Raw genomic sequence first — 116,041 nt, 5'->3', positions numbered from 1 at the left:
AGCTTTCCCACATTCATAATATTCATAAGGTTTCTCTCCGGTAAGAACTTTTATTTGTTTATTTTTTGACACAGTATTACTCTGTAGCACAGGATGGAGTGCAGTGGCACAATCTCAGCTCACTGCAGCCTCCTCCCTCTGAGGTCAAGTGATTCTGCTGCCTCAGCCTCCTGAGTAGCTGGGATTACAGGCACCCACCACCAAGCCTGGCTGATTTTTGTATTTTTAGTAGAGACAGAGTTTCACCATGCTGGCCAGGCTGGTCTCAAACTCCTGCCCTCAGATGTTCCACCCACCTTGGCCTCCCAAAGTGCTGGGATTACAGGCATGAGCCACCACGCCCGACCCTAGAACTTTTCTTTCTTTTTTTTTCTTTTTTTTTTTTTTTTTACTGATCATTCTTGGGTGTTTCTCGCAGAGGGGGATTTGGCAGGGTCATAGGACAATAGTGGAGGGAAGATCAGCAGATAAACAAGTGAACAAAGGTCTCTGGTTTTCCTAGGCAGAGGACCCTGCGGCCTTCCGCACTGTTTGTGTCCCTGGGTACTTGAGATTAGGGAGTGGTGATGACTCTTAACGAGCATGTTGCCTTCAAGCATCTGTTTAACAAAGCACATCTTGCGCCGCCCTTAATCCATTTAACCCCGAGTGGACACAGCACATGTTTCAGAGAGCACAGGGTTGGGGGTAAGGTCATAGATGAACAGGATCCCAAGGCAGAATTTTTCTTAGTACAGAACAAAATGAAAAGTCTCCCATGTCTACTTCTTTCTACACAGACACAGCAACCATCCGATTTCTCAATCTTTTCCCCACCTTTCCCCTTTTTCTATTCCACAAAACCGCCACTGTCATCATGGCCCGTTCTCAATGAGCTGTTGGGTACACCTCCCAGACGGGGTGGTGGCCGGGCAGAGGGGCTCCTCACTTCCCAGTAGGGGCAGCCGGGCAGAGGCGCCCCTCACCTCCCGGACGGGGCGGCTGGCCGGGCGGGGGCTGACCCCCACCTCCCTCCCGGACGGGGCGGCTGGCTGGGCGGGGGCTGACCCCCCACCTCCCTCCCAGATGGGGCGGCTGGCCGGGTGGGGGCTGACCCCCACCTCCCTCCCGGACGGGGTGGCTGGCTGGGCGGGGGCTGACCCCCACCTCCCTCCCGGACGGGGTGGCTGGCTGGGCGGGGGCTGACCCCCACCTCCCTCCCGGACAGGGTGGCTGCCGGGCGGAGACGCTCCTCACTTCCCAGATGGGGTGGCTGCCGGGCGGAGGGGCTCCTCACTTCTCAGATGGGGTGGCCGCCGGGCGGAGGGGCTCCTCACTTCTCAGACGTGGTGGCTGCTGGGCGGAGGGTCTCCTCACTTCTCAGACGGGATGGCAGCCGGGCAGAGATGCTCCTCACATCCCAGACGGGGCGGCGGGGCAGAGGCGCTCCCCACATCTCAGACGATGGGCGGCCGGGCAGAGACACTCCTCACTTCCTAGATGGGATGGCGGCTGGGAAGAGGCGCTCCTCACTTTCCAGACTGGGCAGCCAGGCAGAGGGGCTCCTCACATCCCAGACGATGGGCGGCCAGGCAGAGGTGCTCCTCACTTCCCAGACGGGGTGGTGGCCGGGCAGAGGCTGCAATCTCGGCACTTTGGGAGGCCAAGGCAGGTGGCTGGGAGGTGGAGGTTGTAGCGAGCCGAGATCACGCCACTGCACTCCAGCCTGGGCACCATTGAGCACTGAGTGAACGAGACTCCGTCTGCAATCCCGGCACCTCGGGAGGCCAAGGCTGGCAGATCACTCGTGGTTAGGAGCTGGAGACCAGCCCGGCCAACACAGCGAAACCCCGTCTCCACCAAAAAAATATGAAAACCAGTCAGGCATGGCGGCGCGCGCCTGCAATCGCAGGCACTCGGCAGGCTGAGGCAGGAGAATCAGGCAGGGAGGTTGCAGTGAGCCGAGATGGCAGCAGTACAGTCCAGCTTCGGCTCGGCATCAGAGGGAGACCGTGGAAAGAGAGGGAGAGGGAGACCGTGGGGAGAGGGAGAGGGAGACCGTGGGGAGAGGGAGAGGGAGAGCTGCTCTTTTCCCCGACCCTAGAACTTTTCAATGGTGAATTACAACTGAGCTCTGGCTGAAGGCTTTCTCTCGTTCATTACATTGACAGAGTTTCTTATCAGATAAATACTCTGATGTTCAATAAGGAGTAATTTCTGCATAACAGCTTTTCCACATACATTCACAGGGTTTCTCTCTCATGAGGCTTTTCTGATGTCTCGTTAAGTCTGAATTTAATTTGAAATTTTGGTCACACACCTGTCATTTCTGACACCTCTTCTGTAGGAACACTAGTATATATAATAGCATTTGAGCACAGACTCATGCAGCTCCTGTATTTGTTACATTTAAGACCTCTCTCCATTGCATGACTGTTTGGATGGATCAGTATCACTGCCTGGAAATCTCTCTCTTGTAAAGAAAGGAAAATATTTGATCTGTCATCTGCAAGATGTTTGTAATGATTTTCTCAGTCTCTCTAATTTCTTTTTTTTTTTTTTTGAGACAGAGTCTTGCTCTGTTGCCCAGGCTAGAGTGCTGTGGGGCAATCCCGGCTCACTGCAACCTCCGCCTCCTGGGTCCAAGTGATTCTCCTGCCTCAGCCTCCTGAGTAGCTGGGATTACAGGCGCCTGCCACTGTGCCCAGCTACTTTTTGCATTTTTAGTAGAGATGGGGTTTCACCATATTGTCCAGGCTGGTCTAGAACTCCTGACCTCATGATCGACCTGCCTCAGCCTCCCAAAGTGCTGGGATTACAGGCGTGAGCCACCACACCTGGCACCCGGTCTCCCTAATTTTTATAAGTTTCTTCAAGCTTGGCTTCCTGCAGAATGTTACATATAAAAGCTTGGCTTCCTGCAGAATGTTACACATAAATCTTTCCAATATCCACCTCCCACCTCAAGTGGCTCTCTTTCTTTTTTTTTTTTTTGAGATGGAGTCTTGCTCTGTCACCCAGACTGGAGTGCAGTGGTGCGATTTCGGCTCACTGCAAGCTCCGCCTCCCGAGTTCATGCCATTCTCCTGCCTCAGCCTCCCCAGCAGCTAGGACTACAGGCGCACACTGCCACGCCTGGCTACTTTTTTTGTATTTTTAGTAGAGACAGGGTTTCACCGTGTTAGCCAGGATGGTCTCGATCTCCTGACCTCATGATCAGCCTGCCTCGGCCTCCCAAAGTGCTGGGATTACAGGTGTAAGCAACCGTGTTGGGCCTCAAGTGGCTCTATTTATTTAAAAACTTCCATGTTTGTAGTTAGCTGGGTCTCAGAATCTGAAACAATCAAGAAAAAAGCATAGAAAACCATAACTAGCCAGGCTTGGTGGCTCACACCTGTAATCTCAGCACTTTGGGAGGCCGAGGCGGGTGGATCACCTGAGGTCAGGAGATCGAGACCAGCCTGGCCAACATGGTGAAACCCTGTCTCTACAAAAAATACAAAATTAGCCAGGTGTGGTGGCACATGCCTGTAATCCCCACCACTTGGGAGGCTGAGGCAGGAGAATTGCTTGAGCCCGGGAGGTGGAGGTTGCAGTAAGCTGAGATTGCACCGTTGTACTCCAGCCTGGGCAACAAGAGCAAAACTCCATCTCCAAAAAGAAGAAAAGAAAACCATAACTAAGAAAGTAATCAAATGAAATATGTAATACATGTAGTTATGTGGCAAACAGATTCAGGAGTATCTAAAAGCAGACTTCCAAACACCAAGAGGTCAATAACAGTCCATGATCACCCCCAGGCAATACAGACACTTGGGGATTCTGTATTTCTTTTCATGTCTCTTAAATAGTGGTCCCTGGTACAGCTAGGTAGTAGATGAAGGCAGTTTAACTAAGCTCCATTCAGGGCACAGTGTTTGTAGATGGTCAATGATGACACTTCATCAGGGTTATGGATGCTGTGTCTCAGCCCCATGGGACTGCTTAGGGAAAGAACACACAGGAGGAGGCTAAGGCACAGAACTGACCCCGTCACTGAGCCTAGTGCCTGCTGAGTGCTCACGCACACTGACAGTAAAAATGCCAGTATGGCCCAGTTTTAAGGGAACCCACACACTTTCATGAGCTTTACCTCCTGAAGCCATAACAGGTTCTCACAGTGAAGATCTAAGAAAAAAAATCCCTTCATGCTTCCAGCAGTGGGAGGGGGAAATTAGCCATTCTGAAATATGCCCAGAGCGTATGGTTCTTCATAAAGCCCAACCTCAGGAGAAACTATTTTACCAGAGCCTAACCTGCTGAGGTTTTACCAGAGATAAACTGACCTGGGGAAAGGGAAATACCTAACTCCAACCTGCTCTAGCCTTTCTGTCTCATCTAAGGGGGATAAACCAACACAAAACTCAGAAGCACTTGTGAGGGTCACAATTTCACTGAAAGACTGAGACATAATCATAAGATTATGTGATGTTTCCCCTCCCTTCATATCTTACCCCAACACTAGAGATCCTGAATAGTTAGGGGAGAATATAACTGAAAGAACTGTGTGTCTCAAACTTTAAGAAGTCTCTAGGATAACCCAAAGGCAACAAGGGAGACAAAAACAAGGACACCAGAGACATTTTAGCCTCTGATACTGACAGCTACAGCAAACAGAAAATACAGCCTAACCGTGGGCCAGATAAAAAAATCTCACACTAAAGGCCTAATTATCAGTTCCTTTTAACCAGTGCATCATATCTCACTTTCAATAAAATGTTAGCACACGTTCTAGACACACAAAAAATATAGAGTTTGAAAAGAAAAAGCAAGCATAAGAACCAAACTGAGCTTATGGCAGAGATATTGGAAATGTCAGACCTTGAATTTTTAGGACTATGATTAATATGCAAAGGGTTTTAATTAATATGCAAAGTGAGAACAATATGCAAGAACAGATAGGTAATATAAGCAGAGAAATGGAAACACTAAGAAAGAATCAAAAGAAAATGCTAGAAATCAAAAACATCATGACAGAAATAAAGACTGCCACCTGTAATCCCAGCACTTTGGGAAACCAAGGTGGGTGGATCACCTGAGGTCAGGAGTTTGAGACCAGTCTGGCCAAAATGGTGAAATACCATCTCTACTAAAAATTCAAAAATTAGCCGGGCATGGTGGCACACACCTGTAGTCCCAGCTACTCGGGAGTCTGAGGTAGGAGAATCATTTGAACCCAGGAGGCAGAGGTTACAGTGAGCCAGCCTGGGCAACAGAACAAGACTCCATCTCAAAACAACAACAACAAAAGGACTGGACACAACTGAAGAAAGAATAAATGATCCTGAAGACATGTCAGTAGAAACTTTCAAAATAGAAATGCTAAGAGAAAAAAAGAATAAAAAGGATGAAACAGAACATCCAAGAACTGTGGGACAACTACAAAAGGTGTAACATATGCATATTGGGAATACCAGAAGAAGAATGAAGGAAAGGAACAGAAGAAATATTTGAGCCAATTGTAATAAAATTTTGCAAAATTAATAACATGCATCAAACCACAGTTCCAGAAAGTACAGACAACACCAGCAAGATAAATACCAAAATTCTATACCCAAACATACCATATTCAAACTGCAGAAAATGAAGAACAAAAAAAAATCTTCAAAGAAGCCAGAGGGCCAGGCACGGTTGCTCATGCCCGCAATCCCAGTGCTTTGGGATGCCAAGGCGGGTGGATCACCTGAGGTCAGGAGTTCCAGACCAGCCTGACCAACATGGTGAAAACCCATCTCTACTAAAAATACAAAAATTAGCCGGGTGTCGTGATGCATGCCTGTATTCCCAGCTACTTGGGAGGCCTGAGGCAGGAGAATTGCTTGAGCCTGGGAGGCAGAGGTTGCAGTGACCTGAGACCACACCATTGCACTCCAGCCTGGCCAACAAGAGAAAAACTCCATCCAAAAAAAAAGGCCAGAAAGAAAAAAACTAAGCAAGGGTAAGCATTATATCAGTTTTATCTTCCAAAAAATGTTAAAAGTAACACCAGCCCCGATTCTGTATAAAGTGGCATTATCTTTCAAAAATGAAGGAGAAATAAAAACTCTCTCAGACAAAAATTGAGGGAATTTATTGCCCGTAGATCTAACCTTGCAAGAACTATTAAAATAACTTCTTCAGAGAGGGGGAAATGATAAATCAGAAACTAGTATCTACATAAAGAAAGGAAGAGCATTAGAGGCAAAATCAATAAAGGTAAATAAAATATTTTAGTTTTCTTATTCTCAATTGTCTAATGGATAACAGTTTGTTTGAATTAATAATAGCAATGTATTTGGTGATTGTAGTGAAATGAATGATAGCAAAGTGGAGTTTTTTGTTTGTTGTTTGAGACAGAGACCCACTCTGTTGCCCAGGCTGGAGAGCAGTGGCACGATCATGACTCACTGCAATCTCCACCTCCCAGGCTCAAGTGATCCTCCTGCCTCAGCCTCCTGAGTAGCTGGGACTACAGGCATGTGCCAATATACTTGGCTAATTTTGTTGCCCAGGCTGCTGTGGAACTCCTGGGCTCAAGTAACTGCCTGGACCTCCCAAAGTGTTGGGATTACAGGCGTGAGCCACTGCACCTAGCTGATAGCAATGTTATAAGGGATGAGAGAGAGGAATTGGGAATACTCTGTTATAAGGTAATTGTACTATCTGGGAAGTAGTATAGCACTATTTGAAAGAATACTCAGATTAGTCATAAATGTACACTGCAAACTCAAGGGCTACTAATAATACAAAATAAGTAAAAAAAATGTATACTTAATGTGATGAAAGGAAAAAACTAGAATCATACAAAATGCTCAATTAAAACCAAACAAGGCCCAGGCACAGTGGCTCATGTCAATAATCTGAGCACTTTGGGAGGCTGAGGTGGGAGGGTTTTTTGAGCCCAGGGGTTCTAGACCAGCCTGGGAAATATAGCAAGACCCCATCCCTATAAAACATTTTAAAATTCTCTAAAGTGAAGGATAAAAAAAGAAAATAAATAAATTGTCTGGCCATGATGATGAACACTTGTAGTCCCAGCTCCTTGGGAGGCTGAGTGGGGAGGATCACTTGAGCCCAGGAGTTCAAGGCTGCAGTGAGCTATGATCCTACCACTGCACTCCAGCCTGGGTCAAAGAGCAAGACCCTGTCTCTTAAAAAACAAAACAAACAAACAAACAAAAAAGAAGGCAGAAAAAGAATTGAAGACAAAAAACACACAAAGAACAATGGCAAATTATTAGAAAGCAGTAATAACTATGTTAGATATTGATCCAACTATATCAATAATCACTTTAAGGATCAATTGTCTAAATACACAAATTCAAAGACAAAGACTGTTAGAGTGGAGAAAAAAACAGACCCAGACATATGTTGTCTATAAGAAACCAATCTTAAATATAAAGGTACAAATAGATTCAAAGGACAGAGAAAGATAAACCATGCTAACATGAACCAGAAGAAAGGCAGAGTAGCTATATTTTGGACAGGCCAGGTGTGGTGGCTTATGCCTGTTATCCTAGAACGTTAGGAGGCTGAGGCAGAGGGATCACTTGAGGCCAGGAGTTTAAGACCAGCCTGGGCAACATAATGAGACCCCATCTCTATAAATTTTTAAAATAATTATCCAGGCAGGATAATGTACTCTTATAGTCCATTGTTACCAAAACACAAGGGGTTCTGTCTAGGTCCTGCTGCTTGTCTCACAGAAAACCAATCACTCAGATAACTAGTATCGCCAGAAAAGAAGGCTTTATTCAGGTACTGTAGCTGAGGAGAATGGGAGATTAGTCTCAAATCTGTCTCCTCAATTGGCTAAATTTAGGGGTTTATATTGCAGGGAAGAAATGTAACTACATGTGAGAAAACAGGAATTAGGGAGCAGTAAGGAAGAGGATTTGGTCAATAGAAAGGAGATGATTGGTTAGGCAATCCTGGTGGATGGTGGGGTCTGGCATCTCATTGTCTGGATGCAGTGATCTGGTAAGATTCAGTTCCTTGATACTATCTGGGAGGCCCAAGGGTCAGTTTCCTGAGGAAGGAACTCAGATAAGACAAACACAAGTTTCAAACTTTAAGACTGGGAGGATCAATTTCTTTTCTTCCTCTTCTTCTTCCTTTTTTTTTTTTTTTTTTTTTTTTTTTGAGACAAAGTCTTGCTGTTTTGCCAAGGCTGGAGTGCAGAGGCATGATCTCAGCTCACTGCAACTTGTGCCTCCTGGGTTCAAGCAATTGTTGTGTCTCAGTCTCCTGAGTAGCTGAGATTACAGGCATGCGCCACCATGCCTGGCTAATTTTTATTTTTAGTAGAGACAGGGTTTTGTCATTTTGGCCAGGCTGGTCTCCAACTCCTGGCCTCGAGTGATCCACCCACCTCAGCCTCCAAAAGTGCTGGGATGCAGATGTGAGCCACTGCACCCGACCTGGGAGGGTCAATTTCTTTGTTTATCCAAAAAAAAGTAAACATCAGTTCTATGGACAGTTGGGTCAATTTTACTATGATTGCCACTGCACTCCAGCCTGGGTGACAGAGCAAGTCTCTGTCTCAAAAAAAAAAATCCTCATAATAATTTCAGACAAAACTGACTTCATAGAAAGAAAAATTATCAGGGATAAAGAAGGGAATTACATGATCATAAAGGGATCAGTTTTCCAACAGGACATAGAAATCCTTAAGCTGTTTGCACCTAACAACAGAGGGTCAAAAAATGTGAAGGAAAAACTGATAGAACTTCAAGGAGAAATAAATGAGTCCACTATTATAGCTGGAGAATTCAACACCCTCTATCAGTAAATGACAGATTCAGCAGGCAGAAAAACAGTAAGAACATGGTTAAACTGAACAGAACCATCAATCAATTAGCTCTAACCAGCAGCTATAGAATACTTTATCCAATAATAGCACAATATACATTATTCTCAAACACACAGAACAATCACCAAGAGAGACCACATTCTGAGCCATAAAACACACCTTTATCAATTTAAAAGAATAGGGCCAGGCATGGTGGCTCACACCTGTAATCTCAGCAGTTTAGGAGGCCAAGGCAGGCAGATTGCTTGAGCCCAGGAATTCAAGACCAGCATGGGCAACATGGTGAAACCCAATCTCTACAAAAAATACAAAAATTAGCCAGGTGTGGTGGCATGTGCCTTTAGTTCCAGTTACACAGGAGACTGAGATGGGAGGATCACTTGAACACAGGAGGCAGAGGTTTTAGTGAGCTGTGGTCACACCACTAGAGTCCAGCCTGGGGGACAGAGTGAGACCCTGCCTGAAAAAAATACATAAAGTATATGATCATACAATCTGTGGTCTCAGATGGCAAAGAAGTTAAACTGGAAATCAATGGCAGAAAGATCACTGGAAAACTCCAAAATACTTGGAGATTAAACAACACACTTCTGAATAACAGCTAGGTCAAAGAAGAATTCTCAAGTTAAATTTAGAAATATTTCAAACTAAATGAAAATGAAAATACAACTTATTTATCTCACAAAGTTGTGAGATGTGAAAGCAGTACTTAGAGATAAATTTATAGCATAGAATTCTTATATTAGAAGAAAGATACAATCAATAATGTAAGCTTCCACCTTATGAAACTAGGGAAAAAAGAATAAATCAAATCAAAGTAAGCAGAATAAATTGTTTCACCACTCACTGGGTGACCAGGTTGTGCAGCCAAGTTTATAAGATAGATAAGTGCCACTGAGGGAAGGCCTGTGCATGATTTTGGGTCATTAAAACAAATGGCACACACACCAGGCTCAAGTGGTATGTCATTTTCTTACAACAAGAGGAGAAAGAATGCACAGGATCCAGCCCTTTGCAATGCACAGTTCCCCCATTGACAGCAGTTTCACATCACAGCTGCGTTAGGCCATTCTTGCATTGCTATAAAGAAATGCCTACAAGGTTGCAGTAAGCCATGACTGCACCACCCTGCACTCCAGCCTAGAAGATAGAGACCCTGTCTCAAAAAATAAAATAAAATATAGGAGAATGGATGTCAGTAAATAAATGAAAGGCACAAAGTCATTAAAGACACCATCATACAAGAAATTAAAGCCAAAAAAATTATCATCTAATTTTTAAGTTAGGAAAAATTATAAGAAAATATATACCAAGAAGGAAGATGAAAAAAAAGAATATGATATCAATTAAGGAAAAAAATAACCATATATTTCCATAGTTAAAGTGAATGCTTGGGAATGGGTACTGCTATAAATTTTCCTGACTATAAGCATCTCACAAAAATCAGTGAAAATGCAGGACAGGAATGTGCATGTCCTGAAGAGAAGGCAGGTATCGGAGCCTTGGAATCTTCTTTATAAAGGGCCCAACTCCAGAGATGGCCTTCCCATAACAGTCATATTTACTTAGACTGGATTTTGCAAGGTTTTAGCATATGCTTCTTTCATAAACAGTTAAAGATAGTCCTAAGCTATCAAAAGCACATTTGCTGGCAAATATGGCTCTGAGAACACTAACAACAATTAGTTCATGTCCAGTTATTAACAGTTCACTTGATCTTACAACTAACTAATGAGGTAGATGACATACATTTTGTTATTATCTCCATTTTATAAATGAAGGAAATGGATTCTCAGAGAGCTTAAGGGACTTGCCCAAGATCTCTAAGCTTGGGTCAAAGTCTTAGACTTTTCAGCTGGTCAGTACATGATAGTGCATGGGCACCAGTCTACCTGGGTTCTAGTTTGGTCAATTATTAGAAGTGTGACCTTGGCCAAATTACTCAGCTTCTATATTATTTAGGTCCCTTATCTGTGAAGTAGGAAAAAACGATAATAATTACTGGAATGGTTAACTTTACCTGTCAACTTGACTAGCCATGGGGTGCCCAGATTAAACATTATTTCTGGGCAAGGGCACTTCTGGATGAGATTAGCATTTGAATCAGCAAGGTAGATTCACCTTCCCAACATGGGTGCACATCATCCAATCTGTTGGGGATGTGAAATAGAAAAAGTGGAGCAAGAGGAATTTGCCCCTTTATTCCTGTCTCACCTTGAGCTGAGACATCTAATTTCATTTTCTCCAGCCCTGGGACAGAGGTTTATGCCGTCAGCTCCCCTGGTTCTTAAACCTTTTTTAAAAAAATATAAATTGCCCAATCTCAGCAATGAGAGAATATAGCAATGAAAAAAAAGACTTTCTTTTTTCTGTTTTTGTTGTTTTTTTTTTTTTTTTGAGATGGAGTCTCGCTCTGTCACCCAGGCTGGAGTGCAGTGGCACGATCTCGGCTCACTGCAAGCTCTGCCTCCCAGGTTCCCACCATTCTCCTGCCTCAGCCTCCTGAGTAGCTGGGACTACAGGCACCCACCACCTTGCCTGGCTAATTTTTTGTATTTTTGGTAGAGATGGGGTTTCACCGTGTTAGCCAGGATGTTCTCGATCTCCTGACCTTGTGATCTGCCCACCTCAGCCTCCCAAAGTGCTGGGATTACAGGCATGAGCCACTGCGCCCGGTCTAAGACAAGACTAATACACCATGCCTGCTGTATGTAACAGAAGCGTTTGCTCAAAGGCTGACTGAATAGAAAGTTCTCTCTCGAGCATGTTTGTCTCTCAGGAGCCCGCTTACCCCAGCACCTTCCTGGGTCAGTCATCCACAGCTATTTATCCATGCAGCGCTGTATCTGACAGATTGTGGAGGGTTTAGTAAAGTCAAAATCTTGCTTCTTGGGAAGAGGCTCAGTGGATAACGTCTTCCACAAGAGCTCTGGAGCTTCAGTGGGGGTGATAGTGTTACGGTAGGTAGTCAGGCAGTCAGGAGAGCCCCCCCACCCACCAGGAACACCAGGTGACCATCAGGGGACAGTCAGGTAGTTGTTAGTTGTCTCTCTCAAATAAGAATTGGTTGCTGCCAGCACCAGGGAAAGGCAGTCTCCCAACAGATAGAAAAAACCTGAAGCTGGTGATCAGCAGCTTCCCAATGAGATCTTAGGAGTTGGGCAAGTGGGCTTGAGCATGCACACAGGGCGGTGAAGTGGCAGAGTTTAACCGGTTGATACCTTATTAGAAGACTCAACTGGTAAGGAAAGAAACACCTTAAGTGAGCATACACACAACTCCAGTAAACACACTGGGCATGTGTCCCCACTTCCACCCTGCACATGTGGACAGCCCACCCCAAGGGAGGAATCAGAGGAGAAGGGATGCTCCCCAACCCCCGACCGCCACAACCTTGCCAATGTATAAAACCCCAAGTCAAGGGTCAAACCGTGCACTTGATCTCTTGAGTGGCCCACTTGGCCTTCTTCCAAGTGTACTTTACTTCCTTTTGTTCCTGCTCTAAAGCTTTTTAATAAATGTTCACTCCTGCTCTAAAACTTGCCTCCATCTTTCCCTCTGCCTTATGCTTCATGCCTCTCCGTCAAATTCTTTCTTCTGAGGAGGCAAGAATTGAGGCTGCAGCAGACCCATGTGGATTTACCACTGTTTACAATAGATCACACTGCAGCGAAGGAGACAGAAACGCCACAAAAGACCCTGCAGCCCGTCAGGGAAGGAAGCCCGAGCGTCCCAGACGGCCAGGCCTACCAGGGGGACTAGCGTGAAAAGCCTAACTGTGCGTTCCTGGAGAGAGCGGGGGAGGGTTCAGAGCTGACAGCAGCACCAGGCCAGCAGTCCCACGCACACCCCAAGACTCATCTCCTTTCCTGCTCCCAGAGGGAGGAAACAACCTGGGCGGGAAGTGTGGTCCTGAGAAGCCCTGAGGCAGCTTCTGGACTTGAACACAGCTGGATCCACTCTAGGTGCCCTTGGGGGACTATGGTCTCGGTGGTGTCCGGACGCACTGAGGCATCCTCTCTACCCTCACCCACTCGCCCGAGCTGTGCTGGGTCCCCAAAAGCCCCAGTGGGACTTCCTTGCCCGCACCTGCCCTTGCGCAGCTGGAGGCGAGGGAAGCCGCATGTGATCCTTACGGATAGCTGCGCTGTCTTCAGACGCTCAGAGCATCCCCCACTGACCTTAGCTTTCTGCCTTTCCAGCTCCTTTACAGTTGGGATGTTTTTTATTGTCGAGTTGCGCTATAGCAGAATGTTTGTGTCCACCACAAAATGCCTGTGTTGAAACCCAGTCCCCACTGAGATGGTTCAGATGCGGTAATGAGGGTGGAGGCCCAAGACAGGATTAGGACGAAGGGCCCGAGGCTTCCCATTTCCGCTAGGCAAAGGTGCTGTGTGAAAACAACAGTCTGCAAACCAGGGAGCCACCTTCACCAAGAACGGCCAGCTGGCACCCTGATCTTGGGCTTCAGCCTCCAGAACTGTGAGAAATAAATTGTTGTCAAAGCCATTTAGCCTATGGTAGTCTGTTTAGACAAGTCGTAAAAGTTATTTATATATTCTGGATATTGTGCCCTTATCAGATATATGATTTGCAAGTATTTTCTCCCATTCTATAGGTTGTATTTTCACTTTCTTGATGGCATTTCTTGAAGCACGAAAGTTTTTCATTTTGAAGTCCAACCTATCTTTTATTTGGTTGCGTTTGTGGTGTCACTTATAAGAAACTATTGCCTAACTCTAGGTCACAAAAATTTATACCTTTTTTTTTTTCTAAAAGTTTTATAGTTTTAGTCTTACAAATAGGGGTTTCATCTTTTTTTTTTTTTTTTTTTTTTTTTTTTTTTTGAGACAGAGTTTTGCTCTGTTGCCCAGGCTGGAGTGCAATGGTGCAATCTTGGCTCACTGTAACCCCTGCCTCTTGCCCTTCTGCCTCTGCCCTTCCATGAAGACATCTTCAGCCTGCTTAGGCTGGACACACTGTGCCAGTCTTGCTATACGGATGGCCTCCACCTTGCTGCTCTTTCCTGCTTTGGTTCCCCCAGCCCTGGTATGGATGCTACCTTGCTCAGCTTTACTTTATACCTTTGGGACTAAGTTGTCTGGAAAGGAGAAGAGGAAATGTAGAATCTTGGCCTTTAGAATTAAAAGGCTGTGGTCTTTTTATTATGCCATGTTTCCTGCTTGCTGTATTGCTTCAGGTTGTGAGGCAGATAACAAAGAGTTGCCTCTCCAAAAGGAACCCCCAAAGCATGAAACCACAGTGGGTGGTATGTGTTAAAAAGGAGATATTGACTAAGCACCCAACTTTTTTAAAGCCTACAGAGTTGTGAGTCTACTAGAGAAATATCAGGGAAATCTTTGTAGAGGAAAACTAAGAAAATGTTTAAGAAAGTACTAGTCAAGTACATGTGAAGATAAATCACAGTGATCCATAAAAACATTCCATGGGAGAAAAGCCCGGAGTATAACAATGTTGACAGCATCCTAGACTTGACCTCAAACCCTGTAGCATATCTGAATGTTCCCACAAAAGAGAAAACCTATCAACGTAATTCATCTGGACACAGCTTCAGATAACTCACATTTTAACAATCACCAGAAAGCCCACATCCTAATGAAATCTGAAAAACATGCAGAACGTCAGAGTACACCCTTTAATGAGCACCCAAATAGTTACCATGGAGAGGAATTGTGTAGTGTAGTGAACATGGTAAGCCTTAAGAAGGACTAACACAATTTAGAAAACACCAGAGATTTCACTATAAAGACAAGTTCTATGAAGGCAGAGTGTGGGAAAACCTTCAACTACAGCTCTAATCTTGTGTAACACCAAAGAATCCACATTGGAAATAAGCCTTATCAGTGTAACAAATGTGGAAAGGCCTTTGTTTAAAGTTCTAACCCTAATTTCCCATCACAGAACTCACACTGGAGAGAAACCCTATGAATGTAATGAGTGTGAAAGGGCATTCTCTCTGGGATCAACCATTATGAAGCATCAGGGGAATACTACTGGTGAGCAACCCTACACACATGTAAAAAATGTGGAAAGGTCTTTGGTCAGCATCCAGCCTTTATTCGACATCTGGAAGTTCACACAGGGTAGAAATCTTATGAACATACTGGATGTGGAAAACCCTAAAAATAACAGTTCTGCCCCCTTAGCCATGGAAGAGCAGACTGCTGAAAGCAGAGTACAAAGTAATAAAGACAATGTGCTAAAGGTCATTTAAACCACAGACAGACTAGATCTTAGAGAAGTACAGTTCCTCCAGGATGTGACTGCTGTGTGCTGTGACCAGAAAGTAAATTGTACTCTACTAGTTTCAGCTGGAAAACAGTAAATATTTTTCTGAAACGTTAATCTGATCTTGCCTCTCCCTGCTTAAATCCTTTAATGACTTCCCACATCCTATAGCAGCATTTCTCAAAGCTGCTAACAGCAGAGGTAATGTGGAAGGAAAATGAAATAAAATAAATAACATTAAAGTTTAAAATAACAAACACAACATAGGTAATAGTTACCATTTAGTGTAGGCTATTTAGAAGTTATACATAGGCTAAGAAATTTAAGCAGCACCTCTCAGCATTGCTAAGAAGTTGCACCTGCGAGCTTATCTCAACCTTCCAAGCTTATCTCCGGCCTCGCGACTCCCGCATACTTCCGTAATTCCTGTTTTCCCTTACCCCAGCTCTGTCCAGCTTCAAGGTTGACTGGTCAAGATAACTAAATGTAAGTTTTCTCAGAATTGTCACAGGTTGAATAATTTACTGTCTTTGTCTGAAACTTGTATCCTGCCTTGCTTTTCACGCCTGAAACGACATATAAGCAAGCCTGCTTTCTTTGTCTGGGTCGGTAGCCATTTTGGGCATGAGCCTGCTGTAGGCTCCGGTGCCCGAATTAAAGTTCTCTTTGGTCTCCAACTGTCTCTTCGTCTTCCTTGGCTAGAGTCTTACTGCAACAGTAAGTGCTCACTAAATACCCCTAGTGAGTTTGGGATCAAGGGAGTAGGAAAGCAGGAAGAAAAGAAATAACAGTCAACAGGGGAAGTGAGAGATGTTGCAAAGGCCGCTCTCAGAACGGACCCCACTATCCTTAAAAGAAAAGGCTAGCTTGTGCCAATGGGCCAGAGTGGAACAGGCATCCCATGGAGTATACCTGGAAGATTCCTGGGTCTTCTGCATGAGTTGCCCCTAATGCCCACAGTGTTTCTAAACGAGAAGGCAGGTACGTGGTACTTGGGGCGGCCATCTGTGTTAGCTAACTGCCTTTATCCAAAGTTAAAATAAACCTCATGTCTCTATGACAAGCAGGTAATTGCAACTTGGAGCCAGCCATCTGCTAAACTCCCACAGAGACAAGGAGGGAAGCTATCTTCCTTGGCCTTTTTATTTCAAAGAAATGACTCCAAGGTCCTTAAGAAAGAAATTCCTGGTTTATAAAACTGGCAAGAGGCTTATGCAGCTTTTTAAAAAATTTACATACATTTCAAGAGGGCAAAGAAAGATTTTCCTATTACAAAGTTTTCTAAAAGAAATGGTCTTAGTAAAAGGAAAGGAGTGTCTCTTCCCTTGGGCACCATGAAAAATCCAACTTTTAAAAAAATATTTAGGGCCGGGCGTGGTGGCTGACACCTGTAATCCCAGCACTTTGGAAGGCTGAGACGGGTGGATCACTTGCGCTCAGGAGTTCAAGACCAGCCTGGGAAACATGGCAAAACACCACCTCTACAAAAAAAATACAAAAACTAGCTGGGCGTGGTGGTGGGCGCCTGTGGTCCCAGCTACTCCGGAGGCTGAGGTGGGAGGATCGCTTGAGCCCAGGAGTTGGGCCGTAATTGCGCCACTGCACTCTGGCCTGGGAGACGGAGAGAGACCCTGTCCCGCCCCCACCTTCAACCTCCCCCCCGAAAATTAAAGATTTAGTGTGGTGGCGCGTTGCTTGTAGTCCCAGTTACTCGGGAGGCTGAGGCAGGAGGATCGCTTGAGCCCGGGAGGTCGAGGTTGCAGCCTGGGCGACAGAGCAAAACCCCGTCTCTAAAAAATAAGATACCCTATGGCTCTTCCCACAACTGCTCATTCTCTGACATCTTAATGCTCCCACTGTCCCACTGAAGACGGGCTGCTTTCCTTTCCATTCTCGTAAGTCCTCCCTCCGGGCCCGTGCTCCTCACCTGCCCGGGTCGCACCTGGCCTCTCCCCTCACTCCGCTTCACCCCCGCCCGCCGCCCGTTCCGCAAGCGCGTCTCAGCACCGAGTGGTTGGTTCTCGAATTCCAGCTCCACCGCAATAGGTCTGAAACCTCTCTGCACCTCGGCTTCCTCATTTAAGCGATGGCAGCAGCCTTCTAGAGGGGGCGATGAGGTCAAAAGACTACAGGTGGGAAGTGCTAGGTGCACAGCGGGCGCGAGCTGGATTCTGAGCTCGATCACTACTTGGAGATGGGGGAAAAGTCGCCCGAGAGAGGGGGACAGTGCGCGGCGAGACGTCCTAGGTCAGGAAGGGCCGGGTCCAGAGCACGGAGAACAACCCCCGGTTGAGGAGCGTCCGCAGGAACGCTCGGTGTTGGGGTCCTTCCTTCGCAGCCGCACGCCGCCGGCGGCACCTCTGCACCTGCGCCCTCTCGCCCGCAGATTCCGCCAAGGGCTTGTAGGGACGTGACCGGGAAGGAACAGGACTGCCGGAGCATTGAGTACTATCAGCCGCCTAGAGCGGACCCACGAAACCTGGAATTCAATTGGTTGCTGAGCCGAAGGGCAGGGCGGAAGTTCAGATTAGGCATTTCCGGCCCAGGGGGTTTGGCTCTCCGCGGCTCGGGGTTTCGCGTTCGCGCTCCTTCCCTTCCCGTGGTCGAGCCGAGTGAGTCCCGAGCTAGGGCCCCTGGTGCGGAGGTGCCGGAGTGGCGCTGGGGCGGGCAGGGACGGTGCCGTGGTTCTGAGAGGCCGAAGGTCGGGCCCCGCGGCCTCAGTGACCCGTAGAGGACGCGTCGAGGGCGGCTGCGGGGTGCTGAGCGCCCGCTTTGTGTTGACCGAGGGGCGGGCAGGGCGAGGGTGGTGTGAGGCACGAGCGGAGGCAGCGGGGCGTGCAGGTCTACGGGCTGTCATCCACGCTCCCGAGCAACACTGAGGCAGGGAAGCCAGATGGATAAAAAGATCTCGCAGAGGAAGGGAGTTTGGGCAATGTCAGGGGATGAGCTGAATTGTGCTTTTTTTTTTTTTCAGAAGAGAGAAAAGTGCATTTCATTTAGCAGGAATGTATTGATTGAAAGGGTAAAGCTGTGAGAGCTGTGGTGTGAAGGAGCTTCTGTTTTGGGGAAGGAAAGGAATAGGCAGGAGGTGATATCTCACAGATGGGCTGGAACAAGCTCAACACTCATTCATTTAGTAGGCACTCGGTAAATGCTGACTTACTGATTAGGACAATTGAGACTTAGTATTGTTTGCGGTTTGCTAATACTGTGCTGAGCATTTTATACATATTCTCACTTAACGCAATATAGTCACTTAAGGAGTAGTGTCAATCTCATTTTATGGTCTGTGGAAAAACTCAAGTCACTTACCTGAGACCTCTGCATGAGTAAGTGGTGGATCCAAGGTTAAAACTCAGTCCTATTCGAGTCCAGAGCCCATGCGCCTAATAGCAGCATTACATGCCTGCCGCATGCGTTTAGGAGTGAAGGCAGAGTACACTAAGAGGTACCGCTTGTGATTCACAAAGGGCATAAGCAGCAGGGGCCAGTCAAAGGCAAGCCCTGTCTGAGGACTGGAAGATTCCCTCTGACCAAGGTGTGCCTCAGCTGGAGACTGTGAAGACATCAATGAGCTTATGTTCAGCGGCCAGTCAGAAAGTCTGTCCAACAAAGGCTTAAATGATGATGAGACAGGGTTTGTTCCAGAGTTTGTTGTGAAATGCCAGGGCTCTAGAACGTGTCTCCAACGTTCTCTTGGCTTTCCTTTGTGGTCACTCCATTCCCCTTATTTCCTTTCAGATGCCTCTTGGCAAACTTCCCTTAACATCTTGGTGACGAGAACTGGGCCTTGCGGTCACCTAGAGCGGAAGGAAAAGGGCGCATTTCCTCCTGTACTAAACTAAGGAATTTGTTTATGTGTAGAGGGCTGTGGGGAGGTGACTTGTTGTGTATGCTGAGGCCAATTGGGAAGGCTTTTGTGGGAGTGACACATGTCACTGCTAAAATAAAACCAGATTTGTGGTTTTAGATGTCATCTGTGTACTGACAGTTTTCATTATATACCCAGCCAGCCCAACCTCACTCCTGAATTTTCAACTTGTATATCCAAATGCCCTAATTTTCCATTTATAAATCTAATAGGTATCTTAAACATTACTGTATACAAGACAACTTTTACATTTAATCTTTCTGCAGTCTTACTCTTTTGAGTATATGGAAATTTCATAATTTCAGTTGCTCAGGCCAAAAATCTTGGTGTCTCGTCCTACATGAAATTCATCTGCAAATCCTATTGATGGTACCTTTGAAATGTATCCATAATCTGGCTGCTTTTTGTCACTTCTGCCACCACCAGTCTGGTCCAGGACATTCATCTCTAGCTGGATTGTTGCTAGAACCTTCTGACTGGTTTCCTGTTTTTGTTCCTTACCCCCACCCCATAGTCTATTCAAAGCACCCTCAAAGCAGCAGCTGTAGAGACCACATCTGAGGTCATATGACTCTTCCCAGACATTCCAGGCACTTCCCATCCATTCAGAATAAAACCCATTGCCCTAAGGCTTACGAGGTACCCACCCCAGAGGGTACCCACCTCTTTTACCCTCCCCTAGTCTGTTTGAGCCCCTCTGGCTTCCTTGCCCATTCTTGAACACAGGTGTGCTTGCATCTCAGAGCCTTTGCACTTGTGCCCTCCTCCTGCCTGGGATGTACCTCACTGATAACCACATGGTGCCTACCCTCGCTCCATCCAGATCTCTGATTTGTTGTCACTTTATCGGAGGTGTCTTCCCTGGCCATCCTGTGTAAAATATCTCCTACCACCAGTCGCTGCCCTCGTGCTGCGTCATTCATTTTTTGCATCCTTTGTCATTACCTGACACCACCTGGGCGTTGTGTCTGTGTGTCACGCATATGTGTCAACTTCTCCATTTGCTCATTCGCTGCCTTAGCACCAGAGCCTGGTCCGCTGTTCTCAGCTGTTTGCCGTCTGCGCAGGACCTCATAGGTGGGCCTGGGAAACGCAGTCCGTTGTCTCTCCTGGCCAAGGGCACCTCCACAGTCCTGGCTTTCACATGGTGGCCTCAGGATGCTGTCATCCCAGGGGCCTCAGGAAGGCCTCTCTTGAGACATGGAGAGGTATGGCAGAAAATTGGGGAGGGGATATGGTCTCAGAGACCACTGGCTACTTAGTTCATCCACCTTTCCTGGGGTGTTCAGGCAGCTCATAATTGGGTCTCTGCTACCACAAAATGTCTAGGCTTAGAAGCCTCAGAGCACCTGTGGGGAGCAGAAGGTTGGTCAGGCTCCATCACCCTCCTCTCCCTACAGCTCTGCCCACACCTCAGGACAAGCTCAGAGACCTAGTGATGGCCGTCATGCAGCTCCTTCTTGGTGGGCTCCAAGTGAGTGGTCCTCATGGAGTCTCTTCCATGTGACCTCAGCCTTTTCTCGGCAGGAGTCTGTCTATAAGGAGCTGGTCCCAGAGGGTGGACAGCTCCCTGTCTCCACCGATATCCTCAGTTCGTGAGTTCAAGTCCCTGAAATGTACTTCTCACTGTTTTACTGTCCCTGGACCAGGTACAGTAGAGGTCAGGGTTGGGGCACACCAAGATGAGCCAATATAGTGTCTGCCTCAAAGAGTTCACATTAGTGAGGAAGACAGGTACATGTTCCCAGAGGGATTTTACCAGTCCTGAGCCTAATATCTTCTCCCTCCAGGTCCTGACCTGAGGGCTGCATCAAGATCTTGTCATTCCACATCGTGGTTTCCTTTGAGGATGTGGCTGTACCCCTCTCCCAGGAGGAGTGGGACTGTCTGATCCCTGCTCAGAGGGGCCTCTACAAGGATGTGATGATGGAGACCTGTGGGAACCTACTCTCACTAGGTAAGTTCCCTCCCTGGGGCTCAGCTCCTGGGCTTCCTGCTCCTTAACCTTGAGGATCAAGCGTGGGGCTCAGAGGCTCCTCACCCCCTGGGCCCAAAGACCAGACATTTTGACCATGGTACCATGCAGGTCTGGTTTGCACAGAGAGGGGGACAGGTGGTACTGGGACCCTCCTTGATTTTTTTTTTAATAGGCAATGTCTCACTTTGTTGCCCATCCTGGAGTGCAGTGGTGAGACCATAGCTCACTGTAACCTTGACGTCTTCGGTTGAAGAGATCCTCCTACCTCAGCCTCCCAAGTACCTGGGACTACAGGCATGGGCCACCATGCCTGTCTTATTTTACTTTTTTAGTGACAGAGCCTCTATGTTGCCCAGGTTGGTCTCAAACTCCTAGCCTCAAGGAATCCTCCCACCTTGGCCTCCCATGCCTTTCCAACCCTCCCTGATTTATAGAAGGAGAATATTATTCATTGCACACCTAGTACATCCCTATCCCCTGAATTAATCTTTCTGCATCTTGATGATCGGTGGTAGGATACACAGTTTATAAATGAACCTGAGGCTAACAAATACTGTCACTTTTCTTAAGTTTACACAGCCTATTGGTGGCAGATCTGGGATATGGATCTGTTCGGTTTCAGAGCCCTGCTTTCCTTTCACTGGAATGTGCTCTTCCCTTTAGCCCTTTTTTTGTTTGTTTGTTTCTGCTAGCCTTTATTTGAGAAAATTTACACAAAAATCCCCAATGCAACATTTACAAGTGAATCTGTATAAATCCCATATGCCTCTTTCCCAAACTGAAAAATGGCTTTATGACAGGGGTCCATGACAATGGTATAAAAATACTTACTTAAACTGCATCATTCTCATTTATATTATACAGACCATTTTGGATAATATGCTCAAAAGTGGAGGAAAGCACCTAACACCCCTGTTTTTAAAGATTATTTGCTCTTGTATCAGTCTTTTGTCAAAGGCAAATACTTTTACTTCTTGGATAAAACCAAGGTATAATATCAATTAACTTTTAAACCAAAAGCACAAAATGTCCTAGTTGATAGTTTTGGCATGAGTAGAGGGAAGGGACATGAGAGAATGTCAGCTCCTACAAAGCTTAAGTTTAGGGTCACACTTGGGAACAAAAGCATCAACAAAACAAAATATTCTCTTCTCCTATCTTCTTGACATTTTGTCACATCAGAAGAACATAACTAACAGAGTAGCTTTCATTGCTCCTGAAAAGGGGAAAGGCACCAGTCAGAAATAGGAAAGAAAATCTTGTTAGGTTAATGGTACATGATAGAATTTCACATTAAAAAGTTTAATGATGGAGGATGAGCATAGTGGCTTACACATGTAATCCCAGCACTTTGGGAGGCTGAGGTCAGTGGATCACTTGAGGTCAGGAGTTCAAGACCAGCCCGGCCAACACGGTGAAACTCCATCTCTACCAAAAATACAAAAACCAGCCAGGCGTGGTGGCATGCGCCTGCACTCCCAGCCACTCTGGAGGCCGAGGCGGAAGAACTACCCGAACCCAGGAGGTGAAGGTTGCAGCAAGCTGAGATAGCACCACTGCACTTCAGCCTGGGCATCGCAGCAAGACTCTGTCCCAAAAAAAAAAAAAAAAAAGTTTAAGAATGGATCTTAACCCACATATTATTTTCTCTACTTGGATGTACCCTCTGTAACTTAGTATATGTAATACTACATGTAGACTTTCTCAACATCTGCTGCCTATGGTAAGAATCTGCAGCCAGGTTCTCAGAAGCAGTACCTACCAATTCTTAACAGCAGGTGGCAATGTTGTACAAGTTAACGACAGAACTACTTTTATGCCACATGAGAGGAAGATACAAGGAGTCAAAAAGGGAAAAAAACAGGTTTGGGTTCATAGTAGCAGGAACATGAACAGAATAGCCTGAGATTTTAACAACATAACTCATTCCCTCTTCCACCTTTGTACTTTATCTGGGTCAACACATCAGGGTTCTCTAACAATTCCAGTATTCTGCTTCTTTGCTGTAAGATACATGTAATTCTTGCCACTGTGATTAAATAAGCCCTGTGATAGCAGGGTTAAAAAGAGATTACAGAAAGGATAAACTCTACCTACTTTCTTGAGAGATGTGGGAAAGATTTCAAGTGACAGCATTTTTCCTAGCTGTTTATAAACGTGGTCATTTATATCCACATTTTCTCTTATTTACATTAGTTTTGGCCCTTAGGCACCTCATACTCCTACAGTGATTATTGGCTTTGCTTTCATTGGCTTTGTATTTTTAAGTATTTACCCTCTTAATGGCCCTCCTAGATATCTATTTTATACATCATATTTCTTAATTATCTAGATGGAACACTGAAGGACAGGAATTAAGTAAGTGACTGGCCATGCAAGAAGAGTTGTAAATTTTACTTATTTTTCCTTGGTAGAAGTTATGTTAAAAATTCAAGCAACCACGTATCTAACAGAAGAGTTTTATCTAGGATGTATAAAAAAACTGAAAACTCAATAGTAAAAAGAACAAATGACCTAAATAGAAAATAGACAAAAGACATGAACAGACATTTCACTGAAGAGGATGTATAGATGGCAAATTAGCACATGAAAAGATACTCAACATCATTAGCCATTGGAAAATGCAAATTAAAACCACACGTGGTATCATTACACACATCTATATGAATGGTTAAGATAAAAAATAGTAGTAATACCAAACGCTGGTGAAGATGTGAAGAAACTGGATCAGTCATACATTGCTGTATGAATTGTATGAGTGGCTGTATGTAAAAAGTACAGCCACTCTGGAAAAAAGAGTAGGTTAGTTTCTTACAAAGATATACGTGTTTGCCACACAACCCAACAATTGCCCTTTTGGGCATTTATCCCAGAAAATGAAAATGTATGTTCACATAAAAACCTGTACATGAATGTTCACAGCAGCTTTATTAGTAAGGGCAAAAAACTGAAAACAACTCTTTTGTCCTTTAGTAGGTGAATGGTTAAGCAAACTGTGGTACATCCATACCATGGAATACTACTCAGCAATCAAAAGGAACTGCCCAGACTTCACCACGATGCAATATATGCATGTAAGAAATCTGCACTTATACCCCCTAAATATATAAAACATTTTTAAAAGAAAAAAAGGAAGAAGATATATGCAACAGCTTGGATGGATTTCAAGGGAATTATGCTGAATGAAAAAAAGTCAACCTCATAAGATTACATTCTATATGATTCCATTCATACAACATCTTGAAATGACAAAATTGCAGAGATGGAGGACAGAACAGTGGTAGCCACAGGTTGGGGTGAGGGGATAAGAAAGGGATGTGGCTGTGGCTGTAAAAGCGCAGCACAAGGGATCCATGTGATAGAACTGTTCTGTCTCTTGTGATGGTGGTCACGTGAATCTACACGTGATAATATTGCATATAATTGTCTAAAATGACATTTTCTTTAAGAGTTATCTACAGTTTAAAGCTCACTTTTATGAAGTGTCACATCCATCACCATTTTAAGAGACATAAAATCATGAAAAGATATCACCGGAAGCTACGTAAACATTTCCGCTAAGGGTGAAGAGAAAGTTGAGAGTGTTTTCACAAGGAAATTGAAAGAAGGCAATGCGAATGAAGCCAACGTGGTCACGCAAAAATCTTGGTGAAAGAACTAGAGTGGAAGCCCAAGCTGCTGAAGCTGCTGAGCAAGTGGGAGAAGAAAAGAAAACTTGGTCCAAACAGATCACACAAGGGAACCCAGGACAAATGCTGACTTTGGCGTTATCTAGGTAACCCTTTTTTTGTCATAGGTGACTCTAATAATAGACCTGTTGTTGCAAAACCAGTCAAAATCCTATGAAATTAAAAAGAAGTCCCTCATTGACTTGTTGGGTGTAGGTGGTACCCCATGTCCTCGCACACCAGAAGAGATCATTTCTGGCAAGAAAGCTCCTACATGCCTTGATGGTGCTGCTGGTAGGATGCCTTAGGCCAGGCCCATCCCAGCGATGTTCTGCTGGCTGTGGTAAAAGGTGGGAGGAGAATATGCCTTATTCATTACTCAATCAACTTCTTAGCCTTGAAGAAGCATCACAGGTAGAAGACCTGCCAGGTGGCTAGTCCAGTGAGGCAGAACATTGAAAAGATGCTGAAGTGTAGGACCCACGTGTTTGTTGACTCACTGGTATCACCATCTCCTCTTCTCTCTTCTTCATGTAGGCAAAATCATTAACAATAGATTCTGAAAGGTCTTCTAGGTGTCACAGCTTCACCTCTAATGGTTTGAGCTTCTCAACTTTTGCAATCTCTTTGTAATTTTTCACCTCCACTCCATGCTTCATGTCTAGGATCACAAGTTGGTCAGGTATCCGCCCTGTTTCCTTGCTCTCAAAACACACTTCCAACATGTCATAATCTTCAGTGGTAAAGGCAAATTTCCCCTTGGTTGTACTCTCTTTGGAGTAGAAAATATGGCCAGCAGAATCTGTGATCTTGAGGTGGCTGCACAGGCCACCAGTGCCCCCAGACTGCTCAGAGATCTCGTATGTGCCAGTCACTAGTAGGTCCTTGTGGATCTCCTCATGGAAGCAGTTGTGAGAATTAATGGGCAGATGGAAGGAGATGGCGAGGACCAAGCTGGGGCCCAGCAGGAGCAAAAGCAGCAACGCCGACGGACAAGGGCCATGCCAGGCTGCTGGGCCAGACAAACCAGACATGGTGCTGGAGACTCATTCCCCCTTTAGCCCTTCTTCTGGGGATCAACACCCCCTACTATGAGTCCTCTACCATGACGTGTTCAGGCCCCAACGCTGTCCTATCTATGCTCCCCGTCCCCCTGAAAAGCTAGTTTTGACCTTTCTTCAGCTTAGGCAGAGGCCTGTGTCTTTCTCCACGGTTAGAGAGCAGGTGGCAGGGAAGGACACAACCAGCACAAAGACTCAGACCACAGGACCATCCTGCCCTCTACCTGGGATGAATTTTCAGGTCTTGCTTCCTTTCTCTGGAGCAGGACTTCAAGCTTCCAAACCTGATGTCATCTCCAGGCTGGAGCGGGGGGACGAACCATAGACCCCTCACATCCTGAGAACTCGGGGGAGCTGGAGCTGGAGGCACAAGGGAGAAGGTGAGTCTGCCCCCACTCTCTGCTTCTGTGGTAGGTGCTGCAGCTTCACTCACGAATCCCTTCTCTACAAGCTCCAGACAAATCTCCTGTTACCCTCAGGCCTTTGCTTTCCTCCTCCTTTTTCTATCCTGTCCTCTTTCCTTGCTGTTATTTGCCCCTGTTATCTGCCCATAAGTAGGTTTGTGTTTTATTTACCCTAGAAAAATGCTATTTCAGCCACAAAAAAATAGTTCAATTGTCTTTCCCTGGCAGCTGGCTCCCAGTCCCTTCACTTCTATGTCATCCACTCCTTAGGCTCTTTGGGAAAAATGCTAATTACATTTTTCCTCTGCTCTGACACCACAGCAACAATCAACAAAGACTTCGTGACCAAATGTATGGAGGGTTTTTCCCATGTTCCAAGCAGCTCTAATTCAATTCAATTCTGGTGCTCTCTTGGAGATAGCCTCAGATCCCACAGGCTGAGGGCTCAGTCTCTGAGACTGTCCCCTCAAGGCACTAGTTGTAAGTTCGGGGTTTCCAAACTTGAGACCAAAAAGATTCAAGTTGGGGTTCCCATGACCCTCACTTTGGGTTCTATTAATTTGCTGGAGCATCTCACAGAACTCAGGGAAACACTTAGATTTACCAGTTTAGGCTGGGTGCAGTGGCTCATGCCTGTAATCCCAGCAATTTGGGAGGCCGAGGTAGGCAGATCACTTGAGGTCAGGAGTTTGAGACAAACGTGGCCAATATAGTGAAACCCCGTCTCTACAAAAGATACAAAAATTAGCCAGGCATGGTGGTGTGCATCTGTAGTCTCAGTTACTTGGGAGGATGAGGCATGAGAATCCCTTGAACCCTTGAGCTCACAGCTCAGTGCAGTGAGCTGAGATCATGCCACTGCACTCCAGCCTGGGTGGCAGAGTGAGACCCTGTCTCAGAAAAGAAAAAAAAAGATTTACCAATTTATTATAAAGGATAAAGATGAAGAAATGTGTAGGCTGAGGTATGGGGGAAGGGGTGCAGAGTTTTCATGCCCTTCCTGGGTGCATCACCCTCTAGGATCCTATCCACTTAGCTATCCAGCAGCTCTCTGAACCCTGCCCTCTTAGGTTTGTATAGAGGCTTTATTATGTAGGTATGATTGATTAAACCATTGGCCATTGGTGATAAACTTAACCTTTAGCTCCTTTCCCCTCTCTGAGTTTGGGGCATTGGAGCTGAGAATCCCAACCCTGTAATCGTGCCTTGGCCTTTCCAGTGACCAGCTTCATCCTAAAGCTGTCAGTCAACATAAGCCTATGAAAAGAGAGCACTTTGGAGATTACAAGGATTTTAGGAGTTGTATGCCAGGTTATGGGGATGAAGACCAAATATATATTTCACACTATCCCACAGGGTTTCCTGGCCAGCTCTGTTTTGGCTGCTTGGAAACACCAATTAGACGTTCTCTTCTAAGTCTCTCATTCCTGCTGTTATTCACTCAGAGCATCCCAGGCTGATTCTCGGTCTGAAGGAAACAGATGAGCTAGAAAGGGTTTCTTCCTGTGTAGTGGGGGACCTGGGCATGTAAACAGTAAGCAGAGCAGAGTCCTAGGGCTCCGCGCTACCACACAGCTAACGTTGGTCATTTGCGCTTGAGGCAGGCCTGGCACTGTGCTGTCACAGTGAATTTACGGAATTCACCAATATCTCTGCGCAGTCGGTGTCCAGGAAACTGAGGCACAGAGAGGTTAAATTATTGGCCCCAGATCACACAGCCAGCCAGGGACAGAACAACGTTGGGTCCCTGGCAGATTGGTCTCAGCCCCATACTCTTATTTATTTTCTTTAAAGAACCAGCCTTATTGAGGTGTAATTAATATATAATCTGTTAATAAGTATTTAAAGTATATGATTTTATATCTTTCGACATATGTATACACATGTGAAACCATTGCGACAATCTAGGGCAGATATATCCATCACCCCCAAAAGTTTTCTCCTCCTTCATCATCTTTCACTCCTTCCCACCTTTCTCACTCCTTCCCACTTCTGTACTGAAGCAATTACTGATCTCCTTTCTGTCACTATAAATTATATATACATATATATTTTTTTTTTTTTTTTTTTTGAGACGGAGTCTCGCCCTGTCACCCAGGCTGGAGTGCAGTGGCACGATCTCGGCTCACTGCAAGCTCCGCCTCCCGGGTTAAGGCCATTCTCCTGCCTCAGTCTCCTGTGTAGCTGGGACTACAGGCACCCACCACCACGCCTGGCTTTTTTGTATTTTTAGTAGAGACAGGGTTTCACCGTGTTAGCCAGGATGGTCTCGATCTCCTGACCTCGTGATCCGCCCACCTCGACCTCCCGAAGTGCTGGGATTGCAGGCATGAAGCACCGCACCCGGCCTTTTATATTCTTTTGAATAAATCAAACTTTATGTAATTTTATGTTTCTTCTCCATTAGCTTTTTAGTTGTACATTCTTTTTTAAGTGATGACTCTAATGATTAAATATGTCTCTTCAACTTACTATGGTCTACCTTAATATTTTTACCACTTCTTGAAAAATGCAAGATCCTTATGTTTCCTTTTGTCCCTCTCCTGCCTTTCATTATTATAGTCACTTATTTTGTACTACCTACTTTGAAACCTCACCAGAGAGTTTATTCTGTTGCTATTTTTGACGGTATATATACATTTACAGTTACCCTTTCTAGTGTTTTTCATTCCTTTCTGCAGTTCTGTACTTCTGTCTAAGATCATTATTTTCAGTTTGAAAAATTTCCTTTAGTATTTCTTGTACTTAAGTTAGCATTATTCTGTGAGCTTTTGTTTGTCTGAAAATGTCTTTATTTTCCTTTCTTGATTTTTTCCTTTATTCTATGGATATGATGTATTAATTGATTTTTGGATGCTAAACAAACCTTGCATTTCTGGGATAAATCCCACTCAGTAATGCTGTATAATTTTTATATATGTTTTCATTGAATGAATTGGGAAGTGTTCTCTTTTGTTTTTTTGGAAGAGTTTGTGAAGAATTGATATTAAGCCTTTTTTCTATTCTCTAGTTCATTAGTTTCTGTTATATTCCTTATTTTCTACCTTCTGCTTGATTTGAGTTTTTTTGTTTGTTTGTTTGTTTGTTTGTTTTCCCCAGTGTTGGTAGAAGATTAGGTTGTTGATTTGCTCCCTTTAAAAAAAAAAGTAGGCATTGAGGAAGGGGCCAAGATGGCCAAATACAAACAGCTCCAGTCTGCAGCTCCTATTGAGACCAACACAGAAGATGGGTGATTTCTGCATTTCCAACTGAGGTACCCAGTTCATCTCATTGGGACTGGTTATGTAGTAGGTACAACCCATGGAGAGGGAGCAGAAGCAGGGAGGAACATCGCTTCACCCAGGAAGTGCAAGGAGCCGGGGGACCTCCCTGCCCCAGCTAAGGGAAGCCATGAGGGACTGTGCTACCCGGCCTGGGTACTACACTTTTCCCATGGTTTTTACAATCTGCAGATCAGGAGATTCCCTCATGAGCCTACACCACCAGGGTCCTGAGTTTCAAGCACAAAACTGGGCGGCTGTTTAGGCAGGCACCGAGCTAGGTGCAGGAGTTTTTTTCATACCCTGGTGGCACCTGGAATCCCAGTGAGACAGAACTATTCACTCCCCTGGAAAGGGGGCTGAAGCCAGGGAGCCAAGTGGTCTCAATCAGCGAGTCCCACTCCCATGGATCCCAGCAAGCTAAGAACCACTGGCTTGAAATTCTCACTGCCAGCACAGTAGTCTGGAGTCAACCTGGGCGTTCGAGCTTGGAGGGGGAAGGAGCATCTTCTGACATTACTGAGGCTTTAGTAGGCGGTTTTCCCCTGACGGTGCTAAGGAGACCAGGAGGTTTGGACTGGGCGGAACACCACAGTGTGGCAAAGCAGCTGTGGCCAAACTGCTTCTCTAGATTTCTCCTCACTGGGCAGGGCATCTCTAAAGGAAATGCAGCAGCCCCAGTCAGGAGCTTACAGATAAAACTCTCACCTCCCTGGGACAGAGCACCTGGAGGGAGGGGCAGCTGTGGGCGCAGATTCAGCAGACTTAATCTTTCCTGCCTGGCTGTGAAGAGAGCAGCTGATCCTGACAAAGGGGATTCTCCTAGCACAGCACACCAGTTCTGCTGAGGGACAGACTGCCTCCCCAAGTGGGTCCCTGAACCCCATGCCTCCTGACTGGGAGACACCTCTTAACGGCTCAAGAGACACCTCATACAGGAGAGCTCCAGATGGCATCAGGTCAGTACCGCTCTGGGATGAAGCTTCTAGAGGAAGGAGCAGGTGGCAATCTTTGCTGTTCTGCAGCCTTCACTGGTGATAACCAAGTCAACAGGGTCTGGAGTGGACCTCCATCAAACTGCAGCAGACTGGCAGAAGAGGGGTCTGACTGTTAGAAGAAAAACTAACAAACACAAAGCAACAATAACAACATCAACAAAAAAGACCCCCCACACACAAAAAAACTCCATCCAAAGGTCATCAGCCTCAAAGGTCATCAGCCTCAAAGATCAAAGGTAGATAAATCCACGAAGATGAGGAAAAACCAGTGCAAAAACACTGAAAATTCCAAAAACCAGAATGTCTCTTCTCTTCCAAATGATCACAACTCTTCTCCAGCAAGGGTACCAAACTGGATGGAGAATGAGACTGATGAATTGACAGAAATAGGCTTCAGAAGGTGGGTAATAACAAACTCCTCTGAACTAAAAAAAAAAACCATGTTGTAACCCAATGCAAGGAAGCTAAGAAACTTGATGAAAGGTTACAGGAACTGCTAACTAGAATAACCAGTTTAGAGAGGAACATAAATGACCTGATGGAGCTGAAAAGCACAGCACAAGAACTTCGTGAAGCATATACAAGTATCAATAGCTGAACTGATCAAGTGGAAGAAAGGATAGTAGAGATTGAAGATCACCTTGCTGAAATAAGGCATGAAGACAAGATTACAGAGAAAATAATTAAAAGGAACAAACAAAGCCTCCAAGAAATATGGGTCTATGTGAAAAGACCAAACCTATGATTGATTGGTGTATCTGAAAGCAATGGGGAAAATGGAACCAAGTTGGAAAACACACTTGAGGATATTATCCAGGAGAGCTTCCCCAACCTAGCAAGATATGCCAACATTCAAATTCAGGAAATACACAGAACACCACTAAGATACTCCACAAGAAGATCAAACCCAAGATACATAATCATCAGAATCTCCAATATTGAAATGAAGGAAAAAATGCTAGGGGCAGCCAGAGAGAAAGGTCAGGTCACCTACAAAGATAAGCCCATTAGACTAACAATTGATCTCTCTGCAGAAACCCTATAAGCCAGACCAGAATGGGGGCCAATATTCAACATTCTTAAAGAAAAGAACTGGGCTGGGCGCAGTGGCTCACACCTGTAATCCCAGCACTTTGGGAGGCTGAGGTGAGCAGATTACCTGAGGTCAGGAGTTCAAGACCAGCCTGACCAGCATGGAGAAACCCTGTCTCTACTTAAAAATACAAAAATACAAAAATTAGCCACATGGTGGCACATGCCTGGGAGGCACAGGTTGCAGTGAGCTGAGATTGCACCATTGCACTCCAGGCTGGGCAATAAGAGCAAAATTCCATCTCAAAAAAAAAAAGAAGAAGAAGAAGAAGAATTTTCAACCCAAAATTTCATATCCAGCCAAACTAAGTTTCATAAGCAAAAGAGAAATAAAACCCTTTCCAGACAAGCAAATGATGAGGGATTTTGTCACCAACAGGCCTGCCTTACAAGAGCTCCTGAAGGAAGCATAAATATGGAAAGGAAAAACTGGTACCAGCCACTGCAAAAACACACCAAAATATAGAGACCAATGACACTATGAAGAAACTGCATCAACTAATGTGCAAAATAACCAGCTAGCATCATGATGCCGGGATCAAATTCACACATAAAAATATTAATCTTAAATGTAAATGGGCTAAATGCCCCAATTAAAAGATGCAGACTGGCCAATTGGATAAAGAGTCAAGACCCATCCGTGTGCTGTATTCAGGAGATCCATCTCACATGCAAAGACACACATAGGCTCAAAATAAAGGAATGGAGGAATACTTACCAAGCAAATGGAAAGCAAAAAAAAAAAAAAAAAACAAAAACAAACACAAAAAGAGCAGGGGTTGCAGTACTATTCTGATAAAACAGACTTTAAGCCAATGAAGATCAAAAAAGACAAAGAAGGGCATTACATAATAGTAAAAGGATCAATGCAACAAGAGGAGCTAACTATCCTAAATATATATGCACCCAATACAAGAGCACCCAGATTCATAAAGCAAGTTCTTAGAGACCTACAAAGAGATTTAGACTTCCACACAATAATAGTGTGAGACTTTAACACCCCACAGTCAATATTAGATTAACAAGACAGAAAATTAGCATCCTTTATTTATTTTTTTTTAATTTATTATATTTTTTTGAGACGGAGTCTCACTCTGTTGCCCTGGCTGGAGTGCAGTGGTGCAATCTCGGCTCACTGCAAGCTCTGCCTCCTGGGTTCATGCCATTCTCCTGCCTCAGCCTCCTGAGAAGCTGGGACTACAGGTGCATGCCACCACGCCCAGCTAATTTATTTGTATTTTTAGTAGAGACGGAGTTTCACCGTGTTAGCCAGGATGGTGTTGATCTCCTGACCTCATGATCTGCCCACCTTGGCCTCCCAAAGTGCTAGGATTACAGGTGTGATCCACCACACCCAGCCATCATCCTTTAAAATTAAAGATATTCAGGACTTGAATTCTTCTCATTCTTGTCAGTGCCACATGGCACTTATTCTAAAATCAACCACATAATTGGAAGTAAAACACTCCTCTGCAAATGCAAAAGAACAGAATTCATAACAGTCTCTCAGACCACAGTGCAATCAAATTAGAACTCAGGATTAAGAAACTCACTCAAAACCACACAACTACATGGAAATTGAACAGCCTGCTCCTGAATGACTCTTGGGTAAATAATGAAATTAAGAATGAAATAAGTTCATTGAAGCCAATGAGAATGAAGAGACAATGTACCAGACTTTCTGGGACACAGCTAAATCTGTGTTAAGAGGGAAATTTATAGCACTAAATGCCCACATCAGAAAGCTGGAAAGATCTGAAATCGGCACCCTAACATCACAATTAACTAGAGAAGCAAGGGCAAACAAATTCAAAAGCTAGCAGAAGACAAGAAATAACTAAGATCAGAGAAAAACTGAAGGAGATACAGAAAGGAAAAAACCTTCAAAAATCAATGAATCCAGGAGGTGGTTTTTTGAAAAAATTAACAAAATAGATAGACCGCTAGCTAGACTAATGAAGAGAAGAGAGAAGCATCAAATAGACACAATAAATAATGATAAAGGGGATATTACCACTGATCCCATAGAAATACAAACTATGATCGGAGAATACTATAAACACGTCTACACAAATTAGAAAATCTAGAAGAAATGGATAAATTTACTTTAGTCTTCTAGAAGACTAAACCAGGAAGATGTCAAATCCCTGAATAGACCAATAACAAGTTCTCAAATTGAGGCAGTAATTCATAGCCTACCAACCAAAAAAAAGCCCAGGGCCAGATGGATTTACAGCCAAATTCTACCAGAGGTATAAGGAGGAGTTGGTACCATTGCTTCTGAAACTATTCCAAACAATAGAAAAAGAGGGACTCCTCCCTAACTCATTTTATGAGGCCAGCATCATCCTGATATCAAAACCTGACAGAGACACAACAAAAAAAAGAAAATTTCAGGTCAATATCCCTGATGAACATCGATGCAAAAATGCTCAATAAAATACCGGCAAACTGAATCCAGCAGCATATCAAAAAGCTTATTCATCACGATCAAGTCAGCATCATCCCTAGGATGCAAGGCTGGTTCATCATATGCAAATCAATAAATGTAATCCATCACATAAACAGAACCTATGACAAAAACCACATGATTATCTCAATAGATGCAGAAAAGGCCTTCGATTAAACTCAACATCGCTTCATGTTAAAAACTCTCAATCAGCTAGGTATTGATGGAACATATAATAGCTATTTATGACAAACCCATAGCCAATATCTTACTGAATAGGCAGAAGCTGGAAACAATCCCTTTGAAAACTGGCACAAGACAAGGATACCCTCTCTCACCACTTCTATTCAACATAGTATTGGAAGTTCTGGCCAGGGCAATCAGGCAAGAGAAAGAAATAAAGAGTATTCAAATAGGAAGAGAGGCAGTCAAATTGTGTCTATTTGTAGATTACATGATTGTGTATTTAGAAAACCCCATTGTCAGCCAGGTGCAGTGGCTCACACTTGTAATCCCAGCACTTCGGGAGGCTGAGGCAGGCAGATCACGAGGTCAGGAGATTGAGACCATCCTGGCTAACACAGTGAAACCCCGTCTCTACTAAAAATACAAAAAAATTAGCCAGGCATGAGCCAAGATTGTGCCACTGGACTCCAGCCTGGGTGACACAGCAAGACTCCATCTCAAAACAAAAAAAAAGTCAGGAAACAACAGATGCTGGTGAGGCCATGGAGAAATAGGAATGCTTTTACACTGTTGGTGAGAGTGTGAACAAGTTCAATCATTGTGGAAGACAGTGTGGTGATTCCTCAAGGATCTAGAACCAGAAATACCAGTTGACCCAGCAATCCCATTACTGGGTATATAACCAAAGGATTGTAAAGCATTCTACTATAAAGATAAATGCACACATACGTTTCTTGCAGCACTATTTACAATAGCAAAGACTTGGAACCAACGAAAATGCCCATCACGGATAGACTGGATTAAAAAAATGTGGCATATATACACCATGGAATACTACACAGCCATAAAAAAGAATGAGTTCATGTCCTTTACAGGGACATGGATAAAGCTGGAAGCCATCATCCTCAGCAAACTAACACAGGAACAGAAAACCAAAAACCTTATGTTCTCACTCATAAGTGGGAGTTGAACAGTGAGAACACATCAACACAGGGAGGGGAACATCACACACCGGGGCCTGTCAAGGGGAGAGGGACAAGGGGAGGGAAAGCATTAGAACAAATGCCTAATGCATGTGGGCCAAAAACCTAGATGACAGGTTGATAGGTAGATTACCATGGCACATGTATACCTATGCAACAAACCTGCAGGTTCTGCGCATGTATCCCAGAACTTAAAGTAAGATTTCTAAAAAATTTTTTAAAAAATTTTTCAACTTTAAATAATGTAGGTATTGACAGCTACAAATTTCCTTCTAAGCACAGATTTAGCTGCATCCCACAGGCTTTGATATATTGTGTCTTCCTTTTCATTCATCTCAAAGTATTTTCTAATTTTACTTGGTATTTCTTGTTTGACCCATTGGTTCTTTAGTACTGTGTTGCTTAATTTTTACATTTTTGTGAATTTAGCAAATTATTTTCTGTTATTAGTTTCAGTTTCATTCCATTATGTTTAGAAAACATAATGACAAGGAAACTTGTACAATTTCAGTCTTTTTAAACTGATCCAGGCTTGTTTTATGACCTAGCCTATGAACTATCCTGGAAAATATTCCATGTGTGCTTGAGAAAAATGTGTATTCTGCTGTTTTTGGGTGGAGTATTCTCTAACAACTTATGTTTATTAAGTCTAGTTTGTATATAGTGTTCTAAATCTTCTACTCTTGTCACTCAGTATCCATGGGGGATTGGTTCCGGGAACCCCTTCAAATACCGAACTCTACAAGTCCCTTATATAAAATGGTGTAATATTTTCATATAACCTATGTACATCCTCCTATATACTTTAATACAATGTACATGCTATGTAAATAGTTGTTATACTGTACTGTCTAGGGAATAATGACAAATCTGTATATGTTCAGTACAGATGCCACCATGCTTTTTAATTTCCAAATTTTTTTGTATCTGTGGTCACTTGAATCCATTGATGCAGCATCCCTAGTGTATTAGTCTGTTTTCACACTGCTATGAAGAACTACCTGAGACTCGGCAATCTATAAAGGAAAGAGGTTTAATTGACTCACAGTTCCACATAGCTGGGGAGGCCTCAGGAAACTTACAATCATGGAAGAAAGTGAAGGGGAAGCAAGGCACGTCTTACATAGCAGCAGCATTTTCGGGGGGAGGGTCAACTGCCAAGCACTTTTAAACCATCAGGTCTTGTGAGAACTCACTATTATGAGAACAGCATGGGGGAAACCACCCCCCATGATCCAATCACCTCCCACCAGGTCCCTCCCTCAACATGTTGGGATTACAATTTGAGAAGATATTTGGGTGGGGACACAGAGCCAAACTATATCACCTAGATACAGAGGGCCAACTGTATTTCCTTGTTGATTTTCTGGTTAGATGTTCTATCCAAATTGAAAGTGGGGTTTGAAGTCTCTGACAACTGTTGTTGAACTATGTATTTCCCCCCAATTCTTTCAACCTTTCATTGCATATACTTTGAAGCTCTGTCGTTAGCTGTGTATATGTTTACAAGTGTTAAAACTTATGAGTTGAATTTTTATCATTATAAAATGTCTATCTTTATCTCGGATAGCATGTTACATTTTAAAGTCTATTTTGTCATTATTAGTATAACCACTCCAGCTTTCTTATGGTTCCTATTGGCATAACACAGGGTATCTTATTTGATTTATGATTTTTCAACTTCACAATGATGAAAATCATTCTGTTTTTCACTTTCAGTACAGTGGTCAATAAATTGCATGATATTCAACACTTTACTATAAAATAGGCTTTGTATTAGATTATTTTGCCCAATTGTAGGCTAACGTAAGTGTTCTGAGCATGTTTAAGGTAGGCTAGACTAAGCTATGTTTGATAGGTTAGATGTATTAAATGCATTTTTGACTTATTAGTCCATTCTCACACTACTATAAAGAAATACCTAATACTGGGTAATTTGTAAGGAAAAGAGGTTTAATTGGCTCACAGTTCTGCAGGCTGTACGGGAAGCATACCAGCTTCTGCTTCTAGGGAGGCTTCAGGAAACTTACAATCATAGCAGCAGGTGAAGGGGAAGCAGGCACATATTACATGGCTGGAGCAGGAGGAAGAGATACAGGGAGGAGGTGCCACACACTTTTAAACAACCAGATCTCACAAGAACTCTATCACAAGAACAGCACCAGGGGGATGGTGCTAAGCCATTCATGAGAAACCGCCCCCATGATCCAATCACTTCCTACCAGGCCCTGCCTCCAGCATTGGGGATTGCATTTCAGCATGAGATTTGGGTGGGGACATAGATCCAAACCATATCAACTTCTATATTTTCAACATACGATGGGTTTTTCAGGACATAACACCATTGTAAGTTGAGGAGCATCTGTGTATCTTTTTCCATTCTTTTACTTCCAATCTGTTTATATATCTTTGAATCTAAAGTGTATTTCCAATAGACAGCATATAGTTGGATATTGTTTTTTAATCCACTGTGACTCTGCCTTTTTTTCCTTTTTTTCTTTCTGCCTTTTCTTTGAATTGTTTAGTCACATTTATTGTTATTTTTTGTGTAGTTGTGTTTACATCTGCCATTGTGCTCTTTGTATTTTGTATATCTTGTGTCTTTTCTGTTCTACCACTCCTCCTTAATTTTTTTCTTTTGCATTGAGTAGATTTTATTTTATTTCTATTTTTAGAATCAGGTCTTGCCCTGTTTCCCAGGCTGGAGTGCAGTGGCCTGATCATGGCTCACTGTAGCCTTGAACTCCTGGGCTGAAGGGATCCTTCTTCCTCAGCCTCCAGTAGCTGGGACTACAGGTGTGTGCCACCATGCCTGGCTAAGTGTGTGTTTTTTTGTTTTGTTTTGTTTTGTTTTGCTTTTTTTTTTTTTCAATTTTATTTTTAGAAACTGGGTCTTGCTTTTATGTTGCCTAGGCTGGTCTCAAACTCCTGGCCTCAAGTGATCTTCCTGCCTCAGCCTCCCAAGTGACTGGGATTATAGATGTGAACCACCATGCCCAGCTGCATTGAGTACAATTTTTCTATTATAACATTTTAATTTCTTAACTGATATTTTCACTTTTTGAAAGTTATTCTCTTAACTACTACTCTGGAGCTTACCACATACATTTTATCAGAATTTGCTTCTAACTTATACTAACAAAATTCAATGAGATATAGAATTGTTACTCATATATAGCTCTATTTAATCTTCCTCCTTTATATACTATTGTTTTACAATTATATGTTTGTTATAAACCCACCAATACATTTTTATAATTTTTACTTTATATAATTTTATGTCAATTGTGGAAACAGAAAAGAAATAAGAGCAAGTATATATTGGTAAAGTTTTTAATGTTTACTTTCTTATTTACCATTTATGGTTTTCTTCATATGTTCCTGTACATTCAGGTTACCATCTGCTGTCATTTCCTTTGTACAGTACAACTCTGCTCTCATCCACCTCCTTTGTGCTGTTGTCATATATAATACATTTTTACATCTTAAAGCCTAAACAATATAATTATATAAAATCGATTTATAAAATTGCTTTTTAAATTAATTAAGAGAGATGAAAAACATACATTTATACCGTCATATAATTAAAGAATTACCTTCATCTTTATTCTTTGTGTTTTGGGTGGGTTCTCATTTCTATCTGGGTTTACTTGCTTCCAACCTGAAGAATTTTCTTTGGTTTTTTTTTAAGGTGCATCTAGCAGCAATAAATTATGTTTATATTTATCTGGTAATGCTTTTATTTCATCTTCACTTTTGAAAGATAATTTGCTGGATAGAAACTTCTTTTTTCTTCTTCTTCTTTTTTAGAGAGAGTCTCACTCTGTTGCCCAGGCTGGAGTACAATGGCATGATCTCAGCTCACTGCAGCCTCCACCTCCTGGGTTCAAGTGATTCTCCTGCCTCAGCCTCCTGAGTAGCTGGGATTATAGGCATGCACCACCATACCCAGCTTTTTTTTTTTAATAGAGGCGGGGTTTCACCATGTTTGCCAGGCTGGTCTCGAACTCCTGATCTCAGGTGATCCATCCACTTTGGCCTCCTGAATTGCTGGGATTATAGGTGTGAGCCAACATACTTGGCCAGGATAGAAAATTCTTGGTTGAGAGTCTTTTTCTTTCAGAACTTTGAATATGTTTTCCACTGTCTTCTGTCCTCCATTAGTTCTGATAAGAAGTCTGCTGTTTATCTTATTGGGGTACCCTTGTACATGATAAGTTGTTTTTCTCTTGCTTTCAAGATTTTCTCCTTGTCATTAAAATTTAACGTTTTTACCATGATGTTTCTGAGTGTTGGTATCTTTGTGTTTATCCTATTTGGAGTTCTTTGGGCCTCTTGGATGTGCAGTTTAATGTTTTCCAGGAAATATCAGAAGTTTCCCACAATTATTAAAGTATTTCTTAAATTGTGGTAAAATTATATAACATGAGGATCAGTCTACATTCTTAAACACTTTTAAGTGTACAATAGCAAAATGCTGTAGAGCAGGTCTCTAGAACTTTCTCAAAACCTTGCATGACTGAAACCCTGTACCCACTGAATAGCAACTCCCCATTTCTCCCTCTCCCCAACCCCTGGCAACCAACCCCTGGCAACCACAATTGCACTTTTTGTTTCTATCAGTTTGACTATTTTAGATACTTCATTTAAGTGGAACTATGCAGTATTCATCCTTCTATGACTGTCTTATTTCACTTAGCATAATGTCCTCAGAGTTCATTTATGTAGTTGCATAGGACAGGATTTTCTTCTACAATATTTTATGGCTGAATATTTCATCATATGGATATACCAGATTTTCTTTATACATCCATCTGTTGATGGACATCTAGGTTGTTTCCACCTCTTGGCTATTGTGAATAATGCTGCAGTGAACATGGGAGTGCAAATATCTTCAAGATTCTGATATTGGCTGGGCACAGTGGCTCACACCTGTAATCCCAACACTTTGGGAGGCCAAGGTGGGCAGACCATGAGGTCAAGAGATCAAGACCATCCTGGCCAACATGGTGAAATCCTGTCTCTACTAAAAATACAAAAATTAGCTGGGCATGGTGGCATGTGCCTGTAATCCCAGCTACTCAGGAGGCTGAGGCAGGAGGATCACTTGAACCCAGGAGGCAGAGGTTGTGGTGAGCCAAGATTGTGCCATTGCACTCCAGCCTGGGCAACAAGAGCAAAAAAACTCTGTCTCAAAAAAAAAAAGAAAGAAAATAAACACCGCCAACCAAGGATCACCAGATATCTGAGGGAAATAGCAGTATGAACTTTAGTGTGAGATGTTGGTTCTTGTCTTATGGATGACTCTCTCTTATGGTTTCTCATTTTGTTCACATTTATTTTGTCTCCTCCCAGCAAAATAACACCTAATAGAATCATCTGTTAGACTTTAGTCCTGAGACTACCTTGAGGACTCAACTCCTCAGATACCTCAGAAATTTTTCTCCCTACATTCAGGATGTTTATCTTCTAGGACACTGTTTGTAGGTTTCTAGAGTAAATTATGAAGTTTGCTTTTTTCCTTTCATACTCTGAATGGCAAAATCAATCCCTCTGTAGTACCATGAGTAGTTCACAGAAATCTATTGCGATTACTTAGCTTTTTGTTTTATTTTATTTTATTTTATTTTATTTTATTTTATTTTATTTTATTTTATTTTATTTTTTGAGACAGAGTCTTGCTCTGTCACCCAGGCTGGACTGCAGTGGCACAATCTTGACTTACTGCAACCCCCACCTCCTGAGTTCAAGCTATTCTCCTGCCTCAGCCTCCCAAGTAGCTGGGATTAGAAGCACCCACCACCATGCCCAGCTAAATTTTGTATTTTTAGTAGAGATGTGGTTTTGCCATGTTGGCCATGCTGGTCTAAAACTCCTGACCTCAGGTGATCCACCCAGTTTGGCCTCCCAAGTGTGATCCACCACACCCAGCCATACTTAGCTCAATTTTAGGCCTCATCCATTAGTATTTTTAGCTCAGTCTCCCTGTTCAAGCAGTGCAGTCTCAAGGAGCATCCCATTATAAGTAATGATAACCACCATTTGCAAAAAGAAGATTCCATTGTTCTTTTGTGGTATCTCAACACAGGGCTGCCCTCTTACTGTTCTGACCTCAGTTATCCTTCCCACAGTCTTTGTATCTATGTGACTCAGTACTTGTTTTTTTGTTTGTTTGTTTGTTTTGTTGGTTGGTTTTAGATTTTTCTTTTTAATAAGCTTCCTTTCATTGGGTCTCAGAATTCAGTTTTATAGTTTTCACAAATTTTTGGACACTTTTGTTCACTGGAAATGTGTGATTTGGGACTGTTGTTTATACTTGGCCTTTTTGCCTTGTGCTGCCCAAGCTGTTTCCTGAGTAGGTTGCTGCTTTTTTCTGTTTTTCCTGATTTGCTTCTGTGAAACCAAGTTGTCCAGATCAAATAGTTTTTCTCATCATCTATTGCACTGATGTACACCTCATTTATTATGAGTCATTTATCATTTATTTTCAACAAATATTTGACTATGCTATGTGTAAGCCATAAGAAGATACCTTGTTTACAAAGTATGTAGCAATGACATGAATAGTGGAGGCAGCCTCCAATTCCTCCCTCCTGGTAACTCTCCCCAAATCCTTTCTCAGATCTTGCCTTTCCTACTCCAGGAAAGGTCAGCCTAGTTGCAGATTTAAGCCTTTGACCTTGGGCATATTACCTTCCTTCTTCCTTCCCACACGAGTGTTCATTGCTTTACCAGCATGCTTCTCTTTTTCCTCTCCCCAATGGGGTCATATTTGTTGCTTTTCTTTTATTTGCATTCTGAATATCAGTATTATCCTAGAAGATATTTGTTTGATATAAATATTTCTGCTTATTCTCTAATTCTTTCTTCTATAGTAAAATGCAAGTGATTCACTTTTTTTTTCTTTTTCATTCTTTCAGGCTGTGATTCTAGGATTGAAAAAGAGGAAATGATTCCAAAGCAGGACATTTCTGAAGAATTGGAATCCCAGAGAGCAAAATCAGAAGATCATGTAAGGAATATTTTTAAGGAAACTGAAGAGATCAGTAAAACTGAGGGAAAGTTAGAGAATTGCTGGAGAAAATATGCAGTAGAAGGAGTTAAGAACTCATTCTCCCAGAGGAGCAATTTCAGAGAAATTACCATGAGGTATGTGAAAACCCTCTCTAGAGAGAATGGCCAGAAGTTCAATGCTGTTGGAGAAAACTGCATTACAGACTCAAATCCTGCCAAACATCTTAGAGGGTCTAGAGAGGAGAGTCTCCATCCAAGTGTGTCAAGTGTAGAAAACTTGCAACAACATGAGGACCTCATTAACCTCCAGAGTTTCCAATTAGGAGAAAGAGCCTATCAGACAGATGTGTTAGTGAAAGTGCCCAGACAGAGTTCAGTTCTTAGTGAGAATCAGAGGATGAATAATCCAGAGAGATGGTTTGAGAGTACTGGGCATGGAAAAACTTAGAATCAGAACAGAGCTTTTAACCAGCACCAGAGATTTCATAGTGGAGAGAAGCCCTATGAGCACAATGAATGTGGAAAAGCTTTCAGTCAGCCCTCTATCCTCAGTAAACATCAGAGAATCCACACTGGTAAGAAACCCTACACATGAGAGGATTGTGGCAAATCTTTCAGTGTTCACTCATACTTTATTCAGCATTGTAAAATTCACACTAGAGAAAAACCCTATGAGTGTATTAAATGTGGGAAAGCTTTTAGTACACATTCATCTTATGTTCAACATCTAAAAATTCATACAGGAGAGAAACATCATGAGTGTAATCAGTGTGGGAAAGCCTTTAGTCATAGCTCTAATCTGATTCATCATCAGAGAATTCATAGTGGAGAGAAACCTTACAAGTGCAAAGAATGTGGGAAAGCCTTCAACAGACAATCACACCTTATTCAGCATCAGAGAATTCATTCTGGAGAGAAACCTTATGACTGTAAGAAGTGTGGCAAAGCCTTCAGTACGCAATTATCTCTCATTCAGCATCAGATAATTCATACAGGAGAAAAGCCCTATGAATATAATGAATGTGGAAAATCCTTTAGCCTGAACCGAACTCTTACTGTCCATCAGAGAATTCACACTGGAGAGAAACCTTATAGGTTTAATGAATGTGGGAAATCCTTTAGTCAATGCTCACAAGTTATTCAACATAAGAGAATTCACACTGGAGAGAAACCTTATATCTGCAATGAGTGTGGAAAATCATTTGGTGCTCGCCTATCCCTTATCCAGCATCAGAGAATTCACACTGGAGAGAAACCTTATGGTTGTAGTGTGTGTGGGAAAACCTTTAGTCAAAAGGGACATCTTATTCAGCATCAGTGAATTCACACAGGAGAGAAACCCTATGAATGTAGTGAGTGTGGAAAAGCTTTCAGCCAGAGTTTTAATCTTATTCACCATCAAAGAACACACAATGGTCAGAAGCCCTATGAATGTAATGAATGTGATAAAGCCTTCAGTGTGCTTTCTTCCCTTGTTCAACATCAGAGAATACATAATGGAGAGAAACCCTATGAGTGTCACAAATGTGGGAAGGCCTTTAGCCAGGTGTCACACCTTATTCAGCATCAGAGGAGTCACACTGGTGAGAAACCCTATGGTGTAATGAGTGTGGGAAAACCTTTGGGCAGATATCCACCCTAATTAAGCATGAGAGAACACACAATGGAGAGAAGCCCTATGAGTGCAGTGACTGTGGGAAGGCCTTCAGCCAGAGTGCACACCTTATCCGCCATCAAAGAATTCACACTGGACAGAATCCCTATGAGTGCAGTGACTGTGGGAAGACCTTCAATGTTCGTTCCTCTCTCATTCAGCATCACAGAATTCATACTGGTGAGAAACCTTATGAAGGTAGTGACTGTGGCAAGGCGTTCAGTCAGCATTCACAATTTATCCAACATCAGAGAATTCACACTGGAGAGAAACCCTACATGTGCAATGAGTGTGAGAAATCCTTCAGTGCACGCTTATCCCTTATCCAACACAAAAGAATTCACACTGGAGAGAAACCCTATGTATGCGCCAAATGTGGAAAATCCTTCTGACAAAGCTCTCACCTTATTCAACATCAGAGAATTCACAGTGGGGAGCAACCTTATACGTGTAATCAATGTGGAAAAACCTTCAGTCAGAGAATAACTCTTAGTAGTCATGAGAAAATCCATACAATTCACATTAGAGAGCAAGTCTATGAATGTAGTAAGTGTGGGGAACTCTAGCGCACAGTCATGTTTCATTCAACATTGTACAGTTCACAGTGGAGAGTAACTGATTAGTCTATAAATTTTTCACAGTTATACATTATATGAGAGTCACACTGGTGAGAAATGAGTCACTTTATGGTTTTCCTTTTGGAGATTCAACTCTTAAGGGATTTCACTCTCCCAGTGAGCTGCTAACTAAAGGCAGGCTGCTGAAGTATATAGCAGCAATCCCACAATAGCACACCTTGCTTCAAATTCAGAGGATGAGCCCCCTTCTTGAGCCCTGTAGATATGTGAAACTTAATTATTTAGATGCATTTCATGGCACCAGACCTTAAGGTACAGTTAGGTATTTCACTGGAGACCACTTACTTTGCTTTGCTTTGCTTTGCTTTGTCTTTTTTTTTTTTTTTTTTTTTTTTGGTATGATTTATTTCAACTTCAAAGAAAGTAGTTGAGATCCTTGCACTTCCAAGTGTGATGGAATCAGGCTAGGGTTTTCTTTGTTTGTTTGGGCCTCTTCAAAACGTTTTTATTCTGTTATAAGGAATATGGTACCTTAAGCTTCAATTCACAGGGAAGAGAAACATGATTATAAGCAAAAGTTTGTCAAGGAATAAGGTGAGTCTTTGTGTAGATTAAAATAGTTGAGACCTTGCTAAAAAGTCAAATAACACTGTAATCCACCTCCAGGTTTCCAAGAGTTAAGATGCTGCCAGCAAGGAGCTTGCAGTCTTGTAGCTGGCCCAATATATCCAACTAATTCAAAATGGGAAATTGTACATTTTACTTTAAACAGGATTTGGTAGATGGGTCTTCTAGATATGTTGTCATGAAGAAAAACCAGGAAAATGTCCAAGGGTGGGAGCCTGTGGCTTATGGCTTCACTTACCCATCACAGATAGCTATGTTCCACCGCAAGAACAGAGTTCATGGCTTTTCCTGAGGTGGCTGGAAACCTTAATCTCCTGAAGTTAAGTCAAAACTCAAATGTCAATTCACCCAGCTCTCTTGCCTGCAGGCTGATCCAGGGACTTAGAGCTTGTTACCCAGTTACAACTTCTTCTAGAGAAGAACTTTCAAGAAGGAAGCAAAAAGAAATTCAGTTTCCCCCAAGGATCTCTTCTTTGAGGTTCCATCAAGAGATGACAAAAGGGGGCTGGGTGCGGTGTCTCACACCTGTAATCCCAGCACTTTGGGAGGCTGAAGCGGGCAGATCACGAGGTCAAGAGATCAAGACCATGCTGGCCAACATGGTGAAACCACATTTCTACAAAATGCAAAAATTAGCTGGGCATGGTGGTGCACGCCTGTAGTCCCAGCTACTTGGGAGGCTGAGGCAGGAGAATTGCTTGAACCCAGGAGGCGGAGGTAGCAGTGAGCCAAGATTGCACCACTGCATTCCAGCCTGGCCACAAAGCAAGACTCCAAAAAATATATATATATATGACAAAAGGGTTAGGAAGCTTTTCCTCTGAGGCCCACGATTACAGAACCAAATCAGAAAATAATAATTTTTTTGTTTTAAACCTGTTTACATAAGATGGAGGTGTTTACTTAACTAAGAACCTCGGTATTTACTCAAATCCGGTTTTGGGTTTTATGGCTAAAACATTTCTCCAGATTAACCTTATCAGTTTGGAATATGTTTTTATTTTCCATTAAATATTTCATCCAAATCATACTGAATTTTATTTATCATGGCTTTTAATGTTCTCTATTCAAGTCAGAAATTTCTGTTTCCTAATTACTTGGCTTGGTGATGCATTAATATTGGTTGGGAGCTAGATGGTCTCTGCTCTATTTGATGATTGGCATAGAGCAATCATACACTTGGTACTTCCTAGCATTTTTTTTTGAGACAGTATCATGCTGTATCATGTTGTACAGGGTGGAGTGCAGTGGTGCAGTCATAGCTCACTGTAACCTTGAACTCCTGGGCTCAAGTGATTCCCCTGCCTCAACTTCATGAGTAGCAGGGACTACAGCTATGTACCACCACACCGGCCTCTCCTGGCTTCTTAACCACTTACATTAAAATTGAGAGGAGAAAGGCATTTTCAGTTGCTTTAGTTAATAAAAAGAAGCCATTTCTGGAGGAGTTTTATGCCTGTACCAGCAGAGGTTCAGCCTTCCAGGAATCTCATCATGATCCATACTGCTGACACAGGCCTTTGTCACCTGAAGCATTCTTAAAATAAGGAGACTGACATTAAACAGGACAATTGTGAACTCCACTTTGTAAGCATCATACATATCTTACAACTCATTCTGAAGACTCCTTTATTCTTGCTCTTCCCAGAGAGCTACTGTGTTTAGTCATGCTCACTGTACTCACAAAAGAAAAAGAGTAAGTGGCATATTTGCAGGTGCTGATGGTCACAAGGCATTTTTACTTTTTCCTCCATGTCTGTTCTGCAGCATTTCCATTGATGCATGCTATTGTAGACTTCTTAGGTTGACCTTGGCCTTGACCTCCACCACTAGCTCTTGACCCAAAACTGAAGATGTGCATCAGAAAGGGACAGATTTGGTCTTTCTGCTGTAAAAGATATTCTGCCTTAGTGCCTGCTAATTTGTTGTGCATAGTCCTGTGCTGCCAATCTTCCCCACCAATTGTTAAGGTTAATGTGTGTTTTATGTGTGTATTCACAAACATTAAAATGTAATCAGTGGATTCCATTATTGCCCATTTTCATGTAAGGTGGGAGGCACTTTGTATGGTTGGGAATCTGTAAGATCTTTAGGACTAAAACTCCTGCCTCTAATCCCAATTTATGAGGCCCTGACTCTCCAGGCAGCATGACTTAGTTGGATTTTTCTCTGCCACGAAACCTGCCAAGGCTTCTTCATCACCCAGAACCCTCCCATGACCAACCTGTATGAAAAGAGGGGCAAAGGTCATTATTAATCACGGACATGCAAAATGATATTACAAGATGTCATTTTACCCTCACTAGGTTGGCAAAAATTAAAGGTCTGACAGAGAATGACACCAAATATATTTAGCAACAGTTACTCTCATACGCAGCTGATAGGAGTAGAAATTGGTATGACACATTGGAAAATATTTTGGCATTATTAATACAGTTAAAAATTAGCCCTGGCCAGATGCACTGGCTCACACCTGTAATCCCAGCACTTTGGGAGGCCAAGGCAGGTGGATCACCTGAGGTCAGGAGTTTGAGGCCAGCCTGGCCAACACGGCAAAACCCTGTCTCTACTAAAATAATTAGCCAGGTGGTGTGGTGGGAGCCTGTAATCCCAGCTACTCAGGAGGCTGAGGCAGGAGAATCGCTTGAATCTGGGAGGCGGGTTATAGTGAGCTGAGATAGCGCCCCTGCACTCCAGCCTGGGCCACAAAGCGAGACTTCGTCTCAAAAAAAAAAATTATGTAACCCACAACCCAGTTCCACTCCTGCACATACATGTTGGGGATGTACTTGCATGAGAACTAGAAGATGTGTCCCAAAATGTTTAATAGCAGCTGTTCCTGTAATAGCAACAAAAAAAAAAAAAAAAAAAAAAAAAGGAAAAACAAGTCCAGTGTTCATGGAGAGGGGGAGAAAAGAAGTTTGATTATAAGTATAATATGCAGAAAACTATGTCAAAATCAATTACCTGCAGCTACACACATTATTCTTAAAGCTGTCACTTTGCAGGGGAGTGTGGATTGTTCCCAATATCGACCAACTTTGATTGCTTCCTGTAGTGAAACTCCAGGAGACCTGGGAAATGAGGGAAAAGTGTGACCTGAGAGAGAGTGCCAAATAATTGGAAGATTTTTCCAGCTTACTGTTGGCAGAAGTGTGGGTGATATGAAAGGGAGCAGATTCTAAGGCTGTTCAACTAGAGATAATGTAATGTTGGATTGGACTGGGTTTGTTATATGAGTGCACACATGGCAGACTGTGGATTCACTGTGCTAGTTGCAGTAGCAGCTTGTTAATGGAAGTCTATATTTGGTCATGGCCTCCATTGAGTGAGGCTGACATGCAGAATTGCCTGATTTTACAACAGAGAATGGATTCAAAGGTTCAGGAGGTGCAAGAGGGCACTCCTTTCACCCAGGCTTAGAGAAGTGCATTGGTGAGGGAATAGTAACATCCAGGAAAGACTCTGTAGTGGCTGTTTTATATAGTCTATCAAAGGAAGTAGGAGAGACTGTTATGAAAATGGATTTAGGCTGGGCGCAGTAGCTCACATCTGTAATCCCAGCACTTTAGAGGCCAAGGCAGGTGGATCACTTGAAGTCAGGAGTTTGAAACCAGCCTGGACAACATGGTGAAATGCCGTCTGTACTAAAAATACAAAAATTAGCCAGGCAGGGTGGCAGGTGCATGTAAATCCCAGCTACTCAGGAGGCTGAGGCAGGAGAATCACTTGAACCTGGGAGATGGAGGCTGTAGTGAACCAAGATCACGCCACTGCACACCAGCCTGGGTGACAGAGCAAGACTCCCCTCAAAAAAAAAAAAAAAAAAAGAGGAAGGGAGGGAGGGGGAGAGAGAGAGAGAGAAAAGAAGAAAGAAAAAGGGAAGGAAGGAAGGGGAAAGGAAAGAAAAGAGAAGGAAAGAAAGAAGAGAAAGAAAAGAGGATTTAACTCAGTGGGAATGGTCAGGACCAGATGGCAGCATGTAACCCTGTCATAGACAGGGAAGTTGTCACTGTAACAGGCCCAGGGCCACAACAGTAATGAGAATGGTTTGACCATAGAGGTTTTGACCCTGAGTAATGAAGATGATGACTATGGACTGAAATAGGTAGACCACCCACTAAAGTCTTTATCAGTATCAGTGAGTCATTAAGCCTTTACAGACACCTGACTTGGATCAGCACAACAGTCATAGACCTTCACTTACTTCCTAGGCTTGAGCCAGTTCAGACCTAGAACCTCATGAAACAAGAGGAGGCTAGATTTCCCTTGAAAGGTCTTGCTACACTTTCCAAATTTTATGCTATAAATCTTATCCCCTTTGCCAAAGGGAATGTGGACATTTACCAGGGTAACTATATATCAGAGGACAAGAATACCCACTTTTTTAAGGATAAGGAAGTAACATCTTGGATGGAGAAAGAAAAATCTGTTAAGCTATTAATCAGACTGGAATAACAGATAAAACCAGCTGTAAAGTTCATAAGAAACTATTTCTGCCAGAGATATATGCATCTGTAGAATGTCATAAAATTTCACCTCTGCTTTCTTACTGAGAAACTTTGTTCTCTTATAGACTAACAGAAACATGTTAGAAGTTATATCAGTAAGAATGGAACACTCTACTCTTTCCTGGCAGATCTGTCACTTCGACATAGAGAAACAGCCTCAATTTACAACCCAATTCATGTAAGAAGTTTTTGGACACTGTATTCTACACCTATCTTAATTTTGTGCTTCCCAAGGAAATGAGCCTGGGTGTACTTCACAGTCCAGACCTGATGACCCATTACTCACAACCCTGCTTTGCTGCATGCCCATTAAAACACTGCTTTATTTAAATTTCACTTAAACTCCACCCTTCCCCAAACTCTTAATAATAACTTATGTTTTCTTTAGTTGGTGAGACACCCCACGGTTCTGGGGTGTTATCACCCTCATTGTAATGGGTCAATAACTCTGATTTTGTTGGAGTGCAGGTTTATTCCTTGTAGTCTGAGGCTGATTGGGCTAGGACAGGGATTACTGGACTTTGGCTCTGAATTGATGTTAAAACCTGGGAACCAATATATTACTGTTGTTCTCCAGGGTAGGAGCTTAGTGGGCCAAGTAATGAAGTTGTAGAGTCCCTGAACCTACCCCATGGTTATTTATCAGACCTAGAATACATAATATCCCTTTCTGTCCTCAAATTGGAGCTTGTGCAGGTGCCTGTAAGAGCAAGAAGCAAACTGTGCATCCAGGAAAGGAAAGGACAGACAGCCAGGTATCCTGACAGGGACCCCACATCCCTGGTTCTGATGCTGCTTTCATCCCTCTTACCAACATGTCCTGTCAATTCATTCCCTAAGTTTCTCCTTCCCAGCTCAATCCCATGCTCCCTGGGGCCCTGAAATTCCATGGGAAATGAGGACGGGGTATCTGGAACAAGGGAAGAGATGAACCAGTTTTCTCAAGTGAGAGTTGGCCCATTATCACTGTGAGGCCTCTCAGGTGATTCTGTGAGCTGGAAACAAGAGCGTGGCATATAGTAGTTGAAAGTAGGAGCAAAGGGTCCTGGTTGGAGGCTGAGTTGAATCTTTCTTTAGGCACTGACTACTTCAAAATTAGATCCTTAGAGCTCCAGGAATTCATATTCAAGCTGTGAGTTCAGTGACCATAACAGCAAAGCTGAACATGTGCAGTGCTGTGTCCTTTACACAGAGCTGTTGCACCTCACCAGGTGACTGTCATAGCACCAGGTCCTGCTGGGAGGCCACATACTGTCTCACAGAAGGGGCCTGATATTTAGAGATGATGACAATGTGTCCAAAGTCAGGACCTCAACATTTTGCCTCCAAGGTCCAGTGATTCTCCCACCATGTCTCTATCCTAAGTGAGTAGGACACTGTCAACAAAGAGTGAAACTGTAAAATATTTGAAGAGATTTATTCTGGGCCAAATACAAGTGACCAATGGCCCATGATGCAGCCCCAGAAGAGCTTGAGAACATGTGCCCAAGGTGGTCAGGCTACAGCTTGGTTTTATACGTTTTAGGGAGACATAAGACATCAATCAATACATATAAGATGTACATTGGTTTGATCCAGAAGGGTGGGACAACTGGAAGCAGGGGCTTCCAATTTATAGGCAGATTCAAAGATTTTCTGATTGGCATTTTGTGCAAAGAGTTTATCTAAAGACCTAGAATCTGTAGAAGGGAGTGTATGGGTTAAAATAAAGGGTTGTTGAGACAAAGGTTCTTATTATGTAGATGAAGCCTCCAAGTAGCAGGCTTCAGAGAAAACAGATTGTAAATGTTTCTTATCTGACTTTAAAAGGTGCCAGACTCTTAGTTAATTCTCTCCTGGATCAGGGAAAAGACCTGAAAAGGAAAAGGGATTCTCTATAGAATGAAGATTTTCTCCACAACAGCTTTGCAGGACATTTCAAAATATGTCAAAGAAATACATTTTAGGGTAAAATGCTTCCATTTCATTCAAGGCCTGCACTCTGACATATGATGCTATATTTGAGCCAGGCTGGAATTTGGTGTATTATTGTTATAAAAAATCTTAAGATCTCTGTTTTAATGTTAATGCTGGTCAGTTGTACCTGAGCCCCAAAGGGAGGAGAGTATAATGAAGCATGCCTGGCCCCCTCTTCCTATTATGGACTGAACTAGTTTTTCAGGTTAACTTTGGAATGACCTTGTCTGAGAGGAGGAGTTCATTGTTTGTGGTGGGCTTAGAATTTTAATTTTGACTTATAACCCCTACCCAGCTCCATCCATGGGTCATCCCCAGGAGAGCAGAGCAGAGTGAGAAGAAGGGTCCACATTTTCATTCCCTCCCACAAATTCTTTCTCAGAGTCCCATTTCTGAGAAGACCTGGCTCTAGGAACCAAGGACCTCAATGGTTGTGCACCCAAGGCCTGTGGGCAGGAGAGGTGACATTTACACCTGCGACAGCCCAGGCTTGAATAACAAAGCCTTACCCTCAAAAGCTCCCACTCTTCATTTCTTTCTGCCTTGGCATTCAGCTGAAAGAGAAAGACAATCAAGGAAAGAGATATATCAAGACCTGTTTCTCACTGTCCTTATTCCACATGACCTAAAAGGAAGAAGCTGAGGCAAAATTAATGTAAGTAGACAGTTCATTTAGGCCAGACTTGAGGATTGTAACCCAGGATCAAAGATTTAATTTGCCCTGAAAATACACTCCAGTTAGCAGCAGTTATAGTGGATTTTTTTTTCATTTTTTAACAGAGACAGGGTCTTGCTCTGTTGTCCAGGCTGGAGTGCAGTGGTGCAATCATAGCTCTGTATAACCTTGAATTCCTGGGCTCAAGCAATCCTCCCACCTTGGCCCCATCAGTAGCTAGGACTACAGACATACACTACCATGCGCAGCTCATTTTTTGAAAGTCTTTTGTAGAGACAGGGTCTTGCTGTGTTGCTTAGGCTGGTCTCAAACTCCCTGCCTCAAGTGATCCTCACACCTCAGCCTCCCAAAATACTGGGATTACAGGCATAAGCCACCACTTCCAGCCTATAAATTGATTTTTAAAGGGAAAAAAGAGGCTGTTCCTGAGTTATTTACAAAGAATTTACATTAAAATAAGCTATTGATTGGCTTTACATTGTTAAACTATGGGGTGTGGGTTTTAGTGCTCAGCATGGCATGTTTAGGTTAATTTGTAGCTACTTGTGGCAATAGCAAGCAGTTTCAGGAGATGAATACATAGCTAAAAAGTGGGGGAGTAGGATGTCATTACTGTTTTCTTTTAATGCCGCTCTGGGCCTAATAATTAAAAACACTCACACTCCTCAGATAAAAGTTTTCTCTCATCTCCCCCTCTTGATAAAAAGTCTTTCTTCTAGAAAGCTTTGATGATCAAAATATGAGTGTCAAGGTGTCCCTTGTCACTGGGAATGTTCATTTCCGAAAGTCCTGTCAAAGACATTGATTTGTAGCTGTTATTACTTGTGGAATCATCTCTAGCCTTTGGAGTACCACGGAATTAGTTTTCTCAGAACAAGTATAACAATGAGAGATATGTAGTAGAAATATAATGTACATAAGAATTTTTAAAAATTTATATGCCAGAATTTTTTTAAAACCCTATTCCATTGGGAGGTCAATTAAAAACATGAAAATTAAAACCCAGTCTATTTTTAGAGACTTGTAGCAAGGACAGGATTTAGGATTTAGTCCAAGTTGTAGGAAAATAATAAGAGCTCAAAAACAGTGGTCAGGGATAGAATCCCATAACAGGTATACTGTAGTTTTTTTCTGAAATTTTTTTCTCTCAAGTCCCCTTTGTTTTTGTTTTGTTTTGTTTTGTTTTTTTGAGACGGAGTCTCGCTCTGTAGCAGGACAAGCCGCAGACAAAACCCCTCAGACACCAAGTTAAGGAAGGGCTTTATTTGGCCGGGAGCTTCGGCAAGACTCACATCTCCAAAAACTGACCTCCCCGAGTGAACAATTCCTGTCCCTTTTAAGGGCTTACAGCTCTAAGGGGGTCCACGTGAGAGGGTCGTGATTGAGCAAGCAGTGGGTGTGTGACTGGGGGCTGCATGCACCAGTAATCAGAACGGAACAGAACAGGACAGGGATTTCACAATGCTTTTCCATGCAATGTCTGAAATCTATAGATAACCAGTTAGGTCAGTCGTCGATCTTTAACCAGGCCCAGGGCGCGGCGTCAGGCTGTCTGCCTGTGAATTTCATTTCTGCCTTTCAGTTTTTACTTCTTTCTTTGGAGGCAGAAATTGGACATAAGACAATATGAGGTGTGGTCTCCTCCCTTAGCTCTGTCACCCAGGCTGGAGTGCAGTGGCACAATCCTGGCTCACTGCAAGCTCCACCTCCTGGGTTCACGCCATTCTCCTTCCTCAGCCTCCACAGTAGCTGGGACTACAGGCACCTGCCACTACGCCCAGCTAATTTTTTGTATTTTTACTAGAGACAGGGTTTCACCGTGTTAGCCAGGATGGTTTTGATCTCCTGACCTTGTGATCTGCCATCTCAGCCTCCCAAAGTGCTGGGATTACAAGCATGAGCCACCATGCCCAGCCCAACTGGTTATGTTACTTTTTTTTTTTTTTTTTTGAGATGGAGTCTTGCTCTGTCGCCCAGGCTGGAGTGCAGTGGCACGATCTTGGCTCACTGCAAGCTCCACCTCCCGGATTCATGCCATTCTCTTGCCTCAGCCTCCTGAGTAGCTGGGACTATTACTTTAAGACAAAATTCACCATACAGACTTTTTTCTCATACAAAAAGCAGAGGGAGTGGATTGCTCCTGCAGGGCCCAGGAGACACCCAAAATACTGTGAGTGCCCAAGCTGTGAAAGTGGGAAATAGGGATCATTCAACCCCAAACACACATCCTCACTGAGGAACCTGAGGGTCTAGATCACGGGAGAAGGATCTGACCTTACCTGGAGCTGCATCAAATTCGAGAGCCAAGCAAAATACAGGGTTAGAGGAAGCAGTGGGAAAAGCCCTGGGAAGCCATTTCTACCTTGTCTCACAGGGGTCCTTGGGGAGGGCTGCCAGAGGAACTGGGAAAAGACCAAAGGGAGAAGGAAGCCTCCAGCTGAACTTTGTAGCAATTCCAACCAAACATGAAGTCTCCTGGCCAGAACTCACATGAGTGTGTGAGTTCAGTGTGCAGACTTGGCAGGTGGGGAGGCACAAATGCCCTCCTTGCTTTCTTAGCTGGGAGGCTGGTAACCTGTAGAAAGTTCCAGCCCTGCTCACCCACTGCTTAGAAACAAACTCAGTGGCATTGGGGGGATGCACAGTGAAAGTGAGACTGGCCTTTAGGGTTGCATGGGAGCTAGGTGAGGCCTGTAACTGCCAGCTTTCCTCCACTTCCCTGACAACCTGCATGACACAGCAGAGGCAGCCATAATCCTCCTGGGAACAACTCCATTGACCTGGGAACCATACTCCCAACCCCACAGCAGCAGCAGCAAGCCCTACCCAAGGAGAGTCTGAGCTCAGACATGCCTAACCCTCCCCACACATGATGGTCCTTCCCTACCCACCCTGGTAGCTGAGGACAAAAGTCATTTTCTCTTGGGAGTTCTAGGGCCCTGCCCACTGCCTGATCCTTCCTATACTACCACAGCTGATGCTTTCTTGGAAGCACCACCTCCTGGCAGGAGGCCAACCAGCACAAAAATAGTGCATTAAACAACCACAACTATGGACCTTCACAAAGTCCATTTCACTCCCCTGCCACCTCCACTGGAGCAGGTGCTGCTATCCGTGGCTGTGAGACCTGAAGATGATTCACATCACATGAGTCTGTGCAGGCAACCCCTGAGACCAGACCAGAGCCTGGTAGCCCTGCTCGGTGGTTAGGTCCAGGAGAAAAATAACAATCACTACAGCTCAGCTCCCAGGAAGTACTACATCAAAAGAATACCACATGGGACAAAAGAATCTGAACAGTAGCCTTGAGCAGCAGATCTTCCCCTGATATAGCCTACCCAAATGAGAAGGAACCAGAAAAACAATTCTGGTAACATGACAAAATGAGGTTATTTAACACCCCCAAAAATCATGCTAGCTCACCAGCAATGGATCCAAACCAAGAAGAAATCCCTGACTTACCTGATAAAGAATTCAGAAGGTCAATTATTAAGCTAATTAAGGAGGCACCAAAGAAAAGTGAAGTCCAATTTAAGGAAATCCAAAAAATGATACAAGAAATGAGGGGAATCTTTAGTGAAATAGATAGCATAAATAAAAAACAATCACAACTTCAGGAAATAAAGGACACACTTAGAGAAATGCAAAATTTTCTGGAAAATGTCAGCAATAGAATCGAACAAACAGAAGAAAGAACTTCAGAGCTCAAAGACAAAGTTTTTGAATTCACCCAAACCAACAAAGAAAAAAATTAATAAAATGAACATAGCCTCCAAGAAGTTTGGAATTATGTTAAACAACCAAACCTAAGAATAATTGGCATTCCTGAGGACGAAGAGAAATCTAAAAGTTTGGGAAACGTATCTGGGGGAATAATCAAGGAAAACTTCCCCAGCCTTGCTAGAGACCTAGACATCCAAATACAAGAAGCTGAAAAAACACCTGGGAAATTCATCACAAAAAGATCATCACCTAGGCACATTGTCATCAGGTTATCTAAAGTCAAGATGAAGGAAAGAATCTTAAGAGCTGTGAGGCAAAAGCACCAGGTAATCTATAAAGATAAACCTATCAGATTAACAACAGATTTCTCAGCAGAAACTCTACAAAATAGAAGGGATTAGGGCCCTATCTTCAGCCTCCTTAAACAAAACAATTCTCAGCCAAGAATTTTGTACCCAGTGAAACTAAGCTTCATAAATGAAGGAAAGACACAGTCTTTTTCAGACAAATGCTGAGATAATTCACCACTACCAAGCCAGCACTACAAAACTGCTAAAAGCTCTAAATCTTGAAACAAATCCTGGAAACACATCAAAACAGAACCTCCTTAAAGCATAAATCTCACAGGACCTATAAAACAAAAATACAATTTAAAAAAACCATGGTGGCTGGGCGCAGTGGCTCACGCCTGTAATCCCAGCACTTTGGGAGGCCGAGGTGGATGGATCACGAGGTCAGGAGATCGAGACCATCCTGGCTAACACAGTGAAACCGTGTCTCTACTAAAAATACAAAAAACTTAGCCAGGCGTGGTGGTGGGCACCTGTAGTCCCAGCTACTCAGGAGGCTGAGGCAGGAGAATGGCGTGAACCCAGGAGGCAGAGCTTGCAGTGAGCCAAGATCATGCCACTGCACTCCAGCCTGGGTGACAAAGTGAGACTCCGTCTCAAAAAAGAAAAAACAAACCAAAGTATACCTGCAACAAATACCATAATGAATGGAATAGTACCTCACATCTCAATACTAATATTGGATGTAAATGGCCTAAATATTCCACTTAAAAGATACAGAATTGCAGAATGGGTAAGAATTCACCAACCAAGTATCTGCTGCCTTCAAGAGACTCCTCACCTAACCCATAAGGACTCACATAAACTTAAGGTAAACACGTAAGGACTCACATAAACTTAATGTCCATTTGCATGGAATATCTTAAGGAAAAAGACATTCCATGCAAACGGACACCAAAAGCAAACAGGAGTAGCTATTCTTATATCAGACAAAACAGACTTTAAAGCAACAGCAGTTAAAAAAGACAAAGAGAAACATATAATGATAAAGGGCCTTGTCCAACAGGAAAATATCACAATCCTAAATATATATGCACCTAAAACTTGAGCTCCCAAATTTATAAAACAATTACCACTAGACCTAAGTAATGAGATAGACAGTAACACAATAACAGTGGGGGACTTCAGTACTCCACCAACAGCACTAGATAGGTCATCAAGACAGAAAGTTAATAAAGAAACAATGGATTTACACTATACTCTGGAACAAATAGACTTATTAGATATTTACAGAACATTCTATCCAATAACTGCAGAATATACATTCTATTCATCAATGCATGGAACTTTCTCCAAGATAGAACATATATAATAGGCCACAAAACAAGTCTCAATAAATTTAAGAAAATTGAAATTATATCAAGTACTCTCTTAGACCACAGTGGAATAAGCTGGAAATCAACTCCAAAGGAAACCTTCAAAACCATGCAAATACATGGAAATTAAATAACCTGCTCCTGAATTATCATTGAGTCAACAATGAAATCAAGATAGAAATTAAAAAATTATTCAAACTGAACAACAATAGTGACAAAACCTATCAAAACCTCTGGGATACAGCAAAGGTGGTGGTAAGAGGAAAGTTCATAGCCTTAAATATCTTCATCAAAAAGTCTGAAAGAACGCAAATAGACCATCTAAGGTCACACTCAAGGAACTAGAGAAACAAGAACAAACCAAACCCAAATCCAGCAGAAGAAAGGAAATAACCAAGATCAGAGCAGAACTAAATGAAATTGAAACAACAAAAACAAAATACAAAAGATAAATGAAACAAAAAGCCGGCTCTTTGAAAAGATAAATAAAATTGATAGAACATTAGGAAGATTAACCAAGAAAACAAGAAAGAAGCTCCAGTAATCCCAGCACTTTGGGAGGCTGAGGTGGGTGGATCACAAGGTCAAGAGATTGAGACCATCCTGGCCAACATGGTGAAACCCGGTCTCTACTAAAAATACAAAAAATTAGCCGGGTGTGGTGGCAGGTGCCTGTAATCCCAGCTACTTGGGAGGCTGAGGCAGGAGAATTGCTTGAACCCAGGAGGCAGAGGTTGCAGTAAGCCAAGATCACACCATTGCACTCCAGCCTGGGCAAAAAGAGCAAAACTCCATTTCAAAAGAAAGAAGCTCCAAATAAGCTGAATTGGAAAAGAAACAGGAGATATTACAACCAACACCACAGAAATACAAAAGATAATTCAAGGCTACTAGGAAAAGCTTTATGTGCATAAACTAGAAAACCTAGAGGAGATGGATAAATTCCTGGAAAGATACAAATTTAGGAATCCTCCCTAAATCACTGTATGAAGCCAGTATCACCCTAATACCAAAACCAGGAAAGAACATAACAAAAAAAAAACTACAGACCAATATCCCTGATGAACATAGATGCAAAAATCCTTAACAAAATGCAGCTAACTGAATCCAACACATATCAAAAAGATAATCCACCATGATCAAGTGGGTTTCATACCAGGGATGCAGGGATGGTTTAACATATGCAAGTCAATAAATGTGACACACCACATAAACAGAATTAAAAACAAAAATCACATGATCATCTCAACAGACACAGAAAAAGCATTTGGCAAAATCCTGTGGGTGAAAGATTACCTAGGTGCCGAGGCAAGAGACAGAAGGCACAAACTGTTTCAGTATAATAAAGAAAATAGTTAGAATAAGGATAGTCATAATACAAATTAGATATAGAGATGATCATGGACAATTATCAATCATTATTATAAACATTAATCATTAACTTTTAATATTACTCTTTGTTGCATTACTAATATAACCTAGGAATAACCAGTGGGTATAGGGTCACATGCTGAAGGGACATTGTGAGAAGTGACCTAGAAGGCAAGAGGTGAGCCCTCTGTCACGCCCACATAAGGGCTGCTTGAGGGCTCCTTGGTCAAGCGGTAACACCAGTGTCTGGGAAGACACCCATTACTTAGCAGATCGTGAAAGGGAGTCTCCTTTCCTTGGAGGAGTCAGAGAACAGTCTGCTCTGCCAGCTTCTTGTGGAAGGCTGGATATTATCCAGGGCTGCCCACAGTCATCCGGAGGCCTAAACCACCTCCCCCCGTGGTGCTGTGCTTCAATGTTCATGCTCCTTGTCCACTTTCGTGTTCCTCCCATACTCCTGATTCCTCTTTGAAGTTTGTAGTAGATAGCGGTAGAAGAAATACTAAAAGTCTTAAAGTTTTTGATCTTTCTTATAAGTTCATAGGAGAAAATGTTGACGTATGCTGCCTTCTCTCTCTGCTTTGGCTACCTAAAAGGGAAGAGCCCCCTGTCCTATGATCATGTGACTTGCTTCACCTTGTCAATCACTTAGAATATTCACCCTCCTTATCCTGTGCCCCTTGTATTGTATGCAATAAATATCAGTGTGCCCAGCCATTCGGGGCCACTACCGGTCTCCACATCTTGAGGGTAGTGGTCCCGGGCTGAACTGCTTTCTCTTTATCTCTTTGTCTTGTGTCTTTATTTATTACAATCTCCCATCTCCACATATGGGAAGCACACCCGCTAAGCCCCATAGGGCTGCACCCTACAAAATCCAGTATCCCTTTATGATTAAAACCTTCAGCAAAATTGGCATACAAGGGACATACCTTAATGTAATAAAAGCTATCTATGATAAACCCACAGCCAACATAATACTGAATGAGTAAAAGTTGAAAGCATTCCTTCTGAGAACTGGAACAAGACAAAGATGCCCACTCTCACTACTTCTATTCAACATAGTACTGGAAGTCCTAGCCAGAATAATTAGAAAAGAGAAAAAAACAAAGGGCATCCAAACCAGTAAAGAGGAAGTCAAGCTGTCACTGTTTGTTGATGATAGGATCATATACCTAGAAAACCCTAAAGACACCTCCAAAAAGCTCCTATAAATGATAAGTGAATTAGCAAATTTCAGGATACAAAGTTAATGTACACAAATCAGTAGCTCTGCTATACACCAACAGCAACCGAGCTGAGAATCAAATCAAGAGTTCAACCCCTTTTACAATAGCTGCAAAAAACGAAATACTTCAGAATATTCCTAACCAAGGAGGTGAAAGACCTCTACAAGGAAAACTACAAAACACTGCTAAAAGAAATCATAGATGACACTAACAAATGGAAACACATCCCATGCTCATGGATGGGTAGAATCAATATTGAGAAAATGACCATACTGCCAAAAGTGATCTATAAATTCAATGCAATTCCCATCAAAATACCACCATCATTCTTCACAGAACTAGAAAAAAAATCCTAAAATTCATATGGAACCAAAAATGAGCCTGCATAGCCAAAACAAGACTAAGCAAAAAGAACAAACCTGGAGGGATCACGGTACCTGATTTCAAACTGTCAGGCCTCTGAGCCCAAGCTAAGCTATCATATCCCCTGTGACCTGCACGTACACATCCAGATGGCCGGTTCCTGCCTTAACTGATGACATTCCACCACAAAAGAAGTGAAAATGGCCTGTTCCTGCCTTAACTGATGACATTGTCTTGTGAAATTCCTTATCCTGGCTCATCCTGGCTCAAAAGCTCCCCCACTGAGTACCTTGTGACCCCCACTCCTGCCTGCCAGAGAACAACCCCCTTTGGCTGTAATTTTCTTTTACCTACCCAAATCTTATAAAGCGGCCCCACCCCTATCTCCCTTCACTGACTCTTTTCGGACTCAGCCCACCTGCACCCAGGTGAAATAAACAGCCATGTTGCTCACACAAAGCCTGTTTGGTGGTCTCTTCACATGGATGCACATGAAACAAACTACACTATAAGGCCATAGTCACCAGAACAGCATGGTACTGCTATAAAAATAGGCACATAGACCAACGGAACAGAATAGAGAACCCAGAAATAAACTCAAATACTTACAGCCGACTGACCTTCAACAAAGCATACAAAAACACAAAGTGGGGAAAGAACACCCTATTCAACAAATAGCGCTGGGATAGTTGGCAAGCCACATGTAGGAGAATAAACCTGGATCCTCATCTTTCATGTTATAAAAATCAACTCAAGATGGATCAAGGACTTAAATCTAAGACCTGAAAATATAAAAATTCTACAAGATAACATCAGAAAAACCCTTCTAGACATTGGCCTAGGCAAAGATTTCATGACCAAGAACCCAAAAGCAAATGCAACAAAAACAAAGATAAATAGGTGGGACTTAACTAAAGACCTTTTGCACAGCAAAAGGAAGAGTCAGCAGAGTGAACAGACAACCCACAGAGTGAGAGAAAATCTTCACAGTCTACACATCCAACAAAGGACTAATATGCAGAATCTACAAGGAACTCAAACAAATTAGCACGAAAAAATAATCCCATCAAAAAGGGGGCTAACGGCCGGGCACGGTGGCTCACTCCTGTAATCCCAGCACTTTGGGAGGCCGAGGCAGGTGGATCACCTGAAGTTGGGAGTTTGAGACCAGCCTGATCAATATGGAGAAACCCCATCTCTACTAAAAATACAAAATTAGCCCGGCATGGTGGCGCATGCCTGTAATCCCAACTACTCAGGAGGCTGAGGCAGGAGAATTGCTTGAACCCAGGAGGCAGAGGTTGCAGTGAGCCAAGATCACACCATTGCACTCCAACCTGGGCAACAAGAGTGAAACTCTGTCTCAAAAAAAAAAAAAGTGGGGGGTGCGCTAAGGACATGAACAGACAATTCTCAAAACAAGACATACAAATGGCCAACAAACATGAAAAAATGCTCAACATCACTAATCATCAGGGAAATGCAAATCAAAACCGCAAAACAATACCACCTTACTCCCACAAGAATGGCCATAATCAAAAATCAAAAAATAATAGATGTTGGCATGGATGTGGTGAAAAGGGAATACTTCCATGCTGCTTGTGGGAATGTAAACTAGTACAACCACTATGGAAAACAGTGTGGAGAATCCTTAAAGAACTAAAAGTAGAACTACCAAGAAATACCATTTCATCCAGCAATCCCACTACTGGGTATCTACCCAGAGGAAAAGAAGTCATTATACGAAAAAGATACTTGTATATGCACGTTTATGGCACCACAATTCACAATTGCAAAAATGTGGAAGCAGCCCAAATGCCCATCAATCAACGAGTGGATAAACAAACTGTAGCATATATATATTTATAGATATATATGTGTGTGTGTGTATATGTGTGTATATATGTATATATCTATACATATATAGAGAGTAGTATTCCATCATACATATATCATATATATGATGGAATACTACTCAGCCATAAAAAGGAGTGAATTAATGGCATTCACAGCAACCTGGATGGGATTGGAGACTATTATTCTAAGTGAAGTAACTCAGGAATGGAAAACCAAACATCGTATGTCCTCACTCGTGAGAGGTAGCTAAGCTATGAGGATGCAAATGCATAAGAAAGATACAATGGACTTTGGGGACTGGCACTCGGGGGAAAGTGCGGGAAGGGCGTAAGGGATAAAAGACTACAAATTGGGTTCAAGGCATACTGCCCAGGTGACGGGTGCACCAAAATCTCACAAATCACCACTAAAGAACTTACTCATGTAACCAAACACCACCACCTATGGAAATAAAAAATTTTAAAACCTATGGAAATAAAAACAATTAAAAATAAATAAAAAAATAAACATAAGTTCCAATTTCAGGCCATCTCTTTGTGAATGCATATGACTGTACGCTTTCAGAAAAAGGTATGTCACATCTTGAATGCTTTGCTGCTTAGAAATTTCTTCTGCCAGATGCCCTAAATCATCTCTCTCAAGCTCAAAGTTCCACAGATCTCTAGGGTAGGGCCAAAATGTCACCAATCTCTTTGCTAAAGCATAGCAAGAGTGACCTTTACTCCAGCTTCCAATAAGTTCCTCATCTCCAACTGAGAGCACCTCAGCCTGAACTAAAAAAAAAGGGGGGGGGGGTTATCTAGACAGTGTTTCTTAAATTCCAATAGAGTTTGTCATGTATTTTTTATTATGTATTCCTGATTTTGATAGTTTAATCTGCCTGCAAAATGAACGTTAAAATATTTGTGAGTTTTTTTTTGGTTGTTGTTGTTTGTTTCTTTTTTTTGAGACAGGGTCTCACTCTCTCATCAGTGCAACGTGTGATCCCGGCTCACTGCAGCCGCACATTCCCCGGCTCAAGCAATCCACCCACCTCAGCCTCCTGAGTAGCTGGGACCACAGGCGCACACCATCACACCTGGCTAACTTTTGTATTTTTTGTAGAGATGGAGTCTCCCTATATTGCCCAGGCTGGTCTCAAACTCCTAGCCTCAAGCCATCCGCCCGCCTCTGCCTCCCAAGTGCTGGAATTACAGGCGTGGGACACCGCACCCAGCCTTATTTGTATTCTTTATGTCCAAGTGTACAATTCATTCCCGTATTAGAAATAATCCATGCACAATCTCACGAAAACATATTATCTACTGAAGGAATTTGAATTCTTCCATTTATCTATCTAATCACTTACTGATTGAATGATTCAGTTCTTCCAAAAAACGTATCCTTAGGTTTTTAGCAAACTACCATCTGTTCCCATTCTGGGGGCCTGTATATTAAAATCTCCCACTACAACAGTATATCTCATTCTCTCTGCATTTCTATTAGTGTCCCCTTTTCTTCAGTTGCCGCCTTGTTCAGTGCACGGGTCAACTCTGAAAAAAAGGGGAACAGAAGGGTCTCTGGCCTCAGGGCTAGCGGGACCAGGTCTGGGGCTGAACCACAGAGTCGCCCCGGCCTCCCGCCATCTAGAGAGGCTACGCTGTCCCAGATAGAACGAGCAGCGGGCCGGAATTCGGGGCGGGACTTCCGGGGGTCAGCCGGCGTTGGCTGAGACGTCTTCGTGCCACGGTGCTGCCTCCCTTCCAAGCGCGACCCGTTGAGGTTAGTTCCGCGAAGCTCCACGCCTCGGACCCTGCGTCTGGTTGTCCCTGATGCCCCCGTGGTTGGGGGGCCCAGGGGCCTCTCAGGGCTCAGACGGGGCGGGCAGCGAGATGGGGACCCCGGGCGGGGGCGGAGCCGCGCGGGGGGTTGTGGGAGCGCGGGGGGGGGGCGGGGCGGGGGCAGCTTGGCCTGGGCTGGAGGTCAGAGCCTCTGGGGGCTGCCTCCGGTAGGGGGTCTCCGGAGAGACCCCGGGGTAAGGTCGCCGCGAGGGGCTGAGCCAGGACTCCGCCCACAGGCTGGTGGCGTTCCCGCCTGTCGGTGCCACCATTCGAGCTCGGGCGGAGCGACGGGGTGAAGGGGTGGCCTGCCCTTCCACACCTGTGGGATATCTCATCAGGTGGGACGAGAGACTGAGAAAAGAAATAAGACACAAAGTATAGAGAAACAACAGTGGGCCCAGGAGAGCGGCACTCGGCACACTAAGGACCTGCACCAGCACCGGTCTCTGAGGGCTCTTAGTTTTTATTGATGATTATTTTCATTATCTCAGCAAGAGGAATGCAGTAGGAGAGCAGGGTGATAATAGGGAGAAGGTCAGCAAAAAAAGCATGTGAGCAAAAGAATCTGTGTCATAATTAAGTTTAAGGGGAGGTACTATGCCTGGACGTGCACGTAAGCCAGATTTGTTTCTCTCCACCCAAACATCTCAGTGGAGTAAAGAAGAACAAGGCAGCATTACTGCCAACATGTCTCGCCTCCCGCCACAGGGCAGCTTTTCTCCTATCTCAGAGTTGAACGAATGTACAATCGGGTTTTACACCGAGACATTCAGTTCCCAGGGGCAAGCAGGAGATAGTGGCCTTCCTCCATCTCAGCTGCAAGAGGCTTTTCTCTTTTACTAATCCACCTCAACACAGACCCTTTACGGGTGTTGGGCTGGGGGACAGTCAGGTCTTTCTCATCCCATGAGGCTATATTTCAGACTATCACATGGGGAGAAAGCTTGGACAATACCCGGCTTTCCAAGGCAGAGGTCCCTGCGGCTTATCGCAGAGCATTGTGCCCCTGGTTTATTGAGACTGGAGAATGGCGATGACTTTTACCAAGCATCTGCTTGTAAACATTTTGTTAACAAGGCATATCTTGCACAGCCCTAGATCCCTTAAACCTTGATTCCTACAACACATGTTTTTGTGAGCTCAAAGTTGGGGCAAAGTGGCTGGGGCAAAGTTACAAATTAACAGCATCTCAGCAAAGCATTTGTTCAAGGTACAGGTCAAAATGGAATTTCTTATGTCTTCCCTTTCTACACAGACACAGTAACAGTCTGATCTTTCTTTTCCCTACATGGGGCAGCAGTGCGATGGGGTGGTTCCCAGCGCATGGGAGACAGGGTGGGTTCGCGGTTCCTGGTGTTCCATGAGAAGTCAGAGATGCACTGAGCAGAGCTGGGGGAGAAAGGGGGTTTCGCTCAGCCTCAGATGTCCTGCCTGGGAGGCCCAGTCAGTAGTGGGGTCGCTCTGCGTGTGGAGGAGGAACTCTGGGAGGGGAGGAGAGTTTGGGCCGGTTCTTCCCCACGGGGGAGGGTGCTGAGGGATCGGCCAGGGCCCATCCTGTGGCTGCTTGCTCTGGGAGGGTGGTGGCTGGCTCTTCCAGTTGTGTGACTCCTAAAGAGCGGGCTTAGCCTTTAGCCAGGAGACTCCACTTCCAAGCTTGTTCAGGCTGTTGGCCGAATCTGTTTTTCTTGAGGTTGGTCCTCAGAAGTGCTGGCTGCCAGCCTGAGTGGTCCTTAGCTCTCCGAGGTCCTTCCATGTGGCCCTCAGATCTTTCTCAGGCTTTTAAGGGCTCATTTGATTAGATTGAGTCCACCAGGGTAATTCATGTCCATAACCTTAATTCCCTCTGCAAAGTCCCTTTTGGTATGTAGTGTAACATAAGCACAAGTTCCAGGGATTAGGATATGGACCTGGGGGAGAGGGGGCATTTATTTTGTGTCCTGGTAAGCAAGATCCCACACATAATGAAGTGAGAAAAATAAGGTGTGAAGCCATAGCATAGTTGGGTGTAATTTATCATTAAAAGGCAAACATATGTTTATATATTTGCTGTGTAAACCTAGATTAATCTGGAACAGTACACTAGAAACAAGGGAAACTGTGTGGCTGTTTGGGGAATTTTTCACCATAAATCCTTTTTACCTTTTAAATTTTGAGGTGACTATGCCCCTATTCAGAAACAATGAGAATTTAAAGTATTTTTAAATAAAATGAACTAAATAAATATTGCAGATTAGTACGTCACCACTTGGATGGGGAGAGGTTTCCCTCGAGGAAACTGGGCATCTTCACTGTAAGGGCAGGCAGATGCAGTCACAGAGGGCCTTGTCACCCCCATCGCCCATGTCTCCTCCATTTCTGCTGCCACGTGGTAGGCACCTTAGTGCTGTACCTGCTTTGAGTCTCATCTCCCACCATTCCTCTGAGCACCCTGCCAAGTTAATCTTGAGATATTAGTTTTGTCTCTCCTGACACAGAAATGTGGCCAGTGTTTCATCTTCATCTGGCAGCCAAGGCCCCTTATCATTGGTCCATAGTAACCATCCCTGTGAGCTCTGTTCATATCTCCTTGCCTTCTCTCTCTAGCTTTTCCCTACACTTGTCCTCTGACCTTTTCACCCAGACCGCTAGTTGTGCATATTCCTCCTTGATGGTGATAAAAGTCCAGGAGCACCACCCCGCCCTTCTTTCCTCCCCACATGGCCTGCGGGTGACACCCGCCATCACGCTGACTCCCCGCACCACATGGCCTGCGGGTGACACCCGCCATCACGCTGACTCCCCGCACCACCTGGCCTGCGGGTGACACCCGCCATCACGCTGACTCCCCGCACCACATGGCCTGCGGGTGACACCCGCCATCACGCTGACTCCCCGCACCACATGGCCTGCGGGTGACACCCGCCATCACGCTGACTCCCCGCACCACATGGCCTGCGGGTGACACCCGCCATCACGCTGACTCCCCGCACCACATGGCCTGCGGGTGACACCCGCCATCACGCTGACTCCCCGCACCACCTGGCCTGCGGGTGACACCCGCCATCACGCTGACTCCCCGCACCACCTGGCCTGCGGGTGACACCCGCCATCACGCTGACTCCCCGCACCACCTGGCCTGCGGGTGACACCCGCCATCACGCTGACTCCCCGCACCACCTGGCCTGCGGGTGACACCCGCCATCACGCTGACTCCCCGCACCACCTGGCCTGCGGGTGACACCCGCCATCACGCTGACTCCCCGCACCACCTGGCCTGCGGGTGACACCCGCCATCACGCTGACTCCCCGCACCACCTGGCCTGCGGGTGACACCCGCCATGACGCTGACTCCCCGCACCACCTGGCCTGCGGGTGACACCCGCCATCACGCTGACTCCCCGCACCACCTGGCCTGCGGGTGACACCCGCCATGACGCTGACTCCCCGCACCACCTGGCCTGCGGGTGACACCCGCCATCACGCTGACTCCCCGCACCACCTGGCCTGCGGGTGACACCCGCCATCACGCTGACTCCCCGCACCACATGGCCTGCGGGTGACACCCGCCATCACGCTGACTCCCCGCACCACATGGCCTGCGGGTGACACCCGCCATGACGCTGACTCCCCGCACCACATGGCCTGCGGGTGACACCCGCCATGACGCTGACTCCCCGCACCACCTGGCCTGCGGGTGACACCCGCCATCACGCTGACTCCCCGCACCACCTGGCCTGCGGGTGACACCCGCCATCACGCTGACTCCCCGCACCACCTGGCCTGCGGGTGACACCCGCCATGACGCTGACTCCCCGCACCACCTGGCCTGCGGGTGACACCCGCCATGACGCTGACTCCCCGCACCACCTGGCCTGCGGGTGACACCCGCCATGACGCTGACTCCCCGCACCACATGGCCTGCGGGTGACACCCGCCATGACGCTGACTCCCCGCACCACATGGCCTGCGGGTGACACCCGCCATGACGCTGACTCCCCGCACCACATGGCCTGCGGGTGACACCCGCCATGACGCTGACTCCCCGCACCACATGGCCTGCGGGTGACACCCGCCATGACGCTGACTCCCCGCACCACATGGCCTGCGGGTGACACCCGCCATGACGCTGACTCCCCGCACCACATGGCCTGCGGGTGACACCCGCCATGACGCTGACTCCCCGCACCACATGGCCTGCGGGTGACACCCGCCATCACGCTGACTCCCCGCACCACATGGCCTGCGGGTGACACCCGCCATCACGCTGACTCCCCGCACCACATGGCCTGCGGGTGACACCCGCCATCACGCTGACTCCCCGCACCACATGGCCTGCGGGTGACACCCGCCATCACGCTGACTCCCCGCACCACATGGCCTGCGGGTGACACCCGCCATCACGCTGACTCCCCGCACCATCCTTCTGCCACCTTTCTTCACATCCCCTTTGCAGATCTCCTTGACCACACCCTCATTCTCAGCTGGTGCTCATGAAGGACAGAAGAGTCAATGTCAGTACAATGTGAGTGAAGGGCTGAGGTATGTCAGTGCTCCCAGTGGGCACCCGGGCAGGGTATGGTGCATTTACACAGTGAGGGGGTGGGGGAATCAGTAACGTGGTCCATGTGAGGAGCCCGTCATGCCTCCACATGGGAGTGTCCTCTCTCCTGCTCACAGGGAGTAGTTAGGACTGGAGATGAGCCCAAGTTTGTGAATCTTAACAAGGGTGTTGATGCCTCAAGACTGGACATAATCACCAAGGAAGTTGGTGGCAGTGCAGAAGTGCACACTGGGGTGCCAACATGAAATGGGGAATGAGAGGCTAGGAGGGAGTAGCTGGTGCAAGTAAAGATGGGAACACCTGCTGTGGATGCTGCCAGGATGGTGCAACTCAGATAGAACTGACCACTAGGATTGGTAGGCGTTGACACATCCTGATGACATGTGGGGCTGCAGCACAGGCTGCCCCTGGCTGTTCACCCTTTGGAGCTGCTGTTCTCCCACTCTAGGTGGGTCTGGCGTGCCCAGCTTCAGAGCATTGTGAATGTCAGCAACAAGGAGTGAGAAGAGTGGTCACAGCAGGATACAGGCCCACAGCAGGACACAGGCCCATAGCAGGACACAGGCCCCACAGCAGGACACAGGCCCACAGCAGGATACAGGCCCACAGCAGGGTACAGGCCCACAGCAGCGTACAGCACGGTACAGGCCCCACAGCAGGACACAGCCCCACAGCAGGACACAGGCCCACAGCAGGACACAGGCCCAACAGCAGGACACAGGCCCAACAGCAGGATACAGGCCCACAGCAGGACACAGCCCCACAGCAGGACACAGGCCCAACAGCAGGACACAGGCCCAACAGCAGGATACAGGCCCACAGCAGGACACAGCCCCACAGCAGGACACAGGCCCACAGCAGGATACAGGCCCACAGCAGGGTACAGGCCCACAGCAGCGTACAGCACGGTACAGGCCCCACAGCAGGACACAGGCCCACAGCAGGATACAGACCCACAGCAGGACACAGGCCCAACAGCAGGACACAGGCCCAACAGCAGGATACAGGCCCACAGCAGGACACAGCCCCACAGCAGGACACAGGCCCAACAGCAGGACACAGGCCCAACAGCAGGATACAGGCCCACAGCAGGACACAGCCCCACAGCAGGATACAGGCCCACAGCAGGACACAGGCCCAACAGCAGGACACAGGCCCAACAGCAGGATACAGGCCCACAGCAGGACACAGCCCCACAGCAGGACACAGGCCCAACAGCAGGACACAGGCCCAGCAGCAGGACACAGGCCCACAGCAGGACACAGCCCCACAGCAGGACACAGGCCCACAGCAGGACACAGGCCCACAGCAGGACACAGGCCCAACAGCAGGACACAGGCCCAACAGCAGGATACAGGCCCACAGCAGGACACAGCCCCACAGCAGGACACAGGCCCAACAGCAGGACACAGGCCCAACAGCAGGATACAGGCCCACAGCAGGACACAGGCCCACAGCAGGACACAGCCCCACAGCAGGACACAGGCCCACAGCAGGGTACAGTAGGGTACAGGCCCACAGCAGGGTACAGGCCCAACAGCAGGGCACAGCCCCACAGCAGGACACAGGCCCAACAGCAGGACACAGGCCCAACAGCAGGACACAGGCCCAACAGCAGGATACAGGCCCACAGCAGGACACAGCCCCACAGCAGGACACAGGCCCAACAGCAGGACACAGGCCCAACAGCAGGATACAGGCCCACAGCAGGACACAGGCCCACAGCAGGACACAGCCCCACAGCAGGACACAGGCCCACAGCAGGGTACAGTAGGGTACAGGCCCACAGCAGGGTACAGGCCCAACAGCAGGGCACAGCCCCACAGCAGGGCACAGCCCCACAGCAGGACACAGACCCACAGCACGGTACAGGCCCACAGTAGGACACAGGCCCAACAGCAGGACACAGGCCCAACAGCAGTACACAGGCCCCACAGCAGGACACAGACCCAACAGCAGGACGCAGGCCCACAGCAGGACACAGCCCGACAGCAGGACACAGGCCCAACAGCAGGACACAGGCTCACAGCACGGTACAGGCCCACAGCAGGACACAGGCCCAACAGCAGTACACAGGCCCCACAGCAGGACACAGACCCAACAGCAGGATACAGGCCCACAGCAGGACACAGCCCCACAGCAGGACACAGGCCCAACAGCAGGACACAGGCCCAAGAGCAGGATACAGGCCCACAGCAGGACACAGCCCCACAGCAGGACACAGGCCCACAGCAGGACACAGGCCCAACAGCAGGACACAGGTCCACAGCAGGACACAGGCCCAACAGCAGGACACAGGCCCACAGCAGGACACAGGCCCACAGCAGGACACAGGCCCAACACCAGGACACAGCCCCACAGCAGGACACAGGCCCACAGCAGGACACAGGCCCATAAGCAGGAAACAGGCCCACAGCAGGACACAGGCCCAACAGCAGGACACAGGCCCACAGCAGGACACAGGCCCAACAGCAGGACACAGGCCCACAGCAGGACACAAGCCCAACAGCAGGACACAAGCCCCACAGCAGGACATAGGCCCACAGGAGGACACAGGCCCACAGCAGGGTACAGTAGGGTACAGGCCCACAGCAGGACACAGGCCCAACAGCAGGACACAGGCCCCACAGCAGGACATAGGCCCACAGCAGGACACAGGCCCAACAGCAGGACATAGGCCCACAGCAGGACACAGGCCCACAGCAGGGTACAGTGGGGTACAGGCCCACAGCAGGACACAGGCCCAACAGCAGGACACAGGCCCAACAGCAGGATACAGGCCCACAGCAGGACACAGCCCCACAGCAGGACACAGGCCCAACAGCAGGACACAGGCCCAACAGCAGGACACAGGCCCACAGCAGGACACAGGCCCAACAGCAGGACACAGGCCCACAGCAGGACACAGGCCCACAGCAGGACACAGCCCCACAGCAGGACACAGGCCCAACAGCAGGACACAGGCCCAACAGCACGACACAGGCCCCACAGCAGGGTACAGGCCCACAGCAGCGTACAGCACGGTACAGGCCCCACAGCAGGATACAGGCCCACAGCAGGACACAGGCCCCACAGCAGGACAAAGGCCCCACAGCAGGACACAGGCCCACAGCAGGATACAGGCCCACAGCAGGGTACAGGCCCACAGCAGCGTACAGCACGGTACAGGCCCCACAGCAGGATACAGGCCCACAGCAGGACACAGGCCCAACAGCAGGACACAGGCCCCACAGCAGGACACAGGCCCCACAGCAGAACACAGGCCCACAGCAGGATACAGGCCCACAGCAGGGTACAGGCCCACAGCAGCGTACAGCACGGTACAGGCCCCACAGCAGGATACAGGCCCACAGCAGGACACAGGCCCAACAGCAGGACACAGGCCCAACAGCAGGATACAGGCCCACAGCAGGACACAGCCCCACAGCAGGACACAGGCCCAACAGCAGGACACAGGCCCAACAGCAGGATACAGGCCCACAGCAGGACACAGCCCCACAGCAGGACACAGCCCCACAGCAGGACACAGGCCCACAGCAGGACACAGGCCCAACAGCAGGACACAGGCCCAACAGCAGGACACAGGCCCAACAGCAGGACACAGGCCCACAGCAGGACACAGCCCCACCGGCAGGACACAGGCCCAACGGCAGGACACAGGCCCAACGGCAGGACACAGCCCCACGGCAGGACACAGGCCCACGGCAGGACACATACCCAACAGCAGGATACAGGCCCACAGCAGGACACAGCCCCACAGCAGGACACAGGCCCAACAGCAGGACACAGGCCCAACAGCAGGATACAGGCCCGCAACAGGGTACAGGCCCCACAGCAGGACACAGGCCCCACAGCAGGACACAGGCCCAACAGCAGGACACAGCCCCACAGCAGGACACAGGCCCACAGCAGGACACAGCCCCACAGCAGGACACAGCCGCACAGCAGGACACAGCCCCACAGCAGGACACAGGCCCAACAGCAGGACACAGGCCCAACAGCAGGACACAGCCCCACAGCAGGACACAGCCCCACAGCAGGACACAGGCTCACAGCACGGTACAGGCTCACAGCACGGTACAGGCCCAACAGCAGTACACAGGCCCCACAGCAGGACACAGACCCAACAGCAGGATACAGGCCCACAGCAGGACACAGCCCCACAGCAGGACACAGGCCCAACAGCAGGATACAGGCCCAACAGCAGGACACAGGCCCACAGCAGGACACAGCCCCACAGCAGGACACAGGCCCAACAGCAGTATACAGGCCCAACAGCAGGACACAGGCCCACAGCAGGGTACAGGCCCACAGCAGGACACAGACCCTACAGCAGGACACAGACCCAACAGCAGGATACAGGCCCACAGCAGGACACAGCCCCACAGCAGGGTACAGGCCCACAGCAGGACACAGCCCCACAGCAGGACACAGGCCCAACAGCAGGACACAGGCCCACAGCAGGACACAGCCCCACAGCAGGACACAGGCCCAACAGCAGGACACAGGCCCAACAGCAGGACACAGGCCCACAGCAGGACACAGCCCCACAGCAGGGTACAGGCCCACAGCAGGACACAGCCCCACAGCAGGACACAGGCCCAACAGCAGGACACAGGCCCAACAGCAGGACACAGGCCCACAGCAGGACACAGCCCCACAGCAGGACACAGGCCCAACAGCAGGACACAGGCCCAACAGCAGGATACAGGCCCAACAGCAGGACACAGGCCCACAGCAGGACACAGGCCCAACAGCAGGACACAGGCCCAACAGCAGGACACAGGCCCAACAGCAGGATACAGCCCCACAGCAGGACACAGCCCCACAGCAGGATGCAGGCCCAACAGCAGGACGCAGGCCCAACAGCAGGACGCAGGCCCACAGCAGGACGCAGGCCCACAGCAGGACGCAGGCCCACAGCAGGACGCAGGCCCAACAGCAGGACGCAGGCCCACGGCAGGACGCAGGCCCACGGCAGGACGCAGGCCCACGGCAGGACGCAGGCCCAACAGCAGGACGCAGGCCCAACAGCAGGACGCAGACCCAACAGCAGGACGCAGGCCCAACAGCAGGACGCAGGCCCAACAGCAGGACGCAGACCCAACAGCAGGACACAGGCCCAACAGCAGGACACAGGCCCAACAGCAGGACACAGGCCCACAGCAGGACACAGACCCAACAGCAGGTCACAGACCCAACAGCAGGACACAGACCCAACAGCAGGACACAGACCCACAGCACGGTACAGGCCCACAGCAGGGTACAGTAGGGTACAGGCCCACAGCAGGACACAGGCCCAACAGCAGGACACAGGCCCAACAGCAGGATACAGGCCCACAGCAGGACACAGCCCCACAGCAGGACACAGGCCCACAGCAGGACACAGGCCCAACAGCAGGACACAGGCCCACAGCAGGACACAGGCCCAACAGCAGCGTACAGCACGGTACAGGCCCACAGCAGGACACAGGCCCACAGCAGGATACAGGCCCACAGCAGGACACAGGCCCAACAGCAGGACACAGGCCCAACAGCAGGACACAGGCCCACAGCAGGACACAGGCCCAACAGCAGGACACAGGCCCACAGCAGGACACAGGCCCAACAGCAGGACACAGGCCCACAGCAGGACACAGGCCCAACAGCAGGATACAGGCCCACAGCAGGACACAGGCCCAACAGCAGGACATAGGCCCACAGCAGGACACAGGCCCACAGCAGGACACAGGCCCACAGCAGGGTACAGTAGGGTACAGGCCCACAGCAGGACACAGGCCCAACAGCAGGACACAGGCCCACAGCAGGACACAGGCCCAACAGCAGGATACAGGCCCACAGCAGGACACAGGCCCAACAGCAGGACATAGGCCCACAGCAGGACACAGGCCCACAGCAGGGTACAGTAGGGTACAGGCCCACAGCAGGATACAGGCCCACAGCAGGACACAGCCCCACAGCAGGACACAGGCCCAACAGCAGGACACAGGCCCAACAGCAGGATACAGGCCCACAGCAGGACACAGCCCCACAGCAGGATACAGGCCCACAGCAGGACACAGCCCCGCAGCAGGACACAGGCCCACAGCAGGGTACAGGCCCACAGCAGGACACAGCCCCACAGCAGGATACAGGCCCGCAGCAGGGTACAGGCCCACAGCAGCGTACAGTAGGGTACAGGCCCACAGCAGGACACAGGCCCAACAGCAGGACACAGGCCCACAGCAGGACACAGCCCCACAGCAGGACACAGGCCCACAGCAGGACACAGGCCCAACAGCAGGACACAGGCCCACAGCAGGACACAGCCCCACAGCAGGACACAGGCCCACAGCAGGACACAGGCCCAACAGCAGGATACAGACCCAACAGCAGGATACAGACCCACAGCACGGTACAGGCCCACTGCAGGACACAGGCCCAACAGCAGTACACAGGCCCCACAGCAGGATACAGACCCTGTGGGGGCTGCCTTCCTATCATGGCAGGTCTGGGCACCATGACCCACTTTACCTTAGGGTCAGCATCTTGCCCCTTTGTACCTGTAGCCCTGGCTTTTGAGTCTGTGTCTCCATGGCTGACTCCCTCTTTTTAGGTCCAAGATCAGGGAACATAGCATCAGCCCCTGAGACCTGGCAGCACCAGGCCCTCTTCAGGTCTTGGGCTGCAGGGGTGGAGGAAGAGACCCCGGCCTGATGGGAGGATGAATCCCTAGAGCTAGCCTGTCTGTAGACTCACCTGTGTTCTTGCCGGTTTTCAGGTCCTTGTCATGCCCAGCCTCAGAACTCGCCGTGAGGAGGCAGAGATGGAGCTCTCAGCTCCAGGACCATCCCCTTGGACCCCTGCAGCCCAGGCCCGTGTGAGTGATGCTCCTGCTGTGACCCACCCTGGATCTGCAGCCTGTGGTACCCCCTGCTGTAGTGATACTGAGCTGGAAGCCATCTGCCCTCACTATCAGCAGCCAGGTACTTTAAGAACAGTTCTCCGCTGGTGCCCTTATTCTGGGGAAGTGATGTCCATGGAACCCAGTGCTTACCCCTAGGAGGCATCTGTGTCATCACAGGTGGGGAGGGTGAGGGGGTACTCTGACTCAAGGAGCCAAGGCTGGATGTCAGCAAGGAAGTTAACCTAGCCTGGCCCCTGGCACCTTGAGCAGAACTGTGATTTCCCCACTTGACACAAAGAGGTATGACATGATGGCCACCAGCGTCCTTTGATTTGCCCTATACTCCTGACCCCTTCCCAATTCAACAAACAGGCTGGTGGCAGCCCTCTCCCCTCAGGACTCTACTCTGGTCCAGGGCTTTGTACTGTGGTTACCCATACAGTTGGCCATCTAAAGCCTAGGAAGAAAAGCTGAGGAGTTTCTTGTGGGGAAATAAAGGCATTCAAAAGCACCCTTGGCCCGGGTGTGGTGGCTCATACCTATAATCTGAGCACTTTGAGAGGCCAAGGCAGGAGGATTGTATGAGGCCAGGAGTTCAGGACCAGCCAGTATAACGTGGCAAGACCCTATCTCTACTAAAAAATTAAGAAAGGCTGGGTGTGATGACTCTCGCCTGTAATCCCAGCACTTTGGGAGGCCGAGGTGGGTGGATTGCTTGAGGCCAGGAGTTCGAGACAAGCATGGCTAACATGGTAAAACCCTGTCTCTACTAAAAGTACAAAAATTAGCCAGGTGTGGTGGCACATACCTGTAATCCCAGCTACTTGGAAGGGTGAAGCACAAGAATTGCTTGAACCTGGTAGGCAGGGGTTGCAGTGAGCTAAGATCATGCCACTGCACTCTAGCCTGGGCAACTGGAGTGAGGCTCTGTCTCAGAAAATAATAAATAAATTTGAAAAAAAAAAAAAAGCACCTATATATTTTGGGGAATCCAGGAAGTCACATGCATGCCCAGGACTGGGTGTGTGCTCAGAAAAGACCTGTTAAGACCATAAGCTTTCTCAAGAACTTTGTCTAATCTCTAGGCTCAGTGAAGGCAGTCAACTCAGAAAGAGTTGTAAACAGTGTTTAAAAAGTACCCCAACACAGAGTCAATCCACAAAGACTGGGAGAAGTGTTTTGTTTTGGTTTTTCTCTTGATAAAATCTCTGTCGAAACACTAGTTGAACACAAGCTAAAGAAAAAGACTTCAGTGACTGTACTCGACAAACAATAGTCTTTGCAAAAATAGTTTGGAAAAGTCACTAAATGAACATGTGACTCTAGTCTTCAACAATCAAAAACAGCAAAGCCTGGTGGGGGGATACCACGTTTTAATATTCAGTTGTGCAGTTTTTAACAAAGCAAAAATCATGAAGCATATAACGAAGCAAAAAAATATGTCCCATTCAAAGGAAAAAAGTAAACTGACAGAAAGTGTCCTGGAGAAAGCACAGACATTGGACTTAAGTAGACAAAAACTTCAAATCAACTGCCTCAGATATGCTCAGAGAGGTGAAAGAAACCATAGAGAACTAGGCTGGGCATGGTGGCTCACACCTGTAACCCAGCACCACGGTGGCTCACACCTGTCATCCCAGCACCACGGTGGCTCACGCCTGTAACCCAGCACCACGGTGGCTCACACCTGTCATCCCAGCACCACGGTGGCTCACGCCTGTAACCCAGCACCACGGTGGCTCACACCTGTCATCCCAGCACCACGGTGGCTCACACCTGTCATCCCAGCACCACGGTGGCTCACGCCTGTCATCCCAGCACCACGGTGGCTCACGCCTGTCATCCCAGCACCACGGTGGCTCACGCCTGTCATCCCAGCACCACGGTGGCTCACGCCTGTAACCCAGCACCACGGTGGCTCACGCCTGTCATCCCAGCACCACGGTGGCTCACACCTGTCATCCCAGCACCACGGTGGCTCACACCTGTCATCCCAGCACCACGGTGGCTCACGCCTGTAACCCAGCACCACGGTGGCTCACGCCTGTCATCCCAGCACCACGGTGGCTCACGCCTGTCATCCCAGCACCACGGTGGCTCATGCCTGTCATCCCAGCACTTTGGGAGGCTGAGGCAGGCGGATCACGAGGTCAGGAGATCAAGACCATCCTGGCTAACATGGTGAAACCCCATCTCTACTAAAAATACAAATAAATTAGCTGGGCATGGTGGCGGGCACCTGTAGTCCCAGCTACTCTGAAGACTGAGGCAGGAGAATGGCATGAACCCAGGAGGCAGAGCTTGCAGTGAGCTGAGATCACACCACTGCACTCCAGCGTGGGTGACAGAGTGAGACTCCGTCTCAAGAAAAAAAAAAAGAAAAAAAAAACCATAGAGAAGTAAAAGAACCAGGAAAATGATGTGCGAACAAAATGAAAATATCAATAAGAAATACAAATTGTAAAAGAAACATAGAAAGTCTGGAACTAAAAAATGAAGTGGAAATTTTGCTAGAGGGTTTCAGCAGTAGATTTGAGCAGGCAGAAAAATCGGGAAACTTGAAGATAGGATAATTGGAATCATTCAGTCTGAGGAGAAAAAAGATCTAAGAAAAGTGAACTTAATGGCTGGGCGTGGTGGCTCACGCCTGTAACCCAGCACCACGGTGGCTCACGCCTGTCATCCCAGCACTTTGGGAGGCTGAGGCAAGCAGATCACTTGAGGTCAGGAGATCGAGAGCATCTTGGCCAACGTGGTGAAACCCTGTCTCTCCTAAAACTACAAAAATCAGCTAGGCGTGGTGATGCATGCCTGTAGTCCCAGCTACTCTGGAGGCTGAGGCAGGAGAATCGCTTGAACCCAGGAGGCGGAGGTTGCATTGAGCCGAAATCGTGCCACTGTACTCCAGCCTGGGTGATGGAGTGAGACTCTGTCTCAAAAAAAAAAGAAAAAAGAAAAGTGAACTTAATGGACCATGAGACACCATCAAGTAGACCAACATGCATAGTAGGGATGTTCAAGAAGGAAAAGAGTAGAGAAGGGGATGGAAAAAATATTTGAAGAAATAATGGCTGAGAGTATCCCCAATGTGATGAAAGACATGTCTACACACACAAGCAGTTCAACAAACTGAGTAGAGTCTATTTAAAGAGATCCACACCAGGTCTCTTTCTAATCAAACTGTTGAAATACAAGGAATCTTGAAAGCAGCAAGAGAGGAGACCTATCCCTGAACAAGGGGTTCTGGGTAAGATTTCTAGCCAGTTTTTCATCAGAACCCATGGAGGTCAGAAGGCAGTGGGACGGGTTAGTTAAACTGCTAAGAGGGGGAAAAAAACCTGTCAACTAAGAATTCTGTTATCTGGCAAAATTATTCTTCAAAATGAAGGAGAAATTAAAACATATCCAGGTAGATAAAAGCTGAGGAAGCTTGTTACAAAGAGACTGTCCCACAAGGAATGCTTTTAAAGGGAGTCCTAAAGGTTGAAATGAAAGAACACTAGACGGGGACTCAAAGCCATACAAAAATAAAGACCTCCAGTAAAAGTAACTACACAGGTAAGCATAAAAGTTAGTATCCCTATATTTTGGTTTCTAAGTACACTTTGTATTAAGTTGGTGCAAAATTAATTGTGGTTTTTGCCATTACATATTTCCTAAGTGATCTAAAGAACAAATGCATAAAAGGTCTGCATTATAAGTCTATGTTTTTTACCCCACTATGTATAAAGATGTAATCTGTGATGACAACAACATAAGGGGGGTAACATCTGTAGAGAAGCAGAGATTTTGTGTTACTGAGACTAAACTGGTATCAGTTGTTTTAGGATGTTAGAACGTTCATTGCAATCATCATGGTAATCAGTAAGAAAATATCTTAAAAATGGGCTTGACGCAGTGGCTCACACCTGTAATCGCAGCACTTTGGGAGGCCAAGGCAGGCAGATCACCTGAGGTCAGGAGTTCGAGACCAGCCTGGCCAACATGGTGAAACCCTGTCTCTACTAAAAATACAAAAATTAGCTGGGCATGGTGGTGGGCACCTGTAATCCCAGCTACTCAGGAGGCTGAAGCAGGAGAATTGCTTGAACCCAGGAGGCAGAGGTTGAACTCAGGCAGAGGCATGAGATTGTGCCACTGCATTCCAGCCTGGGTGACAGAGCAAAACTCCACCTCAAAAAAAAATCTTAAAAATGGGCCAGGCATGGTGGCTCACGCCTGTAATCCCAGCACTTTGGGAGGCTGAGGCGGGCAGATCACAAGGTCAGGAGATCGAGACCATCCTGGCTAACACAGTGAAACCCCGTCTCTACTAAAAATACAAAAAAATTAGCCAGGCATGGTAGTGGGCACCTGTAGTCCCAGCTACTTGGGAGGCTGAGGCAGGAGAATGGCGTGAACCCAGGAGACGGAGCTTGCAATGAGCCAAGATCGCGCCACTGCACTCCAGCCTGGGAGACAGAGCGAGACTCCGTCTCAAAAAAAAAAAAAAAAATCTTAAAAATGGACACAAGAGGCCAGGCGCGGTGGCTCACGCCTGTAATCCCAGCACTTTGGGGGCTGAGGTGGGCAGATCATGAGGTCAGGAGATTGAGACCATCCTGGCTAACACAGTGAAACCCCATCTCTACTAAAAATACAAAAAATTAGCCGGGCACGATGGCACCCACCTGTAGTCCCAGCTACTTGGGAGGCTGAGGCAGGAGAATCCCTTGAACCTGGGAGGCAGAGGTTGCAGTAAGCTGAGACCATGCCACTGCACTCCAGCCTGGGTGACAGCGAGACTGTCTCAAAAAAAAAAAAATGGACACAAGAAGTAAGGCAAGAATTAAAATGGTACACTACAAAAAAGGTAATACATAAGAATACAGCAGTAGAGGAACTGAGGAACAAAAAGGTAAAAGATTTATCAAAAATAAATAAAATGGCAGAAGTCCTTCCTTTTCAGTAATTACATGTGAAGTCTCCAGTCAAAAGGCAAATATTGACAGAATGTGTAAGAAAGCATGGTCCAACTATATGCCACAAGAGGCTTTAGATTCAAAGACACAATAAGTTTAAAGTGAAAGGTGGAAAAATATTCCATGCAGAGAATAACCAAAAGAGAGTTGGGGTGACTATACCAATATTAGACAAAATAGATGACAAATAAGGACAGTATGTATTTATAAAAGGGCAGAGTCATCAAGAAGATATGGCAATTATAAGCAGATGCACATCAAAAAAAAGAGCTCCAAACTGTCTGAAACAGACATAGACAGATTGGAAGGGAGAAATAGCTCTATAGTCATAGAGACTTCAGTACTCCACTTTGAAAAGTGGATAGAACATCTAGACAGAAGATCATTAAGGAAACGGGATTTGAATAGCGTTATAAACCGACTAGACCTAATGGACATCACTGTGATCTAAACGTGCCCCTCCCCCAACCCCTCCCCTCTCCATTCACATCTTGAAATCTAATCTGCAGTGTGTTGTTATTAAGAGGTGGGGCCTTTGGGAGGTGACTGGGTCATGAGAGCAGAGCCCTGTGAATGGCATTATCTCCTTATAAGAGGCCTGAGGGAGCTTGTTAGCTTCTTTTCTTGCCCTTCTACCATGTGAATACACATAGAAGGCAATACCTAGGAGGAACCAGCTCTCATCAGGCAGTGAATCCACTGGCGCCTTGATCTTGAACTTCCCAGCCTCCAGAACTGTGAGCAATAAATTTCTGTTGTTTATAAATTACCCAGTCTAATGTATCTTGTTACAGTAGCCCAAATGGGCTAAGACAGAAGTATATAAAATACTCCATTCAGAAAGAAGATATACATTCTTCTCAAGTGTACATGTAACACAAACCATATGTTAGACCACAAAACAAGTCTCAATAAATTTAAAAAGATTGGAATTACACAAAGTGTCTTCTCTGACCAGCAACAGCGGGGAAACTGGAAAGTTTACAAATGTATAGAAATAAAACAACCAATGGATCAAAGATGAAATCAGACAGTTAGACAATACCTGCAGATGAATGAAAACACAACATACCAAAACTTATGGGATGCAGTGAGGGCAATGTCAAAAGGGAAATTTATAGCAGCAAACACCCTTGTTGAAAAGGAAGAGAGAGGCCAGGTGTGATTGGGAGGCTGAGGTGGGTGGATCGCTTAAGCCCAGAAGTTCGAGACCAGCCTGGGGAACATGGTTGAGACCCCGTCTCTACTAAGAATACAGAAAATTAGCTGGGCGTGGTTGCTTGTGCTTGTAGTCCTAGTTACTTGGGAGGCTGAGGTAGGAAGATCACCTAAGCTTAGGAAGTTGAGGCTGCAGTGAGCTGAGATCATGCCACTGCATTCCAGCCTGAGCAATGAGAGAGAGACCCTGTCTCAAAAAAAAAAAAAAAAAAGGAAAGAAAAATATAAGTCAGATTTAAAAGTATAAATCTTTTAAAGGACTATAAAAGAAGAGCAAATAAAATCCAAAGCTAGCAGCAGGAAGAAAAAAGAAGGATTAGAACAGTGTTAAATGAAATAGAGTAGAAAATAGAATCAACAAAATCAAACGTTGCTTTTGTGAAAAGATAAAGTTGATAAACCTTTACTTAGATTGATTAAATAAAAAGACACAAATAACTAAAATCAGAAGTGGAAGTGGGAACATTACTAGTGACTTTTTATTTTTATTTACAAAAATAAAAAATATTGTGACTAATTGTACACCAACAAATTAGATAACCCAGATGAAAGGGACAAATCAATAGAAACACACAAATTCCTAAAACTGACTCAAGCATAGGTAGAAAATCAGAACAGACCTCTAACAGAGATTGAGTTAGTAATAAAAACTCCCAATAAAATAAAGTCCAGGACCACAATGGCTTTTTTTTTTTTTTTGAGACGGAGTCTCACTCTGTTCCTCAGGCTGGAGTGCAGTGGCACAATCTCAGTTCACTGTGACCTCTGCCACCTGGGTTCAAGCAATTCTCCTGTCTCAGCCTCCTGAGTAGCTGGGACTACAGGCACGTGCCACTATGCCCAGCTAATTTTTTGTATTTTTAGTAGAGACCGTGTTCCCCAGGCTGGTCTCAAACTCCTGAGCTCAGGCAATCCACCCGCCTCGGCCTCCCAGAGTGCTAGGATTACAGACTGAGCAACCACGCCTGGCCCACAATGGATTTAAAGGTGAATTTAATGAATTAATACCAAACCTTCGCAAACTCTTGCAAAGGAGGAGAGAACACTTCCTAATTCTACAAGGTCAACATTACACTGATTCCAAAGCCAGATAAAGATATGGCTTGAAGACAAGAAAAGAAAATTACAAACCAATATCCTTTATGGCTAGAGATATAAAACTCCCAACAAAGAAATAGAAAACTGAATCCAATAGCATATGACCAAGTGGGATTTAACCCAGGATATAAGGGTGGTTCGACATAAGAAAACCTAGTGTTGTAATTCATCACATTAATAGAATGAAGGAGAAAAACTATGATCATCTCAATTTATGCAAATAAAACATTTGACAAAATCTAACACTTCCACAGTTAAAAAAAAAAGCATTCATAAAACTTGTCATAGAAGGGGACCTCCTGAACATGATAAAGGGCATTTGTGAAACCCTCAAGCTGACATCATACACAGTCAAGCTGACATCATACACAGTCAAGCTGACATCATACACAGTCAAGCTGACATCATACACAGTCAAGCTGACATCATACACAGTCAAGCTGACATCATACACAGTCAAGCTGACATCATACACAGTCAAGCTGACATCATACACAGTCAAGCTGACATCATACACAGTCAAGCTGACATCATACACAGTCAAGCTGACATCATAGTCAAGCTGACATCATACACAGTCAAGCTGACATCATACACAGTCAAGCTGACATCATACACAGTCAAGCTGACATCATACACAGTCAAGCTGACATCATACACAGTCAAGCTGACATCATACACAGTCAAGCTGACATCATACACAGTCGTGAAGAACAAAACTTTTCCCCTAAGGTCAGCAACAAGACAAACGTGCCACTCTGCAGCCTTGTATTGCAAGTTCTAACCAGAGCAGTTAGTCAAGAAAAAGAAATAAAAGACATCCAGTTGGGAAATGAAGTAAAATTCTTTTTCCATAAGATGTGACTCCGTATATATGAAATCCCAGAGAATCCACAAAAAAGCTACTAGAGGTAATAAACAAACCCAGCAAAGTTGCAGCAACTGATCAACACACAAAGTCAGTTGTTTCTGTATACCAGCCATGAACAGTGTGAAAAGGAAATTAAGGAAGGAATTCCATATACAATAGCATCAATAGGAAAAATTAAAACCTAGGACTAAATTTGACCAAGGAGATTTAAGACTTGTTCACTGAAAACTGCAAAATATTGTGGAAAGGAATTAAAGAAATCACAAATAAATAGAAGGCATCATGTGTTCATGAATTGGAAGACAATATTAATCATCAAAACTACCTACAGTGTTCTACAGATTCAACGCCATTCCTATCAAAATTACAATGGCCATTTTTTGCAGAAACAAAAGACAATCCTCAAATTCATATGAAGTTACAAAGAGCCCTGGGTAGCCAAAACAATCATGAAAAATAACGTCAGAGGACTTAGACTTTCCACTTTCAAAACTTGCTACAAAGCTGCAGTAATCAAAACAATGTGGTACTGGCACAAAGACATACAGACTAGTGGAATCAGATTGAGAGTCCAGAAATAAATGCATACATATGTGGCAGGTGGATTTTCAACAAGGGTACCAAGTCCTTTCAATCAATGAGAAAAGATAGCCCTTCTGCAAATGGTGCTGGGACAAGTAGATATCCAAATGTAAAAGAATGAAGTTGGGGCCGGATGTGGTGGCTCATGCCTGTAATCCCAGCACTTTGGGAGTCCAAGGTGAGAGGATCGCTTGAGGCCAGGAGTTTGAGACCAGCATGGGCAACATAGCAAGACTCTGTCTCTACAAAAAAATACAAAAAAAAAAAAAAATAGCCAGGTGTGTTGGTGCCTACTCCAGGGGTGCTGAGGCAGGAGGATCACTTGAGCCCAACAGCTCAAGGCTACAGTCAGCTGTGATCACCACTGCACTCCAGCTTGAACAGCAAAGCAAGACCCTGTCCCAAAAAATGAGTGAAGGTGAACCCCTACCTTATGCCATATACAAAAATTAACTCCAAATAGATCAACAAGCTAAATATAAGAGCTAACAACTCTAAAATTCTTAGAAGAAAGTGTAGGGGTAAATCTTCCCAATCTTGGATTTGGCAGTGGATTCCTAGATATGGCACCAAAGCATGAGCAACAAAAGAAAAAAATTAATAAATTGGACTTCATCAAAATTTAAAACTTGAATATCAAAATATATTATCAAGAAAGTGAAAAGAAGCCAGGTGTGGTGGCTCAGCCTGTTATCCCAGCATTTTGGGAGGCCAAGGCAGGCAGATCACCTGATGTCAGGAGTTTCAGACCAGCCTGGCCAATATGGTGAAACCCCATCTCTACTAAAACTACAAAAATTAGCTGGGCATGGTGGCGTGTGCCCGTAGTTCCGGCTACTCTGGAGGCTTTTGCTTGAACCCAGGAGGCAGAGGTTGCAGTGAGCCAAGATCGCACCAGTGTACTCCAGCCTGGGTGACAGAGCAAGACTCTGTCTCAGAAAAAAAAAAAAGAGAGAGAGAAAGAAAGTGAAAAAAGCATCCTGCAGAATGGGGGGACATCTGCAAATCATATTTTTTATAAGGGTGTAGTATGTAGAATATATAAAGAAGTCTTACTTCTCAACAACAAAACACAAGCAACCCAATTTAAAAATGGGCAAAGGCTGGGCACGGTGGCTCACAACTGCAATCCCAGAACTTTGGGAGGCCAAGGCGGGTGGATCACTTGAGGTCAGGAGTTCAAGACCATGCTGGCCAACGTGATGAAACCCTGTCTCTACTAAAAATACAAAACTTAGCCGGGAGTGGTGACATGCACCTGTAATCCCAGCTACTCAGGAGGCGGAGGTTGCAGTGAGCCAAGATCATGCCACTGCACTCCAGCCTGGGTGACAAAGCAAGACTCTGTCTCATAAATAAATAAATAAATAAATAAAGGGCAAAGAACTTGAATAAACATTTCTCCAAAAAAAACATATGAATGGCTAACAAGCAAAAGAAAAGATGCTTAACATCATTAGTCATTAGAGAAATGCAGATCAAAACCATAATGAGATTACTATTTCACATTCATTAGGATGTCTATAATCAAAAAACCAAAAGATAAAAGAGGATGTGGAGAAACTGGTATCCTCATACATCGCTGGCTGGAATGTAAAATGGCATAACTACTCTGAAAAACAACTTGGTGGTTCCTCAAAAGTTTGAACATAGTACTACTCCTAGATATATACTCAGAATACTTGAAGACACATAAACAAGTACATGCGTATCATGTTCACAGCAGTAGTATTCATGATAGCCAAAAGGTACAAACAGCCCAGATGTCTGTCAATGGATGAATGATTAATTGTGGTGTCTACATACAAATGAATATAATTTAGCCATGAAAAGGAAGCACTGTACCTGCTACACGCGGATAAACCTCTGAGATGTGCCGAGTGAAAGAAGCCAGACGCAAAAGGTCACATACTATATAATTCCATTTGTACAAAATATCCAGAATAGGTAAATTCGTAGACACAGAATACAGATTAGTGGTTGCCAGGGCCTGGAGGGAGAGGAAGATGGGGATAAACTGCTTAATGGGTAAGAGGTTTTACTTTGGAGTGATGGGAATGTTTTGAAAATAGAGGTGGTGGTTGCATAACATTATAGATGTACTAAATGCCGCTGTTTGTTTTAGAATGATTTTATGTTATGTTAATTTCACCTCAGTAAATTTTTAAATCAAATGAAAACAACTTGCTGTAGGAGACGAAGAAGTAAGGAGCACCCCATCTGAGTGTGAGGTGCCTCTGGGGTTTGTTCAACACACAGCCCAGCCGAGGCTCTGAGGGAGGTCGTGGTGCAGCCACTGATGCGTCACAGCCACACGTGGCATTCACACAAGCATGGTTTATGACTTGGGTAATTATCCAAGCTGTTCCACAAACCTGGAGGTCACTCATCGTAAAAGTCTTTAATCATAAAGATGTGTTTCCTCTTCACAAAAGGTGTGTTTTGTTCTGGAAGGGTTCAGAGTCCTTGTCCTTTTTTCCAACTGGGTGTCAGAGTACAGTGTAAGCAACTGTATTTGCTTTCAAATCTTTTTCTTCACCTTTAAGCCCAAATTTTACTGACTTTTTAAAAAGATTTTCTTTGGCCGGGCATGGTGGCTCACACCTGTAATCCCAGCAGTCTGGGAGGCCGAGGCGGGTAGATCACCTGAGGTCAGGAGTTTGAGACCAGCCTGACCAACACAGAGAAACCCTGTCTCTACTAAAAATACAACAAAATTTAGCAGGGCATGGTGGCACATCCTTGTAATCCCAGCTACTCGGGAGGCTGAGGTAGGAGAATCACTTGAACCCAGGAGGCAGAGGTTGTGGTGAGCTGAGATGGCACCGTTGCACTCGAGCCTGGGCTATAAGAGCCAAACTCTGTCTCCAAAAAAAAAATTTTTCTTAAAGGAAAATAAAATTTTTTATTTTATATTTCCTTTCTGTAGAGGAACTCATTTTTTCCCCACAATTCTTATATTACAGAGAAGAATTACATTGAATTTAATCAGTCCAAAAAGTGATCTCTCACCCTTCTCACCTACAGAATTCACCTTTAGTTCCTGTCTCAATAAAAGACTTTGATCTATCTAAACGGTGGCTCGGACTAGACAACCCGTTCCTTATGGTCGCCATCTCCTCATCCACACCAGTGACATCTCATCTCAGCCAGAGGTCACCAAATACAGCTAGTGGGCTGGTTTTTATGTCCTGCAAGCTAAGAATGGTCTTGAGGTGTTTTTTAAGGGTTTTAAAAACAACAAAGAACACCATATGGCAGAGATCATACAGCCGTAACACCTAACACAGCTCCTCTCTGACCCTTCACAGAAGTACCTTCCTGACTCCTGTCTGTGTTGTTGCCAGAGCCTTCTTCATCCTTCCTTGGGTCACTTCTCCACACAGCCAGAAGAGGGCAAGGGTCTCCCAAGTCAGGGTCTTGGCAGGGGTGGAGGATGGGGGACAGCGAGTCCCAGGACATCTCTGTCAGGGCTGAAGACTTCTGTTCAGACCTCACCTGTCCCAGCAGCCCCCATTCCTCATTGCTCCTGGGAGCCCAGCAGCATGTAGATGCCACATTTCCCAGACACCCTCTGGAGCCAGGGCTGGGGCTTCTGACATGGAGAGCTGAAGCTCATGGGGGACATTGGGGAATCCCCTGCAGCCCATGTGGAGTGTATAACAGCAGGCCTGCCAAAGGGCAGCAGGGTGGTAAAGAAAGGCACCCACATCTGTGTGCTGGCACGTAGGGCAGCTCTGTGGGAGAGGAGAGGCCTGATCCCAGACTCCAGGAAGCAGGGAGCTGCAAGAGAGTGTTCTGGCTGAAAGTGGCACAGCACGATGTGTCTGCACCACAGGTGTCCTGTGACCCAACATGAAGTGTCACCAAGAGACACGTGGGTGCAGTGGGTAGAGGGGCAAGTCCCAGGAGGGTCGTGGTGAGAGCTGGGCCGGTTTGGATCTTCGTTGACACCACAGCTCCTTGGGAACAGACAATTCCAGACTGGAGGTGGAAATGGAATGCTGTTATGGCAGATTCTGGAAGTCCCAGACAGGGAGAGGCAGGGAGGGAGCAGAGTGGACGCCGCAAGGTGGGAGGGGCATTGGAGGGGCATCCTTCACACCCACTCAGCACTACCGACTACAGCTAGACCAGAGGTCTTCCACTTTGGGGGATGCAGTCCTGTTTCAGGGAGTGATCCAGGCTGTGGGTGACAGCCAGGGTGGGGGCGAGGAAAGTAGGTGGGGTGCTGGCATTTATGATCAGGGAAGGGCTCTCCAGCAAGGCCTGTGCAAGGGAAGTGGGTAGCACGAGGGCCATGTGGAGAGTGCTCTGGGCAAGGCAGACCCAAAGGTGGACACATCTGCCCTGCTCAGAGTATAGCAGGAGCAGAGGTAGAGGTGGGGTCTAGGAGGGCCCAGGAGGCACTGAGAGGATGTTTGAGTGCATGACGGTGCTAGGTCCGATGTCACCAGGCTGTGGGCAGGAGGGGAGGTTGGGGGCCAGGGAGGCTGCTCAGCATCCAGGTGGCAGTGTGGCCTGGGATGTCAGTTTGAATGAGAGACTCGTGACATCTTCATTTGAGTAAGGGACACAGGGACATGAGGGTTTCTTTGTTCTGCAGGTGTGAAAAGGGGAGAGGGAGATGCCGAGGTCTTTTCTGGCAGACACGGAGCTTTGTGTGCATTTCTGTCTGCAGAAAGATGACGCACATTGTTACGAGGCCAGAAGTCATCAGCAAACACCAGTCAGAATTGTGGGTTTTCAGAGGTACAGGTGGCTTTGACAGGACACAGCAGTCTCTAAAGGGTCCTCTGTTGAACAGGATGGAATCTGACATTCCACACAGGTCCCTGCCGCACAGGAGTGGTTGAATGATGCCTCCATGCAACTCAACTTACCAGGCCCTGAGAGCCAGCTGGGTTTCTTCTCTGTGTACAACGGGGTCTCTCTCCACACTAGTGACTCCTAAGACCAAGCTCAGTGCCATCAGCATGCACTGACAGAACTGGAGATAGGCTGGTAAGGCTCACACCTGGCAGTGTGGACAGAAAAAAGGGTGAAATATGTAACAGTGTAAGGAGTGGTGTGAGACGTTTTTCTGGTACGGGTGGGAGAAGTGAGAAGCACCTGGATTTGGGCTGCACTCTGAGGTAGAGCTGACAGGACTTGCCAGTGGTTTGGTGTGGGTGTCGAGGAAGAGGGGAGTCAAGGGACAGCCAGGATTTTGGCCTGAGCCAGAAGGTAGACCTCAGTAACGTTTGCTGAGATGTGGAGTCCCAGGGAGGGTGGGTCCGTGGTCATCAAGAGCTCTCACTCATCTGCAGCCCCATGCAGCCTAGTCACCCAGTGCTCCTCCCACCCCTCCCTGATGCCCTCTGATCTGGACTGCCACCCCAGAGGGTCCCCTGCTCCCCTTGCCTCCTCCACAGTTAGTGGGTGCAACTGTGACTGTCTATGTTCCTGCTCCTGCTGCAGCACTGCCTTCCAAGTGATATTCTATTTATTGTTTCAGATTGTGACACCAGGACTGAAGACAAGGAGTTTCTTCACAAGGAAGACATTCATGAAGATTTGGAATCACAGGCAGAAATATCAGAAAACTATGCTGGTGATGTTTTCCAGGTACCCAAGCTTGGAGATCTGTGTGATGATGTATCAGAAAGAGACTGGGGAGTCCCCGAAGGCAGGAGGCTGCCACAGTCCCTCTCCCAGGAGGGGGACTTCACACCAGCTGCCATGGGGCTCCTTAGGGGCCCCTTAGGGGAGAAAGATCTGGACTGTAACGGTTTTGACAGTCGCTTCAGTCTGAGCCCAAACCTGATGGCATGTCAGGAAATCCCTACAGAAGAGAGGCCACATCCATATGACATGGGTGGCCAGAGTTTCCAGCACAGTGTGGACCTAACTGGTCATGAGGGGGTTCCCACAGCTGAAAGTCCACTCATATGTAATGAGTGTGGGAAAACCTTCCGAGGAAATCCTGACCTTATTCAGCGTCAAATAGTCCACACTGGGGAGGCTTCCTTTATGTGTGATGATTGTGGGAAAACCTTCAGCCAGAACTCAGTTCTTAAAAACCGTCATCGATCTCATATGAGTGAGAAAGCCTACCAGTGCAGCGAATGTGGGAAAGCCTTCCGAGGGCACTCAGACTTTTCTAGGCATCAGAGTCACCACAGCAGTGAGAGGCCTTATACGTGTACTGAATGTGGAAAAGCCTTCAGCCAGAACTCGAGCCTTAAAAAGCACCAAAAGTCTCACATGAGTGAGAAGCCCTATGAATGCAATGAATGTGGGAAGGCTTTTAGGCGGAGCTCAAACCTCATCCAACATCAAAGGATCCATTCTGGGGAGAAACCGTATGTGTGCAGTGAGTGTGGGAAGGCCTTCAGGCGAAGCTCAAACCTCATCAAACACCACAGGACTCACACAGGAGAGAAGCCTTTTGAGTGTGGCGAGTGTGGGAAAGCCTTCAGCCAGAGTGCACACCTGAGGAAGCACCAGAGGGTCCACACTGGAGAGAAGCCTTATGAGTGTAATGATTGTGGCAAGCCCTTCAGTCGGGTCTCCAACCTCATTAAGCACCACAGGGTTCACACTGGAGAGAAGCCCTATAAGTGCAGTGACTGTGGGAAGGCGTTTAGTCAGAGCTCCAGCCTTATTCAGCATCGGCGAATTCACACTGGAGAAAAGCCTCACGTGTGTAATGTATGTGGAAAAGCCTTTAGTTATAGCTCAGTGCTCCGAAAGCACCAGATCATCCACACGGGAGAGAAGCCGTACAGATGCAGTGTCTGTGGGAAGGCCTTCAGCCACAGCTCAGCCCTCATTCAGCACCAGGGCGTGCACACAGGCGACAAGCCCTACGCCTGCCACGAGTGTGGGAAGACCTTTGGTCGCAGCTCCAACCTCATCCTTCACCAGCGAGTCCACACTGGAGAGAAGCCCTATGAATGTACTGAATGTGGAAAAACCTTCAGCCAGAGCTCAACCCTCATTCAGCATCAGAGGATTCATAATGGGCTGAAGCCCCACGAATGTAACCAGTGCGGTAAAGCCTTCAACCGAAGCTCAAATCTCATTCACCACCAGAAAGTTCATACTGGGGAAAAACCCTACACCTGTGTTGAATGTGGTAAGGGCTTCAGCCAGAGCTCACACCTCATTCAGCATCAGATAATCCACACTGGCGAGCGCCCCTACAAATGCAGTGAGTGTGGGAAAGCCTTCAGTCAGCGTTCTGTCCTCATCCAGCACCAGAGGATTCACACTGGGGTGAAGCCCTACGACTGTGCTGCTTGTGGGAAAGCCTTCAGCCAGCGATCAAAGTTGATCAAACACCAGTTGATTCACACCAGGGAATAGGCTGTTGGGCTGGCAGGAGTGAAACTGAGCATAGTTTCCTCTCCAGCTCCTCTGTGGCCATTGTCTCAGCCTCTGCCACTTCCCAGACCGAAAGCCTGGACTCAGCTCACTGCCTACATCCAGTGGCCACATAGCCTGGGACCCTCCTTTGAAACATCCTTTACAGGCTCCCTTCTCACTGCCACTGCTCTTGCCTCTTGTGATGTCTTGGGTTTGGGCTTGTTTTTACAGCTTGTGAACGGACTGCACGTTTGTTACAAGGGAGAAGATTATGGAGGCTGCATATTCATGAATAGAGTTTATTATTATAACCAAAAGTTACCAAAAAAGTAAAGTGACATTTGGTTTGAGATAACCATAGTAGTTTTTTTGATTGGTAATGAGTTGTGTGGGGTGAATTCTTTGTCACTGGCTGTAATTGATATTTTAGGTAAGTCAAGAGTTTTTCAGGTCCAATTGCTCTGTCATCTTCCCCAGAAGTGGTACCTACTCATCACCACCAATTCCCTGCCCTTCTTTGTCCCTCCTGTTCCAAAATTTGAACCCAAGGCTCCCCCACCACCCTACTTTTCCTTATACAGATCTGCAATCTGAGGTCAGCTTTCTCCTCTCACTGGTCTGCTGTGACTTAGGCCCCCATATCCTGTTCTGGGCTGCTGCACAGTTCCACATGGCTGTTCCAGCTTCTAGTTTCTGGGCCACAGAGGAAGCTCTCTCCATGCACCTCATTTTCATGCCCATGAGCTTCCAGGCTGTTTTTTCCACCTAGTAAGTGCCCTGCCTTGAGGGCCTAGCTCACTTACCCCCATCCTTAGTTCTCAGAGCTGTGCTCCTGTTCCCTGAGCAAGGAGAAAGCCCAGATGCTGAGAGGCCCCTCCCTGCTGGCCAGCAGGTCTGGCGGTGTCAGGACACAGTTTCATGGAAAACCTAGCCCTGACCTGTTTTAGATAAAAGTTTTGTTGGAACACAGCTATGCCCATTTGTTTACAGATAGCTGTGGCAGCTTCTGTACCACAGAATCGAGCAGTTGTGATAGATTCCATATGGTGCACAAAGCCAAAGTATTTACTTCTGGTCCTTGATAGGAAAGTTTGCTGACCCTGCCTTAGGATGCTCCCTGTGACCTAAGTTGCCTCTTGGGACTCAAGAGTTCTTGCAGGAGTTAAAGTGTGTTTTGTGACCAAGGGACTATTCTGTACTGTGGAGTGGTTGGCGTGTGCAGGTGGGTGATTGCTGCAGATTTCCCACAGCCACAGAGCATCCATCCTCTTTACCACTCCCCAACACACAGTACGCCCTCTGGAGAGACGCAAGACCTAAGTGTTGACTGAGTTCTTACTGCAGTTAAGAGTTTTGTGAAGACTGAATAAAATGGTATGTGTAAGTGTTTTATTTTATTTTTTTTGAGATGGAGTTTCGCTATGTCACCCAGGCTGGAGTGCAATGGCGCCATCTCAGCTCACTGCAACCTCCACCTCCCGGGTTCGAGTGATTCTCCTGCCTCAGCCTCCTAAGTAGCTGGGACTGCAGGTGCCCACCACCATACCCAACTACTTTTTGTATTTTTAGTAAAGACAGGATTTCACCATGTTGGCCAGGCTGGTCTCAATCTCTTGACCTCGTGATCCACCCGCCTCAGCCTTGCAAAGTGCTGGGATTACAGGCGTGAGCTGCCATGCCCGGCCGTGTAAAGTATTTTTAACTGTACCTAGTCCTTGGCAATCTCTGCTAGGCATTACTAACATTAACCAAAAATTAGTATCTCACAGAAACACTAAGAGAGCTGATGAAATAGACTGGAGTCCGAGATTCCAGGAAAGAATCCAGAATCATCCCATGGAGCTCCCCTGCCAAGGGAACTGCTGACTACTTAGGAATCCCACGGCTCTGCTGTGACCTAGGTGAGCATGCGGAAGTCCAATTTTCCTATTTAACTCTGCTTTAAGTCTCATGCAGACAGATCTGAGCACTTGAACCAATTCTTATTCTCCACCAGCAGCAAGGGAGGCCAGGAAGTGTCGATGGTGGCTTCTGTGTTGGAAAGGCTGCAGAGAGCTTCTAAAACATGAGGTTCTATGAGATTTTGAATAGTCATAAATGATATATGTCCACTATAAGCTACGTTTTTGTAGTTTTTAAATTGTGAAATAATTTCCCACACAAAAGTATTATGAGTACCGTAAAGAACACCCAAATATCTTCACTCAAATTCCCCAGTTAGCATTTTGCCACGTTTGCCATATCATCATCATCTCCCTCGCAGTAGATGACTTTTGCCCTGAGACTAAGTTGCAGATGTGATGCACCTTACCCCTAAATACATCAGCACGTGCTTCCTAAGAACAAGGGTGCTGTCTTTCGTGACCACAGTATTCGCTGGAAAATGAATTGGGTTTTTTTGAGGCAGGGTCTTGCTCACCCTGGCTGGAATGCAGTGGTGCAGTCACAGCACACTGCAGCCTCAACCTCCTGGGCTCAAGCAACCCTGCCACCTCAGCCTCCTGAGTAGCTGGGACCACAGGTGTGTGCCACAGCCCCCGGGGAGGTTACTTTTGTTTTTTGTAAAGATGGGATCTTTCTATGTTGCGCAGGCTGGTCTTGAACTCCTGGCCTCAAGTGATCCAACCAAAGTGCTGGGATTATAGACATGAGCTATTGTGCCTGGCCAGAAAGTGAGTGTTGGTGACATGCTCTAATCTATAAACCTTGTAAAAGTGCTGGGATTGTAGACATGAGCTATTGTGCCTGGCCAGAAAGTGAGTGTTGGTGACATGCTATAATCTATAAACCATATTAATGTTTTGCCAGTTGTCCTGGTAATGCCCTTTATAGATTTCTTTTTTTTGAGATGGAGTTTTACTCTTGTTGCCCAGGCTGGAGTGCAATGGCGTGATCTCGGCTCACTGCAACCTCCGCCTCCCGAGTTCAAGTGATTCTTCTGTCTCAGCCTCCCAAGTAGCTGGGATTACAGGCATGCACCACCACGTCCAGCTAATTTGTATTTTTTTTAGTAGAGACAGGGTTTCTCCATGTTGGTCAGGCTGGTCTCAAACACCCAACCTCAGGTGATCCACCTGCCTTGGCCTCTGAAAATGCTGGGATTATAGGCATGAGCCACTGCACCCAGCCTATAGAAATTAAAAAAAAGAAAAATTTCCTGGCTGAGGATCCAGTCTGAGATCACCCATATGTAGTTGTCATGTCCTTCCATCTGGAGTACTTCTTTAGTCTCTTTTTCCTTTTTTTGAGACAGAATCTCGCTCTGTTGCCCAGCCTGGAGTGCAGGGGTGTGATCTCGGCTCACTGCAACCTCCACCTCTCGGGTTCAAGCAATTCTCATGCCTCAGCCTCCTGAGTAGCTGGGACTACAGGTGCATGCCACCATGACTGGCTAATTTTTTTATTTTATTTATTTATTTTGTGTGTGTGTGTGATTTTCAGTAGAGACAGGGTTTCACCAAGTTGTCCAGGCTGGTCTCGAACTCTTGACCTCAAGTGATCCTCCCACCTCAGCCTCCCAAATTGCTGGGATTACAGGCATGAGCCACCATGCCCGGCCAGTCTCTTGTCTTTCAAAGATAAATATTGCCATCTTGGAAGAGCATGAGGCAGTTATTCTGTAGAGTGTACTTCACCTTGGGTTTGTCCAGTGTTTCCTGATGATTTTGCCAGGAACCATGGAAGAGATGTGCCCTTGGTATGTCGTATCAGGAGGTCCATGATGGGTTTTTTGGTCCCTTCAGGTGATGTGATCTTTATCACTTGGTTAAGACTGTGACTGCCAGGCTTCCCCACAGTAAAGGCCCAGCTGTGGAGTAAGTTCTTTTCCCAGAAGCCCAGTGCCTTTCTGTGGAGAATAGTTTTTAGAAAACAAGATCTGGGTGTTAGGTGTGCTCACTGTCATGAGGGTGTCACTGCTTCTGGGCCCTCTCAGCCGGGAGCTAGAAAATAAATGTGTGTGTATCTATGTAAACACACCATCTTGTATCAATTTCCATAGCCATCAATGTATTTAAAACCATGAATTCATTCCAGTGCCACCAATTCCAGTCCAGTACCACAGGGTTCAATCTAGCCTTCCCTTTCTCCATACGTGTAGCCCCCAACACCCCCTTTTTTTAAAACAAAAATATGGTCCCTGTTATCCTCAGTATATTTACACAATAAGATTTTCTCGATCTTGGAATATACGAAAAGTAGTTTTTGAATTGCTGATCCATAACCACTGTGTAACAACAACCTATTCATGGTCCAATATCTGTCTGCTGGCTTTTGCACTTTGATTTGAGGCTATATAGTCAAAATACTGCACCCAAAAGATACTTGAGTCTTGGTTTTGTCTTGGTTTTTTTCTCTTTCATGGTGGCTGTGTTATTCACATGCAACAATTAGTTGTATTTGTTTTTGTTGTGTTCCTTATTAGTGGTTTCCCTCATCCTTGTTGATTTCCTTTTTATATAGGTAAGTGATCTCCCTTTTTAAACCATAAAATTCTTCAGAGGGACATTAGGAAAAGAGCGACATGAATAAATACTGAAGTCTATCTTGTTTGTTCATAGACTCAATATCATGAAGATGAAAATTTTTCTTAAATTGATCTGTGAATTCAGTGCATCCCCAGTCAAAATCCAAATAGGAAGCATTTGGGAACTAGTCCAAATTATCTCAAAGTTCACGCAGAAAAAGACTCATGTAAGTAGCAGGTGTCTTAATGTTTGTTTGGTGGCAAATAAAGACATCCGCTCAACTAGCATAAGTTAGAAGGGCATTTCTTGTCATGGGGAACAGGAAGTGAGTGCCATCAGGAACAATTGCAAGCTCTTTGTTCCTCTGCATCCATTTCATTCTTTTCTCTTTAGATGTGGCAAGGAAATGGCTGCCCCACAGTCTGCTCCCCAGTTCACTTGTCCTCACACGTCTAGGGACAGAACCAATCTGTGAAAGTTGCTGTGTCCTCAGTTCATGGCCTCTAGGAGAAAGTCTGACAGGGCCAGCCTCAGTCAGGTAACCCAGTTCAGTCACCTCTCTAGGACAGCAGGGTGTGGGTCTCAGCCCGCAGGCCAGTGCCAGTGGGTGGAAATCAAGATTTCTCTTTTGGGCATGTTAAACTTGAGGTGTCTGTGAGAAACAAGAGAAGTTGAGATCTCAGTTAACTATTAATCTGGAGCTTAAAGACAGATTTGGGATGGAGATGTAAATTTGGGAGTCATTAGCATTTTTCTTAAATGAGATATGCATCTTTGGGAAAGCATGAGTTACCTTGGGAAGATCATTAGAGGACTCGGGACAGAGGCCTAAGATTCCCCAGCTTTGAACATTCTGGTGGAGGAAGAGAAGCAACAAAGGCGCTAGAAGGGAAGAGACAGAGGTGACCAGGAGAGGAACCATCTCATCAAATGCTGAGGAGGAGGGAGTTGAGACTTGACTTCAGGGAAATGGCTGGTGGTCCTGCCAGGGCCCATCTCAGTGTAACAGAGGGACAGAAGCTGGGTGGCATGTGAGGGTGGCTGAAAGGTCTGCACAGTCAAGGACAGCAAAGGTGGTGGGGGCTGGTGGAGCTGAGAGGGAGGGAGAAGGAACAAAGATCCCCTAGAGGGTGAGGGGTTAGTCTTGGATAGACAGACACCTCCTGCATTTCCAAGAAGAAAGGAGAAAAATGGGGCAAATGTAGTCAGTTTGTAGGTTTGGTGGGATGGTTTCAAGGATGCAGGAGGCAAAGTCCTCAGTTGCAAATGGGGAGGGAGAGGTTGTGAGAAATTTGAAGAGAGAAGAAAGTGTGGAAGTGTCGACTTGAAGATGGGAAGGTCGGTCCCACAGGCTTGAGCCTGTGCTCACCTCAGAGGCCGGCACTCCACCCACAAGGTGTTGGCTGCCCACACACCCCACCCCAGGTCTCACCGTCACCTCCACTACAGCGCCCTTTCCCAAGGCAACACCCAGAATTTCAACAGCAGCATGGCCCTGTTACCCTCCTAACTCGCCTGCCCAGTCTTTCAACATCATGCTGGCCAATCTGCTGACACGTGCCTCCTCAGTCAGGCTCCTCTCTGGCCTCATGTTTCTCCCTTTCTAGCCTGGATTTGATTACTCATTGTTCCAGTAAACACTTGTTGAATGCTTTCTATCTGCCAGGCATGAGGTGCCAAGGTGCAAGGATACAACAGGAACAAGAGAGGCATAAGTGTCTGCCTTGTGGAGTTTAGGTGCCAGTGGGAAGAGAAAATGACCTGATGGTGATGATTGCTGGAAAGCAACACTAAAGCAGGGAGGGATTGGGGTCCATGTGGGGTCCAGGAGGGGTTTGGTTTTAAATGGGGACAATCAGGGAAGGTCTCACTGAGATGACATTTGAGCAGTGACGCAAAGCACGTGAGAGAGTGTCAAATGAAAATAAAAGGATATTCACGTATCAGGCAGAGAGAATAGTTCATGGGACACCAGGCCTGAGACCTGGAGTGTTTCAGGGCAGCATGGCTAGGAGTAGAGTGAGCAAAGGAGAGAGGTGCTGGGGTGTGTCATGAAGGTCTGTGGCCATGACAAAGACTGGCTTTTACTCTGTGTGAGATGGGGAGATCCTGGAGGGTTCTGAGCAGAGGAGGATGACCTGACTTGCATCCGAATATGATCACTGCTGTGTGGAGAAGAGACTGTGCATTCCTGACTGTGTTTGCTCCCTTCTAACTCCGTTTGTTCCCGTGAGTCCGCCCTTCCCCTCACCTCAATGCCACTGGGAGACGGCCACCAGGACACCCACTGCAGCTGAGGCACAGGGTAGCGGCCACACTGATGGATGCAGTGGACTGTGCAGGGGCCACAGGAAGGCGCTGCCTAGGACAAGTAAATGACCAGCTCCTCCTGGTCTCTGGTGCTGCCCAGCATCCAGCCAGATTTGACACATGTTGGGGTGCTTCATCCAAAGCCTAGGGAATTTTAATTTCAGTACGTCGTCACGTTTCCAAAGAGAAATAGTCTTGAAATCTCTGTCAATCACAAATTTGTTTCTTCCTTTTGACCTTGGTGATGTCCTCGGCAATGTGTTTCTCAGGGAACAAATACCAAGTCCATATGATGGAGAAAGCCTAGGTCATACATTTACTGACTCCATGAGCCTGAGATGTCTCTGTTTAGTGGGGGCTGGGGCATGAGGAAGATAATAGGAAAGCTCTTTTTTTTTTTTTTTGAGATGGAGTCTCACTCTGTTGCCCAGGCTGCAGTGCAGTGGCGCGATCTCCACTCACTGCAAGCTCTGCCTCCCGGGTTCATGCCATTCTCCTGCCTCAGCCTCCCAAGAAGCTGAGACTACAGGCACCTGCCACCATGCCTGGCTAATTTTTTGTATTTTTAGTAGAGACGGGGTTTCACCATGTTAGCCAGGATGGTCTCGATCTCCTGACCTTGTGATCCGCCCACCTCGGCCTCCCAAAGTGCTGGGATTGCAGGGGTGAGCACCTGGCCTTTCTTTTTTAAAATAAAAATCTTAGTAGACTAATTATTTTTCTCAAAAGACCCTTAATTATTTAGATAAGTACTTAATATCATAATTACTTACCAAATACTGGGCTTTCATGATCATGAAACAGAGAAATTGGAGAGAGGAGAAGAGAAACAAAAAAGGAGGGGAGGGTGGAGAGAAGAGACACTCATTCCATCTGCTGGGACTGACAGTCTGAGTATTGACCCCCAAACCTTCCACCGTAAAAGGTCCTTCCCTTTCTCCCAGCAGCGGCCATGTGGCCCCTGCCATGCACTCGTTGCCCTAGCTGCTGCATGTGTCTCAGAATGGTATTCGTAAAACGGCTTGAAACTGCCCCTATAAACTTTATCAAATTAATCTGGGAAGAAGGGGGGGAAACGAAAATAAACAAAGCTTGCAGCACATTCAGCATTCATCATTAGGTCAGCTGCTCCCTGACATGCCTCCACATAGTCGTTTGGTGCCGATGCCCTAGAATCACATAGGCCCTAGATTATAGTTCCCTTGAACTGCTCTGTAGATAACAACTTGAACATCATGAAATGTTAAGTTTTCCCTTTGGGATACGCCTTCAGGTCCTGCATACTTTTAAGACCACTGACTGAGCTGGTCTGAAAGATGCCACAAGGAGCTGACCACACCAAAGAATGCAGTTTCCACGTCCTGATGATGTCATCCCCTTTGCCCTGGCCAATCAACTACCCCCATTTTCCAGCCCCTCGCCCTCCATGATCCCCTTAAAAACCCCAGATGGATTTGAGGGTCTCCTCCCATCTCCTTACTTGGTGCCCTGCAATAATTAAACTCTCTGCTGCATCCCTGCTGTCTCAGTGTCATTGGGCTGTTACTGTGCAGCCAGCATACAAACCTGTTGGTCCTATAACAGGCTTAATCAGTGAACAAGTGACAACTGGTGCCCACCCCCACCCCTGCCCACTCTGGTGCTGCCAATCCTCAGCTGTCATGTGTGATCCCTTCTCACCTCATGCAGGCGCTGGGGCCTACCCAGGACTGCAGCACTGAGGTGGTGTCATCACATGCTGTACAGAAGCCCTTGAAAGGGTTGTGGCCCAGATTTCAAATGTGACTTGCCCAATTTAATTTTTTTTAATTTTAAAATCAACATAATTCTAGAAAATGCAGATTTGAAAAAGGGAAAATATGTATCACATGTATTTCCACCACTTAATACGTTCCCTAGGGACAACACTTCCAAACTGAGACTTAATGTCTGTTAAGCTCTCTCTAGGACCATTTTTGGCAGGAGCATGAAAGAATCCTTAGCAAGTTTAGATGGACAGAAAAATACAAGTGAGCAAGGAGGAAGGATTACACATTGTATCCAGAGATATACCCTTTATACTGTATGGAGGAAGGATTACACATTGTATCCAGAGATATGCCCTTTATACTGTATGGAGGAAGGATTACACATTGTATCCAGAGATATACCCTTTATACTGTATGGAGGAAGGATTACACATTGTATCCAGAGATATACCCTTTATACTGTATGGAGGAAGGATTACACATTGTATCCAGAGATATGCCCTTTATACTGTATGGAGGAAGGATTACACATTGTATCCAGAGATATACCCTTTATACTGTATGGAGGAAGGATTACACATTGTATCCAGAGATATGCCCTTTATACTGTATGGAGGAAGGATTACACATTGTATCCAGAGATAAACCCTTTATACTGTATGGAGGAAGGATTACACACTGTGATTCTACTGTAGGAAAACAGCCTGTTGCACAGCAGGAGTGGTGTCATCTTCAAGCAAAATCACCATAATGGCCAATGGTTGACTCCTGCACCAAGGTCTTTACACAATGCCTGTAGCATAGATAACCCCTCAAAGATGCTTACCTAACTTCTCCAGCAGTCATGAATTTTGCAAGAAAGTCTGAGATGTGACAGCTGTACATGTTTTACCAAAAAAGCTTGCTCTATAAACAATACTTTCTGGAGGACAGGTGTGGGGATCCACTATCTCCAAGCCTCCTGAAACCACTTCTGTTTGCAAATTCCTATTGTTTATTTTCTGAGGAACTGGATTTGTCAGCCTCTTTCTTCAGCCTCTCAGCTTTTGGGGGTAGGTTTGCATAGACCTGCTTACCATGGAACATTTGGCAATCCCAGCTGAGAGACCAAGAAATGGGTGGGGGAAACCCCAGAGTGGCAGTCACTTCCACGTGCAGTGCTGCAGCTCACTTTTTAGATACTTGTGGACAACCTCATGAGTGTGAGGACTCCCTGAAAATGCCAGCGGCTTTAGAGGGATTGGGAATAGAGAGCCATCTGTCATACTGTGGTAAGGAAGGGTGGTGAGCTATGCTGCAGTGCGGTGGCCACTTCTGTGGGCTGCCCATTTGGCGACAGAGCCCAGCTAGCAGCAGAAGTTAATGTAAAATGGCTTGAGGAGGAATTGTCATTAGAGAAAAGATCTTTTTAAAGGAGCTCTGTGGTCAGAAGTCAGCTTAATTAAAAGCAGATATTAAGGCTCTTATATATTTTGCAGTGGGGGAGAAGACCTTTCTGCTTTTTTCTATTTTGGACGCTGTTTCTGGGAATTTTTTTTTCAGTCAGCTGAAACACCCTCTGCCTTTTTCATATTATATGTTTGGCCCCTCTGGTTTGATGTTGGCATGACTGTTGCCTTCTGGAAGGCTGAAGAGCTCCTGCCTTTTGCCTTCTGGAAGGCTGAAGAGCTCCTGCCTTTTGCCTTCTGGAAAGCTTAAGAGCTCTTCAATTTGGCTCCTCTAAGACTTGTTCTTCCATTTCCTCCCACTTCTGCTTCTCCTTCCCTTTGCCATCTTTGATACCACATGCAGAAATCTAGAGACTTTTAGCAGTCCTGAGACCCCCTGAAGAAGACAGAAAAAGGCATCACACATCCCCTTTTGGGAGTCCTCTGCCTTCCTTGTAGAGTCCCAAGTCACGAGAAGGCTTCTCTCAAGTGTAAAGTTCTGCTGTCTTTGGCATTGAGTTCCTGATCCCTTTAGCTTTGGGGGATACCGGAAATTATTTTATACTGTGAGATAACAGGACCTTTGGATGTATGGTGGTTGACAAGTCCCTGGTGAGGGCTGCAGTTTTGGAGATGGCTGACAGTGTTTGTAATGAGTGGTTATTACTGTAGGGAGCTACTCATTTCCTTATGTGTTTGATAAGAAAAACATGGTTTGGACACATAGAAGCCATGGAAACACTCGCCACTGAGAGATAAGCCTCCTGTGGGGGATGGGCCATGGTTTGGACACATAGAAGCCATGGAAACACTCGCCACTGAGAGATAAGCCTCCTGTGGGGGATGGGCTGATTGGTGATCGGCCACTCTGCCTCAGGGAATGTCTTTGCTGTGAGGTGCACTGTGGAAGCATCACTCTATCCCATCCCGTGGCATTGCCCTCTTTTGGGGGACGCAGGATTCTGTGTAAAATGGAATCCTTGATTTTGGGAGATCTAAGTGTTTTGCCTTCTAGTTGCACCTGCTTTTCACATATACAAGTATTAGAGCCAGGAAACTGCAAGTGCCTTCTTGGCCCTATTAGTTAATGGGCTCTACCCTGAGCTCAGCGGTCCAGTTGGAAAATGGAGGCTCAATTTGAAGCTACCTATCTAAATGAAATTAGTTTCCTTCTAAAATGCTATGGTGAATTCCTATGATTTTGTGTTACCTTGGCATCCATTTTCTGCCATCCTATAACACACTCAGACTCCTTTTTAAAAAGCTTACGCCAGGTGCGGTGGCTCACGCCTGTAATCCCAGCACTTTGGGAAGCTAAGGCAGGCAGATCACAAGGTCAGGAGTTCAAGACCAGCTTGGCCAATATAGTGAAACCCCATCTCTACTAAAAATACAAAAATTAGCCAGGCGTGGTGGTGGGTGCCTGTAGCCCCAGATACTTGGGAGTCTGAGGCAGGAGAATCACTTGAACCCAGGAGGTGGAGGGTGCAGTGGGTGAGATCATGCCACTGCACTCCAGCCTGGGTGACAGACCAAGACCCCGTCTCCAACAACAACAAGAAGTTCCTCCCTGGCTTGGCACGGTGGCTCGTGCCTATAATCCCAGCACTTTGGGAGGCCAAGGCAGGTGGATCACCTGAGGTCAGGAATTCAAGACCAACCTGGCCAGCATGGTGAAACCCCGTCTCTACTAAAAATACAAAAATTAGCCAGGCATGTTGGTGGGCACCTGTAATCCCAGCTACTTAGGAAGCTGAGGCAGGAGAATTGCTTGAACCTGAGAGGCAGAGGTTGCAGTGAGCCGAGATCCCACTATTGCACTCTAGTCTGGGCAACAGAGCGAGACTCCATCTCAAAAAAAAAAAAAAAGCTTAAATTCTTGCTCTGTGCTTTGAGATGTAAATTTGTTACCCTTTTTTCCTCTAAAACTCAGTAAGGGCTTTGATCATGTGGGACAGATAAATTTTAACTTGTTTCATTTTCAAAGTTTGAATCCAACTGTTGTTTTAAACTAGTGAGTTTTACCTATCTCATTGCTAAAATTTTAAAATCAAAGCTATAAAATCTTTGTATTTTGTGTGTGTGTGTGTGTGTGTGTGTGTGTGTGTGTGTGTATGGTGTTTACATGGTACCAAATTGATTTCTAAATAAGTGCTCATAAGTTAATAAGCCCAAATATTTTTCAAGTTCATGTGACTTTAGTAATCTTTGGTAAATAAAACTAGTTTTTAAATTGTTGGTAAGATAGGAGTGGCTTCAGGGTTGTCAGTATTAATTTACACATGTTCTCTCCTTGGTCTACTAGTCAGACAGGTTTAGGATATCTCTGCTAGATGTTTTAAGGTCATAAAACTGTTGCTTCTGTGATATTTTTGATGCTTGTTTAACTTGTCTGTGAGCTTAGGTCTTAGAACCATTCGATTATGGGCTCTAAACAAATGGCCATGGTGAGGCCTGGCAACATATGTGGAGTTCTGTCTGCCCCAGCTGTGCCTCCTGACTATGCTGGGAAATGTCAGACATCATCTTCACATCTGTCCTCTGTAACGAGCTCTCTATATGTAAATTCAGGACCCAGATGGGCCATGCTCTCCATAGTCATCCCTGGGTGCCATGTGGGTACTTCCCAGAATGACTGGGGAACACATTAGGAAGGTACTTATGTCATAGTTACAAAATTATTTTCAGTAATTTTAAATCTTAAAGTCATGTTTTGCCCAGCACTTTGGGAGGCCAAGGCAGGCAGATCACTTGAGGTCAGGAGTTTGAGACCAGCCTGGCCAATATGGTGAAACCCCATCTCTACCAAAAAATACAAAAATTAGCTGGGTGTGGTGGCACGTGCCTGTAGTCCCAGCTACTGGGGAGGCTGAGGCACAAGAATCCCTCAAACCTGGGAGGCAGAGGTTGCAGTGAGCCGAGATTGCACCACTGCACTCCAGCCTGGGTGAAAGAGTGAGACCCTGTCTCAAAAAAAAGTCATGTTTTGTTACATTAAGTAATACATAAAATATCTGATCCATTTCTAGGTAACTTAAAATACTGAAACATTATTAAACATAAGTTTAAGTTTATACACTTTAGCTAGCATGTTTTTTTTTTAATTTTTTTTTTTTTTTTTTGAGACGGAGTCTCCCTCTGTCACCCAGGCTGGAGTGTGGTGGTGCCATCTCAGCTCACTGCAAGCTCCACCTCCCGGGTTCACGCCATTCTCCTGCCTCAGCCTCCCTAGTAGCTGGGACTACAGGTGCCCGTCACCATGCCCAGCTAATTTTTTGTATTTTTAGTAGAGACGACGTTTCACTGTGTTAGCCAGGATAGTCTCGATCTCCTGACCTCGTGATCCACCCTCCTCAGCCTCCCAGAGTGCTGGGATTACAGGCGTGAGCCACTGTGCCCGTTTTGAGACAGAGTCTCACTCTATCACCCAGGCTGGAGTGCAGTGGCTCAATCTCGGCTCACTGCAACCTCCACCTCCTGGGTTCAAGCAATTCTCCCACCTCAGCTTCCTGAGTAGCTGGGATTACAGGCGTGCACCACCGTGCCCGGCTAATTTTTGTATTTTTAGTAGAGACAGAATTTCACCATTTTGGTCAGGCTGGTCTTGAACTCCTGACCTCGTGATCTGCCCTCCTCGACCTCCCAAAGTGCTGGGATTACTGGCATGAGTGACCGTGCCCAGCCTAGCGTCTTATTTCTATAAGGTACAGAAAAGCTAAGTATATTTAGACATGCAAAAATTGAGTAAATGTCTTCCTAAAAATTTATGAAATAGTTTTTGTTTACAAATACTGATACAGAACAGTTCAAAATTACTTTCTAAGTTTTTCATTGGAAATTAGGGCTACTAAAACTGTAGTTAATATATGTAATTAAAACTACTAGATATAGGCTGGGCACGGTGGCTCACTCCTGTAATCCCAGCACTTTGGGAGGCCAAGGCAGGCAGATCACGAGGTCAGGAGATCCAGACCATCCTGGCTAACACGGTGAAACCCCATCTCTACTAAAAATACAAAAAATTAGCCAGGCGTGGTAGGGGGCACCTGTGGTCCCAGCTACTCGGGAGGCTGAGGCAGGAGAATGGCGTGAACCCGGGAGGCGGAGCTTGCAGTGAGCCAAGGTCGCACCACTGCACTCCAGCCCGGGCGACAGAGTGAGACTCCGTCTCAAAAAAAATAAATAAAATAAAAAACTACTAGATATAAAAGAAACAATTGTATATACAGAGTATACAAAGAAGGATATGTTTTTGGTGAAGAAGTTTATAAAAAAAGATATGAGGTCTGGTGCAGTGGCTCAGGCCTGTAATCCCAGCACTTTGGGAGGCCGAGGCAGGTAGACACTTGAGGTCAGGAGTTTGAGACCAGCCTGGCTAACAGGGCAAAACCCTGTTTCTACTAAAAATACAAAAATTATCTGGGCATGGTGTCACATGCCTGTAGTCCCAGCTACTCGGGAGGCTGAGGCAGGAGAACTGCTTGAACCCAGGCGGCGGAGGTTGCAGTGAGCTGAGGTCATGCCAGTACACTCCAGCCTGGGTGACAGAGCGAGACTCCGTCTCAAAAAATAATAATAATAATAAAACATCAGGATGTGGTTTGTTTTTTTTTTGTTTGTTTTTTGTTTTTTGAGACAGAGTCTCGCCCTGTCACGATCTCGGCTCACTGCAAGCTCCACCTCCTGGGTTCACACCATTCTCCTGCCTTAGCCTCCTGAGTAGCTGGGACTACAGGTGCCTACCACCACACCCAGCTAATTTTTTTTGTTTTTTGTTTTTTTGGTTTTTTGTTTTTTTTAGTAGAGACGGGGTTTCACCATGTTAGCCAGGATGGTCTTGATCTCCTGACCTCGTGATCCACCCACCTTGGCCTCCCAAAGTGTTGGGATTACAGGTGTGAGCCACTGCGCCCGGCCAGTTTGTTTTTTTCTTTTGTTTTGTTTTCTGGAGACAAAGTCTGACTCTGTCACCCAGGCTGGAGTGCAATGGTGTGATCATGGCTCACTGCAGCCTCAAATTCGTGGGCTCAAGTTATCCTCCTACCTTAGCTTCCCATGCAGCTAGGACTATAGGGGTGTGCCACCACACCCAACTACCTTTAAGTTTTTTATTTTTATAGAGACAAGGTCTCACCATCTTGCCCAGTGTCATCTTGAACTCCTGGGCTCAAGCAGTCCTCCTGCCTCTGCCTCCCAAGTACTGGGATTACAGGCATGAACCACCACACTCAGTGGTTTTTGCTAAAGAAAAAATAATTTTCTCTAGTTTAGAGGTTATTTACAGGTTGTTTCAAAATGAAAGAAAAATCATATAAGTCTAAAGGGATCTAAAAAGTTGGGAAAAGGAAAAAAATAGAAAAAATTTGTAAGAAGTCATAAATGGGTTCTGGAAATCTTGTGTGGTCAAAAGCTGAGATTGGATGGATCAGTTTATAAGGTTGTATTAAAATTAGCTTTAGTATTGATAATGGATTAATATAAAAATAAAATTTGGTTTTCTCTTTTGAACAATAATTTCATGTATAATATTAATAACAGACAGCAAAATATTTTTGTTCACCTTTTGAGTAAACTCCAAAAAAAATAGGGAGAGGAGAGACAGATTCTGTCTCATGCTGTCTTTCTTAGGTCTTTTAGTTGTTCAAAAAACTGAGTCTCCTCTCTATCATTATTTTTTATTATTTTAATTTATTTAGTTTTTCTTCTGCCTATTGAAGAGTAGAGGTTTTTGCTTTCTGAAATCTCTGAATTATCACTTTGACTAAATGAATGACTATTGTCTTACAGTGACCTGTCATCCTATGTTGATCAAGTGTTTTAAACCTTTCTTATTTTAATATCTGGTGTTTTAAACCTTTGATATTTGACACACTTCCCAAAATCACGTTTCAAATTCTAAAATTAAATCTTTTTGACCTGAACTAACTTGGACATAACAATTAGGGCCCCTGGTGGCCAGGCATGGTGGCTCATGCCTGTAATCCCAACACTTTGGGAGGCCAAGGTGGGCAGAACACTTGAGTCCAGGAGTTCAAGACCAGCCTGGACAACATGGTGAAACCCTGTCTCTGCAAAATATACAAAAATTAGCTTGGCCTGGTGGCTCATGCCTGAGCCTGGGAGACAGATGTTGCAGTGAGCTGAGATCGTGCCACTGCACTGTAGCCTGGGTGACAGAGCAAGACCATGTCTCAAAAAAAAAAAAAAAAAAAAAAAAAAACACAACTTGCCACATTGTTTCCAGGCACAGTGGCTCATGCCTGAAATCCCAGCACTTTGGGAGGCCAAGGTGGGAGGATCACTCACAGAGTTCAAGATCAACGTGGATAATATAGCAAGACCCTGTCTCTACAAAAACATAAATGAATTTTGAAAAAGCAGGCCAGGCACAATGGCTCACACCTGTAATCCTAGCACTTTGGGAGGCCAAGGCAGGCAGAGTGCCTAAGCTTATGAGTTCAAGTCCATCCTGGGCAACACGGTGAAACCCCATCTCTACTAAAATACAAAAAATTAGCCGGGTGTGGCAGCATGGCACCTGTAGTCCCAGCTACTCAGGAGGCTGAGGCAGGAGAATTGCTTGAACCCAGGAGGTGGAGATTGCAGTGAGCTGAGATCGTACCACTGCACTCCAGCCTGGGTAACATAGCGAGACACCGTCTCAAAAAAAAAAAAAAAAAAAAAATTAGGGCCCCTGAAGGGCCAAGAGAGATATATTAGGCTAATTTGGTATGTTAAAATTATGTAGGAAACATTGTCAAATAAGAAATGGTGTCTAGGCCAGGCACGGTGGCTCATGCCTGTAATCCCAGCACTTTGGGAGGCCGAGGTAGGTGGCTCACCTGAGGTTAGGAGTTCGAGACCAGCCTGGCCAACATGGTGAAACCTCCATCTCTACTACAAATACAAAAATTAGCCAGTTGTGGTGACACATGCCTGTTTTAAGTTTCTTCATGATGTTTTTAGTTGGCTCATTAATGCAATAGGTTATTTTTTTTTCCATTTTGGCATACAAATTGTCTCTCCTCTATCTCTCTGTCTCTCTTTTTTAAAAAAAGAAACAAGATGTTACTCTGTTGTTCAGGCTGGGGTGCAATGGCACAATCACAGCTCGCTACAGCCTTGACCTCCCAGACTCAAGTGATCCTCACATCTCAGCCTCCACAGTAGCTGAGACTACAGGTGTGTGCTACCATGCCCAGCTTGTGTGTGTGTGTGTGTGTGTGTGTGTGTGTGTGTGTGTGTTTGCGTTTGTGTGTGTGTATAGAGACAGAGTCTCATTATGTCACCAAAGCTGGTCTCAAACTCCTCAAGCATTCCTCCTGGCTTGGCCTCTCAAAATGCTAGGATTACAGGTGTTAGCCACCACACACAGCCCAGATTCTCTTTTCGATTGTAATCTTTCTGCACATTATATTTCTACTATTCAAGTTATTGTTACATATCTCTCATTTTACTTCTTCTGAGAAAACAAAAATGGTATTTGTATTAGTCTGTTCTCACGCTGCTGATAAAGACATACCCAAGACTGGGCAATTTATAAAAGAAAGAGGTTTAATGGACATACAGTTCCACATGGCTGGGGAGGCCTCACAATCATGGTGGAAGGCAAGGAGGAGCCAGTCACGTCTTACGTGGATGGCAGCAGGCAAAGAGGAGAGCTTATGCAGGGAAACTCATTTTTTTAAAACCATCAGATCTCATGAGACCCATTCACTATCACAAGAACAGCTCAGGAAAGACTTGCCTGCATAATTCAACCACCTCCCACCAGGTTCCTCCCACAACGGGAACTGTGGGAGTTACAATTCAAGATGAGATTTGGGTGGGGACACAGCTAAATGATATCATTCCACCCTGGCCCCTCCCAAATGTCATCCTCACATTTCAAAACCAATCATGCCTTCCCAACAGTCTTCCAACGTCTTAACTCATTTCAGCATTAACTCAAAAGTCCACAGTTCAATGTCTCATCTGAGACAAGGCAAGTCCCTTCTGCCGATGAGGCTGTAAAATGAAAAGCAAGTTAGTTACTTCCTAGATACAATGTGGGTACAGGCATTGAGTAAATACAGCCATTCCAAATGGGAGGAATTGGCAAAAACAAAGGGGCCACAGGCCCTGTGCAAGTCCAAAATCCAGCAGGGCAGTCAAATCTTAAAGCTCCAAAATTATCCCCTTTGACTCCATGTCTCACATCCAGGTCATGCTGATGCAAGAGATGTGTTCCCATGGTCTTGGGCAGCTCTGCCCCCGAGCTATACCTTGGCCCCTTTCAGTCATGGCTGGAGCAGCTGGGACACAGGGCACCAAGTCCCTAGACTGCTCACAGTAGAGGGACCCTGGGCCCAGCCCACAAAACCATTCTGTCCTCCTAAACTTCTGGACCTGAGATGGAAGAGGCTGCTGCAAAGGTCTGTGACATGCCCTGGAGACATTTTCCTCATTGTCTTGGTGATTAACATTAGGCTCCATGTTATTAATGCAATTTTCTGCAGCCAGCTTGAATTTCTTCTCAGAAAATGGGATTTTCTTTTCTATCTCATTGTCAGGCTGCAAATTTCTCAAACTTTATGCTCTGTTTCCCTTTTAAAACTGAATGCCTTGGCTGGGCATGGTGACTCACCACTGTAATCCCAGCATTTGGGAGGCAAGGCGGGCAGATCACTTGAGGTCAGGAGTTCAAGACCAGCCTGGCCAACATGCCAAAACACCATCTATACTAAAAATACAAAAATTAGCCAAGCATGGTGGTATACATCTGTAATCCCAGCTACTCAGGAGGCTGAGGCAAGAGAACCTCTTGAACCCAGAAGGCAGATGTTGCAGTGAGCCAAGATCATGCCACTGCACTCCAGCCTGGGTGACTGACAGAGGGATACTGTCTCAAAACAAAACAAAAAAACCTGAATGCCTTTAACAGCACCCAAATCACCTCTTGAATGCTTTGTTGCTTAGAAATTTCTTCTGCCAGATAACATAAATCATCTCTCTCAAGTTCAAAGTTCCACACATCTCTAGGGCAGGGGTAAAATGCTGCCAGTCTCTTTGCTAAAACATAACAAGAGTTACCTCACCTTTGCTCCAGTTCCCAAGAAATTCCTTATCTCCATCTGAGATGACTTCAGCCTGGATTTCATTGTCCATATCATTTTCAGCATTTTGGTCAAAGCCATTCAGTAAGTCTCTAGGAGGTTCCAAATTGTCCCACATTTTCCTGTCTTCTTCTGAACCCTCCAAACTGTTCCAACCTCTGCTGTTACCTGGTTCCAAAGTTGCTTCCACATTTTTGGGTATCTTTTCAGCAACTGGTACCAATTTACTGTATTAGTCTGTTCTCACACTGCTGATAAACACATACCCAACACTGGGCAATTTACAAAAGAAAAAGGTTTAATCGACATACAGTTCCACATGGCTGGGGAGGCCTCACAATCATGGTGGAAGGCAAGGAGGAGCAAGTCACATCTTACATGGATGGCAGCAGGCAAAAAGGAGAGCTTGAGCAGGGAGACTCCCATTTTTAAAACCATCGGATCTCACAAGACTCATTCACTATCACAAGAACAGCACACGAAAGACTCACCCCCAGTCATTCAACCAGCTCCCACCAGGTTGCTCCCATGACGTGGGAACTGTGGGAGCTACAATTCAAGATGAGATTTGGGTGGGGACACAGCCAAACCATATCCGTATTCCAAAGACTAGAGATGATTCAACGAAGCTGGCAAATCTCCCTCCTCTGGAACCCTATTGGGCCCAGTCTGTTTTCCATCGGCAATGCTCTGCGGCTAAAGCTATATATCAAGCACTCTCCCTGTGTGCCCAGGGACTCCTCCAGAAGAGGAGGGCATGTGAGGTTGTAAGCTATATATCAAGCACTCTCCCTGTGTGCCCAGGGACTCCTCCAGAAAAGGAGGGCATGTGAGGTTGTAAGCTATATATCAAGCACTCTCCCTGTGTGCCCAGGGACTCCTCCAGAAGAGGAAGGCATGTGAGGTTGTAAGGGTGGGTTTCACTGAGTGGAGTGTAGGAAAATAGCCTGTCGCCTGGCAAGAATGATGCCCTCTTGAGGCAAAACCACTATGATGAGCAGTGGTTGACTCCTGCATACCAAAGGGTCCTGCAGCAAGGTCTTTATACAATGCCTGTAGCATAGATAACCCCTCATAAGGATGCTTATCTAACCTCCCCATTGGTCACAAGTTTTGCAGGAAAGTCTGAGACATAACCAGCTGCACATGTTTTACCAAAAAAGCTTGCTACTTTTTGGAGGGCAGGTGCAGGGATCCATCATCTCAAAGCTGCCTAAGACATTGCTTCTGTTTCTAAGTCCCTGTTAAATGTTTTCTTCTGGGAAACTGGACTTATCGGCCTCTTTCTTTGACCTCTCATCTCTCTCTGCCTTTGGCGGTAGATTTGCATAGACCTGCTCCCTGCAAAACATACTTCTCACATGGCATAATGAGCAATCTGGGGCCATTTTTTGATGTTTGATAATTGTCAGTGTTTAAGTCTCACCCTCCCTCTTTCCTTTGTGCTCACATCTGGGGAAACTGGTAAGAAAGCCTGGGTGCTCCCTTTGGTGACACTGGAAGATTCGAACCACACAAGCCCCTGCCTGTATGTGGGGACTCTCCCATCAGTCCCAACCCCAACCACAATAAAAACCCAGTCCAGCCTCCTTTCCTTGCTGTCTCAAGCCATTCTGGACCTGCCTGGGAAGCCTCGCTGCTGCCCTCAATTATGTATAAAATAAACCTTTTCACACCCCCCTTGGGGTGTATGTGTTTGTGTGACATCATCAGTCTCAAAATTGTGGGTGGGTCATCTGAGTCTGCAGGTAACCACACAGTCGGCACTGTCAGCAGATGTCTGGGTGATGACCACCCCACCCAGTGGTATGGCTTCCATTGCCTCAGCATATTCATTCACCAGCTCTCTGCTGGCTGGCCAGCATGTGCTCTGAGCTGTACTGCTTTGTGTGTCATTGTTGAGTCCAACAGAACCCTCCAAAAGAAGCTCCAGGGCCTGGGGGGAAAATAGGGCCTTTACTGAGCAAGTTTCAGCTGGACCACTCGCCTAAGGCTTGAGGGGCAAGAACCACAGTCACCACTGGCCCCTGTTGTGTGTGGGGAGGGGTGGGGAGCACCGTGGCTCCCAGAGACCCCATGTGGCTTCTATGTGCAGAGTTTTCTCTGCCCATGGGCTAAGCTCTGAGCAGTTCCAAATGTCGGAACATCAACTGTGGAGACTGCTCCCCTATGGAAATTTGATATAAGCAAATGATGGGTTAAGGATAAATGTCATATGTGGGTATTAGAATAACCAGCTAGCCATTTGGAAGATAAAATTAGATCCATTCTCCACACCATGTAGCAGAATAAACTGCAAATGGAACAGAGAGGTAAATGTAAAGAAATAAAACCAAACAAGTACTAGGTGAAAACATGAATAAATTATTCTAGAAACTGAAAGGGAAATTTTTACTATTACTCAAAATCAAGAAACAAAAGAGAAAATATCGATAAATTTAACCACATGAAATTTTTTTACATGACCAAAACCAACATAAAGTAAAAAAATGACAAACTGAGAAAAATATTTATAACATATTACAGCTAGCACATATAAAATAATATACAAAAGATTATTTTAAGATTAGACTTGTCAGCCCGGGGTGGTTCCTACCTGCAATCCCAGCACTTTGGGAGGCCAAAGTAGCAGGACCACTTGAGCCTAGGAGTTCAAGACCAGCCTGGGCCACATAGGGAAACCCTATCTCCACACAAAATTTTTTTTAATTAGCCTGGTGCGGTGGCACACTCCTGTGATCCCAACAACTTTGGAGGCTGAGGCAGGAAGATTGCTTGAGTCCAGGAGGTTAAGGATACAGTGAGCCATGATGGCACCACTGCACTCCAGCCTGGACAACAGAGCAAAACCCTGTATAAAAAAGATTAGGGTATCATTTTCAACAAATGTTGAAACTACTGAGTAACAATATACCAACGAATGAACTCCAGTCCTTACCTCATACAATGTATAAAAATTGACTCAAAATGTATCATCAACTAAATGTATAAAATTTAGAAGAAGAAAACATAGGAGGTCGGGCACCGTGGTTCACGCCTGTAATCCCAGCACTTTGGGAGGCTGAGGCAGGTGGATCACAAGGTCAGGAGTTGAAGGCCAGCCTGACCAACATGGTGAAACCCCATCTCTACTAAAAATTAGCCAGGTGTGGTGGCATGCGCCTGTAGTCCCAGCTACTCAGAGGCTGAGGCAGGAGAATCGCTTGAACCCAGGAGGCACAGGTTGCAGTAAGCCAAGATCGTGCCGTTGCACTCCAGCCTGGGCAACAGTGCGAGACTCCGTCTAAAATTAAAAAAAAAAGAAAGAAAAAAGAAAAAAAGGAAAAAAAAATAGGAGAAAACCTTAGAGATCTTGACTTGGCAAGAATTAATTTTATTATTATTAGTTTTTGTTTTATTGAGTGCTTGTGTGCTAAACACTAAGTGCCGGGGCTACATCAGTGAACAAGCAGCCTCCACCTCCCAGGTTCAAGTGATTCTCCTGCCTCAGCCTCCTGAGTAGCTGAGATTACAGGTATCCACCACCATGCCCAGCTACTTTTTGTATTTTTAGTAGAGATGGGGTTTCGCCATGTTGGCCAGGCTGGTCTTGAACTCTTGACCTCAAGTGATCTTTCCGCCTTGGCCTCCCAAAGTGCTGGGATAACAGGCATCGGCCACCGCACCCAGGCTATTATTATTTTTTGAGACAAGGTCTCATTCTGTCACTCAGACTGGAGTACAGTGGTGTGATCATGGCTCACTGCAACCTTGACTTCCTGGGTTCACTCCCACCTCAACCTCCCGAGTAGCTGGGACTACCCGTATGTGCCACTATGCCCAGCTAACTTTTGTATTTTATTTTTTGTGGCCATGTTCCTCAGGCTGGTCTTGAACTCCTGGGCTTAAGCGATCTGCCCACCTTGGCCTCACAAAGGGCTGAGATGACAGGTGTGAGCCGCTGTGCCCACCCAAGAATTTACTAAATAAGAAACAAAAAGTATGAACTTTGAAGGAAAGAAATCCATTGATTCCTTTATCAAAATTTAAAATGTTGCTCCTCAAAATGAAATGAAATGAAAAGGTGCAACTGTGAGAAAGTATTTGCCAAACATATATTTGCAACATAGGACCGGTATGCAATCCTATAAAGAACTCATAATAAGACAAATGACTATTTAAAATGGGCAAAAAATGTAAACAGCTGCTTCACCAAAGAATATACGTACACAGCAAACAAGCACCTGAAAAGACCCTCAGCAACATTAAGCATTAGAGAAATGCAAATAAAAACCACAATGAGGCTGGGCACAGTGGTTCATGCCTGTAATCCCAGAACTTTGGGAGGCCAAGACAGACGGATCACTTGAAGTCAGGAGCCCGACCAGCCTGGCCAACACGGCAAAACCCTGTCTCTACTGAAAATACAAAACTTAGCCGGGCGTGGTGGTGCGCGCCTGTAATCCCAGTTAGTTGGGGGGCTGAGGCAGGAGAATCACTTGAACCCGGGAGGCAGAGGTTGCGGTGAGCCGAGATCACGCCAAGGCACTCCAGCCTGGGTGGCAGAGTGAGACCCCATCTCAAAAAAAGAAAAACACAATAAGATGCCACTGTACTTCCACCAGCATGGCTAATTTTGTACAAATTGACAATACCAAGGGTAGGCAAGTATATGGAGCAACTGGAGCTGCCACATACTGCTCGAGGGGGGGTCAAGTGGTGAAAAACACTTTAGAAAGAGGTTGACAGTTTCTTTAAAACAAAAGCAGGCCAGGTGCAGTGGCTCACACCTGTAATCCCAGCACTTTGTGGGGAAGAGGCAGGTGGATCACTTGAGGTCAGGAGTTCGAGACCAGCCTGGCCAACATGGTGAAACCCCATCTCTACTGAAACTACAAAAATTAGCCAGGCGTGGTGGTGCCTGCCTGTAATCCCAGCTACTCAGTTGGCTAAGGCAGAAGAATTGCTTGAACCCAGGAGGCAGATGTTGCAATGAGCCTGGATCACGCCACTGCACTCCTGCCTGGACAACAGAGTGAGATTCCATCTCAAAGAAGAGAGAGAGAAAAAAAAGAGAGAGGGAGGGAGGGAGGGAAAAAGAAAAAGGAAAGAAGAAAAAGAGAAAGAAGGAAGCACAGATACACACAAAAACTTACATACAAATGTCTGTAGCTAAAAAATGGAAACAACCCATGTCCAATATCTGGTGAATGGATTAAAAAATTATCGTACATACATACAATGGAGTATTGCCCAACAATTTAAAGGAACAAACTATTGATATATGCAGCAAATGGCTAAATCTCAAAATAACTATGCTGAGTGAAAGAGGCCAGACCCACCCATACTCCAAAACAATGTATCTTCTATGATTATATAATATCATACAAACTACAAACTGAGTTAGAGTGACAGAAAGCAGACCCAGGGATGGGGGCGTTTGGGGCTGATGGACCT

At 45.7% G+C, this 116,041-nt stretch overlaps 1 protein-coding gene, 1 long non-coding RNA gene and 3 pseudogenes across 5 annotated transcripts; 2 read left to right on the top strand and 3 right to left on the bottom strand.

Annotated features, from left to right (window-relative positions):
• Nucleotides 1-2,520: 2,520 nt before the first annotated feature.
• Nucleotides 2,521-17,715, bottom strand: LOC129135773 (putative uncharacterized protein ZNF252P-AS1; annotated as a pseudogene).
• Nucleotides 17,716-18,438: 723 nt separating this feature from the next.
• Nucleotides 18,439-46,909, top strand: ZNF252P (zinc finger protein 252, pseudogene; annotated as a pseudogene).
• Nucleotides 24,951-25,665, bottom strand: LOC743117 (transmembrane emp24 domain-containing protein 10-like; annotated as a pseudogene).
• An 865-nt stretch (nt 46,910-47,774) lies between the features above and the next one.
• LOC129135774 (uncharacterized) lies at nt 47,775-64,121 on the bottom strand. Its single transcript, XR_008536893.2, has 3 exons — nt 63,582-64,121; nt 51,858-51,902; nt 47,775-47,955 (listed from the first exon to the last, which is right to left on the bottom strand). It is a non-coding gene; the product is annotated as an uncharacterized LOC129135774 (long non-coding RNA).
• On the top strand, nt 63,892-91,939 carry ZNF16 (zinc finger protein 16). 4 transcript variants are annotated; one of them, XM_024344939.3, is made up of 3 exons: nt 63,892-63,994; nt 75,354-75,558; nt 89,707-91,914. In XM_024344939.3, the coding sequence occupies exons 2-3, from the start codon at nt 75,363-75,365 to the stop codon at nt 91,557-91,559; spliced, it is 2,049 nt and encodes a 682-aa protein (XP_024200707.1). In that variant the 5' UTR covers nt 63,892-63,994; nt 75,354-75,362; the 3' UTR covers nt 91,560-91,914.
• The last annotated feature ends 24,102 nt before the right edge of the window (nt 91,940-116,041 follow it).

Source organism: Pan troglodytes, chromosome 7, assembly GCF_028858775.2.
Source record: "Pan troglodytes isolate AG18354 chromosome 7, NHGRI_mPanTro3-v2.0_pri, whole genome shotgun sequence".
In the NCBI taxonomy this organism is placed as follows: Eukaryota; Metazoa; Chordata; class Mammalia; order Primates; family Hominidae; genus Pan; species Pan troglodytes.
This window is presented reverse-complemented; position numbering and strand designations above follow the sequence as displayed.

Excerpts from the sequence above, each read along its gene's own strand:
- ZNF16 (XM_024344939.3), top strand. The coding sequence starts at position 75,363 with ATGCCCAGCCTCAGAACTCGCCGTGAGGAGGCAGAGATGGAGCTCTCA. Across the intron at positions 75,559-89,706 it reads CCCTCACTATCAGCAGCCAG|ATTGTGACACCAGGACTGAA; the intron begins GTACTTTAAGAA and ends TTATTGTTTCAG.